Below are 140,020 nucleotides of genomic sequence, written 5' to 3' on the forward strand. Positions count from 1 at the left end.
CAGTTTAATCTAAATGAGCTTTGAAGAAGCAACATGCAGCAGGGGTTTGAATTGGAAGTGGGCTGGAAGTGGAACTTCACACTTGATTTGAATGTCACTTGATGTAAACTGAATTGTGACTGGAAGGAAAACTTTTTGTAGGCTGATTGTAAATGCTTGTTATTTATCTTGTGTAATAGCGATCAATTGAGTTAGATTAATCTGAATGTCATGTGGCAGCAAGTTCTGACTATAGATTAATTTAATTGTAGATGCTTGTTAAATATTTTGTGTGATAGCAGCAAATTTAAAGAGTTACGTTAATCTGAATGTTCTGAAAGATTAATCTCTCTCTTTATTTTGTGTGATGATAACAGATTCCAAATTGAGTTAGTTGAATCTGAGTTGATTTTGGTATGAATGTCTATTTGACCCAATTGGGTTGTAGATGCTCAATATTTCAATATGAGGATTGATTAGCAGATGCTGTGGTTTAATTTCAAATTATAATTTAATTAATGTTTTTTTTTAACTGAAAATTTAAATGTTGTGCGGTTTAATAGAACTTCAATATTATGATAAAACTCCTCAATTAACCTTATATAATAAAAGCAATAAAAGCAATAATTTGTTGACAAAATGTGTTTGTTGGATAATTAGGTTGAGGAAAAAAATTAATTTAATTATCAAATTAAATTATTATTTATATGGTTAGTGTAATTGCAAGATATGAAAGAATAAATTACAAATATTATTATTGAAAAAATAATATTATATTATTATTTTGATGAATTCAATGAATAATCCAATGTGAGATTATGGATATGAAAGTTTTACATTTATGAAAAATATGTACTTTTTATTAAATTTTAAAAATAAATTTGATGAATCTAATGCTCTTACTACTGTGGGGGTACTTTTGTGTTCGGATGGCGATGTCGATGCCGATAGATAGATGAAGATGAAGTGCACACTTTTGACGAGTTACCTGACTTGGGTGACTAGTGTTATTTGGTCAATGAGACTAGGAGGAGGTATGCCGTGTTCTTTCCAAATGGCTGCACATCTTAGCATGCGCATATATAACCTAAGCATAATGCAACACAACTATCCGCGTGTATAAGTCTTGCATATTATTTTTTTTAAATATGATCTATCATTAAAAAATAAATAAAATATATATTTTTTTTAAATTTTAAATTTATTAAATTTTTAAAAGGGTGTGCGTAGAACTTATATACTATAAGATTGCAAATATATATATATATATATTTTGGTCCTAATGGGCGACATCGATTTAGCCTGTCAATGGAACCCAAGTTAACTATAATCTAACTTTGACCAAATCGATCTTATGTAAAAGTTAATTTGATTTGAGGGACAATCCGTTTAAAATCTCAAATTTTGGTTAATTATAAATCAATTAATGTGGTGCTGCTTCATTTTCAGTGCAAACATTTGTGTGTTGGGGCGGCGGATTCTTTGATTTTAAAAGAGAGTGGAAAATATCTGAGAATGAGTCAGAGAGGGATGTGGGGATGGGCCTAGCAATCAGATGACTTTTTTGTGGTTGGACATATGGGCAATAGCATCATCACCATCACGACTCTTAGATGGGAGTTGTTTATTGTGCTCGATCCTGTCATTTTTCATCGAAATATAATGGGAGAAATAATATTTATAATTATATAGTGTGTAAATATTTTGTATTATTTTTTAAATAAATATGAAATTCATATAAAAAAATTAATTTTTTAATAATATAGATTTAGAACTTGGGTCAGGTATAGAAGGACTGCACTAGCCCAATTTCTCGTAATACAAATACGATTGGGTTTTCTAGGCGCAGTGGGCCTGCATGGGCCTTAAACTCTAGGCCGCCCTCAAGACTCAAGCTGAGGAATATTGGATGGCAATGATTTGTAATCATGTGATTAATTGAGACACCACGGAAAAACAATAGCAATCATACTCATAATCATACCGCTAAAAAGGTAAAAACACTGATTTTGTTTATGGAAGGCTCCTAACAACCCAACAAAATAAAAAAATAAAAAAATAAAAGATTAGGAAAAGAATAAAAAAAAGGAGGCTGCATCTTTTTTTTGTTCAGTCTCCAATTTCCAAGCCATTTATTTATTTATCCCTCGTAGAATTGGAGAGGGAAAATGCTACTCTTCCGCTTCAGCTGGTGGCTCTGCTGAAAGTTATCATTGTATTTTTTTATTTTTATTTTTACTTAATAATTAAGTAAATATTTTTTAATAATATTATAATTTTTTAAAAATATTTAAAAGTGTTAAAAAATATATATAAAAAATAAAAAAATAAAAAAACTTAAAAAACAACTAACGGGAGCTCTAAGAGTTGCGCGCGCGTATAGGTAGGTGCCTTACTGTCATGCACTTGGCCTGGGTCGGACTGGAATGTACTGGACTTGTACCATAAAAAGCAAAAAAATTGAAAAAAAAAAAAGAAAGAAAAAAGAAAAAGAAAAAAAAGAGAAGGGGGGGAGTACTTGTAAAGAGCATCTCATCGCATCAGCGTTTTGTTGCGGTCTTCTCTTCTCTTACGAATCCTCGCTGGAGATTCGATCATTCCGATTCAGAATCCAATCTCTGTCTCTGTCTCTGTCTCTCTCTCTCGTTTCTCTCCAGTTCAACTCCCTCTGATTCAACTAGCCGGGTCGACTCGCTCTCCCAATTCCTCACCTCACACTCTCTCCATTTCCAAGTGAGTCTCTCTCTCTCTCTCTCTCTCTCACGCGCCCGTGCATACACATTTTTTCTTGCCCTTTCCACCTGAAAAGAATAATCATCTCGTATGCTAGGTAGTTGCCGATTAGGTAACATTTCCCGCAACCGCTTCTTTGCGTTCGCTTCGGTTATGATTTGGCGAGATTTTGGTGCAGAAACACCTGCAAAACTGTTGATCTGGAACACCTTTTTCGATGATTCCCAGAGAGATTGACGAGATTACCTTTTAGGAAAACTAGCTGCTGATTGTACTAGCTGTCTTCCGAAGCTACTTGCTTTTATCGATTCCGTAAGATTTAGACGTTTAAGCTTCTGTTTTCTTAGGGTTTTGGGGTTTTTGTATTCCGATGGCGTTGTCGGTGAATGACCATAAGATCGGTAACTTAATATCTGCTACCAAATCATTGAAACTAAGCTTAGATAAATCAAAGGCCCTGGGGTTAGCTTTAGAGAGATCTGGGCCTAGGTTAGAAGAGATTAGCCTAAGATTGCCTTCCCTGGGAGCTGCCGTCCGGCCCATTCGAGCAGAAAAGGAAGCCCTTGTTGCCGTCGGGGGCCACATTAACCGTGCGGTAAGCCCTGCCGCAGCGGTGCTTAAGGTTTTTGATGCTGTCCACGGCCTTGAAAAGTCGTTGTTATCTGATCCCCGGAACGATCTCCCGGGCTACTTGTCAGTGTTGAAACGCCTGCAGGAGGCGTTGAAGTTTCTGGGTGACAATTGTGGGTTGGCAATTCAGTGGCTGGAGGATATAGTAGAGTATCTGGAGGATAATATGGTGGCCGATGATCGGTACCTTTCCAATTTAAAGAGTTCCTTGAAAAATCTTAGAGAATTGCAGAATGATGGGGAGAGGGCACACCTTGATGGTGGACTTTTAGATGCCGCTTTGGATAAGTTGGAAAATGAGTTCCGGCAGCTCTTGACTGAACATAGCGTGCCACTTCCGATGTCATCATCATCTGCCCTTGCTGAGCAAGCATGCATTGCACCATCACCTTTACCGGTCTCTATTATTCAGAAGTTGCAAGCAATTCTTGGGAGATTAATTGCTAATAACAGACTCGAGAAGTGCATAGTGATCTACGTTGAAGTTCGTAGTTCAAATGTTAGAGCAAGTTTACAGTCTCTTAATTTGGATTACCTCGAGATCTCAGTATCTGAATTTAATGATGTCCAAAGCATAGAGGGGTATATCGCGCAGTGGGGTAAGCATTTGGAGTTTGCAGTGAAGCATTTGTTTGAGGCGGAGTATAAGCTTTGTATTGATGTTTTTGAGAGGATGGGATTAGATGTGTGGATGGGTTGCTTTGCAAAGATAGCTGCTCAGGCTGGTATTCTTGCATTTCTTCAATTTGGGAAGACTGTTACAGAGAGCAGGAAAGACCCCAATAAGCTGCTAAAGCTGTTGGATATATTTGCATCATTGAACAAATTGAGATTGGATTTTAACCGGTTGTTTGGTGGAGCAGCATGTGCTGAAATCCAAAACTTGACAAGGGATCTCATCAGGAGGGTGATTGATGGGGCAGCAGAGGTGTTCTCGGAGCTTCTGGGTCAGGTTGAGTTGCAGCGACAGACCTCGCCTCCTTCAGATGGGAGTGTACCGAGATTGGCGATCTTCATTATTGATTACTGTAATAAACTACTTGGGGATGACTACAAGTCAATCTTAACCCAGGTTCTGGTCATTCATCGGAGTTGGAAGCATGAGAAATTTCGGGAGAGGCTCCTTATTAATGAGGTTTTAAACATAATCAAGGCCATTGAGCTGAATTTGGCGGCATGGGAGAAGGCTTATGGGGAGGATCTCATCCTATCCAATTTTTTTTCAATGAATACCCACTGTCATTTGTACAAGCACCTGAAGGGAACAAGGGTCGGGGATCTCTTAGGAGACTCTTGGTTAAAAGAACATGAACAGTCCAAGGATTATCATGCAGCAGTCTTCTTGAGAGAGAGCTGGGGAAAGCTTCCCAGTCACTTGAGCAGGGAAGGTCTGCTTATGTTCTCAGGTGGACGTGCCACTGCCCGTGACCTTGTCAAGAAAAGATTGAAAGCGTTCAATGAAGCTTTCGATGACATGTACACCAAGCAGTCAAACTGGATTATATTGGAAAAGGATCTGAGAGAGAGGACGTGCCAGGTTATAGTGCAGGCAGTTGTGCCTGTTTATCGAAGCTACATGCAGAATTACGGGCCCTTGGTGGAGCAAGATGCAAGTTCCGCTAAGTATGCAAAGTACACAGTGCAAACTTTGGAGAAAATGTTAATGTCTCTTTTTCTGCCCAAGCCGGTGAGATATGGAAGTTTCAAAGGCAGGCAGCCAAGTGGGAAATTCAACAATGGTGTAGCAGATCTTCGTCGCACTGCCTCTGCAGTTGTGTGATTGTCTAGCCTGATTTGGCTTGCCCTGGTTAACCCCCAAGGCTTACCGTGCTCCTATATTCTCCGCCCATTGTTCAATGGTTCGCCAATTACCTGTGTATATATTGTATTACCAAGAGCCTTGGAACTACTGCACAAATGTTTTCATTTATTGGATTTATAGAAGGAAGTTCCTCTGAACGTTACCATCGCATTGCTTGGATTGTCTCCATTAGAAGGAATTTTTGTAGCTTGTCTGACCGTGATGAAAAATTTAGAATTGCCTTCCATGCCTGAAGGGTTCAGAAAAGCCATATGAGTGCCAGACATGCCGATAAAAGGTTATACGGCCGTATTGATAAGGTTAGTTGGTAATACTCCCAGCCCATAATATCCCCCTCCAATTTTTCCCATCTTCACTGTTGGTTTAATTTCCAGGTAAAGGCAGCAGGAAAAAAACAAATATTGTAATCTCTGGAATTCATCATTTACAATTTCTTGATAAAAAGTTCATCTAGAGGTCTAGCTGTTATTGAAATTCTTTAATTATCATTAGTATTTTGAAAAGGTTGTATATGTTGGGATGTTGCGGAAATGCTTGTCGCTTATGCTACCGGATGCTTGTTGTTTTTGAGAACTTGTGTATCACAGGCATGATTTTAGTGAAACATCATTGACAATAAAATGGCAATGTCTTGCATCCCTTCACTATTTTTCTTCTTCTTTGTTGGACAAGTGATATGAGAGACAGCTTTGCTTCAATATGAATATGCTAGGTTGTTGAGGTTTCCTCTCTCAACTCTTGATGCATGCATTGATGATTCCGCCATTTCTACTTGTAAAGTTGTAATTTCTTCTTAGGTTTTGCTCTCTTTAGCTTCTCCCTCCCTCGAACTTGTTGCTTTCTAGGTGTTAGGCTTAGATGCGGAGTTGGGTTGACTCTTGATTGTCCTTGTGACGCCTCTACTAATAATACTAATTCCTCCTCCCCTCCGGCCCCCCACTTTTTTTCTTCTTTTCTGATCTTTATTCAATCTCACAGCCCGGTGAGTAAGCCGAGTGGTAACATGTGCACCTCTCACTCAAAGCTGGGATCCACATCCCCCATTAATGGTGAGTGGGAAAATCCAATCACAGATGTTGAAAACAAGTTTTGTTGTTATTACCCATGGCAAGCAGCAAAACCGTCTGAAGTGAGAACCATGTATCGATAGGCTATCTTTTTTATTGTCGTCCATTTGGTGGTAGTTGTGCCATCGGTGGACTTGATGGGTTCTTTGTGACGTTGATGATATGATGATGATGGGAAGAGGTTGCATCTGGACAGTAGATGGTTCTTTGATGCTGTGGCTCTGAGGAAGTAACTATTTCTCTTTTTCTTTGAAAACGTAACTTATAGATATTGATGGTCGAACGGATAAAACTTTCAGCCATCTTGGGGTGCGTTATCTGACTGTTCTTTGGCAATTTGAGCAACTTGACTCTTCTTTTGCAATTGCCCATGATGGTCCAGTGCAAGTGGATTTGGATTTAAGGTTGCGTTAGGTTGTTTTAATTAAATTAAACTCATCTCAGACTAATTATTAATTGGATTCATTATTTTTTTTAATTTTTTATAAAAAAAATTAAATGCATCTTAACTTACTTCTTATATTTCAACTTAAAAAGTTAAACTCATTTGAAACTTAAAAAAATTAAACCCAACTCAAAGGGATCACCAAAATATCACTACTTGCAATTCAATTTAACTAATTTCAACATCTAAACGTAGTTCAGATGTACGTTTTTCGCATTTGGCGGCTATGATGTAACAGAATTGAGAAGCAAAAAGCAAATTCAAATACATCCAAGATTGCTAATTTGAACTACTGCATGCCCCTTGGGGGAACTTAAAACGAACTGGGAAAAAGATGACTTTCAAGGGGAAAATCGATAGTGAATCCATCCAATGGAGACAGCATCCGTGCGTGACATGAATCATGACGTGAGAGAGGTGAATTTCATTGCCCTCTCCACGAATCCGATCGAATTCCTTAAAACTGCTTTATATAATTTTCGAAGGACACCGATGGTATGAATTGAAAGATTTGATTGCAAGTTGGTTTGACTTGGAACGTTATCGGAGTGTTCTCGTGTTGCGATAGTTTATTGCTTATGCGATCATCACAGATTAAAGATCTGTTTGGATAACGAATATATTTCATCTCATTTTATTATTATAATTTTTTAAAATTTTCACATAAAATATAATAAATAATTCAATATTTTTAAATCTCAAAATAATAATAATATTAAAAAATTATATTTTAATAATATTTTATTCAATTTTTATCTAAAATCATCTTATCTCATTTTACTATCTAAACCGTACCTAAAATGTCTTTGTACGTATGCGTTTCCTCATCTTCCTTGAAGTAAAAAGGTCTTTTGGGTTTGTTGGGTTCTACAAGTTCCGTCAGTCTGGTCATTTTTATACTTGGAATTTTATTTTTACTGATACGTGCTGATATCTTAAATATTAAAAATAACGAAAACTTAAAACTTAAATTAAAAAATATATATATTGATAAAAGAAAATTATCAATCAATATGTATAATGTTATGCATAAAATTGTGCAAATACTACTATTTTTTTTAACAAATATTAAAAGAGTCTCGGAAGAGAATTTAATGATTCTAGAGACAAATGACAAAGATGCAAAAAAGGAGGAAGAAGGAAAGAAATGATTAACTGAGAGGATGGAGATGGAGTCGCACTGATTGCGTGTGGGTGTCTAACTCAACTCTTCCAACCGATCGGGCTTGGAACGAACGCTAAATTGTAGATGAAGGTGTCTTGAGGATGAATGTGGCTTTAGTTTTTCGCTTTCACCAACGCTCTTTGACTTTCTTCAGCAAGAGAAGGGCCCTTCAGTTGTGTAGCCCATGATCACGCCTTTGAATTTTTGTGCACACTCCATGCATTAATGTTTAATAAATCTCGATAATGTTAAGGTGATTGTCCAACTTTGTTTTCAAGAAATTTTTCAACTCATCTCATCTTATTTTATTTAATTATTATAATTTTTTAAATCTTAAAATAAAAAATAATATTAAAAATATATATTCTAACAATATTTTATTTAATTTTTAATTTTAATCTCAACTCATCTACAAAAATAAACTAAGAGAATCAATACATTTACAGGGAGTAAAGAATAATTATTTTTAATGAAAAAATATATTATCAACTCATTGTGTATAGAGCACATATAATAAATTTAGATTATAAGATTTTTTGTTTTAATTTTTCCAATTTAAAAAAAAAAAAATTACGCTCACACTAGATAATTTAAGGGCAAAACGCGCGAAGAGATAGTTGATGTGGTGGTATTCTTTATAATTATATATCTACTTTGTAATTCTAGCTAGTACTTTATTTAAGTTTTTTAAAGATAAAATTATGAGAATTGTCTAACAAAATTGAACTCATGTGCATGTGAGATATTTTAAATGAGTAATGCTAGATACAAGTTCTATATAGACAAGTCTCATATAAACCTTTCGTAAAACAATAGATCCTACTAATAAAGAATAGTTTTTTTATTTTTTTAAAATACGGTCTACTTTTTTATAAAAATTTGTATAAAATTTATCTATTTAGAACTTATACAAATTATTTCTCATTTTAAATCTGTCCAGTTGAAAGAATCCTTAGAAAGGATTCTTAAAAATATGCTAAAAGTAAAAGAATTTTGAAATCTCCATTAAGGTATTGAATCAAACCGAACCATATATGCACCAATATTAGATTCTCAAATATATACATATATATATATATATATCCAGATTCTAATTCTGCGCGCATCATATACTTTTCCAAGATGCCAAAGATTATACTGATCTATAGATAGATCGTAGGTAACGTACATGCTAGCAAGTAATTTCAGTCGTTGGCGGGCCATAATAGTTTGGTGTGCATGGAAGAAGCGGAAAGCTATTAGGCATTGATCTTAAATTTAGATCATGACCTGCGTCGTATTTTCGTTCAATTACATGTCATTTCGTTGAAGTTTCTAGCACAAATATTATCAGTATTTCTAACTATATTTAATAATTACTGGAAAGGAACGACGGTTGTTAGCTAGCTAGCTTGGCTTCTCATGCATGATTCCGTGGTTATCTAAGGATGAGGTTCTCATTAATTGGAGAAATGAGAGAGGTGTAAAGGAGGGACAAAAGCCTAGAAAGGATAGTAGGAGAAAAAGATGATATATGACGTAAAGGAAGGAAGGATGTGACGTAAAGAAGAAAATGGACAGAAGAAAATGAGGGACTGCTTCCAAACTAAACTGCTACTTCGACTTCTTTAACCTGGTGATGAGAGCTCCAGGGAGATGAAGATCTCTTTCAAAAATAGATCACAGACGTTCATTGTATAGCAAAGATGATATATTATGAGAAATTGTAAATAATTTTTTTATAATGAATTATTATCTTACAAACGATTCCTAAATATAAATGTTATATCAAATTATGTAAATCTTTATATTTTTATTTTTATTTTTCATTTATCTTTGATATATTCGTTATCATGGATATACGGATGGATACTGTATAACTGCACCAAGCTGTTGTCTGGACTTCAAACAAGAGGCTCGAATCGTTACAGTAAGGTGGAAATAACTTTTTCTCTCGTTTCGACGTGATGTGCGATTTGCGGCTTGTTCCTTTAGAAAACGTTGATCAGTGCAGAGATTTGCTCATCTCTCCGGCCGGCTAGCCTGACAACAAATTTATAAGTACGAGATTCACGACGACCAATTCAACGGAATTTGAGTGGTTCAACATTAATCCCTAGCTCTAGTGATTAATTATTAGTATATAAATAAACCAGTGTCAATATATTAGTGTATATAAAGATCAAACAGCTCTTACATTTAAAACTTTATAAGATTCGAGAATGGCCTGATACAATTCAATGAAATAAGATGAAATATTTTGTGAAAAATTAAATAAAATATTATTTTTATTTTAAGATTTAAAAAAATTAAATTATTTATTATATTTTATATAAAAATTAAATAAAATTATAATAATAAAATCAGTACCAAGCATGCATTGATCTGAATAAGAATGCCGACCATGCCATGAAGTTTGTGTCACGTACGTACTACCTTAATTTCCTCCTGCCACGAAATTTTAGATATCTTAGTTTCTTGACACCTGTTCAGAAATTGATCATCATTGTACCCGGCTATCTAAGTGGTCAACAAGCTAGCTAGCTGCAACACGACGTGATCAGAGCTACCCAAGTGATTCCATCTCACTTTGTCTCGATCAAATACGTTTGCCATCTCTTCAAGTTATTAAGGTAGGAGATAGCAATAAGCTATATGTAGGGATGGAGCTTACCACGTTGACAGCAAAAGCCAAAGCGCCCCTAGATATTCATGTACAGCTAGTTTCTTCATGCATACATAATTATTATCTAGCAAGCTAGCTAGCTAGCTTGCTAATAGCGTCACGTACGTAGTCGTTGAAAGAAGAGTCTATATATATTCTTAATTGTCAAAGTACTGGTTAATGTCGTGACTTTGAAGAAACAGATCACTAGGGTGGATTTCGGGTAAACCGGGCTAAGATTGAATTAATGCTAACTCGAGATGGACTGAGTCTGTTCAAACAAGTTAATTTGACCCGCGTGGACCCACAACGATAATAATTAATCCTCAAGTTGTGCGTAGCCACTTGCACCAAACAACATTAATATATATGAACGGTAGATTAATATATAATAGCTTATCCAATCTAAAGATCTAAGACAGCTTTGCAAATGGCTAAGCTTAGAGAACATCCATTGGTCGTTCACATGAGCTTCCGTTGACCTCGTTCGTACCAATCAGTTTTTTTTTCTTATTTTTATTAATTACCTTTTATTAATATATGTTAATTAATTAGGGTTGGAATATCTGTCTGCCAATAAGACAAAGTCCACCACATGAATCAGCATGATAAGTGGCATTTATATATTCATGTCTAAGTGTTAAAAAAAATATATATGTTTGCTTACCTTTAACTTTAACCAAAACCCATCATCTCATCTCTTGGATGCAATATCCCTTAGCTTAGCTGCATGTAATGAATAATTAACCAGCTGGATGATCATCCATAATAATAATAATAGCTAAAATATTCTTTCCGTACGGTTTCATGGGTACATGGCCCCACTTATCTTCTAGTCTCTGTATTACTTTCTCATGTACCCATTAAAAAAAAAATTTTAATGGTGGGTGCTGTATCAACAATAAATTTGGTAATGGAAAAAGATAGGTCGACTCGGGGCCGGACGGGCTGATCTATTCAAGATTCGATAAGATTTTATATTAATTCTATCCTGTATCTTTTTTGACTCTCAATTTTAATTTAGATGTATTTTATATAATTAAGATGTGATAAGATAAGATAAGATAAGATAAAATATTTTATTAAAATTTAAAATAATTTAATTTTATATCTTATCCTCCGTTGAAATTTTAGTGTTTATCTATAAACTAAACTCTCAGAAAAACGAATAGAAAAACCAAACAAAAAAGAAAAAAAAAAAAGTTGTTCATGTGTTGTCACGCAACAAACAAAAAAACTCAGTACGATGCAAACTGAGCTGTGGACAACTTACCTGTCCTTTTGAGTTAATGTAGCTTTGGCTTTAGATATCCACCCCGACCCCCAATACTCGATATAATCCCTAATTGAGCGATCCACATCGATCAGTGCCCTCAACAACCCGACATTATTCGGCGATACGACTTGTTGATCATCATCAATTTATAACCACTTGTACATCAACGGCCAGTTGGATTCTTTATCGTGTTCATTATTTTTGGGGTCGAGTTCAATTTAAAAAAAGCTACATTGTTAAAAAAAAAAAAAAAAAATTATGTAAAATATGTCATGTCCACGGTATATATATACATACATACGTTTTTTACATGGATTTATAAATAAATAATTTTTTAAATATTTAAATATTAGACTCGATTTAAAATTAAATTGAACTAAATTGATTTGAATCTAATAATCAAACGAGGCCTCTCACAAATATCGGTTAATATCACTTGAATTAATAGCCAAATCCAGGACCTAAACCTAGCAATTTCATGATTTGAACATCATATATCGTTGGAATTTAAGGAACAACACGTGATATAAATCATCCTACGACTAAGTACCATAGCTGGCATATATATATATATATATATATATCATTCTCTGTGTTTTGCAAGAAACATGTCCAATGATCCTTTGCACATTTGTTGCGTTGAGCATGACGATCATGATCATCAGTCCTTGTATTTATCAATGTTGATGTTGATCGCGTCAACTTTTGCGACAAAATTTGGCATGTACGTTTAAGTTCTTTCAATACGCATGCATTCAGACTGACAACACTAGGCCAGCATGATTCATTTACGACCGCGCGTCGTTTCATTTATAGAAAGATTGGATCACATTTTATTTTCCGTGGACCATTCAAATATTATCCCCCTTATATATAAGAGACGTTTACGTGTCTCTATAACTTAATTACAAGAGACGTTTTCAGAAGATACACAGTGCAATTTGATATTTTCTTCATTAATCCAGCAACCGATTACTTTGAAAATAATCTCTCTATCTCTATTATATATGAGTAATGCTATGTATACTCGTAAAATGCGTAAACGTGATGCAATCGTTTTGAAAAAAAATATAGTCTACTATTAAAAAATTATATTTTTTCATATAGATTTTGTATTTATTCATATTTTAAAAAAAAATTTACAACGTTTGTACACTTCATGACTATAAATATTATTTATATATATATATAGGAAATACCATATACGTCTAAATTATTATCTCGTAATTTTAAGAATTAGTACAGATAATATCATGCATGTTAATAAAGTTAATTTAATAAAATGTCCCTTACCTTGAAAGTGTGTTTTTTTTAGTAGATAAAAAAAGACAATTACACTAGGGACAAAATGGGGACATTCACGGGGAATAGCATTGTCCATAAGATAATGTATAATACTATTAATATTTAAAAAAAGAGAGATAAGCTAGGTAGGAAAAATGACTTTGACGTATGTGGTATCTGTTGCATAGATTAAATGATCAATGAATATGGAAAGTCGTAGGCTATCTAAAAAGATCATGTTATGGTTGCCAGCATGTGCTTATCAATCGGATAAACTCTCATTTAATTCTGATTAAAATAATTACTATATATATATATATAATCAAAGATGTGATATCATTCGCATTTACAACCACCTTATCTAAGAACACATGAATATTTGACAACTAATATTAGTGAATATATATAAATATAATTTATTACAACAGCTTTAATCCTACTCTACCACTCTTAAATGCTACTGTTTAATGAATCGATGATGCATATATATACCACGTTGTCTTGTATTTAAATCATCATCCACACAAAATTAAAGTTCTGATGATTAAAGAATGTTCTCAAGGAGTTTTTAGCTTATTTTTTAAGTTAATTTATAGGAGATTTTGATAAATTCCATAACTATAAGATAAATATTCTATCTCTAAAGCGATTATATAAAAATAATTTTATAAATTTATCTGATTTATTAGATTATAAAATAAATTTAATAGATTAATTGAAATCTATAAGACTATTTTATATAATTTATTTGTGAAGGTAGTACACATCTGTTATTGTGTATATATAATCTCGTATAGTATAAAAAAAACTACTAAAATAATGACATTATGATACAATTTAGAATTAAAAACAATATTTTTAATTTCAAATATATACATTTAAAGTATATTTCAGAGAGGCCAGTTGGTACGTTGCATTGTGAATTTGTGAGTGATGTGTATCACGTGGGTAGAGAGATGGTCGTACATTGAAGTTTGAACAAATATGGACCATAAATACATTGATTTTTTTTTTTCGCTTTCAAAATATGTTCACACCGACGTGGCGTTTATGCCATGATATATTTCCTACGTAGAAGTATTTTAATTATAAAAAAATTATATAAAAATAAATTTATGAATTAATATAACTTGATATTTATAAGTTATTCGAAAATTATTTTTATCTTAAAATACTGCATCTAATATATATAATGATATCACGTCATTTACGTGTATCCGCATTCCAACGCCTAAAGTCCCTATTTTTTTTTTTTTAATTTTTTAACAAAAATCATTCCCATCCGGTTATCTAAAATAAACAGTAACTCCTCAAGAGCTACTATTTAATCTTAAATTAATTTTTATAAATATTTTATTCTATTAAATAAAACAAATTCTTCTTCTAATTATTTATATTTTTTTATTTTCATATTTGTCAGAATTTTAAGTAATAATTTTAAATAATTTACACTTTCTCCAAAGGATATGCATGTGAAATATACTTTTTAAATGGGGGCCACCAGTTCGAGTCCCTCTGCACTTCTGTCCAAACCAAAGCCCCCTTCTTGATCTCATCCAAAACAAGGAAACAGGATAAGTTTGGTCTGTGTCTCTGGTCCTTATCATTGCCACGTCATCACGAACGTGTCAAACCCCTCTGGTTCCTATTACGCCCCTGTTGGACGTTCCCTCCCCCTCCCCCTCCCCTTTAAAAACAAACACGACCGCCACATCTTTCTCTCTCCTTCTCTCTCTCTCTCTGTGGAAAATAATCTTGAGAATTATCAACATTTTCAAGATATTCTATTATGTTTTATAAATGAGATGAGATATCAAATTTTTATCTTATTTTATTTTATTATTATAATTTTTTTAAATTTTTATATAAAATATAATAAATAATTCAATTTTTTTAAATTTTAAAATAATAATAATATTGAATCTAAAACATATATTATATATTTAAAAATTATGTATGTATATCATACATTTCTAAAATATAATTATTTATTTATTTTATTAAAAAATATTATTATTTTTTAATTGGCGTGTTCTGTGTTGAAATGGCTTGGCTATAATTATTGAATCATTTTTTTAAAGAAAACCCTCAAAGTGTTAATAGACAAGAGTGTAGTGGAAAGAAAATGAGAAAAAAAAAAGCTTATTATGTTATGCTAATGAGATATTATATACTAATAATATATAAATAAAATGAAAATAATTATAATATATAATATTATTTGATCTGTTTCTCTAAATATAAATAAAATGAAGAAGATTAAGTGTCCATCCGGACAGCAAATATAGACCATAAAATTGGGTCAAAGAAATCTTGGTGGGATTATATAAGCCAAATTCCTCTAAATCCTCTTACCCATGTTTTGTTCTTTCTCTCTATAGCACGCACGCGGTCTCTCCCTCTCTTTCTCTCTCTCTAATGGACAGCGAGAGACCGACCTGATCCCTTATCTTTGTTCGTCTTTTACAAACCCCTAACCTGTGCCGACTCACCTCTCTTATCCTACGCCCCCCTTCTTGGCTATACTCTGTATCTCTCTGCCTGTATCTTCCACAGCGGCCGACGATTGATGATCAGCAGCCTTATCGTCTGGAAGCCCAAAAGGAGGAGAAGACGAAAGGGGCAAGGGGCAAGGGTGAAACCGTGTAATCACGATAGTTCTGGATCGTGTCTGTGTTGGAAATGGAGGTTCTCCTAGGTCCCAATTTCGGCATCGACGGAAGGGACCGGAGCGGTGTTGTTCCGGTTGCCGCCGATCAGCACGCCGTGACTTCTTGCCTGTTCTTGGAGGACGATATCACCGGCACCCGAAATGGCCCCGGGTCGGTGTTCGGGATCGGTTCTAGGGGAAAGGCTCCGGAGCAAAACGAGGAATCTTCCGACAGTTCTTCATCGATCGGAGCACCGGATGATAGCGAAGACGAAGATAACGACGAGGTTTTGTCAAAGGAGGTTCAAAGCCATTTCAACGGTGCGGGGTTGGGCTCTTTCGGTTCAATGGAAGACTCTCTTCCCATCAAGTAATTTCTTTTTCCCTTGCCGACAGAAGCTTGTTCAGCGAAGTTATTAAATTTGTGGCTATATCTTTATTTTTATTAAGAACTCATCCGTATCCGTCAAGTACCAATTTGAAACTATGAATTGTTATTCTTCGCTTTCATAGATTTTACGTCCGATACGGACTTGATCCAATACTTTACTGAGTTCGTTTCTCTTGATGCTTTGCCATATTTCCTGACGGAAAAATGTATTTTTTGGTTGGTTGCATTCGACGTGGAATCTCTGTTTGATTCTTTGAGATATTCGATGGAAGAGAATCTCAAATATCTATCTTCTTTGGGTTTTAATCCAATACATGGAGAAAGAAAAAAAAAAGGAGAGAATCTATACCCAACAGTTTTCTGATGAATAAAACGACTCTTGAAACTTCTCTTGGAGGTTCTGAATGATTTTTGGCATCGATATGTGCAGGAGGGGATTGTCGAATCATTTTACGGGGAAATCAAAGTCGTTTGCGAATCTATTAGAAGTGAGCGCAGTGAAGGATCTGGAGAAGACAGAGAATCCGTTCAACAAAAGGAGGAGAGTTTTGGTGTCGGCCAAGTGGTCGTCGAGGAGATCTTCATTCTACAGCTCCTCAAACCCTAAATCCATGCCTCTGTTGGCTCTGAATGAAGAGGAAGATGAAGAGGAAGACGGACATCATCAGCAACAACTAGAATACACATCATCTTCATCACAATCATCGTCATCAGCAGAGAACAAGGAACAAGAAGAAGAAGAGAGGGTACCCAGAAAATATATTGATAAGAGACTCTTGAGTTTCAAGTCAAGGAGTTGTTTCTCTCTCTCAGATCTGCAAGAACATGATGAACAAGATGAGGATTAGCTTTAGTTTTTAATTTTTTTTGTGGGTTTATCTTTTTTTTTTTTTTTTCCATTTATCTTTAGCTGTTTTGTATGGTTGCCCACTCAAAAATCATTGAAAGGGGAAAAAAATCCGTAGTATAATATATTATCCTTTAAAAAAAAAAAATCGGCTGAGGCATGAGATTTTTTTCTTCCCCATTGTAAGGATTTTCTTTTCAACCTATTCCGAGGAGATAAGATTTTGGTTTTAATTAATAAATTTGGGTGCCTGAATTAATAGGTAACGAAGAGAAACTGGAGTTTTGAGTTTTGCCCATTGATTAGGGATAAGCGGTCCTGGCCTTTTGGTTTTGGTGCAATTCCAAGTGGCCTTTTGATACAGCAGAGTCGTTGACTGAAACAGCAGTTCCACCACGTGATGCCCTATCATTGATATAATCCAATGGCTTCAAAGCTACAACCTTGGCCCAGTGCCCACGACACAAACATCAACAGAAATTCGTACGCTTTTGCAGCACACAGATCAGAAGCGGATCATGCTGCTTTATTATTTTTACAACGGTACATGCCTCGCAACGTTAAAAGATTCTACGTGGGCAGCATTAGAAAGCTCCTATTATCCAAAATGTTCTCTCTTTTTTTAGAGAGACAAGAGAGAGAGAATAAAGTCAATGATCAGTGATGGAAAAAATGAAAGTTCTTCTACTGTTTATGGGAGGTCTCATCATCTATAAAGTCAATAGAAAAATTGTATGTATTAGTTACTATTTATTATTCTATATCTAAAAATATTTTTATATTTTAAAAATAAAATTATAAGTGTGAGATGGAAAAGTAAATAGAAACTGATGTATAGAATTCATTAACTGTCGTATGAGCATTTCGTTAATACATTGTGGGAATAAAGGACAACGAGAAGAGACTAGGATTCCTAACACGAAAACCTCTTACCAAAAAAAAACCAAAAAATTTTAACTTTGTCCTTGTTAAAACATTAGGAATGCTAATTAATACAAGGGGCTACTCTTATGGAATATTTGTAGCATCACAGCCAAATAAGATTTTAAGCTTTTCAAAATATAGGATTTGAAATTAATGGTTTATTTGAAATTCATGATACTAACACCGTTATTCGTGAACTCCAACTCAGAATTTAAATCCAAATTCTTCTTTCCAAACACAATCTATATGTAAATGTCATCATATTAACATCCTTAATTCGTCTCAGACATCTATTAAAAGAGACGATGCTTTGCAGTGGTTGATATTTTTTTTTAACACATTTTTCAGATGAGGACAGTCCCATAAATATAATTGACCAAAAATGGGCCCCAATTACTTTTTTTTTGTTTTGGAGGCCCAACATGATGATGGCTGGCTGGGGAAAGCCAGACCAAATACGATCTCTCTTATCATTTTAATATAGAGCCCAATAAATAAAGCCCAATAGCTGAGCTGATCGATCATGGCATCTCTTATCTTCTCGCCATTGCGCTTCACTTGCACTTCTTCCAATTTTCGCTTCCCTTTCTCAGGCCCTAGAATCAGAGTCTGCGTCTCACCTTCCCGCCGTGTCTGGACTTGGTCTTCGAAATCAATGAGTGAATCCGCTGGACCGGAATCACTGCCTTGTCAGGACCAAGACGGCGTCAAGACAGAGAACTCCGACGTCCTCGTTCAGTACGTTGTGCTCCGGCGAGACCTAATCGACACGTGGCCGCTCGGAAGCGTCGTGACACAGGGCTGCCATGCCTCCGTTTGTGCCATTTGGTCCCATAAAGACGATCCTCACACCGTCGACTATTGTAGTGCCCAGAATATTGATTCTATGCATAAGGTGAAAAGCCTTCTTCTTTCTTAACTTTCAATACGGTTTTCCCTTTTTGTTTCTCGCTTTTCTTGTAATGAATTATTTATTCAAAATTCAGCACAGAAGTTTCAATAATTGAGCCAAAATAGAATTACATTTGAAGAATAGATTAGGAATGGCCCTGGATACTATCAAATTTTACTTGCTAGAGCACGTATGCATATATAAACATGATTTCCGATTTTCACTTGCTCTATGTCGGGAACCTTTAAAGTTTTGATGTGTGATCCTTGATAATGCTTGAAGAAATGTTTAGCGTACAATTAACATCAATTTGACCAATGTGTCTTGGGCGATAGATCTTAATTGCTCTTGGGATACGCATTTTCAATGGATTTCTCGTTTCCTTTAAAATCTGTAGACATATAACCTAGAAGAAATGATGCTTACCTAAATGTTACCGTGAGATTTGGTCTCTCCGTCTTCCTTATCAAAGTTCAATGCTCATATCAGTAGTTGCTCCAATATGTATTTGGCATGTCAAGGAGCATGGGCACTGCCATCGTCCACCTTGGAATTACTTGCTTGTAAAATTGTAATTCATTTTGACAATATTTTTTTCATGCTGTACCTGCTTGGTCGGCCAATCTGCAAAATTCTGAAACTCGTAGGAAATGAAGGTGTTGAGTCCCTTTTTCTTGTTGGATTATGCAGGTTACTCTCGAGGTGAAGGGTGAACCTCAGATATTGAACTTGTCAGAAAAGCTAACAACTGCTGGCATAACTCACAAGCTGTGGATAGAACAACCTGAGAACATTCCGACATGCCTTGCTACGAAGCCCTACCCCAAATCTGTAGTTTCATCATTTTTCAAGAAGTTGAAACTCTGTAAGTGATGTAACCTTAAAATTTTGACCATCCCAATTATATTTGATGTGGGTGTTGTTAGGAAATGACTTGAACTAGTGGCTGATATGCTTAGATTTGAATTCAATTTTATCTCAACAACTGAAGTAAAGCTTGGAATCTGATTAGCAGCCCACACGCAGAGTAGTATATGTTGTTCATGCGTGTCTGAATGATTGAAATTGTAGAGAAGATAAAATGATATTACAAGGCATGATCATCGAGGGGTAATGATCTTCTTGGAAACTCACATTCTAGCAGAACAAGTCGGCCACGCTTTACTAATGTCCTGTCCTCAAAACGGGATCATAGACTGGCCTGGATCAAATGAACCTGAGACTAACAAGAAAACCTCTTTCTACTTCTCAACTACTTACAAAAAAGTTCAAAAATAGTATGATACAGAAGCTTTTATGGACTAACAGATACCAGTACATGGTAAAGAAAGGGAAAAAAAATATAGAGATCAGAGAGCTGTCGGTATGTATATGTTACTGAATAACCAAACGTCTGGCACAGATGGTGCAGTAGAATTTGCGCTTGGTTTTGAAGTAGAGAGGCACGAAGCAGAACCTCCACTGGCTCTGGACGTCCATAGCTTGTATCATCCCTCCACAGTACGGACACGCCCCCTGTGCTGGCTGCCTTGACATAACCCTCTCATCCTCGTCGCAAACAAACACCAGACACATCCTTGTTCTTTTTCTTCTTCTTTCTTTAAATTATCCTGTCTGTATTACGTTGAGAATTCACAAACCTGAAATAATAGTTGATTGCTGGTTCTAGTTTGACGATGTTGTGTGGACAGAGGATGCGAGTGGGGTGGTTTGATTTTTAAAGAAGGGTCTCGAGTTCTGGATGGATTGAGCTGGGTCTGGCTTCTTCGTGGAAGGTGGAATTCCCTCTGTAAGAAGCGCGTGTCTAGAAAATTCCACCGACCCGATATTTTTTCAAACATTCTTATCTCTTAAGAATCTTATGTCATGCCATAAAAAAAAAGAATCTTATGTCATAAGCGCGTCCTGATGCAAATTTCTACTGTGATAATGTTACTATTTACTCTTATTTTTTTAATAATCTATATTGTATTTAAATTTTTTTTAAGTATTTTTTAACATACATAGTTATTAAAAAAAATTAAAAAAATATACAATTTTACTAATAGTTAATCTTTTAACTATTAAATAAAAAAATAATAAAAAATTTAAAAAGAATAAAGAGAATAGTAAAATAGTTGTGGTAAGTAGTAAATCTATCGTAATACATTATGAATATAGACTCGTGCATTAGTCTTCTGAAAAAAAAAAAAAAAAAAAACGTCCTATGAAGACGCATCTATTATCCACCTCATCAACAGAAACAGGATGACATAGAAAAGATAATAATAAGCATACTACTTTCTATTCATAACTGATTTTTTCTCATCCGGTCGACAATATTTACTTTACTTTTTAGTTCGAGCTTCGTACATACGTTAGAGCATCACCATCTAATTCCTATAACTTGGTTAAAAACCACATTTCTAAAAATTTTATCTTAATTTTTATTCATCTTTTAAAAATTTCTTACATCACATTCTCTATCATTTTTCTATTCTATTAAAACAATATTTTTCTATTTTTTCTTTATTACTTTTTTTTTCTCTCACTTTTATTTCCAAACTTAACTATGAACTCTTATATTTTTTCTTATGTTTTCAACTATTACCTTGAACCTAATTTTGTAAAAAGAACTCCAATCTTTTTTTTTATTTTTAGTACAATACTAGTTTGTTTTTATTAAGTATTAAAAATAAAATTTTTTTTAAGTATGTGCATTTTCCAACGTGATGATATTAGTAATAGATAAATAAAAATAAAGATTATGATTTTGTTCGAAGTGTAACGGTAATATTTTTTGTCCTTTATCTATCGCTAACATATTGTTTCACATATAACAGTAATATAGTGACAAAATCACAAATCCAAATGTCAAACCCTAGACATGTACATTGTCCAAAGCTGCAAAAATGATAAGTTCATGCAAGAGAGCTATCGTAACATGTAATCAGAGCACACATGTAAGAAAATATAAATTGAAGGATGCAAATTCAAAAAATGGCAATTCCTAAATCGATCGTCTGAGGCCAACATTGTAAATCAAAGCCCCAATTTTGTAGAACAGAGAGGTTCGACTTGGTATCACAAGTTCGACTTGCATAATACAAAATTTGAGTAAATAACAAGGGAAGACAAGGTGTAAATCAGACCTAAGAAAATCAAGTAAATGCGGCATTAACATCGAGTTAAATCACAGAGTAAAGCATGATATTAGATGGATGTAAAAGACTATAGAATCTGAAAACAATGAAACAATACTGATGTATATTAGGAAGAAGAAGAATAGGCATAAGCATTTCGTTGAGAGAGAGAGATAGAGAGTGTGAGTGTGTATGGTTTGCGTGAACCTTACTGGAGACGACTACCGGAGGGGCTGTGGCCTCCTAGACCCCCACGTGTTATTTTTTGTGGAGTTCGTGACACCGAAATGATGACCATACGGATCACACACCCCAACGACCAGCGCTCATAGTGTGTACATCATGCAATAAGTGTACAAAATAATATTCGCAGTAGATAAATAAAATGTCTTTTTTTATTAAGTATCAGAATTGTTAAAAAACAGTAAAATAACTTTACAAGGATTAAACAGTCATTAAAAACATGAAATAACATAAGGGAAACAAATCCCATAACGCTGAATAGTTTCCCAGTAACTCAAACCTCTGGCAAAGCTGATCTATCGGGTTCATACTCGGACTCTGTGTCAGACTTTACGACACCATAAGACGAAATCGTAGGGTAAAACACCACAATGAGATTATGACATTTCAACAAGTAATTAACCAAAATAACATCCAAGAGATACATAAATAATCACGCGTCCACATACGGACAAATATTTCAGAAAACGGAATCACATTCTTTTCCCAAAATACCCTTTTTACTACTCACGCCAAAAATCACATTTGGTCCAATTATAACCATTGATTAATAACCATGCACCACGATCTTCCTTATGGACCGTCCGCACGACCTGGCTCTCATCGTCACACCACGGGTAACGAGTGATGCCCAGTTCCGCACCCAGCACGTACATGGCTAAGCATCATGTAACCTCGCCAGCCAAAAGGTCACGGAATCGGTAGGAAAGCGTTATCGTCTCGTCCGTTCCCGTCGTCGCCCTACGACAACTCAATGGAAGTCACGTCAGTCTGTTGTGCTCTTGAGTGATAAGAGGAGCTCCATCAAGATAATGCCCCATCTCGGCTTGGGGTCGTGATACACACGCACCCACATATTTAGTCATAATTACAAACAGACCACGTGACATCACAACACAATTTTAATAAAACGATAAATATGCATTTCACAATCAATTGGAATACATTTAAATATTTCATTTACAAAATCTCAATAAATACAAAAAATACAGTTTCACAGCTACACGCGTATCCCGTCCTCCAATCCGGCCCAAGGCCCAATTTCCAATCAAACCAACAGATTAACAGAATCAATAGTTTACAAAAGATAATTACAACAATATTATTATAAAACTGGAAAATTATATACAACTAAAAATAAAAAATTCTGAAAGATTAAACGAAAGGAGCGTTGCTCAAGGTGGCGACACAGCGGCGGCAACAATGATTTTCAAGAATCAAACAATGGCTTTTCTAGAGGGTTCCCTTAAAAGAAATTCAATCTAGTACAAATGGGTGGAAAATCAACTCTCGGTAAGCATGAAAATTCCAAGAAACTTAGTTCAAATTTCACAACTCTAGAATCAAATAGAGAAACACAAGCTCACGGGTTCACCAACAAAATTACAGAACAAATCTCAAACACCAACAAATGCGAGGAGCTTAAGCAAGAGAGGGAAAATACGTGACTGGAAATACTTAAATTGAGGAACCCGTGACCTATTTATAGGCCACGCAAGGCGGTAGCAGGTGGCTGCGTGCCACACGGGTAGGGAGAAGGAAACCGGCAGTACAAGCCGTGGAGGAGAAGAAGCATTACGTGCGGACGCATGGCGCGGAGGCAAGGACAGCACAACCCGAAATTCACAACCAATTGACACGGAGCTGCTCACGGTGGAAGGAGGTGGCCGCGAAGAGGGACGGCTTGACAGCGAGCAAAAATTGAAGTCCCACCGAACGACACCGAGAGATCAATTTGATGGAAGAGGTGGCGGCTTGAGGATGAAGTGCGTGACTAAGTCTGCAGGTCATGACAACAACTGTTAGGAGAAGAAGGAATAAGAAGAATAAGAAATAAAAAGGAAGAATATGAAGTAGTCCGGCGCATGAAAAGAAAGTGATGGAATATTGGGTTCCTCAAAACGGCGCCATTTGCTAAATGAGGGGCTGGATTTCAGACAAAACGCACAGCATGGGCTTCGGCTAAGCTGCAAGGTGCATGGGCTGGGTTAAAACCGAACGCGCTGGGCCAAACTGAACGGGCTGGGTTACATGTATAAGACTAGGTTCTCAGGCACACGGGTTGGGCTATCTCACACGGATTGGGTTTAAAACAAAATGTTGGGCTTCGGGCTTCACACAATACACGACCTAAAAACAAAAACAAACACACACCCGAGTCTTAAAATGGGGAGTTGGATGTAAAGTTGAATGAATTATTTTTTGTTTAAGATTGTCTTGCAGTTAAAGTTTAATGAATTAATGAGGGGCTTGACCGCTTAGCAAAATCCAAAAGAATCCTTAAATTTTTAAAACGTAAGATAAAGTGCCTAACATAGACAAAAGGAAAAGAAAAATGAAACAAGTCTTACACACATCCAATCAATAAGTAGAGCTGTATCATTTTTATATACAAGACAAGGACCTCGTCATCTTCATTGAATATACGTCTAAAGACTGGAACATCCGAGTTGGCATCAAAATTCCTATTCAGTGAAAGAAACTTGAAAGTTGATCATCAATGGTGATTATGATGAATCGCATCCGATGATGTTTATCTGTATCATCCATAGAGTACCTGACAATTAAGAGGAGAAAAGCCGTTAAACGTTTCAGGAGCCGCCATTACCTCCCACTCCACCCTGAATTCCCATTTCTTATTATTTCCTTCAAACACCTTCCCCACCGCCACGTGTAATCCACGCGACACCACGTATATCCTCCCCTCCACCCCATTCACTGCGAACGGTCTCTTCATTGCCTCTCGCGGTAGCTTCTCCCCACCCACATACCTCCACGTGTCATCATCCGGAACGTACACCTTCATCGGACAATCTCCGTACTCTGGTATCACAAACAGCCTCCCACCCAGTACAACACTCAGCCCTGACCACCCCTCCCTCATCCCTTTACTCATCATCCGCCACCTGTTCTCATCTGGATCGTAAACTCCACCTCTGGGCGAGTATCTGAATGGCCACGTCCACCCCTCTGTCACGTACATCCTGTTCTCCACCACAGCGGAGTCGTACCTCACTAACCGCATGCCTAACGTGGCAACCTCAGTCCACGTGTCGCTTTCTGGATCATAGCAATCTGCGGCTGCGATTTGATCTGTGGTGCTGGGCCCACTTTCTCCAACGGCTACGATCTTTCCTTTAATACTCCCAGCCGCGAAAAATGATCGCTTGAATGGCATAGGCGACGTCACCGACCATTGATTCGTTGATGTAGCGTAGACAAACGTCGTATGCGTGGCAGTCTCTGCGCCTGACCGCAGACCATTACCACCCAAAACGAATAGTTTCCCCTGACGTGGCAGTGAGGCACACGCAATCCCAGATTGACACGCGGCGATGGGACATGGCATGGGAGGTAAGACAAACCAACGTCTGGATCGCGGGTCGAGAGACTGCCATTGAATACTGGCCGTCGATTCTTGAAACGCCAATATGAAAATGTAGGGCAGAGAAAGCGATAGGGCTGTCTTGTAGATCAGAAAGCTAGCGTCTGTAATGGTTCGTTTCCACGAAGATGAAACCGATCGTGCCAAAGCTTGGTACGGGTAAGGAAGGAAAAGAAGGCACAATTCGGCGATCTCTTCCGGTAACCCAGGAATCAAGGGCTCGGAATTCTTGTCACTTTCTTCAGGACCTTCAGTTCCCATCGTCGTGGATGAAGATCCCGGAATCGGCATTCTTGAAATCTAATACTGGTACAAAAAAAACCAAAGAAGAAGACTTGTTGATGTACAATTGCTGATACCTTTCGAGAAATTGAGGAACTTTCGATGATTATGTAGACAATTGTGAAGTGGGTGGAAACTGTTAAAAGTGGATCGACAACATGGAATGGTTATTTGCAGTTTGCAGAGCTTTTTCTCCAGAAATATATAGGAAAAGAAAGGCCAGCAGAGAGAGAGAGAGGCCTGATGACGATGGAAGATCTACTTTACAGATATAGTTAGGGAGAGGTATTGGGCTGGAAATTGCGAAAAGCATTTTATGAGTCGTTTTTAATATGTATTGGTTTGGGTCATACTATGTGGCTCCTTTCTATAAACCAGAATATAAGGACATGTACACACACGTATATATAATATTAAAAAATTGCCTTAAAATAATTGAAAGGGATGATGGAACCAAACTCCGGCAAATCCGAAGAACAAAGACTTGTCTGTGTCGGATCAAAGGAGCCGGTATGAAAATGAATCAAATTTTTACAGAGAATCGGGAGGGGTGACGTTCCTCTATCTACGACACGTCACACCGGCGGTGACCAGAGTTAAAGCCGTCCATGCTACTTTGGACCATCATTATTAATCAATAAAAGCTTGACTGTGAATCAATGTTTATGTTTCCAGTCTTTCCTTTTTCTAATTAGTTTTACTTATCTTCGGAAGTGGTGGCCATGATGCGATTAGGCTTTTTACTTGAAAAACTGGGACCAAGATTTTATAGCTTTTCTATACGAATCATGGAATCTACTTGAGAGAGTATAATATATCATTTTCATGTGGATTGCCAAATCTTATAGTATTGTATTTTGGTCATTATCCTAAATAAACATTACAAACATATTACTTTTGGGAGAGAGAGAGAGAGAGAGAGGGATGAGAGCGCATGATTGGGTAAGTCCAAGACAGTGAAGTGCATTTGAAGTTTGGGGAATTTGATGATTAGGGTACGTTTGGATAGTGAGAATACTTAAGAAGTGTTGAGAATATTTGTGAATAGTTATGAGTAGAGATTGGAGTGAATTTATAGATTTCATTAAGAGTATTTTGAATTGTTTGGATGTGTGAAGTATGTTGAGTTATTGACTTTTGGATAAGTAGTTGAAAAATGTATAGGTCCCATAAATATTATAATGATTTTATTTTTAGTAATAAATATTATAATGATTTTATTATAGTGATTTTTTAATATTAATAAATATTGTAGTTATTTTATTTTATTTTTATATATAATAATGATAAATATTATAATGATTTTATTTTTAATTTATATATAATAGTAATAAATATTATAATAATTTTATTTTTATATATATAATAGTGATAAATATTATAGTAATTCTATTTTTTATTTATATATTATAGTGATTTTATTTTTTATTTATATATAATATAAAGAAATATTCTACTGAAATTATTTTTTATTTATATATAATAGTGATAAATATTATAGTGATGTTATTTTTTAGTTATATATAATAGTGATAAATATTATAGTGATTTTATTTTTTATTTATATTTAATAGTGATAAATATTATTGTGATTTTATTTTTTATTTATATATAATATAAATAAATATTATTGTGAAATTATTTTTTATTTATATTTAATAGTGATAAATATTATAGTGATTTTATTTTTTATTTATATTTAATAGTGATAAATATTATAGAATATTTGTGAATAGTTATGAATAGAGATTGAAGTGAGTTTGTGGATCTCATTGAGAATATTTTAAATTATTTGGTATGTAGAATATTTTTAATAATACGAGAATACTTAAAAAATATTGATATATATTAACTACCCAAACGTAATCTAAGAGTGGGGTCCGGTAGTGGTAGGGGATGGGGAATGGTTGAAAAATCTCAAGAACTATTGGCAATGCTAATCAACAGTCACATAACTCCTTTCTCAGTGACTTTTCTTTAGTTAATTGTTTGGGTTCTTTATTGGGTTTCAGCTGCCCCAAAAATATTTGGGCTTTTGATGGGAGTTTAGGCCCAAAATATGGATATCTTGCAAAAATTTAACAAGAGTGTTGAACGATTGGTTTTAACCTATCATCTTATCAGTGAGGTGAGATAAAAATTTTATAAATAGTAATAAAGATAAATAAAATTTTATAAAATTAAAATATTATTAAAATATAATTTTTCATTTGAGTATTTGAAAAAGTTAATTTTTTAAAAAAATTAAGAAAATTATAATGATTAGTTTAAAAAAATTATAATAATTAATTTAAAAATATTTTTGTTTAGAAAAATGCTTCTCTTATCACTTATTCTTACTGCTCGGAGTTACTGTTGTGATTTTTATTTTATTTAGTGATTAAAAAATATTTTTTAATAATATTTTAAAATGTTAAAAAATATATGTAAAAAAACACAAAAAAACAAATGATAATATAACTATAAAGGTAGCTCCCTAGGAGCCACTTTTTTTTTTTTTTTTACTTTTTTTATAAGCACATAGAGACAACTTTTGCTTAAGTGATGTGTGATTAAGACCTCGTTTGTATTCGTAACCTATCTCAACTCACCACAACTCATCTTATCTTATCATTATAATTTTCTTAAATTTTTATATAAAATATAATAAACAATTCAAATTTTCCAAATTTTAAAATATTTTTTTTAAATTTTTACATAAAATATAATAAATAATTTAATTTTTATTTTACTATTTATAAACCATTTTAATTCATCTATCTAAATCCAAACCACTGATAAAATCTAATTTTTTTTTTCAAACAAGCCCGTAAAGCCCATCCTGATTCCCAATGCTCACCACCAACATTATTTTCTTTTATTACGAGAAATCTCGAAAATAGAGTACGTTTTGGGTAGTGAAAAATATTGAGAATGTTTGTGAATAATAAAAAAAATAAAATAAAAAATAAAATATTAAATAATAATAAAAAATAGATAAAAAATAAAAAATAAATAAAAAATAATAGTGACTCACACTTACCAAACATACCGTAATTTTAACAGACGGCACATGATAAGATGACCAAATAAATAATATATTTTCGGTATCGGGGACGAGCAAGCCACTGGTATATGGCAAAAATGAAGGCAGATAAACGAACTAACCGTATAGATGCCGATTGCAGAGGCGAACCCAAACCCCAGCCATTGAAGCCAAACCTTTCTCCTCCTCCTAAACTTAATACCTTTAGAGCAGTTTCGGAGTCCAGAAAGTGGAGCCCCATTCTCATACGAATCCAGTAGCCTCTACTTGAGTCCTTTTTCTCAACTTTTCTCTCCCAACCAAACGAACCTCAGCCAAGACGACACACACAGAAAGAGATATGGCGCTTAGAGGGAAGGAGATGATGAAGAAAGTGCTTAAGAACGGGAGGGGAGAAGAACTTGGTACCGGGACTCTTTGAAGAAGTGCATACCGGACAGCAAGGTGGTGATGGGCAGGGTGCCAGGGCCAATCGCGGCCTCTACACCGACCGCCACATCCAGTTCGTCAATGGCGTCAGCGAAGACGTCGGTAACAAGTCTGTACTCTTACTCCTCCTCCCCACCACCCCGGTCTCTCTTATTTGCTCAATTTGCCCCCTTTTTCTTTTCTCAATTTTATTAATGGTATTTTTCAATGAAAGAATTAGAAATATTGGGTATGCGTTCTGTTTTTGCTAGTGGGTCTTTATATTTATAACTGCTTTGCTGTACCGTTATTTAGTACTGGGATTTCGTTCTGCTTTGCGGTACCGTCATTTGGAAGTTTTGCGTACCGTTATATAGCTCTATACTGGTTCTGAAATTAGTGATAATAGCAATAGGATTGAGATGCAAAGTTTTATAATGGCGAAAAGGCTTGCAATAATTGAGCTTTCTCTTTGTTTGCTTCTGCAATAATATTTTCAATACAATACGCTGCCATGCTCCCAGCAGGGCTGTTTACAGTATCATATTTATCTGTGATTGCTTTGTTTTTTATAAATAAGAAATTTGTCTGTATGGTTCTGATAACGTGATGCTCTGATAGTTGTTGATTTGATTTTAAAGGTTTGTTTTTGGGAAGAGCTGTAAAGAAAGATGTGTCTCTGAGGGTTTTGTTTATACTGGGGATTGGGTGGTGTGCTAGTTGGTTTTTCTTTTATAGCTGGTTTTTCACTAAGGACTGATCTGTATTCTATTAGCGTTTTTTTTCATATAACCAGTTGTGCCTCAAATGATTCCTGATCTATAGCTAGAATGCCTAGCATGCTCTAATTCCCTGCTGTAAAATGCATGTAATACTAGTGGTAGTAGCAAGTGAACTGAAGGAGGTGTTAATTGAAATTACAAGACCAACGGCCCTTATGAATCTGACTTTTCTTTAGTAATATTGGACACATGTTCAATGTTGTATTTCCTTTCAAGAATTGGTAATTTTTGCTTCACGCCAGAGAACATCGCCCTGATTGAAAGTTTGAAACTGAGCCCAACGTTCTTGGTCCTAGCACCATTAGAGCTATTGTATATGGCTCTCTCTCTCTCTCTCTCTCTCTCTCTCCTCTATATATATATATATTCTTTTAATTATTAAAAGAGATAAAGCGTAAAATGGTGATATCTTACGCCCACTGAACTAGGAATAATGAATTGTGAAGGACTTTTTTAATCCACTCTACATAATTAAATGAAGTATTGAAGCATTTGCATAAGCTGCTGATTCCTTGGAGTCTCATTTATGATTAAGCTGATTCAAGGGGAATGTATAACCATCATTGCTCATTGGTGCAGATTTCTTCTAGTCACACCATTGGATCCTCACTAGACTTGACTTGATCATGGAAAAGGCTATATCGTGCTTGGATAAAACGTGAATACACCCACTTCTATTTTTTTCTGAGCGAATACATCCACTCGATTATTTCTGATGAAGGTATATGATCTGAACAACTTCTATTCAAGTATTAGAAGTGCTTATTGATATGGTATATGTGTTTGTTTTGTCTAGGTTTGGATTGGGATTTTACAAAGTGGCATGTAGTGATTGGTTAGTCTGGACATTCATACTATATGGTATGTATTGTTGTGTTGGTGCCATTACAATTCATAGGATGAAGCTGTATTATTTTGCTACATAGACCGAGTCTAGTGTTTGCTACTTCTTAGCATCATGATGTTTTGTTGCCTTTTATCAACTCTGAAGAACTATATTATTGAGATCTTTCTCTGCAACTGTGGTGATAGGTCTAGGAGAACTTGGAAGCCAAATGTCCAGGAGAAGCGGCTCTTCAGTTACATTTTAGACCACCATATTTGAGTTAAAGTCGCCACTATGCCTGAGCCGCATAGACAAGGCAGGTGGGATTGATGAATACCTGCTGAAAACTCCTTGCCAAAAGATGGACACAGAAATGGGCCAATTCTGAAAGAAAAGCTAAGATTGAGAAGCTGTATGAAGAGCTTGGGAAGATGGAAGTTGTTTTGTTTTCACCAGAGGATGAAGCCAAATTCGAACAAGGTTTTAAAGATCTGAAACTAGCTGACAGGGCAGCTTGTAGGGAAGTGAGGAGACGGATGCACAGTTGGTCAGACAAACAGAGGCAGATCAAGGACAAATTAATAGAAGGCCGCCAAGTGACTGATAGGGAAGCTGAAAGAATAGGGGATGGAAGCTCACATGGTGATTTTCCGGAGCCGTTGGTTGCAAACTCCTAAGTTCGGCCTGTTCAGCTTCAAAATTTTGCTGGCCAACGTCTACTCGAAATTTTGATTCTCTTTTAAGTTTGTTTTTGGAAGTAGTACTGCATGCTTGCATTATCAGGACTGAGGGACCAAAACCGTTTTGGAATGGAAACTAGCAAAGCAATTAGAATGGGTTTGAATTTTCGGAAATCTTGAATACCGCTTTCTCCCTATACACCTGGAACGATGTGATGGAGAATAATATATTGGTTTTCCATTCAATCGCAATGGTTGATGAATGAACAGAATAAAAAAGTAGCAAGGATTTTGTTATTACCAGAGTAATTTCTCATCAATATACAACCATGTATAAAGGAAGACTGAAGAGAATTGCTCTCTTTCCAAGTTGGGTGACGTGGACGTACGTGCTATATATGGTATTCATTCTGTTCACACAATGAACTTAACTACGAGTTTACTTTTTCTCGAGTGAGGAAATATTGGAAAAGCCCGGTGACGCAATCCTAGTGAACGAAGCACCCGAAGATGAAGGTGTGGGCGACATCGAAGATCCAGTAGTATACTTCAGATGGTATTTTCAGTAGTCATGTATATTTATGGGGCCGGGGTGTGATATTCGTGGTCGCAGCCTTCTTCTAGATCGAAACCCTGATGGATGGATGCATGCATATATATATATATATATATATATATATATACATTCTCTCTCTCTCTCTCTCTCTCTCTCTGTGTATATATATATATATATATATATATATATAATTATATCCATTTCGAATTTAGCTAGCTATATAACTCATGTAATTGTGACTTCAATTTACATACAGTTCGGGAACAAATTAACGAAAGTCATACGCCTTGCGACCTCCAAGTCATCCGCAAGTCCCCTACCATGTTCTTCCATGCAACTCCAAAGTAAAAATATATATAGCCTTATTAATTATGCTAGCTAATTCACTCGCTGATCATCCTTTCAAACGCGCTTTCTAGTCTGTTACTTCTAACGAAACATACATATATAGTAACTTGTCCAAGAATCCACGATCACTTTGCTGGCCTATAAAAACCTTAATATCCCCATATTGTTGCATCAAAGTTTCACTTCAGCCAAAAAAAGAAAGAAAACAAAAATGGGTATAAGAGATCAGAGCTGGCTAGTACTGCCGTGCGGCCGCCTGAATAAGGCAGTGAGAAAATTAACATTTTTTATTAGATTAAACCTGAGGCGACTGCGTTTAGATTCCATTTTAGGTTGTACTTCTAATAGACAAAGGTTGAGCTTTAATGATCGATGGGGCTTGCTGCATGGACGACGTTGCATCGAAGTGATCGACGAAGACGAAAAGTCCGATGGAAATTGTTCGGTGATAGGGGTTCAACGAGCTACATCATGTTTTGCTTCCGATGATGATGATGATATCGATGGCAGAGCGGAGATTTTTATTGCAAATTTTCGTCGCCACCTTCGTTTAGAAAGACAGGTTTCTTTGGAGTAAACGTCTTACGTCCTCATGAAATCAATTGGTCGATCATCGTTTTGACGTTTGTCTGTCAATTTTAGAATCAAGAACAAGCATGTTTTTTTTTTTTTTTTCTTTTGCAGTGTGAACATCTTTTTTATAATTAAGCTGTGCCAATATAATGATATATATATATACACACACACACATATATATAATATATATTATGAAATCTTTTTGTCTTTGTTTAATTAGTAAATCAAATTCATTGCGAGCAAAGATTTTTAGCAGCACGATTTTACTCTTTATAATTTGTTCTTTTTTAATTTCTAAAAGTTAAAATCCTTATAACCCATCATGTGAGTCCTTAATATTGGGAGTAATTAGCCAGAGAAATCAGACAAAGAATAGTACTACCGTTAGGAGCCCAGAGTACTACTACGTATTTCCGGCATATATTTCGCTCGATCGTGGGTGTTAGTACTATATGTTGCCACTCATTTTCAAGGAGGCAGATACGACTTGAAGTGGCGGTAAAAAGTCACTTATGATAAAAATATGGACTAATTGCGATAAAATCAGTGGGAAGAAAAAAAAACTAATTTGTTGTAGCGAGTGATCGGCTTCTTAGCTGTAAAGCAAGATATACATTGTATAGACATGGAGTACACCCAAAAAGAATACACCTTATTAAAGGCATCATCATTTCAATTTAACAAATTATAATTATATGGTAAGTCTATATATATATGCCATTCAATTATATGCTTAATTTGCAACTTCTGATCGATGACATGCATGATTCATATCAAAATCATGGAAAACAGTAATAAGGTAAAATCACAAATAAAAATAAAAGCACATGATGATTCGTACTCTAATTAAAATGCAGTATTATACAACAATTAATTACCAGTACTGGGGAAAGGAATAAACATAGGCCAGCAACCTTGATCGATCCCCCCCGTCCATACGATGTGGTTAATTTATTAGATAGATTCATGTGTCCATATCTAAGAACTTCTGATCTTAATTCACTCCATTTTTTACCTTAATTTTTCTGTCACATTGCATGTGTTTGTGTTTGTGTTTGTCAAATCTCATAGTATACGTAGGTATTGTAGTTTAATTATGTCAAACCGATCAAGGAGAATTCATATTTATAGAATATCGGTTTCATTTGGATGAGGCTTCTTTATCTATGACCGTCTCAAATGCCCCAACCAGTGCTCTCACTTTGTTCTTCCTCTCCTCCAACAGCTTGCTTGCAGTCTCCTCAATCACATCATTATATGCCTGAGATTCTTTCTTAACCTGTCCGAATTGGCGATTCGATGATGCCGTACTCGCTGCTACCACTGGCTTTGTTTCTTCTACTCCACCCTCAAGTACATCTTCTCCTTCCTTGGAATTAAGCCCTTCGCTTTCTCCATCCATCCCTTCCTTCTCGTCCACCGAGTTGTCCTCAATATTCTTGTTTTCATCGCCAGAATCTCTGTCTTCAGCATCCTGATCTTCTCCTTTAATATCTTCTTTGACCTCAACTCTTGCCTCGCTTGCCACAGTACTCTCTTCTTGGTGACTCTCATTGCTTTCATCTTTGCTTCCATTATCCACTTCTCCTTCGGGTGGATTCTCAGCCTTTTCTTCTGGTATTTTATCTCCATCTTCTTCAATATTCTGAGCATCCAAATTTGTACTCATTTCTTCTGAAACTTCTGGGATGTTACAAGACTCGTGTTTCTCATCATCTTCTCCATTATTGACCTCAGAGTCTGCAACATCAGTTTGCTGATCATTTTCGTATTTTAGCACTTCACCTGCACCCTCACCTTCCACCTTTACCACTTCCTCAACCTCACGAACCAAAAAATCTCCATCGTCTTCCACACTTTGATGACTCAACGAGTCCGTTGTATCGACATTAATCTTGGGAGCTTCTGTCGAAACAGAAGCAGCATTAATTTCCTTCTTAGCGACAGGGTTCGTGCTCTTCTTCGTGGTCTTTGCATGGGAAGCCTGTGCTCTTCCAGCCTTGATTAATGTCTTTTTTGGAGTCCTCTCCCCACAGGGTTCCAGAGAAGTGGCAGTGCTTCTAGGTGAAAAAGAAGTAGAACGAACAGTTGGTGTTCTGACTCGAGGGCCGGGGGAGACAAGTGCACTACGCAGTCTGGAATCCGATTGTGGCTTGTCAAAGGATCTTCTTCTGATGTAAGTGGGAGTGACCTTCTGTTGGGTGTCTTCAGGGCCAGATTTCTTGATCACGTACTTGAAAGACTCAGTGCGTGAGCTTAATGTAGGCTTGAGGTAGCTTGGGACTTGTTTTTTATCAGTTGTAGACGAAGAAGAAGCTTTATGATGTGTAGAGCTTGTAGTAGTGGCACGACTTTTGGTGGTGGTGGCGGCGGCGGCAGAGGCGGTTCGAGAATTTGAAGGGACTGCAGTCCTCTTCTCCTTCCCAAGATTACTGCTACCAAGTACTTTTCCTTTCGTAGTTGCCATATATTTTAGGTTGTATATATCACCAAATAAAATGCTGCATTTTCAAATTAAAGAGCAATGGGTAAGCGCAATTGATTCTACATCACGATCTTGTTTTGTTATCACTTAATTAAATCATCGCCCATCCCAAAAGTTGGAGCTGATGTGGAAAAAAAATCATTTGAACATGTTGATGATCAAGCAACGCAATATATCATTGCTAACAATTCACAACTTTGCATTTTTTTATCTCTCCAGCAGCCTCTTTCTCAACAACTCCTACAAACCGTACGTAGTTGCTTGGGATTGAGATATATCATTAGTATTCATTATTATTCATAAATTCTAATTTATAAATTTTATTACTATTTATAAATCATCTCTCAATCCAAACATGCATTAATTCTCCTCCCCAGCTAATATAAATCGATTTGGCAACAATTTGAAAATTAAAGTAAGGTTACTTTTTCTGTAGTAAACTTTACCAGCCGAAAGATACGAATTTGACTGGAAAAAATGAACAACATTGCAACAATATTCATTATTTAAATGCTAAAAGAAATACCAAGAGCTAGAGATCAGATACCATCAAAAGCAAAGCCATGGAAGAGTAAATTTACGGGAACAGAGAGAGAGAGAGAGAGAGGGGTGCTTATAGACGCGGTAAGCATACCTTGATCAAATTAGAAGATTCATGCATGCATGGAAGAAAGAGTAAATGATTAATGGGAACAAACTAAAAGAAAATGCTTTGAAAGACGGATTTATGGAGGAAAAGAAACGAATGGTCGATGAGAGAGAGAACGAAGGTGTTGGGATTGATAAAAGAAGCGCGAATTGCGTTGAAATAGCTCAAGGAGTGGTGCTACGGTACTACTGGCGAATTAGGTGTCTGCGGCCACGAAATCAAAACCACCTTGATCTGTTCACAAAACTAGTTGTCTATAATTGACTTTTTCTAAATAAAAGAAGAAGATTTTTTTTTTTTTTAATTTTTATTTCTTTGCATGGGACCAACTTTTCTTAACAGCTATATATAGGTTAGCTTGGCTTCAAACTCTGATCATCTCATGTGCCCAGTTACAGTCAAGCACGTATGCATGCATGGATGGATAATACCTTAATTGGATGATGAAGTTAGCGCTAGCTTTTATATATATATATATATATATATATATATATATCTTTGTAGCTGAAAGAAATTAAGTGTGAAAAAAAATTGGAGCATTGGAATTTTCAGGTGGGATTGACGTTGTCTGGCAATAGACGATGATCATGAACTGCTGTCCAATTAATATAAAAACAAATGAAATAAGAATAATATTCTATTTAGGAGAATTAGTTATTTATGATGATAACGATTATTTATAATAAAAATATATTTATTTTAATAAAAAATAATTTTTTTTGTAGTGTGCTCGCTTGAGAGAATGATCAATCAAGTTTCATCGATATTGCAAGGTGGGTCCAAATTATTAGATAGATCATCATGTAAGGATTAGGGCTATTCCGGTCATTTATTGCTTTAATTTATTTATTTCGTGGATAGGCTGTAATTAAACTGATCAAAGACGAGGGAGGGTGGCATGCATGAGTACTACTACTACTACTTCATGATCAATTCATCTGATTTTATGATCATGAGAACAATTTTTTTATTATTATAATTAAGTAAAATAAAAGGCTAACTTTATCAAATTATGGTCAGTACAATTGATCTTTGCACTTTAATAATTAGAATGAAAGGATGCTGTCTCCCAATGTAATAATTTAATTGGAATAGTACTTGACAGCGTGTCGCTGGCTGCAGGTGTTAGTAATTCTAAGATCAGCCTTTGCATAAACGACACGTCATTTTTAGAAACAAGTTAGCTGCCTTTATAAAGAGTACTACTAGTTGTGGCGCGCGCGCATTGCCTAAACGACACGTCATGATCTTGAAATATGACCTGTACATACATTCTTTTCTTCTTATAATTAACTTGCGAATAATGTCGAGTAGTTTACGTCACACCATTATATATTATATAATATGCTTTTTTGCCTTTCTTTTCTTTTATTTCCTTTCCGTTTTGGTGACTTGCTGGTCCTTCGTTACTCCATAACATATAATAAAAATAGTTTCAAGCTTATCTGTTTATTATGGCAGCTTGCAAACGACAAAGTGAATTCCAACCACAACTGCAATATGCTTCGAGTGGTGGCCGGAGGCGCTTGACCCTGATCTCTCCATTTCACACCTGCCAATTACATGCCCTTTCTCAAATCAAAAGTTCTTGATTTTGTTTGCTTAATTTTATTTTTTAAACAAATATACTTGCTAACTTTCAAGCACTCTTATTAAAAAAATAATAAATCTTATATGGACATGAATAATTTATTTCATAATAAATCTTTTTTTTTTAAATAACTCTAAAATTATATATAACATTCCTCTATTATAATATTTATCCCCTTAGTTTTTAATTTTAAAACGGATCAAATTATACGGACATAACCATTAGATGTTGTTTAGATAGTAAGTTAATATGAGATGAGATGAAAGTTAAAAGTTAAAAGTTGAATAAAATATTATTAAAATATTATTTTTTTAATATTATTATTATTTTAAAATTTTTTTAAAAAAATAAATATTATATTTTATATAAAAATTTAAAAAAATTATAAGAAATGAGATTAATTGAGATACTTCTCAATCCAGACATGGCTTTAATATTCCATCTTCGGTTAATTTCGTGGGCCACAATGTCCATATTCTAGGTGCTTTCGGTATTTGTTATTATCATTAGAAAGGATAAAAGGGACCCACGTACACAAATACATGGATTAAATTAAATTATTATTAATATAGGGCTATAGGGTTTCAATTATTTTAGACATTAACTTTATACTATAATTATAACATTTTTTTTTCCTAATAGATCGCTTCTTATTATCAACACTTTAGTCTCAAGTAACTTTATAAACCAACTACCTTTCCTTTTGAAATATGTATTGTAAAATTATAAATTAACGTGATTTAATATAATACATTAAATTATAAAATTATTTTTATTGTAAATTAATTAGTAGATTTAACATATCATATAAAACTATATATACAAGTTTGAATGGTTTTTTTTTTTTTTATAGCGATAACACTTCTCCTATTTTTTTTATAGAATTGTTTTTATAATATATAACAAATTATAGTTTTTATTTTTATTTTTTGGAGGCAGTACAGATGCATTAATTTCATTTGATTTTAGCTTAATTGCCAGTACGTGTACGCCTTGCTCTTAATAATTAAGAAGAGAGGAAAATTCTTCAAATTATCACAGATCACAGACAGACATGGACCAAGTTGGTAGGGAAAAGACTTGTTTTCGAGCTTTAATTCCTTTCCTTGGGAAGATAGTCAAGCCCTTTGTTTGCCATGGGAGCAAGCAAGTTCCTGATCTTTACCCTCTTTCTAAAAGAAAGGAATCCCCTCAATATCTTGCAATGCAGCACGTACGATTGTGTTTCCTTTTCAAAACATCTCGATCGATGCCTTAAATGGAAGCAATAGCTTTTAGTTCAACAAGGTTTAGAATTTAGAACCCTATTTTACAATTTGGCATGCTTCGCTAATTGCCATTAACTACTCTTCGGATTAGATCAGAACCAAATCATTCATAAAAATCTTGTATTCCCCTCTACGTTGGATATTGGTATATCCAGATTTTTCTTGACTGAGAATCCATGTTTGGTTTCTAAAATATGATTCATCTTTGATTTTTTAGTTAATATATTATTATTATTATTATTATAGAATATATTCATAATATTCTAGTATGCATATATAGGAATATAACTTATTCTTTAGTCCATATTTAGTTTAATCAATCAGTATCAATTAATATCGTTGATTTAGGCCTTATTTGGATATGAAAACGGTTTCATCTCATCTCATCATTTTAATTTTTTAAAATTTTAAAATAATAATAATATTAAAAAAAATAATTATAACAATATTTTATTCAACTTTCATCTAAAACTATCTAATTTCATCTCCCTATTCAAACGGGGCCTATTGTATTTAAATTATTTCTCTAGAATACGTACACTTTCAATCTACTTTTCTATTTTAATTTATTTTCGGCAATATTCAATATGGGAAATGAAGCAATATGATATCATGCCATGCCATAAAGTCCAGCTGACCAAAACAATAGAAAAATATAACACGAAAGAGACGGGAGGCATGCAAGGAAAATGTTCTAATCAACATCAGAAATGATTCAGAGGAGCTGTTTTCTATATCTTAATAATTATGTGATAGTTTTGGTGTCTTCAATTGTTCATTGAAAACTCATCTCTCAGGTCAATAATACATGATTGAGCATTCTATGATCTGGGTTTTGTTTTTTGTTTTTTCATCTTAAAATTCTATGAAGTAGTACTACTGTTCTGGACAGATTGTATTTAAGATTAGACCTACGAGGAGCCACCTGTATTGCTTGTTGCAACCTTAAAATTAACAATAAATGGGGAGTGAGTGAATAAGGGTAATAAATCTAATTAAGTTGAAGTTAGAAAACCAAATTAATCGTCACCAGTGCGGCTGATTATAATAATTCAAGTTGAAACCATAAGAAGATAGCAAGGAGATCATGAGATTGAGAGGCATTGCATTGCAAGGAAAACGTCCCAATCAAAATCAGAAATGACACTGATTGGTTGGTTGGTTGTTATCTTAATTTTATGATGCCTTCGGTGACCTCACTGAGAAATTTTATATTTTAAATATAAAAATACTCTTTTTTTTAACAGATATTATATATAAAAAATATTATACACCATACTATCATCTTACTTTCATTTCATTAAGTATGATGTAACACATTTATTATCATTAAATAATTATTTATTACATACATCTTTATCATCTAATGATAATAAATGTGCCACATACCACTTAATATGATCAAAATAAGATGAGAATATGATGTATAGTATTATTCATTATATATAGAGAAATGATATTTACAGTCGTTGTGTGCATATGTTAACTATTATAATAACCATTTTGAATTAAATTTTTGAATTTTTAATATTTATAATTTCTAATAGTAAAGAATTTAATATTAACTGAAAAATCAAAAGAATGCTAATCTTCCTTTCCGTCTAGTTATTTGTATCTCAATCCTTTATTTATTTATTTATTAGCATGTATATTATGTTTTGTTTTCTTAAAAAAATAATTTTGATGCCCTAAAATAAAAAAAAGAGCAAATCCCCACCTAAATATTTGACTCACATTTTAATTTGAGGAACTAAATTAGGGGAAAAATAATTTTAGGCAACTGGGGCTTTAGGCGGCTTAGGCTGAGGTTGAATTCCTGATGTGGGGGGCTGAGGAGAAGTGATACATTCCGTCCACAAAAAGTGTTTAAAGAGGTTGAATATGACGTCAGAAAGGCCAACGGCCGTGGATGTTTGACCCTTCCCGAACCTCCCTAGAATCGGACGGCTGATATCTCACCGAACACATTGGACGGCACAACCAGTCCACTACTCCTTGTTTGGTTGTTTTTGTATTAGTTTTTTAATTGTTACAGGGTTCTAATGGGGCCCCTACCTGAAAGCACTCCTTAATAACATTAAACTTTGCTTAGCCTCGGATCTTTCACACACGTTTTTGCCTCCTTCTTTTCCCTTCTCGCTCTAAGAAAAGCTGTGACTCCTCCTCTCTCTCTCTCTCTCTCTCTCTCTCTCTCTCTCTTTCCTTCTTTCTGGTATTCAAAGCAGAAGGAGAAGCAGGAGAATAGAATAAGAAAAGGTGACACGAGAATTCAACCCTTTCTACGACCTTTGAATTCTATCAATAATCGATCAACTGTTTTGGTTTTCTCTTTGTGTTTTTGTCAATATTTCTCTGGGGTATTTTTCAATGAACTGTAATCAAGGTACTTTTGCTATTTTCTTTGACATGGGCTCTTTATTTTCTCTTACTTTACTTAAAAATATGATTTTCTTTTTTTGGGAGAGTGGATTTTATTGGTTTTGTTCCCGTTCGCGTATGATGGTATTGGATTTAATTGGTTTTGGTTTCTTGGGAAATATTGAAAGAGTCGTCTTTCTTCTTCCTTTATTTTTCCCGTTAATTGGACTCTATTATGATTTTAATTAGGAACTTCTGCGTTTTTTTTTTCCCTCCTAATTTAGATATTAGTCTTGTGTCAAATAACTCTCTCCATGGTTATTGGGGAAGCTAAAACCATAATTAATTTCCTCTTCAATTTCTATTGGAATTTGTTTTTGTGGGCTTATTCAGCTATAAGAGCCCTGAAATCACGGAGAAAGAGTCGTTTATAAAAATAGAAAACGCAAGGATTGTGTGGAGAAGAGTTCAAGCAAAGTTGATGTCGTTAAAAAAAAAAGGTTGAAAGAGAGCCTCTTTTTACGGGGTGATAATATGGCCATGTGGCCATCTGGTTCCGATCTTTCCTCCTTTATCTGAACCTTTTAATGTTCAGAGAGTTGTCGATATGTTTGGTTCTCTCTTGATCACTCGATGACAGAAGGTCTTCTTATATGCTACTCCTTTGTTTCCTTCTCGGTTTCTTTCTGTTGTAAATTTATATTTTCATTTTTGCAAGTGTAATAATGATCGCGTTTAACCTGTTAGGAAGTGGGTTTCTTACTTGATTTGTTTGATGATGTTTGTGAGGCCTTTATCTCGCAATTAACATCAAACTTTCTTTAATCAGGATTCGTTGTTTTTTAAATTTTTATTAAATTTACAGCCAAAAAAGAGGTACTTGATCTTTTTGGTCTGATTGAATCAGCAGACGAGTGAGGATTATGCAGGTTGAACATATTATGCTTATTTATCCTTGTACTAGTGTAGAATATTCCCGTTACACTTTTTTTTATGCATCCGATTTTTGTGCTTGTTGGCCTGTTGGTTTTGCTTGGCAGTTTCAATTAATTTAATTAAATTATAATTAACATATCATGCTCGCCTTGATTTTCAGTGGAAAAACAAATTTATTTACAATCTCAATAGTCAATATTTTGTTTGATAACTTTTCAGAATACTATGTCTACCTTAGAGATTCTTGAAGCCAAATTTCTGGAAAGAAATTTATATTAGGGTGGCCAAGTGGCCGTGGATCTTCAGCTATAGGTTGGTGTGGGAAATAAGTCTTATAGGCACAGAGATAGGGATATGTTTGCAAAAGTTGCAGAAAATAAATCCCTTGTTTCACTTCCTGCTGATTGGTTGAATCAATAATTTCAAGTTGGGTTCTTGTTGGAAGGGTTGGGTTAAACCTCATCATGTATGAAATTAGTATTATTTTTTAGGCATCATTTTATTGACTTCCATTAATGACAAAAATACCATGGCACCTCTTTTGCATATGATTGCTGTTCTTGTGTTTTTCATCTGTACAAACCTTTTTGTGCCAGTTTAAAGAACATCAAAACTAATTCTGTTATTCACACTAATACCCAACCTGGTGGAGGTTTCAGTGATTGAAAACCTTTCATTTATGTTACATAGCAGATTTGAAGGGTGCAGATCTCTATAGATGGATGAATATTCTGGTAAAAGAGCTGTTGATGGGATTGTGGTCTCTAGAAAGGGATCTGGTCATGTGCTGAGAGATAATGCCAACAATAGAGACCCTAATGCACAATTTTGCAACAGACTTGGTTGCAGTGGCAGACTGAACTCAAGAGGTTCTCAAAATGGCTGTTCAGAAAAGGCCAAATCTTCAAGGCCTTCTTTACGCTCTTCTTCAAGTGGCAAGGAAATAATTGGAAGTTCCTCTAGGACTTGCTTGACGATTGGTAATGGGAGAAAATCTACCATGGAGCCTCGAAGAAAGATATCTTCTCAGTTAGATACTGATTCATCTGAAACTAGTAGCATCCAGGATGAACCAGAAGTAGCAGAACCCACTCCCTCACCTGGAAAGATTCACAGAGGGGCTGAAAATGCGGATTCTGAGAGTGACACATCAATGGAAGCGGGAAGTTCTAGTGTAGCATCAGGTATAAGACCACAGAAGAATCCTCATCAAGGATCTGGATTTCGCAACCGGGACACTCTAGTCTCTTCCTCCATATCTATGGGATCTAAGAGCTCTGGCCAGGCAACAGGTGCTGGGGCAAGCAGGCGTGGTATAAGAAATCTCAGAAGCAATTCAATACCTGATGCCCTCCCATCTGGTTGTTCAGCTTTGGATTCAAGCCTCAGTAAGAGGAAAGATATTGTGAAAAGGAGAAACTCCGAAGGAGAAAGTAGCTCCAATGTTGGAGGGAAGAAGAAGAGTGGGTCATCATTGGAAGGACGGAACTCCAGTTCTAGCCATGGCATCTCCATTTCTGATTCAAGACGAGCCAGAAATATGCCTCCTAACAGGGATACTTGTGTTGCATCAGTTAGGACAAGGGGATCAGTTGATGGTCACACCAGGACCAGGCTCTCCAATCAAGGAAATGGAAACAGTTTATCACCAAATCATCCCTCTGTTACCATCCCACAAATGCTTCAATCTGACATACCTATAGAATTGAATGATCCTAGTTCGTCACATCAGCTCTCTGCAGAAACTCCCTCGAGTCGTGCAATTTCTTTCAGTCGACCAGGCAGTAGCAGCGAAAGCTTACATGGTGTTTTGTCGGCAAGTCCTACAGAAGTTGGTATTAGCCGCTCGTTGATGAATCAGAATAGTATCAGGCGCTACAACATAGATGGTATTGCGGAGGTACTAGGAATACATAGTTTCTTTTAAATAAATCAGCTTACTATGGTCTTGAAAGAAAGCCTCGTTATGTGGAGCTTTTTCTTTAAAATATTTGTGCAGATTTTAATGGCACTTGAGAGGATTGAACAAGATGAAGAGCTAACATATGAGGTAATTTTCTATGGATTTTCGCTTAACATGATTCACTGTTCGTTATGACTCTTCTTTCTTGTCTTTGCAGCAAATACTTGTTCTGGAGACTAACTTGCTTCTTAATGGCATATATGTCCATGATCAGCATAGAGACATGAGACTGGATATTGATAACATGTCATATGAGGTTTGTTGGTATCTTACATTGATGCTAAACTTCACTTCTCTTCTGTTCTATCTTGGTGGAATGGTTGTGTTCAGAAGTTTGGAACCATTTTGTCTAAGCTGTTCTGTAAACCATTTTACTTCTATATGACAGGAATTATTAGCTCTAGAAGAGAGGATGGGAACTGTGAGCACTGCACTACCAGAAGAAGCAATGTCGGAATGCCTGAAAAAAAGCATTTATGAGTCTATAGTTCCAAAGGATGAAGATATGGGCTGCAGTGGGGATAAAGATGATGTCAAATGCAGTATCTGTCAGGTTTTTTCCCCCTTACTTTCTACTGCATTACATATTTTCATGGGAGCTGAATTAGTCTTGAAATAGAAATTATAAAGCTAAGTCAAATTATTTGAGGAATTTGGTTTAAGCTGGGATTGGATTAGGTTTCAATCACTTAGAACGAGTGTTAAGGGGAGGCTATATATTGGATTCATCTAAAGTTTTAAAGTGCATTGCTTGCAAACAATTGCAATCTCTAGATAGTTCCTGTGGTCAACTGAGAACAAGCCATTATCTTAATGCAGGTTGTCAGGTTCTTCAGTATGTATTTAACTGTATTTGCACGTAGTTACAAATGAAAAATAATCTAGTCAGATTTTCGATTTCACCGACCTATACTGCCTTGGTTTTGAGTATTAACTTGCTTTCTTTATTGACTAGCCTCTCTTTCTTTCTCATAAAAATTATTTTTTTACCCCTCAACAACAGGAGGAGTATGTGGTTGGAGATGAAATGGGTAGACTGCAATGCCAGCACTTATATCATTTGGGCTGCATACAACAGTGGCTTCGGTTGAAGAATTGGTGCCCCATATGCAAAGCATCGGCGGCACCCTCACTATCGCTTTTGACTTCCTCTTAGTTCAATTTAAAAGATCAGGTTGGAGGAGACCTGCTTTTTCCTTTGGTACAGATTAAGTTTGTTTCTTCGTTTTCATTCATTTTTTTTTTTCTTCTTTAATGTCCATGTACATATAAATTTCTTTCAGCTGAATCAACTAATAAACACAGGCTATTGGCTTGATTGGTTTACCTTCACGTTGAAATTGTGAATCAAATCTCTCTCTCTCTCTCTCTCTCTCTCTCTCTCTCTCTCTCTCTCTCTCTCTCTCTGTTTTGAGGAATATAATCTACCATTTTCATGATTTTAGTTTATCTCTGTGTAACACACCTCACAAATTAAAATAGTGAAACACTGATTTGCTCTCTTCCAGGGGAGCTAGCTCCTCCAAGAAAATGAGAGGGAAAATTAGGACTGTAACACTCTGGCCAACGGTGCCCTCTTAGGCTTATGGTATCGTTGCTAAAACTTGTTATGAACAAGAAAAATATTTATCATCTGAAAAGAGGAAAAACGGAGTCCGTCTAAAGAAGTGGCTTAATAGGCATTATTTCAGTCATGGCGTTCATCTATATTTCTTTCCTTCTTACTAAGAAGAAACTGATAGCAGGTAAGGGATTGTGTATAAATGTGAAAAGCATGCCATGTACTGGAAAAAGGACCAGAGCAAAGATTTCTTCCCAGTTCAACAAAACTCGAGGAATCGTAGAATCTACAACTCATGGATTATTTGAACTTTGTGCACTTGAAAACAGTCATAAGAACAAAGCAACCTGGTTCCAAAAGAAAAGAACAAACCAACGTGGTATTAGAATCAGATTCAGGGGCGTCCATAAGCACTCTTCCCCTCTAAATGGGGAGGTCGATGATTCAATCAAAGAAAGGATGATTTTGGAAAGCTCCACATCATCAAATACATTATTCAAGTACTCATCTCTCTCACACCACAAATAATCAGAAAAATTGCTGGCTGAATGGATGAGTCAACTGACTTTTTGTTTATTTCGGATACCCGTCAGAGTCTATTTAAGCCTCCTTTGCATTCCCAATAGATTATGATTTGAAGGGAATAATTCTTTTGAGAGTCTTTTTCTCTCTTCATGTTTCTTCTGTCTTTTCTCTTTATCTTCTTCTTCCTTCTTCTGTCTTACTTTTATCTCATTTTCGCTTCTTACTCCTCTCATTTTCATCTCTTATTGGCTTCTTCTGATCTTACGAAATTTCTCCAAGTGCTATTATCCTGGAACAGCACCACCCCACGCTCCGGTTTGGATTGAAAATTCATCTCAATTTATTTCATTTCATCATTACAATTTTTTCAAATTTTCATACAAAATATAATAAAAAATTCAATTTTTTCAAATCCTAAAATAATAATAATATTAAAAAATAATATTTTATTCAACTAATCTAAAACCGTCTCAACTCATCTCTGAATCCAAACAACGTTGAGCTTTGATGTGTTTCCTGTCAATATGGAATCTACATCTTTAGTGGACATCCCAATCTATTGGGGCAAAGTTGAAATGGCTGTGGGAAGAACTTTGGACGGCTAATAACAGTAGTTTAGTCTTACACTACTCCCCCTCCCCCATGTTCCCCCCACTTATTCTACTGTCAATTACTGATTAGTCGAGTCGTTCCAACAAAATTGTAAGCTTTGAGCTCTGATAGGTAAATTTGGTATTTTAGTTGCAAATTAAAATATAAACTTCAGCACGATTTCTAAATTATTGTTTACTAGGGAAGTTAAATACAAATTATCACGGAATATTCAGTGGATGTTAATGTTTTGTGTGTACAATTATCAACTCGCAGAGTTCCGAGCAACAGAGCATACTGTTCTTGTGACAGTTTATTTTACCTTCCAGAATTTCCCCAGGTTTCCCACTATTGGCTGTATATTGTACGCAAAACTCAAGATCTGTTTATCTGGTGATGAGAAAATTCAGGCCCATACGAACTGCATCCGCCATGAGGCAAGCAGACATGGAAATTCTGTTAGTAAGTTCCACTGCATCAGTGGGACACACAGATTGAGCTTAATACAAGGACCCAGAAACCAATCCATGCTCAGACCTCATTCATCTTAAAGATTAGCTCGACCTGGAGCCATTCTGATTTCTCATCGCCACAGAAAAAACGAATACTTCAGCAGTGTCTGAAAACGGACAGATGTAAGCCCTTCAAACTAGGAGGAAACAACCGGCTTCATGTGTCAATTGACGGGGCTTTATCCAAGTCACTGCCGTCCCTCGCAAAATGCATGGGTAGAAATTTTCTCAAGCCAAAATAACCAATCTTTTCCAAGTTGCTTCAGTTGTTGCCCGGGCATAAACATGTAATCAAGCAAAAATTTACCCAATTTTGCTTATGCAAGTAGCTTTTTTTGCAAGAGTCTGGAAGCATGGTGCCTTTTCAGCTCATGCGCAGACCTAGCTCCTACCAATTACAACTTACAGCCAACATTCAACATGAAAATAAACATTCCAGCATGGTCCACGGCAACCTATGAATTCTCTCAGGATGTCTGCATCATACAATTCTTTCTTCTGTTACCAAAATTAGTAACTAGTACAATATGAGCTGGGAAAAATTGAATTTGAAGCTTTGATGTGATACTCGTACTAATCTGCAGGCCAACACCATGTCATGTATTAATACTCGTAAATGATTGATGTTTTATCAATATACCGATCCACACAAGTTAGACGATGGTATCATTTTGATAACTCCATCCATGGACGAAGGAAAGGACTTCGTCTGCAAAATTTTATTCTTTGTTAATTTTTTCAAGTAAAAATAGTACTCATGGATTTTTTCCCCTCTCAATGTTTTTTTTTTTTTGGGTTAATTTTGCACAATCATATATTATTCTTCGTTGTTTAACGAGTTGCAAATATGTTTATTGGCATAATTAAATTCTCCGAACTGCAGCTGTGAACTCTATGTCACTTTGTGCTGGCTATGCAAAAATCAAACAGAGGCATCGCAACTAGTTTTAGGCTCCAAAACATGGAGAGAAATATATGTCTCCATCTGAATGGTAAAAAAGACTCGGAATAGAGCGGTTTCACTATATCCAGTAGTTTCAGCAAATACGAAAACGATCTGCCACCACTGCTACTTGCAAGATAAAACAGCAACATTTAAAATCACTGTTCTTAAGAACACCAGGGGAAGGGACGATACATTAGCATCATGTTATACAGGAGTCAGTCAGTTATAAACAATGATATCAAACCATCGAGGTAATAACAGTGGATGTCAATGTGTTATTGATATTTAAATCCAATTAATTCTCAGTCTAAAGTACATACAGAGCTTACTGCAGCTCTTACACAAGGAGCTTTTTTACCTTTCACTACAATACACAACAGTATCCCTTCAAAACTCTTTTAGTTTTCCTCCACATTGGCTGAGAATTACAGGAAATGCTTGAGATCTGTAGAGACGGTAGATACAGCCAAGATCAATGCTAAAGATACAACAGAGCAACCAATCATGGGCACTCTATTTGAAGGCACCCCTTGTTTGGTTGAATTTAAATAATTTCCCGACTAGCCATGCTCTGTAGCAGGCAAATACAGCATTCCAATGCTCATGCCCACAATTCTTTTGCAAAGGCCAGAGAACCAACTGGGAGAAATCTGTTTATCTTGGCAGTAAGAACAGAACTGAGTGCGTCAATCATCTCCAACAATGGTTGTCCATACCTTTGCACCAGAACACACCAAACCAACCATGGCTTGGAATAAGCAGGCCTTCATATGGAGGTTTCATTCCTCAAATGCTTGCATACAAATTTTCTCCAGCAGCAATGGCCAATCCTCCCCAAGTTGCTGAGGATTCAGCTCCATAGCAACTTTGAAATCAAGCAAAGATATCGAGCACTGGTGTCCTTGCTCCTGCATCACGTCCATGGGCCCACCGGCACTCTGCATGTGTAAGTGATTACTTGGCCACATGCCATTGATAATTTTGCCTTGAATCTGCTGCTTGTGAGCAAGGTGCTTTCTTGGCTCATGTGTGCACCTTGCTCCCACCAACTCAACACAAGACCTGATTAACTGCTTCAAGTACACATCCAGCATATTATTTAACATATTAGCACATTCCATAGAAACGCCTCCAAGGCCCTGTGCTGCTGCAATCTGCTCCATACGTTTTCTCAGTGTCTCTGTATCAGTCAATCCACCACTATCGTAATTGCTAACAAAATCACCACTGCTAGCCGATGGAATAACTTTGCGGGCCCCACCGACACTAGCTGGGCAAAATGGAATCCCTAGGGGGGCAAGCAGAGGACTTCTAAAGAAATTTGACCGTGTTGACTGCACCTCTTCCCCATCGTCAATAACAGCTCCTGCAGCCTGATCTTTACTGTGTATCCTTGGCTTCTCTGCAGGTCGCCGAACAGCACCATCCCTTTCATTCTCATGTGCCTCAGCAACAGTCTGAAGATGCGGCCCTGGTCTCTGATAATCGCACGGAGTCAAATCCCCATTTTCCACATTAAACTTACTATTGCTATCTTCTGGTCCCATGGATTGATGTGAGACACACTCGACCTTCCCATTCAGTCCAAGAGGGCTTGGTCTATCCCTGAGCTTCCGATCACGTATCCCGGACCTTCCCTTTCGTGGGGACACTGGAAGAACCCCATTCGACCAAACAGGCACATTTTGATTCTGATTGGAGAAAATGGCCCCACTTTGTTCATGCCCATCTTCCCCACCAGGAGAACTGTTTGCAGCTTGTATCCCCGATTTGTGAGGACCCGCTAAATGAACTGGTGGCGGGGTCTTGGCTTGGCATGCATTCTTAAGGATTGAAATAAGGAGTTGGTTGTGCAGTGGAAGATTCTCCCTCCCAAAAGCCCGAATGCAAAAACTTTCAAACTGAATCTTGCCCAATTTGTCGCTCAAAAAACTATTCAAGTGATAAAAGTACAGTTTTGACTTATTCACCCCAAGCTTCTTCACTATCTGAGCTTTCAAGTCAACCAAATCGACTCTGGAGCTCTGCTGAGGTTGCATGTCTCGAGACACAGATTCATACACCGACCGCAGAATCACTAACCCCCCAGTAACCCCAGTTTATCCCAACTTACACTTTTTTCCGTTTACAAACGATCCAAAAATTTCCCTCCCACATATCATTCGATGCAAATCCACACTCGGAATCCGACGAATCACTAAAACGCCCGAAAACCCCCACTCCTAACCTATTTCCAAAATCCTTATTTCCAAAAAACCCCGAATTCACCAACCCACAAACGATATAATGCGAACCCAAATCTCATCTTATCGGAACCAAAACCCTAGAGATCAAACCCACTACGGAACTCACTAAATCCCCCCCAGAATCAAGCTCAATTTGTCGGAAACAATGCCTAAATAAAACCCTAAGCTTGAATCACCAAACTTGGGCCCACAGGACCACGCCTTCTCACGCACTGTACGAACCACAAATTGCACCACTGCACCAATCAAAACCCCGCGTTCCTTTCATGAAATTCAAAATCTTTCAAACTTCAGAGTCCCAAATTCCAAGTCGAATAAAAGAGATCGGGGAGTTGGCCGAATGGAGTTTGGGAAACATAGCAGGGAAATCGAATTGAAGAGGAATGAAGCACAATGAAGAGGGAAAACTAGAGCCGAGAGTATGGGAAAGATGGTTAGAGATTGATTGAGCTCTGACCTTTCAAGGAAGTCGAGGAATTGCAGAGAAATCTAACCTGAGTGACTGGGCTTCGAATCGTCGAAGCTTCGGCTCTCGCTCTGTTGATATATTTCCTCCTCCAATTTTATTTTTTTCCACTTTGGTACATTCTCACTGGTTTTATCTTTGAGCTTTTGCTCTTTGAAGGAGTTTGATCGCTGCTCTCTATCTCTGTCTCTCCGCTCTCTTCTTTCTCGGTAGCTCTCTCAAGGTCTTGCCTTGCCTTGTGCCTTTTTCCTTTTCTTCTCTCTTTTTTTTTTTCCCCCCTCCCCTCTGCTTGCCAACGTGTTAATTAAAACATTATTCTTAATGAACCTCTTAATTATAATCTGATATTTTTTACAAGCAGCAAAGGTAGACCGTGGTACTGATTCTGTTGTTAAAAATTAGTTTAATTCCATCATGCTGCCAATATCTTTGATGCAATATCTTAGTTATTTATTAAGAAAATTAAAGATCGAATCCTCTCTTCCGCATGTATTAAGCTATATCTCAGCAAAATATTTAAAATTATTATAATCATAATTATATAAACATATATTTATTTTATAACATATTAAGAAAGACTTAATCTATGTCTGAGTTTATTCTTCAAAATAATTAGTTAATGATATAATTGAGGTTCTATTAAAAATTTATAATCATTATAAATAATTTTTTTTTAAATAATGTATAATCCCATACACCATCTAACGTTATCAGTCAAATGATTTATAATATATATCCTATTCAAATTATTAAAATATCGTAGATGATTTATAATTTCCACTTTTTAGTGTGTATATATATATATATATATATATATATTATATAGAATGTCATTTAGGAATTGTAAGTTCGATTTAAGCCTTATTCTCCAATTTGTGGTATGTAATTTGCAGCACGCATATTATTTGTTGCTGATTCAATCAGAGTCCTACTCTTAGACTCTTTTACCCTTTATAAACATCATACATTCGAGTCTAGTCCAAATTGCCAATGCTGTGCTTGTGGCCGTAAACTTTTTATGGGTTGACATTCAGAGATATATGACCGTAATGATTAGTAATCGAAATTGACAATTTTCGTCCCCGAATACCACTAGATCTTATAAATGCGATTAACGCCTCATTTATTTTTACACATGAGATAATATAAGATAAAAATTTAAATTTAAATAAAATATTATCAGAAATATTTTTAATATTATTTTTATTTTAAAATTTAATAAATTTAAATTATATATTTTATTTTATGTGTAAATTTAAAAAAGTCAGAATGATTATATAAGATGGGAATAGTTATGAAGACAAACATATAAAAATGATTGTTTATTTTATTTTATACGAAAATTTTAAAAAATTATAATAATGAAATGATATTAGTTTATTCGACTGCCAAGAGTTTTATGGAGTTGTTTTTACTTTTGTAGCTTATTCCACTCTTTTCTCCCATAAATCATTTTTATTATTTATTTTTTTAATCAAACACCGAGGTCATTGGTAGGGGTGGGCAGCGCCGTCCCGCCCTGCATAGAACACCCATAGCGGGGTGGGGGGCGGGCTGACCCCAACGGGGCCTCGCCCTACACTCTTCTCTATTTAGTTAAAAAATCATAATTTTTAATATTTATATAAATATATTTTATATAGATACATACAACTTGTTAAAAACTTGAAGTTGAATTTAAGTTAATGGATTGCCTTGGTCTCCTAGGCTAACTATTATATAGGAGATCAAGATATATAGGAGATCAAGACAATATAATATAAAATACAATTATAATGAGTTTATATCTTTTTTAAATGTATAAATTTCAATTATATTTTTATTTGGGTCTAAACAAATTTTAGATTTAAACTTTTTTTTAAACCCAATATGTTATTGGATTGAGCGGGGGGCGGGTCGAGGTGCGGTTTCAACCCCACCCCCTCGTACCAGGGTGGGGGCGGGGTAGGAAACCATCCCCCATGGTGTGAGGTGGGGTGGATGAGGGGGGTGGGGGTGGGTATATCCTTCCCGCACCTTGCGGGTAGCACCCCTAGTCATTGGCAATTGTGATATGCCTAGGAGCATGAATATGGTCACAATTCATATAATTTCTCCTAGCCAAAATGAAATATTATAAAAAACCCTAACCCCTGAAACATCATGATAAGATACCATGTATACATTTTTATTACCAAAATATTCATTTGATCAAATTTAGATTAGGCCGTTGAAGGGTTAAATGTTATTACATCGTAATAAAAAAAAGTATTGAGTAAATATTGGGTATTATACTTTTATTCTTCTTAAGGACTCGTTTGTTTTTATAGATGAGATAAGATGAATTGAAATTAAAGTTAAAAAGTTGAATAAAGTATTGTTATAATATATTTTTTAATATTATTTTTATTTTAAGATTTGAAAAAGTTGAATTGTTTATTTTATTTTGTATTGAAATTTGAAAAGATTATAATGATTATATGATATGAGATGAGATGAAATGTTTTCTGAAAACAAACGAGACCTTAGATTCCATTTAATTGATCTATATAATATTATTCATAAATATTTAAATTAATTATTTAAAGAAATAAAGATTAACCTAATAATTAAAAAAGTAATATCACATTAATACGGTACTATGAGAATGAGATGGGCTAATAGTAGGATCAAGACACTCGAGGTATATTTTTCAGTATAGTTAAGTAAACCGAGCTTATATAATGGGCCAGGGTTTCCTTTGTGAAACGAAGGTCCATTTCAAAGTTTTAAATGAGTAAACCGAGCTAATATATATTTGGGCCAGAGCCTCGTTTGTGAACTGAAGGCCCATTATAAAGTTTCAAATGGCCCGACTTTTCCGGCCCCAAATACCATCATGGCAAGATTTGCAAGCCAGCCCTAATTTTATATTTGGGGCAGAATCCACAGATTGCGCCATTGCGGCGTCTCCGGTCTCTCTGTGAAACGCAGAAGAGGGAATGGATAGCGACACTGAAGAGTCGCCTAGGAAGAGGCAGAGAAAGAATCCCTTTTCTGGGGATTCATTTTCTCGCAAGGTCGGTTCTTTTTCACTATTACTACGTATTATTTGCATCCATAATTGTGCCCCCTATATTTATAGGGGCTTCAAACACCAATTACTAGTGTCAACTATGGTTGTGTATGAACTAGATAATTGGTGTTTTTCACAGCTCCACAAAACCTAACGTCTTTGTTTGAAGAGAAATATTTTTTGGTGCTTAGAAGATCGCATATTGATCCTCTAATATATTGCAATTGATGTAACAATATCTCCTGGAAGAATGTCAAGTTTAACAGAATATGTTGTTTGTGATTGCTTGTCATCTATCATCCTTATGAGAATGTTGTCTTCAACTCTATCTGTTACATTTTTAAGTCTGAGTTCTCTTTTTTCCCGTGATTGGCATTGTGCATTTCCTGTTGTTAGTACTATTCATTGGTGATGAACGTTGGTATCTTTCATCTACTCTCTCTCTCTCTCTCTCTATAATCATACCTTATCTTGTAACAGAATCTTATGCAAGAGGAAGATATTCGATTGGAGACAACACGAGCTAGATGTACACAATCTCACTTTTTCTTATTAGTTTCTAAGTTAATCTATATGTCTGATGCTTATGGTATCAAGAAGAAATTGAGGTTTATTCACACGTGACAGTTTCAAATGTTCTCAAGAGGCATGGAGAATTAACAGAGCGTCTTTCTAGGTAAGGCTTTCTCAGGAATTTTTATGGCTTCACCTTATACTAGTACATGCATTCTAGCCGTAGTTTTAAGTTGCTAATTGATTGTGATGGAATTATGTAAGGCTATGGCTGCTGAAGCATACATGTTCTCATAATATGATTTAGGAGCTTATATTAAAAGTTTTGGTGATCTTACTGATTTTTAATAGGGATTCTGACAAGATGATATTCGAGCGTCTACAAAAGGAATTTGAAGCTGCTTGTGCTTCTCAAACTGAAGGTAGCTTTGAATTTAATGTTTCATATTTCTTTTTGGTTAATGCTTTTGGAAAAGTTGCTTTGGTTGAACGATTATACGCAGGAGCTATCTTTTCTCTATCTTTGGGGCATTTTTTTCCTTTTATTACATCTAATCATGCCTTTATGTTTTCTATGTGGCGCTACTTGATATGTAGTTTTGTGTCAGTTACTGGTTTGATGGTCCACCTTTTTAGAATTTTTAATTCTTATGTTTTCTATGGGTCTTACAACATTGGACAAAGAACCAATGGGGAACTTGGCAATTGTGCACATTTTTGTTGGCTTTAGTGCTATAACTTTAAAATCTAAATTGTTCCTTATCCCTATTTTTCCCATGAATGTTCTCTGCTCTAACTAAGAATTCATTTTTTTTCATTTTGGGTAGAGATTTCCTTAGATGGTGAAGAATGGAATGATGGGCTATTGGCAACAATAAGGGAGCGGGTATGGCTATGTTTTGAATATCTTTAGTTTTTTTATATTATTCTCTGTTATTGATTAATGGTTTGAATATCTTAACTGATTAATTGATATCTAATCTTCTATGTTATGCAGTTCCATGTTTCTGCTGGGCCTAATAAAATTCTTAATACGACTGATCTGGTTTTATCAGGTTCACATGGAAGCCGACAGAAAGGCAATGCCAGGGGACATAAACATGGTGCCAGGTCCACATTTTCAGGAAAAAATTACATATAAAGTTGGCAGCAAGGTAATATTCCTTGTTACTAGCATAATTATTCCTTGTATGGCTGTATGTAATCTGCTAGGCTGGCTTCCAAAATGGGAAGATTCTTTTATCACTTCTAGCATCATATGGTTATGCCATGTGTGTTACCCATTCTGGTTGCTTTCCCACAAAGTGTTTAAGTTTTTATCTTGAAAAAGCTTAAGTTTGAAAATGTCACCAATCAAGTTTTGGAACAACATTGAAGATGACATGAAAATGTAACTGTCTTGTAGCAGATATCGAAGAAAAAGAAATGCAAATTTCTTTATTTTGCCACTTTGCCCCCAATGTTGGGAAAATATCGAAGAAAAAGAAATGCAAATTTATTGGATTTTTGGAAGAAAATGTATTATGGCTTCAAAAGTTGGGAGCACCAAAAAGGAGGGGGGGGGGGTGTTTATTTAGTCTAATATTAAATATTTCAAAAATGAACTATTTGGGCTAATTAGTTGCTAGTTGCAGCTTGCTCAACTTTTTTTTCGTCTGTTAATAGAAAATGCCTGAATCCAGATTAGGTATATAGGTGAGACTGATACAGGCTACAAATAAGGTCATTAATTATTGCTCTTGATACCACGTTATTCATTTATTAAGTTTGGATTTACAATGTTATGAACTATTGCTGTGTAATTGAGTCATTTATTAAATATCAAGTTGTATTGTCATATGAGCAGGTGATTTGTTGTTTGGAAGGGGCAAGAATCGGCATTCAATATGAGACGTCTTTTGCTGGTACTTTGTAGTGATTTAGTTATATAATCTTTTTACCAATAAATGGTTTCACCATTATAACATGACTGACAACAATTAATAATTTAAGTGCACGAATGAGGCTGCTGTCAACATGAGTTGAATGTAGGGTAAACCATTTATCAAGAGCTTATTTGATCCCGGTCTGTCAGTTTGAATGCAGCAATTGCACAATAAGACACAAAAATTAGTAACAAAAGGAAAAAAAAAAAGAAGGAAGTTTTTCTTCTACAATATTGGGTTGTTGGAAGTTGTTTCCACCTCATTTGTTCATTGTGAAGAGAAACATGTGCAATTTTTTTTTTTTTTTTTTTGAAGTAAGAAAGAAAAGCATGTGCAATTTGTACCTATAAAAAAAACCTATAAAAAAACATGTGCAACTTGTGCACTAGTTGTTCCCTTTTCTATAGTAGTCTTTTTCAAGAAATACCATCCATCGAATAGATTGAGAACATAGAATATATGTTACATGTTACGAATGCTATGGTTTATTCATTTTGGGCTAACCGTCAGCTTAAGTCCTTGGAAAATCAACTCCTTTATTTCCATAATTTTGCAGGTGAAACTTGTGATCTATACCACTGTGTGCTTGAAAGTAAATCATTTCTTGAAAAGATGACTGTCCTTGAACACACAATTCCATTTTTTCTACCGATACGAGAAGCAGAAAATGATCTTCTCTCTTCCAACGCCATGGTAAGGTCGGTTGCCTGCATTTCCTTTGCTGACTTGATACTCCGCAATACTGTAATTTGTTGTAATTGCTGTTTTCAATTTTTTGTTTTCAGAAATTTATAGATTACGTTGGAGAACTTTTGCAGGCTTATGTGGATAGGCGCGAACAGGTATACTCTTGGTACATGTAAAAAAACATCATAAAAATTATTTTATGGTATTCATATCTTGTGTTGGGCCAGAGCCAATTATTATCCACATACATGTATATAACTTAAGCTGAAAAACTTTTCAAAAATCCTCTCCGTACACTTCTTCGATGGGTTGTCTATTCCGGTGACTCCTTGCTAGAATCAGTCCCCTTTAGATTAGTCAAGCATGGGGTTCCTTAAGCATCTTTTATTAGAGACGAAAGTTTTTGTTTTGTCATTGGAGGGAGGAAACTTATGTCCAATCGCGGAGAGGGGGAGGAAGGTTACTAAGGAGATTATGTTCAATCTTGCTAGTGCTCGGTGGTTGGCAAACACCGTAGAAGATTGTTTATTTTCAGGGGGAAGGAAGGTTTTTTATAAGACCTATAGGGATGGAGCCAAAGCTCTTTTTGCTCATAGGCGCTCTAATGCGTATGGGTGATTCTTGGAAGTTACAGATTATGGTGGTGGCACCGGTGGTCGTGGGCTGTTAGAAATCCTAGAAGGGGTAGAAGGCAAGGGATGGAAGTTGCTGGCAATGGAGCTGAAGTCTACTTTGTCAATGGGGGCTGCCTTTAAGCGGGCTCCTTTTTTGACTCCACGGCTGGACAGAGAGGAAGGCAAGGGTAAGGAGAAGGAGAGGCCATCATTCGTAGAGGTGGTCTTGGGTGGTGCGGGTAGCAGAAAGGAAGTGGTGGTTGGAAAAAACAAAAGAGGTGCTGGGGAGGGGAACACTCAAACAAAAATACAAAAGATGACAGAAATGTTGTACCTAAAATGGAGAGTGTGTCACTGTCATATGTCGGTGTAGTGGAAAGCAGAATGCAGGAGGCTCTGTTTTATTGGAAAGAGGAAGTTATCGGGGTAAAGGAGGAACTGAAAATACTTAGGAAGGAATTGGGAGTTTTGACGTTCAGTTTAGAGAAAGGTTGGGGTATGGGCCTGGGCCAAGGCTTTGGGTCTCCAAAAGGGAAGAAGCCCTTCAGGCTTGCGATAGGAAAGACCAAAGTGGGGATGGGCTGGAAAGGCCCAAATCAGATGAGCTGGAAGGTGAAACAGTTTGGGCCCCTTTTTGAATTGGCCTCAACCTCTGGGCTCGTTACGAGTGATATGAGGCCTGAGGCCCCTCTCTCGGGTGTGAGGCTAGAGAGCCCACCCATGACCATGCCTAGACTCGGGACTGTGCCTACGGACCCGGACCTGATACCCCAATCCGAGGAGATACTCTCATCGACGACAACAACCCACCCACACACCTGCAACGCCTTCGATGCCAATTGGGCTCCGCAAATGGTTGGGCCGTCGGCCCTCGCAGTGGCACAGACTTCGCCGCTGGCCTCTTCTGGCTTGCCTCCTGCCTCCCTGACGGAGACAAGGTTCCCGACGTCGACACAGCCTATCACGTTGTCGTCGCAGATCTACCCCATGGATCACGGGGAGCAAACGGTTGGGCCGTCGGCCCTCGTGGTGGCACAGACTTCGCCGCCGACCTCTTCTGGCCTGCCAAAGCAGGCTATGGATCTGGTTTCAAAGGTCCTTAGTGTTTTCGAACATGCTGGGTATGCGCAACAAACAGTGAAGGGTGCTGGAGCAGGTGAAATGGATGGATCTTTGATATTGTTTGCAGATAACAGGGATGGGGAGGATTATACTATTCCTCTCAACTCTTTTCATCCCAATGCGTCAGATTGGGTAATCAAGAAAGCGATGGATATTAAGCACTTGGTAGAGATTTCTTATGGGGATTTTGAGGCTGAATTTATGGCTTTACTTACAGCCGTGGAGGTTGTGAATGCCTAATCCAACTCCGATCAAGCCTTGAGTCAGGCCAAAAAAAAAAGGAAAGAGAACTCAAAAAGACATCCAACCGAGAGCGTTGTAAGGAGAGGGGTAAAATGGTGGTCCCATGAAGCCAAAAATATTATCTTGGAATGTGAGGGGGCTGCATGATCTTATAAGCAGTTTCAAGTCATAAATTTACCTCGCCAATAGAAGGGGGATATCATATGTTTACAAGAGACTAAGTTGGAAGTTATTACTAGACAAATCGTTCGCAACCTATGGAGAGGGCAACATGTCGGATGGTATTACCTACCCAAAAAAGGAGCATCTAGGGGAGTTCTAATTATGTTTGACAAAAGGGTGGTGGAAAGGATGGAGGAGTTTGTGGGTGATCTTACTGTTGCATGCTCTTTTGTTAATCTAGAAGATGGTCTCAAATGGGCATTTGTTGGTGTTTATGGCCCAAACATTGATTCGAAAAGAAGGTTTTTATGGGAAGAATTGGCGGGAGTTCTCAATTGGCGGGAGCTTCCAAGTTGCATTGGGAGGGGACTTTAATACATCACGCTTCCCAGGTGAAAGGTCGGGTGTATCCCGTATCTCTCCAGCCATGAGAGATTTTTCTAATTTCATCGCATAATAGGAGCTTGTGGACATTCCATTATCAGGAGGTACGCTTACCTGGTCCAATAACCGAGAATTTCTATCTTGGTCAAGGATTGATAGATTTTTTATAACTCCTGATTAGGAGTCTCACTTCCTGGATGTAGTTCAAAGAAGGTTATCCCGGTTATGCTCTGATCACTTCCCCATCATTTTAGATTGTGGAGGCATCCAAGGGAGTAGAAGGTATTTTAAATTTGAGCATATGTGGCTTAAAACTGATGGTTTTGTAGACAGGTCAGACTCTGGTGGACTTCTTACAGTTTCTATGACTCCCCAAGCTTCATTATGGCTAAGAAGTTGAAAGTGCTAAAACAAGATCTTAAGCAATAGAATGGACAAGTGTTTGGCAATGTGTTTTATTAGAGGCGTGCTCTTGTAGAGGAGATACAGGGCCTGGAAGGTGAGGATGCCAACATTCTGTCTAAACATGAAAAAACCCGCAAGAGTCAAGTAGTGGCGGAACTTGAAAGAGTTACTTTGATGGATGAGATTTCATGGAGACAGAAGTCAAGAGTGCTTTGGCTTAAGGAGGGGGATAAGTGCACGAAATTTTTTCATAAGATGGCTAATTCCCACAGGAGGAATAATGATATTGATACACTGATGGTAGATGGGGCAGTTTCTTCGGATCGATTAGTAATCAACAACCACATTGAACGATATTATCAACAACTCCTATCGAAAGAACACAATTGGCGACCAAAAGTAGATGGTTTGTCTTTTTCTACATTAGACCAGCAGAGTGCAGGGTGGCTAGAAAGGCCATTTGAAGAAGAGGAATTGTATAGTGTAATCAAAGGTATGACAGGTGACAAGGCTTTTGGTCTTTGGGTTTCTTTCAAGCTTGTTGGGAGGTGGTCAAAAAGGATCTTATGCAAGTTTTTCATGAATTTCATGCTGACGCTAGATTTGAAAAGAGTATTAATGCTACATTTCTAGCCCTCATTTCCAAAAAGGTGGGGTCTAGGGATGTGAAAGACTATCGCCCCATTAGTCTTGTGAATGAGGTGTATAAGATTCTTTCCAAAGTGCTAGCAAATAGATTGAGCTCGGTGGTGGAAAAGCTAATCTCAAAGCCGCAAAATGCGTTTGTCAAAGGTAAGACAAATTCTAGATTCGGTATTTATTGCAAATGAGGTTTTGAACGGTCGATTGAAGTCTAGAGAACCAGGGTTACTTTGTAAGTTAGACATGGAGAAAGCTTATGACCATGTGAAGTGGCAGTTCTTACTTTACTTACTTGACATATGTGGTTTCGGGGGGAAATGGCAGAAATAGATAGAATTTTGCATCTCTTCAGTTCATTTCTCCATCTTGGTAAATGATTCACCGGTGGGTTTCTTTAACTCCTCTCGTGGCTTGAGGCAAGGAGACCCACTTTCTCCTCTACTTTTTTTATTTGCCATGGAGGCCCTTAGTAAGATGATTGAAGGCCTGGTAGACGGGGGGTTACTCTATGGATTTCCGGTAGGGAATGCTGAGCTCAACATTTCGCATCTGTTATTTGCTTATGACACTCTCATCTTTTGTGGTGCACACCTAGGTCAGGTTCAAGCCTTGAGGGCGCTACTTTTTTGTTTTGCTGTTGCGTCAGGGTTGAATATCAATCTTGCAAAATCGGAAATAGTGCTATTGGGGACTGTCCCTGATGTGGAGATTTTAGCTACTACCTTGGGATGCAAGATATTTTCGCTTCCTATGAAGTATCTTGGCTTACTTTTAAGTGCCTCCTTTAAATCTGTAAGGATTTGGAATGATGTGGTTGAAAGGGTGGAGCGCAGATTGGCTGCCTGGAAGAGGTTATACTTGTCGAAACGCGGTAGGCTGACTTTGATTAAAAGTACTTTTTCAAACTTACCCACTTACTTTTTGTCTTTGTTCCCGCTTTCCACAAAGGTGGCTAACTGCATTGAGAAGTTACAAAGGGATTTCTTATGGAGTGGTTTGGGAGAAGAATTCAAATTTCACCTGGTTAATTGGTCAACAGTTTATACCCCAATTTCTGGGGGAGGGTTGGGGATTCGCCACTTGATGAAATTCAATCAAGCTCTTTTGGGTAAGTGGTTGTAGAGGTACCAAAACGAGAGGGAGGCCTTATGGAAGTCGGTTATTGATTCACAGTTCGGGGAAGCTTAGGGAGGATGGTGCTCGAATGAGGTACGAGGCACTCATGGAGTGGGGTTGTGGAAATACATTAGGAGCCTTTGGGGTACCTTTCAAGGACATGAACATTTTGTCGTGAGTGATGGTTCGCGTGTCCATTTTTGGTTTGATAAATGGTGTGGTAACTATTGTCTACGAGATACTTTCCCTGCTATCTTTGCGCTTGCTAGAGACAAGGAGGCATCGATTGCTGACCTTCTGGTTGTTTCAAACGGCACCCCTCAATGAAATATTGATTTTATTAGGACAGCCCAAGATTGGGAGTTGGATTCTATCATGAAGTTCTTTGCGGTTTTACACTCCGCAAGTATTTCAGGGGGCACCGGAGACAAGATGCATTGAAATCATTCTAAGAAAGATATTTTCTCTATCAGTTCTTTCTACCAAAATCTTACGAACTCCAGAATGTCTATGTTCCCGTGAAAGAGTATTTGGTAGGCGAAAGCTCCTTCAAAACCAGCTTTTTTTGTTTGGACAGCATCTTTGGACAAGATCCTCACTACAGATAACTTGAGGAAACGACGGTTTATTGTCCTAGAGTGGTGTTGTATGTGTAAGAAGCATGATGAGTCAGTTGATCATCTGCTTTTACACTGCGAGGTGGCCAAGGTTATGTGGGATGATTTTTTCTCAAGAGTTGGTTTGTCTTGGGTTATGCCTGGTAGATTGGTGAATTTCTTTGCAAGCTAGCGAGGACTACACGGCGATTTGCAGGTAGCGGCAATTTGGAGATTGGTACCAATATGCATGTGTTGGTGTATTTGGAGGGAGAGAAATGCTAGAAGTTTCGAAGATCAAGAGAGAACAATGGATGAGCTAAAACTTTTCTTTTTTAAGTCATTGTTCTTATGGGTGGGGGCCATAGTTTGTAACGGACTTAGTGTCCACGATCTTCTTCTTTCTATTGTAACCTCTAGCTAGGCGATCTTCATGTATACTTCCTGTGTACCTGGGCTTTGCATTTTTCTATGAATATAATATCTTTGACTACCTATAGAAAAAAAAAAACTTAAGCTGAAAATAAGTTTTTCAGTTAGGATTAAATTTTGAGCACGACATGCTATGCTGTTGTTCACAAAGATTGTATGATTGAAATTTTGTTTCTTGATATAATTATTTTGTTTTCTTGGTGCTTACGTTGAAACAATTGCATCACATCAATACTCCACATCTTCCCCTTATATACATTCTTCTGCCAAGTTTTATTTCTCATGCTTACTTTCAAAATCTGATGCTGATGCAGGTTCGGCTTATCAAGGAGTTGTATGGAAATCAAATTAGAGAATTGTATCATAGCCTTCCATACCACATGGTTGAATTTGTACTGGATGATTCTGATTGGTTGGTACATTTTATTCTCGTATCTGTTTCTCACTAAATGTGTTCTACTGTGTATCTTTTCCTTTTCCTTATCGCTTTTGGTTTTTTTTTTTATTGTACCCAGCTGATATTCTATTTGTACAACTAACATGATTTAACTAATTTCTTTGAAAATGGGTCTTTATGGCATTATGATTCAGTGATCATTACTATGGTTCTGAGAACAGATGGGCTTTTTATTATATAAGATGCCTCCTCACATATCTGATATAAATCTTGTATACGTCCAAATGAATAAATAAATGACTTCAAGGAAAACCTGTTGTGACTATACTGAATGTTTGTACTTTTGTTGAGCCGTCTGACCGGTCGGTTGCAATCTGGGGCAAGAGATGGTTGAGAGGGGCGGGCGATGCTACTGTTGGTGATCGTGCGGCCGGTGCTCGAGCGTAGGAGCCGCCTACGCAGTGGAGGCTGGTGTTCGTGCGAGAGCTGGGTGCTCGTGCCGTTTGGGCTCGTGAAGTCGATGCTTGCGGTGGACGAGCCATCTGGGTTCACGCCGGTGCTCGTGGTTCTATAGCTTTTATTGTGTTTATTATTGTAGTTTTTTGTTTTTTAGTAATTAATAAAAAAGAAAGGAAAAAACTAATTTACCCACCAATTTTTACCGCTCTACTTGACCGCACGGGAATTAATTTTTTTTTTACTTGATGGTTAAGAAAGTGATTTTAAGTATATTGATGTATTTTTTTATTTTTTAAAATTTTTTAAAAAATGTGAATAGAAAAATGAAAAGAAAAAAAAAAGTTGCAAAAGCAACTAGCGGTCAAAGTGAGTGGGCTACTTTGGGCGTGACTAAAAAAGAAATAGGCTAGTGGACTTGGTGTTCATAGTAGCAGTGTCTCGTACTCTTCTTCCTTGGGAGGTCGGAGGGGGCTATTTAGTTCTGTTTTTGCATAGCGTTTTCTCTGTTATGAGAGAGTTTTTAGAAGTTAAAGACAATTTCTGCCACAAAAGAATTTGTGTGCTGGGATGCCCCAGAGCAGATGCGTAGTTTGACTTATAGTCCAGGTTTTTTTTTGTATTGATAAGTCATAGTTGTAACTTTGTGAGTATACTATAAGGAAGTGCATCCTTAGAATATTGTTTTATTTTGTTTATTTTTTGATTTGTTGAATTTGTGGTTTTCTTTGTTGCAGCAAGGTAACAGTAAGTCTTAGATATGCAGATCTTGTCTCTGTACTTCCTACTAGAATCAGAGTGCTTGCTTGGCCATCCAAGAAAAGTGGTATAGATGCAGAGACTATGAACAGGAAGGAAAATGGAGTGCTGGGAAGTCACCAAATTCCCGTTCGCTTATCATATGCAGAGGATGCTGTGCGAACCATGAGCTTACCTGAAGGTATCAACTTTCCAAATTATAAACATTTTTTTTACATGTATTGGTTTATTTCTGCCAATAGACATGAGGTCTCCCTCGTCCCACTGTCTCATATAAACTAGATTTGATCTGTAGCACAGTTTCACAGAAAGTTGTTAAGGGACTGATTTTTCCCCTTATTTAAACATTTTCAAGGCACTTTTGTACTGGGCTTCTTGCAATTCTCTATGTATATGCTTAACTGCTCTCATGTATATCCTATGAATGCTTATGGTTTTTCTTTTTCATGGTTTTGTTTTCTGCTTTCCCATCCCAGCATTTGCGGAGATTGTGTTAAATCTGCCCCGAGCACTTCAGCAAATGTCACAACAGACTAGCAAATGATTCTTGACTAACGTATTCGGATTTGTACAAAGCTATAGCAGAAGACATTGGCTGGGGGTAGCTCTAACCTTTGCTTTAGCAAAAACGAGAGAGTACGGTTATCTTCGTTTCTCAGCACCAAGTCTAAAAAATCTCATTGCCAAGCCAATATTAGGATGGATATGGATTAGTAAATTTGTAGATAATTACCACTTTACTCTCATCTCTCTTAGCAAATTTTTTGCCTTTTTTTTTTTTTTTTTTGGTCAGTGTAGTGCATATTAGTTTCATTTGAACACCGGGTGGAAATGATCTCAATAGATCAAGTGCATTCATTTTGTTAACATTTTAGTAGTGTCCCTGAGATGGTCCCGCTGTTCTTGGCGATACAGTATTTTGTATACAGCTACAAGTAGATGGCCCTTTTCCTCATTCTTAATTCTCTTTATTTTTTTTTTAATGTATAAATTTTCCTCATCTCGAATATTCTAGTGGTATATGAATAATGTTTGCTCACTCTCTCTCTCTCTCTCTCTCTCTCACACACACACACACACACGTATATATATTAGTAGTAAGAAATATTGAAGAATTTACTTCATTTATCTATCTCTCATGTGATATTCTCATTGAAGTACAGAGTCTGTCTCTGATCCGCCAAACCTAGGATTCCAACCCTTAGACCCACTAAGCAGTAAAATTAAGCTCTTCCCCAAGACAGAGACATTAGCAAGGCTCTTTTAACTTGGACAGACACCAAATTCATATTCTCTTACATCCGATATGCATAACTCTGTTCTAGGTTACTCAATGGCCGTTATTTGCTGTTTATTTTCATTTCTATATATTTAGGGCAGATTTGGACGATTCCTATAAATTATTGGCTTGGCAGTTGTCGGTGAAATTATTTTATTTATTTAATCCCAACGGTTGGTACATGGGAGGATGATTGTCGGTGCAAAAATGTTCCCTGTATGGTATATAGAGTTTAAATGCATTTATTTAAGGCGCGTCTCAGCCGTTCGTTTTCCTTATTAAAGAGGAAGAGAGATTTTTGCACATGGTGTCTTCTCGTGAACCATGGTGACTGTTATTGCATGTGTTATTGAAGAGATGCTTTTCCACCGAAAGGTTACATTTCACAAGAGATGTTTGGTCTATTAAAGCCTATTCTATAGGGTCTATCTACTATACAAGGGAAGGTACTGATGTTCGCTCTACCGTATGTTCATTTGGATTGAGAAATCATCTCATTTTATTATTATAATTTTTTTAAATTTTAATTCAATTTTTTTAAATTTTAAAATCATAATAATATTAAAAAATAATATTTTAATAATATTTTATTTTATTTTTAATTTTTATTTAAAAATATCTTATCTCATCTTATTATTTAAATGGACTAAACCAATTGCCGACATCTGAAAAAAAGAAAAAAGCAAGATTTTTTTTTTTTAATCATAGTAATGGTGAATGAAGGTGAGACATCCATGGAAATATTAAAGCCGCCCTTAGAATTGCATTTAAGTTCTAAACGCTGATGCATAAAGGATGTTGACAATTATCATAAGTGTCAGAGAAAAGATAAAAAAACAAGATTTATATCAAACTCATTCACAGTAGCATTCCTGTTTGGAAGTTTATTTTCTGGTATATAGGTATGCAAATCAATGAACCCAAGAATGCTGAGAGAGAGAGAGAGAGAGAGCAAACGACAAATAGCAGTTGGTCTTTTTATTCCGTGAGCTTATGCTGTTCAGGAAACGTTCCAGTGGACAAAATGCAGAATGTGGATACCATGTGGCAGCAGATGACAACCCATTGATCAATTCGGCCATTAAAGATAAAAGAAACGTTGTGCCCTTCGTAGCACCTAATGTTGCAGTTGTAAAGCTTGCAGATAACTACTACTTTCCTCTTGTCCTCATATTGCAAAAGAGTTCTATTTCCTTATTCATGACATTTTCTTTTCCTGAGATAAGGATTCCCCATTTCTTCTTATGGTAGTTTATGGGCAAAAGCAGTCGGCAATTGGAAACCTTTGTCACTGGAACCCCAAAAACTAATGACATGCCAGACTGTACTTGCCAAACCTTCTTTTCCTGAGCCCATCACCTCTTCTTATTGGTTCGCATATGCACATGTAATTTATGTCAGACGTGATGTTAGAGAGCAAAACAACAGTTGTTGTAGGATATGTTTAAGGTGAATGTTATGGATCGCCATTATTCACTCCTATGCTTAACATCTGTAGCTTTTTTATAGGACGTTGAGGTGTTTTTTTTTTCCAAGGTGTGGGTACTATGTTTTATGCGCTTTTTCCACTAAGGAATGCGTGCTTTTTGGTTTGGCAGTATCTGTTCAAGTCGTTCGGAGTCTGGAACTACTGTTTCTTGAAAGATGAATGTGACGGGCCTCATCCTATTGACTCAGTCGTTGCTTATATAGCAGCGCCAATTACTGAGCCAAACCAAACGTTAGTAACATGAACCCAAAAATGCCCAACAAAAGTCTTCACTGTCTTTCCTTTCTACTCCTCCTTACTGTAGCTTATGCTCACCTTCATGTCGACCATTACCGACACTCATGCCCGAATGTTGAAGCAATCGTCCGCTCTGCAGTTAAACAGAAATTCCAGGAGACATTTGTGACAGCTCCTGCCACTCTTCGGCTCTTCTTTCACGACTGTTTTGTCCGGGTTTTTGTTCCTTCTCCTAAACTCCATTTTGCATGTTAATGTTCATCTTTAAGACAAAAAGATGTGTTTTTCAACAGGGTTGTGATGCTTCGGTGATTTTGGCTACAAGAAATCACACATCAGAGAAGGATAATGCAGATGATCTTTCACTAGCTGGGGATGGGTTTGACACAGTGATTAAAGCCAAAGCTGCAGTTGATAGTGTTCCCCAGTGTAGGAATAAGGTTTCATGTGCTGATATATTGGCCATGGCCACTAGGGATGTTGTTGCTCTGGTAATTAATAACCATCCCTCTTATAGAAAACATTAATATTTCATTTTTATTCAAGATTCAAATGATTCTAACTGCTAATTATTATAGAGCGCTACACAAAATTATTAAGAATGATTGCTTTTTCTCTTTCAACTGGTGGGGTATTTCTTTTTCATTGAAGCTTGTAAATGAATTTTGTGCAGACAGGGGGACCAACTTATGATGTAGAATTGGGAAGACTTGATGGCAGGATATCTACCAGAGCTAGTGTCCGGCACCACCTCCCTCATCCTGACTTTAAATTGAACCAACTCCATTCTTTGTTTACCTCACATGGTCTCTCCAAAACAGATCTAATCGCACTATCAGGTACCATATTTCCTTACTGTTGGGGCAAGGAGAGCTCGAAAGATTCTTACTATAGCTGGGGTCCAATCATCACCAGCCAATTTTACTGTCAGCAGTTCTTCAGCCGAAAAAAAAAAGTCAGGCATAATTTTGAGAAACTTTGATACTGCTTTTTTGTGAAAAATTTAATTTTTTAATAGCCGATCAAACTCTTTTTTAGAGTGATTACGTGGTGATTATGGACTTCACAGTTGTACGTAAAATTATTCTAAAGATCTGATCTATCAAAACATACAAAAACAAAAAAAAAAAGCAAACTTTAACTAAATGCGCTATAAAAAAATATAGAATAATTGAAGTTATAATGGTATGGTGATTCGCCTTCTGTTTTACAAGATTTTCCAAAGTCAGCCACCACTTGCATGAGTCTGAACCTACTCTTGTGAACTGGAAAACACTAACATTAGAAAATTGTTTACTTTTTCAAGTCTTTACAGTTGCCAAACTTATTCAATCTTTACTAGCTAAAGAAATGAATTACTGCAGGAGCACATACTATCGGGTTCGCACACTGCAAACTGTTCTTTGATCGGATCCACAACTTCAAAAGCAGCAACAGAATTGATCCAACACTTGATCCGGCATATGGAAAGTATCTACGGGAAGTTTGCCCCAAAAATATAGACCCCAGACTTGTCATTGACATGGACCCAAACACACCTCGAAAATTTGATAACATGTACTACAAGAACCTTCAGCAAGGGATGGGCTTATTCACCTCCGATCAATCTTTGTTTACTGACAAGAGATCGAGAAAAATTGTGAACCTATTTGCTTCCAATAACACAGCTTTTGAACAAGCTTTTGTTGCTGCCATTACTAAGCTTGGGCGGGTGGGGGTCCGGACTGGAAACCAAGGTGAGATTAGGCACAACTGTGCTATGGTGAACTAGATGATATCTTTTCTGTGTAAGATTTGTAAGTCAGAAAACATTTTACTCCTCATTTGTAGATTTTATCTGATCATTTTGTAATAATATTAATATTGAAAGCATCAATGGGGGTGTCAGCGACTCAGCCATGTGTTCATTAAAAGAGCTTCTACAATTGTGTAAGTGCATCTTTCAATTCACTTATTTATCTTCCTAGTATGTCTGTTGGCCGGAAAGCCTCAGAATCGATGACTAAAAAGGGGAAACCAAATACACACCATTTTATATGCAACTTAGAAGCAAGTTTTCTTTTTTATTCTTTTTTGGCTTTATGCCTATAAAACAGTATTAGAACGAGAGAAAGTTAATCTGCCTGATTTGTTTCGTCATTTCATGCATGAGAGAGAGAGAGAGAGAGAGAGTAAATGGTATCATTTGGCTTCAAAAGAGAACAGTGCCTTCTTCTGCACTTATAATAGATAAAAATTAACAGGCAATATAGTAACTACTGGAATTTTACCAAGAGGATTATCACTCTGACCTAGAGATAAAGTTTTAGGCCATCTCTATCATCATGAATGGCATTATCTGGGAAAACATGAAACTAGAGATCTCTCTCTAAGGAAGACTATATGAACTTTTTAAACTGTGTAATGTTGCTGGATTGTATCGATATCTAGTCCTTTCAGCTTCACCACTGACTCAACATGCCCCTTCAGGGTATGAAGCTCCCTTAGCCTGCACAATTTAAAACCAAAGGAAATAAATTAAAACCCTCCGCAAATATCATCAGTGTGTAGCAGGAAAGAATGAAAATGGCAAAAGTCTCCCCAACATTGGACGCCAGAAAACATGACTTCAAACTTCTGGAAATGGTCGTATAAATGTTCTACTAAGCTTACCTTGCAACCTCAGCTCGTCGCTTGGCTTGCTCTGCAATCTCTGAAAGCTCCCTGTAACTACTCTTATCAGAGAAGACGTTGGATGTTTCAGGTGGTTGAAGACCATGTAGGGTCCTCTGCGCAGTTGCCCACTGTGCTTCTCTCTCTTCTTTGCCATAGTCTTTCTTTGTAGTGAAAGCAGTCTGTTGGGGGAAGGAAGCAGAACAATCAATCAAATGAAAAGCAAGAGGAATAATACTAGATAGATTATTCTAAAAAGAAAAAGACCCATCATTAGAAAAACATAAATGGAACTGAAAGAACAATACCTTGTTCTCCAAAAGATTATCCCAGGCCTTCCCACTTTGAATGTATCGGATTGCAAATTTGAGGCAATCAAGTGGGAAATACGTTACAATACTATAAAGCCAGACTACACCGGCCCAACCCCACCCAGCTCCTTTAATACGTGCAAAACCCCAATCTGCATAGACGGCTATGAAAGTAGCTACCTGCAAATTACAGAATGTGCAGTTATTTTGTTGAACAGAGCGTTAACCATTTCACCAACAAATCCATATATCAAGTCTTCAATGTCTAACGCGCAGAAACACAAAGAATAGCAAGCCTAGGAAGTCTCATTTCTGAAAAAAGACAGACATTTTATAAAAGGTACGTCCTTAAACTATTCAACACAATTAAATGGTATTAAAAAAAAGAGTGAGCGATCTAACTATTCCTCACCGCAAAGCCCACAGCAACACACTCATTCATCTGTTTAACATTCTCCCTTTGCTCCTCTTTTACACTGTAACTACATTCTCGTTTAACGTTTCACAAAGAACTATAGCGTTTGACAAGGCAAGCTCTGAGAGAGAGAGAGAGAGAGAGAGAGAGAGAGAGATGCATGCTCTTAGATTAAATACTTACCAGCTGAGCAAGTACAAAAGCAGTGAGCAAGAGAAGTCCAGGTCGTTCAATGAAGGACCAGCTGCGAGACCTTGTGACGAAAATAAGGGCCTGGCTTATAATACTAACTTGCAGGTACAAAGCCGCCATCATTTCTTTATCGTTATGTCTCAATGATCTCACGTGAAATTTGTCCTGAATAACAAAGTAAGAAAGATAAATAAAATGATATCTAAATAACAAAAATAGTGCACATTCACTTGCGCAGCCGGGATTTTAAAGCATACCATTAAACATTGAACAAATGGGTTAATTTGTTTCAAATACAATTAAAGAAAGTTCTAAATGCAAAAATAACATAAACCATAATTGAAAGTTGATGAATTAGTAAAGTGACCTCAAGTTGATGAATACTAAATGTATACGAACTTCCTTAAAAGTATCACGAATCCTTAAAAGACAAAAACAGTGTTCTTTAGTTCTTACTCTTTTCTTTTTTTAAGCTTCTTAATATTGAACTGTCTTCTCCATTGTTTACTTTTTGTCTGTTGAAAGGGGGCCCTAAACAATGCAAGAGGAAGTGGAGTTGCCAACCAAAAAAGATTATATATCTTTTGAAAAAGGGAACAAGGAACACGAATAGAATAGAATGCCCAATTATTCTTGGTCATTTACCAACAAAAGGGAATAAAATCAACAGATAGGTGAAGTAGGGCAGTGTCTCTGTTTTGCTTTTTCTTGAAGGAATTTATAAAGTTGGTTTAATAATAAGAGCGACGAAGCAGTTATAATTACCGAGAAAAAGTCGGTGTCTTTCATAACCCAAAAGAATATCACTGTCATTAGTGCCAAGTAACCTCCGAGCACAATGCCAGTAGCAAAAATTTCTTTCAGTTTCCAGCTGTCTGGCTGTGGAGATGGCTTCACCCGATCCTTTGATATTGTCATGATCGTACCTAGAGAGATGGTAATGCACAAAATCAGACTCATAATCATGCAAAAGTCAGTCAGTCATGGTATATTGTATGGAGAGACATATTCAGAGTGACTTGAAAATATGTCTTACCGTCGTTTAATATGGCAATGATTAGAACCATGAATGGTGCGAAATCGAACTTCCATATCAAAGCAATAAACATGAATCCAAACTGCCAGATCAGAATAATTGAAAAATGTATTAGAATCTATAAAGGACTCGCTAAATAACAGCATTACTTGAATTATCAGTTGACATGTATATAGAATCTGTAATTATTTGTACACCTACCACTATACGAATTGTGATTGAAACTGCATATATCTGCAGAGGAGAGAGAGTACACGTGAGCATAGACACCTCTTAAACATAACTGAAACTTAAGAATGACGATGAAAGGTAACTGACTGTGTAATTCTTCATCCTCTGGAAAATGGCCCTGCTGGTCAGCACAGCACTAATAATTACACTCAAACCAGGTTCAGTGAGTACAATGTCCGAAGCACCTCTAGCAGCATCAGTAGCATCAGCAACAGCAATTCCAATATCTGCCTTCTTTAAAGCAGGGGCATCATTGACACCATCTCCTGTCATTCCACAGATGTGCTTCCTCTCTTGCAGCTTCTTCACAATTTCATATTTGTGTTCTACCAATTTCAAAGGAGAGTTAGAACAAGGAAACATGGCCATAACCTTTAAACTTACAAATAAGAAAAATAAAGATATAAAAAGCGCAAACATGCGCGCTCGCGCACAAATCCACACCTGGAAAAACTCCTGCAAACCCATCAGCCTTCTCGATCAACTCGTCTACGGGAAGGGCTGCAATTGAAGCATCCTTGTTTTGGCCAAGCAATGAAGAAGAGGGGTACATATTTGTTCCCATTCCAAGCCTCCGACCCGTTTCCTTGCCAATGGCAAGCTGATCCCCTGGAAATATCTTAAGCAATGAAAAAACAGTAGAAAATGAAAACAAGCATAAAGAGGACAAGTGTTTCAATGAGATCTACCTGTAATCATCTTGACATTCACTCCAAGGTTAAGTGCTCTTCTGATGGTTTCTGCACTGTCATGCCTAGGAGGATCAAAGAGAGGCAACAAACCAACGAACTGCCAAGGTGCTCCTGGACTATCTTTTGTTTTCTCAGGTATTTCCTGCAGACAAAATTCATAAAGGGAATAATGAGATTCTGTATTCAATTAGTGTCAGCGTTGGATGTTTCTAAATGCTACATTTCATCAAACCTGTCTTGCAACAGCTAAAGATCGAAGACCACGTTCAGCAAACTTATCAATCACTGCATGAACCCTTTTCCTAACATCTTCCTTGCAGTTGCAAAGGTTTATTATCTGTGTTTTTGGGAGAATACAAACACATGAACAATTATTTTGCAAACAATTTCTTATAACTTGATAACATGGGAAAAACCAGGTTACCTGCTCAGGAGCACCTTTACTGGCACGGTGCCAATTTCCACTTTCATCGATGTAGGTAAGAGCAGTCCTCTTATCGACAGGGTTGAATGGAAAGAAATGAATCTCTTTGACACCAGCTCGCGCCTGCAGAATTAACAATGATATAATCATGCAGCACGATTCTTTAGAAATTACTGTGTTAATCAAATAAAAACCAAGGGGCTCCAAATCATACCTCCTTCGGATCAGCAAGCATCCCTACAATAGCAGCATCAATGGCATCTTGATTTTCAGTCCTAGAAGCCCTTGCTGCAAGAAGCATAACATGCTCTTTCTCCACGCCCTTAGCAAACACTTCTATCAAATTTCTGTCAACGGTCAACTTATTCAGGGTTAGAGTCCCAGTTTTGTCACTGCAGAGGACATCCATGCCAGCCATTTCTTCAATGGCAGTCATTCTCTTTGTAATAGCACCCTGCTGAGAGAGCCTGTGGGAGCCAATGGCCATGGTGACAGACAAAACAGTAGGCATGGCAATCGGAATTCCCCCGATCAAGAGAACCAGAAGATTGTCAATTCCATCCCTATACTCGCGATGTTGTATTGGGTACATGACAATAAGCTCAACGGCTATTCCAACAGCGATTGAACAAATGCAGAAATTACCAATTGCAGTGAGAACTTTCTGGAAGTGCCCAACTTGATTGGTGCTATCAACCAAATGCGCAGCTTTACCGAAAAAGGTGTGGACGCCAGTAGCGATCACGACTGCCTCTATTTCACCCTGTTTACAAGTTGAGCCAGAAAATACTTCATCTGAAGGGTTCTTAGTAACAGGAAGGGATTCTCCAGTTAGAGCAGATTGGTCAATTTTTAAAGGATCACCCTCTAGAAGACGGGCATCAGCAGGAATAATATCTCCCAATTTGATGCTAATAATGTCTCCTGGAACCAAAATGGAAGCATCCTGTTCACTCCACCGACCATCTCTCAGAACCTGCATTATATCGCCACAAGAAACTGTTATACTAAAAGTGGGAGAGAGAGAGAGAGAGAGAGAGAATAACAGCACAAAGTTAAGCACATGAAGTTTGTAAATGTGTTTTGCACCTTAGTCTTGGGGGCAAGACCAGCCATAAGGGCTGCAGCAGCATTGCCAGCATTGTTTTCTTCGATGAAACTGATTGTCGAGTTAATCACCAATAGGACAACAATACCAACAAAATCCTGCCAATCTGGAGGTCTTCCACCGCCATTTGCCAAGGCTATAGCCATGATTGCAGCAGCTTCCATGACCCAAGATAATGGGTTCCACATAAAACCCAAAAACTTGAGAACTTTGCTTTCCTGTTAGAGAAACATGAAATGATCATTGCATGTCAACAAAAAAGAAGTCAATAATATAGCAAATTGAAGAGGAAACAAGTGTCATCAATCAATGGTTATATATGGACAGGACCTTTTTCTCTTCTAGTTTGTTTGGTCCAAAAACTTGAAGCCTGTTGGCTCCTTCCTCTGACGTTAGACCTTCCCTTGAACATTTCAACTGCTCGAACACTTCCTCAATTGGAATTCTTTCCTGTTAACAGAAGAAAAAAAAATCTTCAATATTCTTCATGCATTATCTATAAACTAGTAACCAGATAGTATTAATGTCGTAACTACTATGGAATCAATCAAGTGCAACTCGTCATGTTGCAAAGCATGATTGTTTTCAGAGAAATTGAGAAATGGAATTCATCGAAAGGATAGACAACAAATGTCATCTGATTCTAGACAACGATAACACTAAAATTTAGTGCTTATTGTGAAATTCAAACTTTAGTCAAGGCTCTCAATTAGTTACAACATTCAGAAAATCACACAATTCTGGATCACCAAAATTCCATACTACTCGGTAGGATCATGGGGTTGCGGGTCTCCTTTATGAAGATTGACACGTTCTTTTGTTGGAAATCAAATTCCAATTTCCTTTACATGAGCAATACCCGTTTGGTTTTCAAAAATTATTTTGATGCCACCATGTAAATTGTTCTCTCTTTGTTAGGAGAAGCTCTGCGCTTTCCCCTTACTCTTCACAACAGTCGGAACATGTGTGAGCGGGAGGGACAATAGGGTTACCATTCCACACAGGTTTCCAATGGGGGGAAAGAAATCAACTCTTGCAGTACCGTTTGCTAATATTGGCGCGTCTAATAATCTCATAAAAAGAGCTCGATTTAGAAATCTTTAAACTTGTTCCTATAAGGATATTTTCTAATTAAGAATTATAAGTTCAACACAATGCCAACAATTTCCATTGGTTTATGGCATGCATGCAATCTGCTTAAGCACAGTACGCATACATGTGAATTCGTCCATGGAACGAATATCGTCACTGTCCTTGACTTCAACTGTTTGTTTGGAATCTTGACCTACAGATTATCAACTTGCATATTGAATTATTAGGTTGATTGGGTTTTCTTTCTTTCCTTTTTTTTTTCAAAAAAAGTTGCTTTGGAATACGACACTGGTCCCAATTTTACCTAACCCAAAAGCAGTAAAATAAAAGTCCAGAAAATAATATAATTCTTGATTTAAAAAAATAACAAGAAATATTTAATATATATATATATAGGTAAAGGGACAAAAGTACCACGGAAGTACTACAAAACCCAAAAATTAGCACAGAAGAATGAGAGACAGAGAGCCGGACCAGTACGATATAACAAGACAGAACAGCAATCACAGGATCCTAGCTGTGGTATAAGGTTCTTTAATGCAAATAAAATAGTAAAATAATCTGACTGCCATGAAAAAATATATTTATATATATATAGAATATATAATTTTGAGAGGTAAAAAAAAAAGGTCTCCGGTGATCATACGCGCTTAAGATGGCGGTTGATGACAAAAGTGGAAACAGCCTTTAAGGTTGATTACCTGTTCAGCCACGTTCTGTGAACGAAGCGTGCGTTGTCAAGCCGCAGATTCCATGTGATAGGGCGCACGGATCATATATTTTCTCCCTTTTTTCCTTATCCGGGTTTTCATTTTTTCCTTCTTTAATTTGTGTGATGCAGAATGAACTCCTAAATTAATTATTGGGGCTTGAAAATTGTTTACGAATAGGAACAGGATCATCAGGACCGTCCAAGCCCCCTCTCTGGAGCCACGAGAATGTGGAGCCACGTGTCCTGAACGACCCTGATGCGGTGACTGTATTTTTGTGGCTTCAAAAGTCGCCGTCGTTCATGCGTCCCGTCGCCGATATGACGTGGACAAAACTCACAGGCAACCCGAAAGGGAAATCTCCGATACTTATCCCGCCGAAACATTAACAGAAAGGATTATCTTTTGTGAACTCGAAATTAAGCTCAACACACACACACAAAGAGGTCATTTTCTTTCACTGGAATGATTTGAAAATGCTAAAAATCATCTTTTGGTCGAAGAGAAAAGGTAGGAAAAAAGTACGGACATGTTCTTCAGATCTACGCCATCCAAAATAAGCAAAACACATCGAACAAAAATAAAGAAAAAGATATATATATATACACACACAATCGGGATTGCTCGAAAATATTTTGAGTTCCGAAAAGATATAAATATAGAGTGAAACGAGTAATAATCCGCATGCATGGATCGCTCGAGTTGGTTTTAGCCCTTTAACATATCAGAACGAAAACAAAAGGTAAAATTTTTTGGATCCACTGAAAGAAGTTTTCTCGGGAACCAAACATATTCATACAGAGAGAGAGAGAGAGAGAGGGAGGGAGAGAGAGTACCAGATCAACAGACTCATTTTTAATCTCCTCAAGACTGATGCCCTTGTCGCTAGCCATGTTGGAAAGCAGGCGAAACTATAGCCTGAGGTAACAAGAAACGGAATCGGAACAGAAACCCCTTAAGCGAGAGAAGCAGATCAAATTTATAGTAGAAAATACATGGTGGAAGAACTACAACCACTGCGTCAAAAATGAAAAAGGAAAAAGAAAATCAAATGGCAGAGAGAGAGAGAGTAGATGCCGACGGTGTTGTATGATTACGAAGGACGCAATGAGGCACTTGGGTTCCTGCCTATTTTGATTTTATACACAGCCAAGACGACGTTGGGTTGCTGAAGAAGACTTGCGGGGACGATTCTCTACGGGGGGACCCAAATTCCCCACCAATCCGCACTTTATGCTCCGTTCAAGACCTCTGACTTCCCACACGCTCCTTCGTATCCCACGCTCCTGATTATATTACACTCTCACTCGTGACCTACTCCTCAGGTAGTTCAGGTCAGGTTCGGGTTTTTTAGCCCGTCGGGTTTTTTTTTTCTCTCTCTCTTGTTTCTATTGTCTTTTTTAGAAAAAAAAAATGTTTAATAGTCCCATTTAGTAGTGAGATAATATAAAATAATTTTAAATTAAATTTTAAAGTTGAATAAAATATTATTTTTTAATATTATTATTGTTTTAAAATTTTAAAAAAGTTAAATTATTTATTATATTTTATATATAAATTTAAAAAAATATTAATGATAAGATGAGATGAATTGAGAATATTTCTGTATCCAAACAAGACCTAAGTCTCATGTTTTTTTCTTTTTAGTTTTTACTTAAAATAGAATAGTCAGAGATGATTACAAATTGAGCAGTAGTTTTAAGGAGATTTGTATATTTTTCTCCTTTTTGTTAATATTCTTACTAGAAAATCTGATAAATTGGTGTTGCTTGATATTACATGATTCATATTAAATCAAATTTAGAAGCAATTTAAATACGCTAGCATGCCTGATTCTTATGGGCTTTCCAAGCTCAAATTAGGCTGTATTTCCAAGGTTGGTTAAGATACTTATTTCACAGAAATAAATCAAATGTCATTATCGCAATTTACTTTTGGGTGATTTTTTCACAAGTTTAATGAGTCATTTTACTATAATATTTTAGAACATAGTGAACAATTTAAATTCGACCATCAATTCAACCACTTGAAATATGGGCTAGCTGTTAGGTTTTTCTCTTAAAATAAGTCCTTTTTGGTCATATTAAAAAAATATTTGTTTTTCCTATTTTGTTTTTAGATTCATATTTAAAAAACCCCTTAATCTATCAAAAAACTAATTTATGATTAAATCAACCTATAAAGAAAAATAAATTGAAGCTGCAAATTAATATTTATATATAGCATATATATCTGCATACATTAATTCAGCATGTTAAAACCAATAACCTGCCAAAGTGGGTAGATAATAGATATCCATGTAGATTCCTCCATTTAAATTCTGAGCAACCAAGCCAACTCTAACGCACGTACATTGTGCTTTCCTTCTTGATCTAGTACTACTCAACTCTGATTAACGTGACACGAGTACTAGTCTTGTCACATAGTTGTAATATTCCATCTAAAGATTTAAGAATAATGGGCAAGGATTTGATGATCTTTCCCTCCATTTCATCATGTATATATTCTTAATATTATCTTTCCTTCCATTTAATAATCAAGTGTTCTTAATATATATATTTACTTTCCTTTTTATATTAACCAAATAAATTCACAAATTATTAATTAAAAAAGCTTTTACGATTTGGCATATGTTTTGGTTTGATTGGTTTCTTTCTAGGTTGGCCTACCCTCATTTCTATTTCAAATTAGTGGTTCACACTTTTAAATCTTGTATATATACTTTATTGATAAAATCTTTCTAATTAATTAGATTCATTAATGGTCATTCCATTTAGGTTATTTTATGTCGGTTTCTTTAATTATGACAGGTGTATTGACATAAAACATAATAATATTATAGTACAATATTATATATATATATATGAATATTGATGATGAGTAATGTTAAATATATAGAAAAAATTATACTCATCACCTTTATACTATACACTATACATAATTTTTTATTTTTTTTTATTTTTTTCTCTAATCAAATGTGTGATGTATAGATGATGAGTAGAAAATTTTAATTATTTTAAAAAGAATAAAACTAAAAAAAAAATATTTTAAAAAAATAAAATTAAAATTAAAAATTAAAAATAAGTGTGGTGTGTGAGGATAATGAGTAGCAAAGCTCTAACATGTATACAAATAGAAAAATTATATTCATCATTCCTACAACATATATTTATTTTTATTTTTTATTTTTAATAGGTGTGTAGTATAAAGATAATGAATAAAATAATTTAAATATATATAGTTTTAAAATGTACAAGATGCAAAATAATTTTTTTAATATAAATTTTAAATTTATTCAATTTTTTTTTAAAAAAAAAAATATGCAAGATTTGTATAATCTACAAATCATTTTTCGTCCTAATTACTGTACGGAAAACCAAAAAAAAAAAAGGCACAGCCACTATTATTATATCAACGTAAAACAAACACCGTACATGTTCGACCGTCTGCGTGTCTTTAGAAAAAGAACCGTGCTAAATTGAAAATTGTACGGGTGCTTCAGAGTTCAGAATTTTCAATTGAAGGAGAGATTACAAAGTACGTTCTGTTAGCTTAAATGGTACGGTATGGTGTAAGTTGACTACAACGTGTAAGACCCACGAGATTGCGTGGAAGCGTGTTGCTCACGCGCGGCAATGTGAACGCAGGGTGGGTGACACACACAATCCCCACCCTCGTTGAAATCACTGCGTAACCTTCGCATCTTTCACACGCCCCTGCGTCCCCACTGCAGAACCAGCTGCTGCCACGTCAGCAGTTAATATTTAAAAAAAAAAAAAAAACATTCTATGACAAATTGTATAACAGAAGTTTAGTTCGGATTTAAACGTTCAATTGAGTTTAGATGATAAAATATTATTAAGATATTATTTTTTAATATTATTTTTATTTTAATATTTAAAAAAGTTGAATTATTTATATTTTTCTTATTGAATTGAACAAACTGGAGGGAATTCCTCAAATAATATTTTATATTAAGATTTAAAAAAATTGTAATAATAAATTGAGATGGGTTTAAGATCTAAACGTACATTTTTCCTAATTTACGAATTAGTTTATTCTTCCATTTTTCTGTCATGATAATTTGTTGAAACTCTAGAAGATCTTACACCCACAAACCTCCGTAATCTTCTCCTCCTCCTCTTAGCTGAATATAAGGGTTAATCTCAAACAATATTATATGAATTTCGAAATTCCAGAAACCAAATTTCCTAAAACCCATCAACTACTCTTGTCAAATTGGCTACTAAAAATCAAATCTTTCTTTCATGAAAATCAAAGAACAATGAATGAGATAGCTCCAAAATCTAATTTCATCTTCATCAAAAGAAAAATCTCTCGAAGTCGAAACCCATCATAGCCCATTCAAACACAGACCTCCCGGAAATTTGAATTTGCTCATCACGGCCAAATCCCACAAACTCTTTTGGCTTCAAAGTCAAATATCACCTTCCATAAAAAGACTAGAAAATCCCAAACAAATACCCACTAAACAAATCAATAAAAAAAACTCTCAACAATAAAATAATAAAAAAAAGCTTAAAACACGGAAAGGTAAACTCATGCATATTGACAACTAAAAAAAACTCATCATTGAAAATCCCATTAATCATAGAAGGAACTCAATAATTGGGTCCAAATAATTATAAATCCAAAAAAAATATTACAAACTAAGGAATACCCATAGGCATAAATAACCCAATATACACAAAGACTAAAATTTTCGTTCCCTCACTATCTCAACTGGACGTACGGCATCCTTCTCTTTCATTCCCACTCTCGAGTAAAATTTATTAGAGTTACTAGACATGTGTTTCGTGAAATTATTTTTATACAGTGAGTTGAGTTAGAATGATATGAGTCAAGATGAAAATAAAAAATTAAATAAAAAATTATTTTTATCTTTTTATTATTATTTTTAAATTTTAAAAAATTAAATTATTTATTGTATCTTGTATAAAAATTTAAAATAATTATAATAATTATATGAGATAAGATGAAATAAAATATTTTTTTTATCCAAACCAGCCTAAATAGAATTTTAGGGTGCATATATATATAATATCCAGCATTCCTTTGAAAACGAATAGAACTTATTATTAAAAAAAATATTTTTTATCCATTAATTGCATCTTTTGTACGTCTTGAGTTGGATTAGTCTTTACATGATGACATTTACATCCCCTTTTAATTGAATGCGTCTTCCTTCGATGAAATTGGGATCTACCCATATATAATTTAACATTAATAAAATCTTTAATTAGTTTCTGTCATTATGTTGTCATTTCATTTAATAGCATCATTTGGAAATATTCACATGATGTCGGTCGACGTGTGCTTTGTTTTTCGTCAGTCTTAATGATAAGATGTTGATCATTAGGATGAGGATGTAAATAGTCAAAGTTTGATAGCTAGGAATATGAAAGATTGAATTTAACCATAAGTGTCATTAAGAATCTCTTTCAAATTAATTAATAACTAAGTTTAGAAATTAACTTTGTTTTACAAGGTTTGCTATGTATAATTAAGTCGGTGCCTTAATAAATTACGTATCATATAATTTATTACAATTTTAAAAGACCTAAAACATCAATCATTATTTAACATAGTTGATGTAGAAAGGTTTTCACATCAACGACATGTTGGGTATGTAGAAAATGAAAGTTATAAATAGATTTTATTTATTTTTAGTTGAATAATTGATTAATGAAAACATTTGAGAAAATCATATGGGTTGATCATGTAATTAGATATGATAAACTTCGAGAAGATTAATTGCATAGCTCCTTAATTAAAGTACCCCCACTCTATTAATATATAGATATAATTTTAAGTGGAAAATCAATGTATGTATCCCATTTACAGCTCCTCTTTTTGACTTGATTAAAGGTTTTCATTTCTTACCCTCCATTCAAAGCCTTTTGTTGGAGAGTGGGTGATGAAACTTATAGGCAGGTGTAACACGAGGCATATATAACAGTTTAGAACTTAAAAAAATGATAAAAAAACTTAGGGCTTGTTTGGAAAAAGTTTCAATTCAAAATTTTCATCTTATGATCTCATTCCATCTCATTTACAAACATCACTCAAATACAAATACTTTCAAATTAATCATTACAATTTTTTTAAACTAATCATTATAACTTTCTCGAACTTTAAAACAAAAAATAAAAAATAATTAAATTTTTTCAAGTTCCCAAACAAAAATAGTATTAAAAAACTATATTCTAACTGTATTTTAACTTTATAATATTTTGTATTCAAATTTTTCTCTATCATTTTTCAAAATTTTATAAAACATTAACTCAAACTATCTCATTACTATTTATAAATTATCTTATTACTATTCACAAAATGTTCATCTCATCTCACTCTACAAATTTGTATTTACGGTACCTGTACTGTTGGCAACTTGGCGGTGCCAATTTAGGAGATTGTTAACTCAATTAGCTAGCTAGGCAGCCATTTGAGACCTTACATAGACGTGGACCATAAAGAAATATATATATATGATCGATGGATGTCTAAGTTATAACAACTAGAGTTGAATAAAAGTCCCTGCATTTGATATATATATAATCACAAGAACAAATGAAAGAGGAACTCCTAAATTCAAAAGTACTGTTGGCCGTTGTACTGTTGGCTGTACATCACATTGCTACAGACATAAAATAATTGAATCGGGCTACTCTGACGTTTAGAATAATCCTTCGTTCGGTTTGATCACATTTCTTAAATTTTTATTTTTTCTTCATTTATTAAATTGTTTTTTAATTTTTAAATATTAAAAAAAAATACCAATACATTTAAAATTATTTCATTCATCATTAAGTAAAAAAAAAATCGAGTTGTCAAATCGAGATGTACATTTAGAGCGGTAGAGTAGGTTTTTTCAAAATAATTATATAAAATTAAATCTATAAAGTGATATGATTTTATATTATTTTTATTTTTATATTTTTAAAAAATAAAAAAATATCAATATATTTAAAATTACTTATTTCATCATTAAGTAAAAAAAAAATTGAGTGGTCAAATCGAGCTATACATTTAGAGCGGTAGAGTAGGTTTTTTCAAAATAATTATATAAAATTAAATTTATAAAATAATATGATTTTATATAATTTATCAGATAAAATAAATAAAAGTGACTTATTATTATTTAAAAAATTCTATTAAAAAATCTTATATTGTGTATTTTTTTTATTTTTTAATAAATATGTGATGTAAGATTGTCGAATAAAATAAATTTTATTATTTTATTAGAAAAGGGAGACTAGTCATACCTTTTCAATTTCACGAGGCATTTTTCATATTAATATCCCTCCCTGCCCTTGGAAAATTAGAATGTTGCCTTCCAACTGATTGCTGACTGCTGAGCGTTTTCCTGTCGTTTGTGGTGTCCGATTTTCAAGGGCACTAAAATAAATTAATTATATTTAAAATTGGAAAAAAAGAAAAAGAAAAAGACAGAAGATAATAATAAAAGACTAATTTATTGACCATAAGTGTATATATGGAGGGTCCCATATGAAATACGAAAGTCAGTCCTCCCATCTTTAAAATCGGGCATAGAGAAAACTCATGATGTCATGATGATTATCGTATAGAAAATGAGTAGTCTAATATAGGCCGTTGGATTTGCTTCCTGAAAATGATCAGAAAGTAATTGCGTCCTAATTTGGTTGGAGTACTTTTAAATAATGTGAGACCAGTTGTGACCTAAAAGATAAGGCTTCGCCACAAGTGATCAGAAGGGAATCAGTACGCATTCATTACGGCTGGGGATAGTAACACATTTGATCACGACATTATAGATCGTTCCGAACATGAAAAGGTTTAAGTCAAAGTTGTACAGCGGAAGCGTTAATAAAATAGCATGACTATTCATAAGCTTTACACATCATAAATTATTTTATTTATTTATTTATTTATTTTATAAATTTTAATTTTTAATTTTTTAATTTTATTATTTTTAGAATAATTAAATTCTTCTACTCATCATCTATATACCATATATTTGATAAGAGAATAAAAAAAAAAAAAAAAATAATATGTAGTATATGAGACTTAAGAATAAAATTTTTCTAATAAAATTGATTTTTTTGCCAGGTGGCTTAACCCGACCTTCTAAATGTAGGTCAGTTTGAAATCTCCTCTCCTAACTCAAAAAAAAAAAAAAAGAGAATTGTTTTATCATTGATGTAAATATATCATGTGGATTTGAAAATTAAATAATTTTATAAAATAATAATGACAGTTTAAAGAAATGGTTACATATTTTCCTAATCTTCTTTTGAAAGCGTCTCTGATTTATCAAACCAATTAATCAATGTATAAAATATAAATGGGGGTTGATGATACTTTTTTATTTGCATGGCTTTGGAACTTGAATTTTGAATGGTAGTGGAGTGAGGTCTCATGATCTCATATCGCGGTCCTCAACAGGAAGACTTGAAAAGACTTGTACTCATCATCTTCAGAAGTTTAATGCATGCAGCAGCATCATCATCTAAATTTTGAACATAATATAATATAATGCATCAATTATTATTTATTTTTATATTTTATATTTATAATTTTTTTTATAAAATAAAATGTATAATAATAAATAATAACTGATGAGAATAATTTTTTAAATTCTAAATAATCATGAATAGGACAAAAGTAAGTAGTGGTTACAATAGAATGAAATTATCATTGATTTACATAAAGAGAATATTATTTATATTATTGTAATAAATATTATTATTCCCCACTTATCGATCAGTACGGGCCCTCCATAGTATATATACCTATCATGAAATTTATGACTAGGAATTAAGGATATGGTTCATTATTTTGGTTGATCCAAGAGTAATGTCTCCAGCCTACTCCAAATGACACGTCGATCCACTTGACCAAAACAGATCATCGAGTTGATCAGAAAAGATGCAGGGAAGAATATATAGTTAGGCAGCTAAAAAACGAATGCGCATGGACCTCCATTTTCATGGGCACCGCTGCTTTTAGTTTTCGTCTCAGTTAGTGTACGTGTGTATCTAATCAAGAAGAAGAAGATTCGATTCCTAGTAGTAGCAGCTGTGTTTGTGTATTAGGCTTGGGTTGTCTTCAGGCTGACAATTGAAAGAGACACGTCAAGAGAATTAAATAAGAGGTGATTTTTTAAAAAAAATCTACATAACTTTTTATTATTTATATAACCTTCATATATTATATTTTTTTTAATTTTTTTATCAAATATTTAATATATAAATAATGAATAGAAAAATTGAATTAATTTTAAAAAAATAAACTCAAAAAAATATTAAAATTTTTTTAAAAAATGATATATAGAGATTGAAAAGTTCATTTAAAATATAATTACGTAAAATATTATAAAAAATATTATGTATAAATTATTTTTCTTCTGTAAAAATTGCATATGATGTTTCAACGACAATGCCATAATACATAGCCAGGAACTTTTGTATATAAACAGCGAAAAGCACCCACTTGCAGGCTTATAATCTTTGAGTTGACGTGGAGTAGACAATCCACTTTGGCACTTTGCAAGTGGGTACAGCATATTTACTGATCTTTATGATTATTCCCATCACTTCCTCCACTCCCAGCAATCCCCCTGCCCTAACCCCTGTTTCCAAATATATATGTCGTATGTGAAAAAAATAAAAAATAAAAAAAGCTTTATGGTCTAAGTTGTAGTGTATGAGGAGCTTTTAAATTGAAGAAAATTGTTTATTTATAGATAGTTATTTTTTAATAAAATGACTATTTCATTTTCAGATCAAAATGAGTTTATTATCGTCACATGTAATTATTTTCATCATAAATAACTCGCTTATATACTATTTTTTTGTAGTGATTTTTCATAAAAGATCCGGCCAGTGATCTTAAATTAGTGTATGAAAATGAAAGAGTACTACTGATGATCTCCATATCCAAATAGGGGCCACATATTTATGTTTGGTCTTGACCTTGTAATGGGATCGGGATCCATGAATTAAATGATGTGCAACCTTGAGGCTTTTATTTGAAGAGTCTTCAATTTATAGGAAAGTGACTATATTAAAGTGTATATAGTTATAAGCTCTGGACTCAGTTTCAAGGTGACATGGAACCTGGTGTTTGATGAGTAAAAACTGGATACAAAAACTCACACTTCTTTATGCAAGCAAAATCTGCACTTTGCGTGTGAATTTGAGAGATCAAAGCTAGAATTCTTAGAGATATGTATGTAGTCACGGGAAAGCTTCGGGCATGGCTAATTAGGGGTGTCAAATCGTGTTAACGGATCGTGTTCGTATTATGTCAAAGCATGTATATTATATTATATGGATCAATCCAAATACACGATCCATTAAAATTATCGTGTCAAAATCTCAAATTATAATACAACCCATTAACATAACGGATCATATTGTGTCAATCCATCTTGACCCGTTAATGAATACTATGAAATAGGCTAGGCTAACACGATACGACACGACCGTTTTAACCCGTTTATGTAAATGGACTGAACAAACTCAAAACTAACCCGTTTGAACTGATTAAGTTTAACATAATTTTATATAAATGTTAAAATCACAATATTTATAAAAAAAAAATATAAAACTAACTACAAGTCTAAAATTACAATCTAAATAATAAAAATATCGAAAGTAAAATTTCAACAATTTTACTTGTAGATATAAGGGTATAATTGTAATTTTAACTTTCTTAATGGGTCATAACGAGTTGACCCATTATCAACCCGTTAAGCAACTGTGTCTTAACGGGTCAACTTGTTTTGACCTAAACCCGTTATTATCATATCGTGTTCATATTAGATTAACGGATCGTGTCACATATTACTACCTCTATAACCAAAGATATTTTTGGATCAAAAGGAGACAATTAGTAATACGAAGGATCATGAATTAATTGTAGTCAATAATGCAAAGAAGCGGTCATAGCACGCCAAGTTCATGAGTTGATTATTATACGAGTCTGATCAAAGTCCCTAAAAGTCGGAGCATAGGCTCTAGAAATGCTATTGGAGTAGCGTATTCTAACAGTCGAGTATTATGCCTCAACCACACAGAGAGAGAGAGAGAGAGAGAGAGAGAGAGAGAGAGAGAGAGACTACTGGTGAAGGGTTATTACTTATTCCATGTGAATTGTCTCAATTAATTAGAAAGTGACGTAGAAAATAGCCCAAACGAATGACAAGGAGCCAGCATTACCATTAATCTTTTGAACACCCTCATCTATTTTCTTTGTTATCCCACGAGAGAGGTTGGCTGGGTAGAAGACTCGTGGAGGGCATGATTACTGAGAAAGTCCACTCCATAATACCCACTAGAGTCTAGAGAGAGAGAGAGAGAGAGAGAGAGAGAAAAAAAGTAAGAAAATTTTAGTTAGGCTTTTTCCTCTTGGCCCTTTTATAGGCTGTGGAGTGTGGAATATTAATAATGATGGTGAAGGCCGGGAGATGAGGCGTCCTCCAAGAGGGATGAATGGCCTTCAAATATTTGGTATATTTTTATTCTCCATCAGCTCTTGACATATGAAATGTGGCTGTTTCCTAATTGATCACTGCAGTACTCTCTTCTGTGGCATCTCAAACTCAAAGTGATTTTCGTCTCCAAGCCAATGTATGAAAGAATAAAAACTCTTACGACTTTTTGCTTTCTTCGCATGTGGATGGCAACAACCCCCAAATGCCGTCCTTTCCCCTCTTTACTCCGTTCATTTATCAAAAAATTTACACAATTTTTTATTATTTACATAATCTCCACATACTACACTTTTTTTAATTTTTTTTATCAAATATTTAATAAATAAATAATGAATAGAAGAATTAAATTATTTTAAAAAAATAAACTAAAAAAAATTAAAAAAATAATGAAAAAATTTTAAAAAAATATGGTGTGTGGAGGTTGGAGAAGTTGTGTAACATTATTCTTCATTTATTTCTTCCCATCTTATTGGCTGTTGGCGATATCCTTTTTATAAGAGCACTCACAATTGATTTTTCATCTTATCCTTTAAAATACATTACAAAAACTTACTTTTTTTATTTTATATACTGACTTTTTATAATATACCATACATCAGCTTATCTATTTTTTTTTCATATTATTTAAATATTATACTTTTTAATTTTTTTTATTCATTTTAAATATTTTCTCTAACTACTAATAATATTCTCATATCTTTTGATATTTACAATATCTTCCTATATACAATGTCATATAATTATATTCTATTTTAAATTAATCCAAATTTATAAGCTAAACCAAAATATAAATTCATTCAAAATAAAAAGAAGTAATTATATAATAAAAATATACAAAGTCAATTCAATTTATGTCAATTTGTTCATGAACATTTAGTTGCATCAATTTAGTCCTCATACTTTCTTATAAAATAAAATGTTCCTCATAGTCTGTAAATCATGTCAATGTTACCCTTCCTATCAACTGGAGCACAGGATTTGCTAACATGGCTCATTAGTTGCCCTTTTCTTCCCATTACAGTTTTTTGGAGAGATTTTGTCATATTGACCCTGTTATCTTCATTGCCATGTTATATAAAAAGTATGCCATACGTCCCCAACGCAGCTAAATTAAATAATGTAATTTCTATAAATCGTATCAGTAATTTTCATGTTATTCGAAGATGGGAAGAGGTAGTCATTGTAGCTTTCTTTCTCTTTCTTTCTGTAAGAGGGTAGTGCAGAAATGAACTCCATATGATTGTGAATCCATCCTTCAAAAAAAAAAAAAAAAAAAAAAAAAGCATCATAGAACTCAATCAAACTCAATTAAAAAGATTGTGAAAAATACAAAACAGCAACACATGGGCATCAATGTGCACATAACCAGCAGAACACCATCATTGCAGAGTGTGAAATGATCAACTCTTAAAATGGATGATATCCTCCTAGGATATCAACCGTGGGGCCATAAATTATTAAACATATATTTATTTGAAAGTTTCAAACTAGACTAAAAAGAAAAAGAAAACTAAGCTTTCAGACCTTCTCAAGATATATTTATTTGATGAGTTCACAAAGGGATTGCCTTCAGACCAAGTAAGATTGTTCATCCTGGTTCTGGACCGAATATCCGGATAAACCCGATCCAAAACCCGAATTTTAAACTCGAGCTGAAAACATTCAAACCAAGTAAGACTGTTCATCCGAATTTCGGATCGGATATCTGGATATACCCGGCCCAGAACCTGGGTTTAACTTTTCCCGAATGCAATGGTCAGTCTTAAGACCAAGAAAATACCATTGCAGACCGCACATTGAAAATCATGTACTTGAAAATCATGTAATTTAACTTTTTCCGAATACATGAATAGGCCTAATTGTTCACAAATAATCTAGGCACATATTTTCAGAGAATTCAAAGCTTCGGGTGGGTACTAAAGAGTAAAGAAATAAGACCATGTCAGTTCATCCAAGTAAAGTATTTAAAGGATGAATTGACAAAAATAAACAGAGTAAACAGGACGTGAGCAAGAATTACATTTTGAGGAGGAACATATATAATACAACTTGATAGGCATGCCTGTATTCCTTGCAGATATGAATCTAATTTCTGGAAATATGAATCTTATAAAAAACCAGTGACAAAAAATGCACGCAAGAGACAGTTCTTGCAATTGGAATAGCCATCCTCTTGTAAAATGTGTGGTTTCTATCAAACCAAATTCTTTAAAAAATAGATATGTAATTAATTTTACACCAAAAACCAATATATAAACATCCATTCACCCTTATATTACATGCACTTTATTGCAACAACTGCTTCTCACTTTACTGTAAAATCTCTATCTTCTTGTTGAATACACAGAACTAGGATTTATTTTCAAAACCCTCTACATTAAACCCACCCCTCGAGTTTTACCTATAATGAAAACAAAAACGTTGCTTTTTCCCACACCAACAGAATCAAATCCAAACAAAACAAGACCCCAATACAACTCCTTTTCTCAAACCATTGGAGGGTTGTATTATGAGAAAGGGGGAAAGCAAGAAAAAAGAGCACTCTTGTACAAGTTAAAAAATGAGACGTGGACAAAGGTTTTTGGAAAATAAAAGGATGAAAACGGAGAGATCGATTAATCACTAGCTTTATTTGGAAAGTGTGATTTAAGTTATGAGAAAAAATATAACTTATATTTTTAGAATGAAATAAACGAAAGCCAACATGCAGGGTTTAACCATAAACTTGGAGCAACATGAGAGCACCTGATAACTTGTCCAAACAAAATCGAGTCCATATATGTCGTTCGTGGCTCACTCAAAACAACTGCAGGGATCAAACTCCAACTTCTCTGAAAAACAAAAATAGACATGTTGTGCAAGGACATGACCATTGAGAAGAAAAATGGTAAAACCTCCTGAACTCACTAAGTCCCATGCAAACTCCTACACCCATATTCTGAGAATAACAAATTTAAACTTTCATGCGTTTTGGAGAGAGTGAGAGATAGAGAGAGATTCCAAGAAATCCAACATATAGCTTTCCGTGAACAGGTATATTGATCAGCTTTTAATTTCGACTTCCAAGCGTAGAAGCTGTCAAAGTAATACAAGGGTAAATCCCAAGATCGAATTCACAGGGACAATGAGAATTTAGCAAACATTTCATTTTCGCAAGACCACATATTACCGTTTGGAGTGACACGAAAATTTAAAATAATCAGCAAAGAGAAATAAATTCCTAAACTCAACCACTAACAATATTAACACCTAAATGTGGATATTTACTAAGGGAGTGTAGAGTGAATTATGAGTGAAATTGTCGGGACGTTCAAGCATAAGCAAAGCTGAAAATAAAAGAGAATCTATTTTTCTAAAATTGCTAAGATTAAAGGGATTTAAAGAAATCGTATGGAAGTTGACTTAAACTTGTAAGAAACAATTAAACAAACACTTGGGATGCAATTTTCACCCACTAATTTGATGATGGATTTACTTCTCTTTTTATTTTCTCTCGACCATTTTCTCCTTCCTAGAAATCATAGTCGGATAATATAACAATGAACCACAATTTTATTTTAATAAAACTACTTGATAAATTATATGACAATCATAGAAAATGAAAGAAAATTATTAAAGTCATGTTACTTGTTCAAGTATCAATTGTGCCTTTACGTCAACAATTGATCTAAACCAAGAACAAAGAACTCTAATATTTTCTAGATGCACATTGAGATATAATCCATCAAGTTAATCATCAAAAGCACTAAATATTGAAGTAAATCTAATCCCAAATAGTCACGGGTTACTCATTGAATCCCAAGCTAAAAATCTAGCCTATCATCTCTAGATTAACAAAATGCTCAAGAAAATTAAAATCTAACATCATCATATACTGTTTCAAATGAAATTCACTGAATAAAAATATACTGTATCAATCAGAAATGCTGAAATTCAAAACCCAAAAACATACAAACTTGCAGAAAAATAAATTGAACTGGAAAAATAAAATTGAAGAGGAAGATGAACACTGTGCGAAAATAAAACTGAAGGAAGAAAAAAATGTGCGCAGAAAAAACTAAAAATAAAAACTGCCGAAAGAGACGTCGGCGCACGAATGAAAATTTTCGTTTTTATATCCCCTTGCGCACGCCTCAGCACGCGTTTCATCTCCCTGCAGTGCCGTTTCGTCTGCATCTACGTGCGTTTTGACGTGCTGAGCGTGCCCCTGCGTGCGTTTTGACGTGCTGAGCGTGCCCCTGCGTGCGTGCGTGCTGCGCGTTTCACTCTGCTGCATCTTCCGCATTTCACTTCGTCCAGCGCGTTTTGAGTTCAGCTCTCCTGCGTTTCACTTCGTCCGCATTTCCTGCTGCTGTGCGTTTTGACGTGCGGTTGCATTTCACGTCCGCAGCTGTGCGTTTTAATCTGCCCATGCATTTCACGTCCTTCGCCACTTGCGTTTTGAGCTCAGCTGCTGTGAGTGAATGGATCCATTTCATTTCATGTTGTTGTACCAGTTGGGTATTTCCAAAAATACCCATATAAATTAATATTTTTCTCATAATGTCCTGCAACACAAATATAATATGAGTAAAATTTTGGGATATTAATTTATGATGTGGTCTGGTTGCATTACAACTCTTTTCAAGTGTAAAATATCAAAATTTCATATTGAGTCAAGAATTAAAATTTACTACATAATTAAATGCTTCATTCACATTTTGATTAAACAATTCACTTACTTTAGCAGTTTAATCATGTAGTTTTTGACATTTTATCATATATGCTAAAGGAAAAAAAAAATTCTAATGTTTACCTCAACAATGAGAGCAAAACTCGAAGCAAAAGAAAATGGATGATCAACGTTGGAAGCAACGAGCGAAGTTGAGGAAGATGCAAGGCTTTGGTTCTGTATTTGGCGCCAAGCAATGAAGAAAGTGTGGGAACAAGAGAGAGAGAGGGGGTTTGAACTGAGAATAAAAGAAATCTGAATGAATGAGGAAAATATGAGAAATGAGAAATTAATTAAAAAAGTTTATAGCCATAAACAGGATCCTCCACATGTAGCTATGAAAATGTAAAATATTTTTAATATATGGAGTCCTCTTTTCATAGCATTTTTTTATATTTAAAAAAAAATCCACTTTTACAAGTTCCATTAGGAGTGCTCTAATTTATGGTTTTTCCCTCATCAAAATTTTTTCTAGGAATCTAGTTTTCCAAGAAACCATCGATTTCGAATTTGTCCCCTTTTTTCAATGAAAAATATTGGTTGCATAGACTTTATTGGGTCACGGGTTCCAAAGGGTATAACAATGCGCATTGAAGAACACTATTAGTTAGATGAACCCCAACCCAAGGGGCAGTCCAACTCTAAAATGACCTTCATCTTTTTCTTAATTTTACAATATTCGTGTCAATCGTTTCGGAATTTCTTCATTTGGTTGATGATAACAGACTAACAGTCACAATCCTAATACAACTAAAAGGACAAGGCCAACAACCCATGCCCTGCCCAAGTTAGAAATCCCCGACAATGATGAACCATATGCAGCTTGTCCCATAAATAATTATATATAAAAAAATGGCTCCCAACATGAAACTCCAGACATTGGAGACGGGCCACGTACAAAGGTAACCCGCTACTTTCATCTCTATGATTTTACTTTCTAAATAAAATAACCGTTTAAAGAGTCCCTGATAATGATTACCTTGTCAAGGAGTACCAAAATGTTGTATAAATATTTAAAAAAAAAAAAATCATGAGGTGCAAATAATTTACATTACATCAGCACAAAAAGTAATACAACTTCCAGAACTTCACGTCTTTTTAAAACTTAAGCTGGTCTCCAGGAAAATCAAGCATCAAGAAGGTAATGCATTCATCTTTTGCCTCACTAGCAGTATCCTAGATCAGGTTTCAATCATTGGCTCAGGGCCAGATGGCTCTGTTCGAGATCTGTTGGATTGCCTCACGGAGTTGAAAAGGATATCTTTGATAACCTGAGTTGAGGATAAAGATGCAATTTTTTAAGAACACATGATAAACTGTGCATCAAACAACTGCCAACTGTTTAACTTTGTGCACAAAAGAACAGTCACCTGTGACATTAGACCATGAACTTGTTCCACAGTTATCTTTGCACTATCACGAGTAATCTTAGCAAGTTGAGATTCTTCCTGCAATTAATACAGGAATTAGATTCAATATTATATGGAGAGATAGAGCAACACCAAGGTAGAGAAAGAGAGAGGTGTCGCAGGGGAGGGTAACACTGAGGTGATTGATGATCGCCAGCTTACAAAGCTGATAAAGATCTGTAATGTTCAGTAATATCTGCAGCTCTAAGGTTACACAATTATATTCTAAGAGGAACATATAGGTCTGCATCAAGGAGGACGTATACCTATCTTGAAATAACTTCAGGTCTGTTTCTTTCGTTGCCTTTTGGTGTTAAAAATTAAATAGGTTTAGGGATAGCGATTTTTTTCCATTATGAGACAAACAAGAAACAAACAACAAAGCTCGCTGTAGACTCATTTTGCACCCAACTAACTTAAAATATCTCAGTCACATACATCACTGGAATTGAAATAGAACACCTCCACCATTGAAAAAAAAATGCATGCCCTAGTTCAAAATTTTTCTTGTGGTTAATTAAAAGTATCCTAAAATGCTCCATTATTCTAGGCTAAGCACATATTTGAATGCCATTCAGCGTCTCATGACTATGGAAACAGAATGGATGCACATTTTTTAGTAAAAAAAAAAAATTAAAAATTTAAGGCAAAATAAGTAAATTGACCTCTTTCTTCCTCGGAGGGGGTGCTATTAGTGGTCCAAAGCGGGAGTGAGATAGTTGGTTCTCTGCCTGCTCTAGCTTTTCAGCTGCACGGTACAGACAACTCAATTTAATTTTTTTAATCTTCACAATTCCATGACAAGTAATTTGAAATAAAAAAGAAGCAGCCTGTATGGCACAAGAAGTAAGGAATTACCCAGATCTGAGATTTGTCCTGCAACGTAGTCTCCATTACCCAATAAAGGTGAAGATGAAAGAGTGTTCACCCAATACTTGTTCCATAGCAGATCCAAAAGGTGGCAATCAAGAGAAGACTTAAAATAAGTGATATCCAAAGCATAATACTGCAAAAACACATGCAAATGGAGTTAATAAAGTTGGTGGAGAGCATGTTTCTGCAAAGATCAAAAGACAATGAGACGTTAACCTGTTTACAATGTACACCAAAGTCTTCAATCTTATTCAGTGGGATAGTCTGATACTCAGAGACAGGCTCATCTGGAGGCTTATATCCTTCTGGGTATGTCCTGAATGCTCCAATCTCAACTTTTCCAGCAGAAACAGTCCTTGTTGGATCTATAACAACTGCCAGAAAAGGCTCCTGAAATTGCTGGTTTAGCATTTGTGTTGAAACATCAATTCCCGAAAGCCAGCATCCATAGCCAGGATGAGAATGGTACCACCCAATCGCATTCTCCAATCGCCCTGCCTGCAGCATCAACATATACTGTAAGCGAACTAAATCCATGAAATAGTACAAATACTACCTGGGTCGTGATAAAGACTTTTTCAGAGATACAATTTGCTTAGATTAATGTTTCGAGGGTGAACAATTTAGAGATAAAACATTCAGTCAATACAAGCATAAACCATGTAATGGTAGTAAATCAGAACAAAACAAAATCTCGACAGATATAATGTAGAGAACAGTCATTGACTTGGGAGTCAGCAAAAAAATTAAGTTTCCACGTGCAAGGTAGTCGTCACTCGATCAGGTTTTTCAAATCCTTTTATGGCACATAACTGCACACGCACGCCAAAACTGCATCTCCTATAGCTACTCATCAACCCAACAAAAGGCCTAATTAATTTAAAAAACAACGTAAAAATTAAAAATTTACAGAGGATGCTAAGGTTTCTCATTAATCAGCCTAATTATTGAAAATGCAACATTATTAAATTCACGAAAACGATCCCTAGAATTATTGTCAGAACAGCTAGGGTTTCTGATTCATCGGGAAAAGAAAGAAGGGAAAAAATACCTGCTTGTTTGTCTGGGAATAATCGACCATATACTCGTAGGCATCTGCCTGCGCATTAACCCTAGTCTCGGTGCCTTCGACGGGCAAGGCAAAGGCGTCCATAACAATAATGGCATCGCCGTCGGTCTTTCCCTGCATGAGCCCCATGACCTCGATGGTCCCACCGGAGCGAGCGTGGACCACCATCTTCAGCAGCGCCAGGGCAGAGATCTTCACACGCTTGAAGTAGTGGGGGTCGTTCGCCCACGGCTTCTCCTGCTGGAACTTGCCCTGGGCGACATCGTCGTAGTAGAAAATTGCGTCGGAGGCTGGGTCCGGGTTGGTCGTCGGAGTGTCCATTGGGATAATGTTGTTTTCGAGCTCCCAGGTCTTTTGCGCCATGCCTATTAGGGATGAAGAAGCAGAAGAGGAGGAAGGGAAGGATTCCATGGAGATTTTGCTGTGCTCTCTAGTCTCTACTACGAATCTGAATGATACGAACTAGAGCGTGCGACACGAAAACACAGCATGTTATATGGGCTTACAAAAGTGGGCTCAGGCTCTTTCTCAAAGGCCTGATATGGTCATTACACACGATGGTTATCAAGCCTATTGATGTAGACCCATGTATTCTTATTTATGGGCCATTCTCAAAACTTTAATCTCCAACCCCGGGCCCGAATGAAACCAATCTACTTGTGAAAATACAAAATTGTCCACATGAGATTTATTATGCATCAGTCGTTATTCACTCTTATATTTCATATTTATAATTTTTTTATAAAGTATGAGAATTTTTTTTATAGGATATAGAGGTATTTTTCATAAAATATAAGATATAGAATAGTAAATAGTGACTGATGAAAAAAAAATTTCTATCCACGTGTGGATCTCAGAAAACTAAAATTCATAAATCTTATTTAAAGTTAGTTAAGGTAATTTTTGTTTAACTGCAGCTTTTCAAAAGCTTTTAATTTTTTTAAAAAAAAATAGACTTTAAGCATTTTTTAAGCGCATAAATTTTTTTTATAAATTTATTAAACATGTAATTTTTTATTTTTTAAACTTTCAAACTCATACTCAAAGAGATTAAAATCCAAGGAGAATGTTCATCTTCAATCTTCATCAACCCGGAGATAAACTTTTCCCTTGGTGGAGATCATATTCACTCTGGTACCGTATTAGGTAAACTTGAAGGGGAAATATGAATCACTTTAAGCTTTGTTGATTTACTATGTAATGATTTTGTTGAAAAAGATCGAAGCCACAATATTTTTTTCACTCAAGATTGGATCTCTCTACCTGGTGTTCTGCTTCTGGCTTTAGTGGTATTCATGTTTAGCATATGCATGCTTTGACCGAAATCTTTGGAGATGATTCCGTACTACAATTCAGTGGATGAACTTTAGGGCACCATTGGGGAAATGCACCCGGTGTCGTAGCTAATCGAGTAGCTCTAGAAGCATGTGTACAAGCTCGTAATGATGGACATGATCTTGCTCGTGAGAGTAATGAAATTATTCGTGAGGCTAGTAAATGGATTCATGAGCTAGCGGAAATATGGAAGGAGATCAAATTTGAATACCCAACAATAGATACTTTGTAATCTAGATTCTAGTGTAATCTAGTAATTACCGCTCGTTCTCTTAATTGAATTGTAATTAAACTTGTTTTTTTTTTTTCTTTTTTTTTTCAGGCACTAGAGCGCGGAAGATGAGCTCCATTCTAAAAGAAAACGAGATTTAACTTCAATAGGATATGGTATAATGACAATCAGCCATCGTTTCTACATAACAAAGCAACAGGCGATGCCATGAAAAAAAGGGCACTCCAATTTGCTATAATATATATGGATGGTGCTACGTCCACCGCTCGGGAGTTGGGAGCTACCGTTAGGTATAATTGATTTTTTTTAACATATATTTTTTAACACTTTTAAATATTTAAAAAAAAAATCACAATATTATTTAAAAATACTTTATTAATCACTAAGTAAAAAACTAAAAAATAAAAAATAAAAAATCACAACGTAGAATAGAGTGGTGAGAGTAGCATTTTCCAATAATTATATGTTTGACATGAAAAATCAGACTGGAAGATTAAACAACGTATCATCAAATATGTGATTGTTCTTACAGGGGATTGGAAATTACAAAAAACACAAATTCTGACATATCCTCTTACGAATCTGTGTTGGAAATAGATATTATATTTGAGATAGAACCGTGGATGTCAAAACAAGGTGGTGTAGAACTCTCTTCTTGTGATGAATCTTGTCCCTGTAAAAGAGCGACAAAACTACATTTAACGATCGATTTTCATTGACTGAAATGAAATGTAACGCCTTTTATTCCCAAAATTATTCCATCAAAATTTCAAAACAAAGTCGTCCCAAGAAAATTTTGCATACCAACCCTTTCAAAGATTACAAAGAACCCTGTTTGTTGCTGGGAGTAAAGAACACAATCGAAGTGTTTTTTAAGTATATTTCAAGAAAATTATCCTTCCAGATTTCTTTCTTCAAGTAATTATAATCTCAAATTCTGAAAATGATCTGTTGTATCCTATGCTATTTCCAATATTACCCCCATCTCCAGTTTTTCTGCTTTTAATGCTTTTAGTTATATGACACAAAAAAAGCATAAAAAATAATGAAATCAAAGCCAAGATAGATAGTTCTTTCTAGTAGTAAAATGCCTATCATCTAGAAATATATATATATATATATATATATAATTTTGTACAAAAGCATACCTCCATTCCTGGACGCTTATGCACAACCTTCCCACCCAGAAAGTAGCAGATTGCAAAATTGAGGTGGTCAATTGCCAGAAATGTTACAGCACTATAAAGCCAGATTACACCTGCCCAACCCCATCCAATTCCTCTCATCTGTGCAAAATCCCAGTTTGCATAGACAGCCACGAGAGTTGCTATCTGTCAAGCGTCAAACAGAAAGTGAAACCATTCGCTTAGAAACGTCTAAAGCAGCAACATACCAAATGAAATGATAGCCTAACCCAGTGTCTTCAATCCCACAAAAATAAATTAGTGGATTGAAACCATATATAGATGGAAGGTGAATCCAGTTGACTCCAAATATTGGTAATGTCGCATAATCATAGATTCACCGTGAATCCATCCGCTTTGTTCTTGGCATTTCTACTTCAAAATTGACTAATCAAATCACCATGATAGTATAATACCACCCAAAAATCTTGCTGTTTAATGATAGGCTGGCAAGCCTTGGACAAAATTTTCTAGGACAAGCCTAAACAGCGACACATTATTCATAAGATTGCGGAGCTATGTTTTCATCAAAATGTTGAATCAGGTAATTTACCAAAGATAAAATGTTGAAATTTTGTGAAATCTCAAATTCTGGAAAAAATATGTTAGCATTCCTCACCATAACCCAAAGCCCTGCAGCCATTTTGTCTGTTTTGAATTCTGTCTGAATTCTTCTTTTAGTCTCTAACCACATTCTGATTCAATCTTTAAAGCTAAACTATCATGTTTAACAAGGAAAGTTTCATTCGGAACTAAAAAATATAGAGCGAGGTGCCTCTTCTTAGATGAAATCCTACCAGCTGATCAAGGGCAAAAGCAATGATCGAGAGAGGTCCAGGTCGTCCAATGAAGATCCAGCTGCAAGGCCTTGGGATGAAAATAAGGGCCTGGTTTATAATACTGACTTGCAGGTACAAGGCTGCCATCATTTCAAATTCGTGAGCATTCAATGGCTTCACACCAAATCTTTCCTGCATTACAAAAATTGTTAAATAGAAAATATCTAAATAAATAGTACCCCAAACTAGTGACAGAGCCATGATTGGATTTAAGAGGGGGTTGAAAACTTAAAAAATTATTTAACCAGATTTCCCATTGAGTTTAAGTACATCCTCAACACAAAACTAATATAAGAAAGAAGGGTAAGTAGATTTGCATAAATAGAATTCTAGGGACACTTTCAACTTCAATGAATTGTGGTATTGTTTGTTGATTGATATGAGTAATTTCTCCAACTTTTCTTAAGTTCCATCTCGTTCTACCACTGCCCAAACTACTATCATGATTGATTAACAAGAGAAACAAGCATATATAATTACCGTGAAAAAATCAGTCTCATACATAGCCCAAAAGAATATCACTGTCGTTAGCACCAAGCAACCTCCAAGCATGATTCCAGAAACAAAAATTTCTCTCAGCTTCAAGCGGTCTGGGTGTGGAGATGCCATCACCCGGTCCTTTGATATTGTCGTGATTGTACCTAGTGTATGGTAATGCAAAAAACCAGAATCATTGTCATGATATGTTAGTCATGGTAAAATGTATGAAGAGAGAGATTCACAAGGACATAAAAATATGTCTCACCATCATTTAGGATGGCCATAATTAGAACTATGAAAGGTGCAAAGTCAAATTTCCACATGAGAGCAATAAGCATGAAGGCAAACTGCCAGATTGAGAAAAATTAAAATAGAGATATCATAACCCAATGGAACCTCTAAATTCAGCATAAACATCTCCAACTTAAATTATCGGTTTACTTACCACCTTATGAATAGTGGTTGAAACTACATAAATCTGCAAGAGAGTAAACAAGACAAGACAGAGCTTAGACACCTCTTGATATAACTAAATGTTAACCCTCATCAATCAAAGAAGATGAATGTTTGCTAACAGTGTAACTCTTCATCCTTTGGAGAATAATCCTGCTGGTCAGCACAGCACTTATAATAACACTCAAACCAGGTTCAGTGAGAAGAATGTCCGAAGCACTTTTAGCAGCATCACTAGCTTCAACAACAGCAATTCCAATATCTGCTTTCTTTAAAGCAAGGGCATCGTTGACACCATCTCCTGTCATTCCACAGATGTGTTTCCTCTCTTGCAGCTTCTTCACAATTTCATATTTGTGTTCTACCAATTTCAAAGGAAAGTTAACAAAGAAGACATACCCTTGAATCTTAAGGATTACATTGTTCATTAATATACATCATTCATTACTTTGTCAGGGACATAAGAATTTGATGTTGGAAAAACAGTGATGTTCATGAAGAAGACGAGGAATTTAGGTTGCAGCATGCAACAAGGGATGCTTATAAATTAATTTGAAAAGAATTATAAGTGGATCATATGATAAGAATAATATAGTATTATAATATAAACACGTGTGCGCGCGCGCACATATACCTGAAGAAACTTCAGCAAATCCATCAGCCTTCTCAATCAACTCATCTAGGGGGAGGGCTGCAATTGAAGCAACATTTACTTGGCCAAATAATAAAGAAAAGGGGTACATGTTTGCTCCCATTCCAAGCCTCCGACCTGTTTCCTTGGCAATGGCTAACTGGTTCCCTGTAAATTGAGACAAAAGTTTATAAATCTTACGCAAATGAAAGAAAAGAAAAACTTCAAAAAAATCATGCAAGGATTAAGGGAACTGGTGCTTGAATGAGATTTACCCGTGATCATTTTGATATTTAAACCAAGGTTAAGCGCTCTTTTGATGGTGTCTGCACTCTCAGGCCTAAGGGGATCAAACAGAGGCAGCAAACCAACAAACTGCCACGGGTCCCCAAGGCTATCTTTTGTTCTATCTGGTATTTCCTGCAGACAAATCGTGAAGGCAACAAGCAAATTAGGTATTGAACCAACTCAGCATCAGATGTACATAAATGCTTCAATTGTAACCTGTCTTGCAACAGCAAAAGATTGAAGTCCACTTTCAGCGAACTTATCAATCAATGCACGAACCCTTTTCCTAACATCCTCCTCAGAGTTGCAAAGGGCTAATATCTGTTTTAAAGAGATTAAGCACATTAATTACTAAATAGTATAAAATTGTTTGCTCCATAGGACAAAATAGGAAAGACAAGGTTACCTGCTCAGGAGCACCTTTACTAGCACGATGCCAGTTTCCATTTTCATCAACGTAGGTCAGTTCGGTCCTCTTATTTACAGGGTTGAATGGAAGGAAATGAACCTCTCTGATACCAGCTCTTGCCTACCCAATTATAAACAGCATAATGGTGCAGCATGATTATCTTAGGTGAATCAAAATAATCAATAATAATGTGGGAAAGAACTCCAAAATCGTACCTCATTTGGATCTGCAAGCATTCCTACCATAGCGGCATCAACGGAATCTTGATTTTCAGTCCTACAAGCCCTTGCTGCCATAAGGATAACATGCTCTTTCTCCACACCCTCTGCAAACACTTCAATCAATTTTCTATCAACGATCAACTTATTGAGAGTTAGAGTCCCAGTTTTGTCACTGCAGAGAACATCCATGCCTGCCATTTCCTCAATGGCAGTCATTCTCTTTGTGATGGCACCTTGCTGAGAGAGCCTGCGGGAACCAACAGCCATCGTGATAGAATAAACAGTAGGCATGGTAATTGGAATTCCCCCGATCAAGAGAACCAGCAGATTTTCAATTCCAGCCCTATAAGTGCGATGATGTATTGGGTAGAAGACTATAATCTCAATGATAATCCCGATAGCAACCAAACAAATACAGAAATTACCAATTGTAGATATAGTCTTCTGGAAGTTCCCAGCTTGATTGGTGGTGTCCACCAAATGGGCAGCTCTACCGAAAGAGGTGTGGACTCCTGTGGCAATCACGACTGCTTCTATTTCACCCTTTTCACATGTTGAGCCAGAAAATACTTCATCTGAGGGGTTCTTGGTGACAGCAAGGGATTCTCCAGTTAGAGCAGATTCATCAATTTTAAGTGGATCTCCTTCAAGAAGACGAACGTCAGCAGCGATGACATCTCCCCGTTTAATGCTGATAATGTCTCCTGGCACCAAGATTGCAGCATCTTGTTCGCTCCATCCACCATCTCTCAGAACCTGCATTTTGTCACCTCAAGTCTCAAGTGAGTAGAAGAAAAGGTTCAAATAAAATCAAAATGTTAGAGAAGGAGAATAATAGCATCACCAACTTTCACGCATACGAGGTTTGTAAAAATGTGTTTTTCACCTTAGTCTTGAGAGCAAGACCAGCCAAATGTCGTGCAGTTGCAGCTGCATCGTTTTCTCCATTAAATCTGATTGTGGAGTTGATCAGCAACAGGAAAACGATACCGACAAAAACCTCCCAATCCGGGGCCTTTCCGCCACCATTTCCCAACACAATAGCCACGACGGCAACAGCTTCCATGACCCAAGATAAGGGTTCCCACATGAAACCCAAAATCTTGAGAATTTTGCTTCCCTGTAGCAAAACAGGAAACCATTAATATTGCATGTCAGAACAAAAGAAAATTACAAGACAACAAAAATGCGGGCGGAGGTTAAAAGGTTTAATTTGCAATGGCCGACCTTCTTTTTTTCTATTTTGTTTGGTCCAAAAACTTGAATCCTGTAGGCTCCTTCCTCTGACGTTAGACCTTCCCTTGTGCATTTCAACTGCCCAAACACTTCCTCTATTGGAATCCGTTTCTGTTAACCAACATAAATTCAGCGTTAAATATTGTTCATGATAAATGGATGATCTCCTTTTGATCACCCTCGTCAATTAGAGGCTTCGTTGTCGAGTGTCATCAAATATTATTTATTACTTTGTTTTGAGCTTGTCATTTGTTACAAATTATATCGTAAAAAATTCTAGACATAACTCTCACATTCTGTATACCTATTTAAAAATATGTCATTTTATTTTTTTACTCACGTAATGAAAATGATTCCAGACTTATTTATAAGTAAAATAGGATAAAAAGGTAACAAGATATGTTTTTAAGTAAGTATACAGGATGTGAACCTTATGGGTAGCATGGCTGTTATATTGTAAAAAACTTGTTTTCTGACTTTTCCAACAACAACATATCATTTAATTGGAAAAATACTTTCTCCACACACAAATATAAATTTACAACATGACATATCAAATGAAGTCACATCAATTTATGAATATGCTTTTATAGAATGTCTTTATGACTGTAACACTAATCACCACGGTCTATCGCGTCAATTGACACAAAAGATTAATATTCATGCATCTATTGTCTTCTCTTATAACTGTAATCGATATACACATAATTAATATACACATGACAAATTTGTAAGAAGTATAACTCTATTTATTATTTTGGAGATCATGAAACAAGTTAATTTGTAACAGAATCAATAATTATTTAATTGTTGTAAATATTGAGGTAGAAAAATGTGAATCAACCTTAAGTTTTCCTGCAATATTATTATTGACGTGAAAAATCAAATACTGTAACTTAAGTGAAGTGTTATAAATATTCATATCATATGCTCATACCCTTTTTATCTGTCTTGACGAAATGTCTGCCCAAGTCAACTGAAAGATTCTATAAAAAAGCTCACAATAACGCTCTAGCTAGCTTGTTAAATCTTAAAAGAATTTACGTCGGTTGGAAAAATCATTTTATATTTCCTAAATAAATGGAAGATAGATCTCGTTTATTCACTTTTTTATTGATCAGATATATATACTTAATATTTTTTTTCTAAATATAAATCCCAAAGCTTATACAATTTAGAATAAGGAGTTCTATTTTACGTAAAAAAACTCTCTCCATGTTCATATTGAAAAAAAAAAAAAAAAAAACTCCTTCAATCTACTTCGTAAAATATACTGAACGTTTTTAGAATATTAAACATGATCTGGCTAACCGGTGAAAAATTTTGGGTTTTTTGTGTTCTAGACTCTACGTACATGTACATAGATAGCATTCTATTAATTTCCACGATCATCATATGTAAATGCTCTAACAACAAGGTGGTGGCATTGAAGACGACCATGCAGTCGCGGTTTTTGTTTTGGGGGGAGTACTTTTTGATAGAATCGGGATTCATTCATCAACATGAAGTACAGCTAGTTAGCATGAGTACTCTGCAAGTAGAATCAAATTTCATGGTTTTATATATAGTTGGCATAACATGATGATCGATGCAGTAATACTGATGATCACTTGCATGATATGCAGAGGTGATTGATAGTTGACTAACGTACGTACACATGCAATGGTACGTACGTAGCATTTCAGACTTCTTTTGGCACCTGTTTTTCATGTTTTTGCTTTTTCTTTTTTGGAGGGATAAGATATATCCACAAAAAGTTTTCCTTTCCCCAAATTTCTCGGGAACCAAACAGATACAATGTAGAGAGAGAGAGAGAGAGAGAGTATTACCAGATCAACAGATTGATCATTTATTACATCCTCAAGACTGATGGTCATATCCCCACGCATGTTGGAAGCTAGGCGATGGACGAGCTCAGGGCTATAAGAAACCAATGACGATCAGAAACACCTTGAGAAAGATCAGAGCTGAAACCGAAATTCATTTATGTTAGAAAGTCATGGTGGTAGAACTGCAGCACTACATGCTGCTGAGAAATACCCAAAAAAATAACAATAAAAATAAAAATAAAAATAAAAATTGACGCGTATAAATTGTAGTGTGTATGTATATAATATATTTGAAAGTCATAGTCTCTTCATCGTTGTGAGGGACGGTAGGACTAGAAATGGTCCCTGTTTTCCTTCGATATTTGCGTCTTACAAGAAGACAATTATATAACGATGTTCTAGTGGTGCCGCTGAGACCCTATCCACATCAAGCAGGATTTTATTATTTACAACGCTAATTACAATAACACCACTTATAAAAAAAATTCAAAATCAAAATGCAATATTATATCTTTGTAGAAAACATTCGTACTTTCGCATCGAATAATGCTTTAAACTCACAATGTGGGTGCGTACGTACGTACGTATTAGATGGGATTTGACTTGCGGAAATGAACATCCAAGCCGTGTCCTTGTCCTCCTAGCTCTACCGTAGGATACAAAAGGAAGAGTCATAGGGAGTCATGACAAAACGATGAACGATATTATCTCAAACGAATCTGTTTGTCCTACTCTCATTGTAAGATTTTGTTGTTAGAACTCTACTTAAATTAACGTAATTCAATTTAATTTTAAATTAAATTTAACATCTAAACACTCAACTCTCAAATTATTAAACTTATCTCAACTCAAAATCACTTTACACGTGAGACTCCATAATTTTTTCAATTCAATAACTCTTTACACGCAGGACCTACAATTTTTTTCAAATTTTCATAAATATTTTTAAACTCATTTTAACATTCCAAACACATCTAAATTTATCTTAAGTAAGCATTACAAACTTACTCCATCATCTCAACTCACTATTATTCTTAAAGAACTCAACTTATCGCAACTCAACTCAACATCAAAGACAGTAATGTTCTATTTATAGAATATGAGGGTCGATGGTCATGTTGTAAGGCTGGATTACATGTTACACACGGTTAATCCAACGACAGGAAAGAGTGAGAAATTCATGGTCGGGCTGATAACCTAAGCAATAACAAAAACGGAATGAAAATCTCAGTACATGAAAATTGCTTTAAACAAAGTCCTTCGATACATTTTGCAAGTACATCACAATAGGGTATAATTATCATTTTCGAGTCAGCTGCAGATCAATGCATGCATCCATGCATGCATTTTGTCCACCAACAAGCGAATAATCGCATTTCAAGCAAGCATTACCATCTAATGTTTCATACCCAATTATTTCCAAATTTTGGAAGCCTGGCTACATGAGACAAAAATCTCAAAAAAAAAAAAAAAAAAAAAAAAGAGAAGACCCTGCCTAGTTGACATGAACTCATTATCAATTTAATAACTTACAAATGCCCTACCGTGGCATTATCCTTAATTTCCTAGACTAGTTTACAGTGAGTTATACAACAGTTATAGCCCAAAAGAAGAATCTGGCATCATTGGTTCCTACCCCTTCCCCTACCCCTGCCCTTCCTATTGTATCTGTTGGTTTGCTTTCCCCGTTGCTTCTCAACAATGTTGCTAGCCTTGCCTGCCACAGTGTCTTTTGAATTTGGCTGAGACAGGTCCTCATGAGGCAACTCTTCATACTGCATACTAGAACTGTCTAAGGAGTCATCTGCTACGCTATCGTTCTCATTTACATTTGGAACATCACAAGAGGCTAGGCCATCATTGTCATTTACGTTCGGGACCTCAATGAAAGCCTCGCTCAAAAGCTCACAGGTTTCTTCCATAGGAGCACTTGTGGCTATCTTACCATGACTGGTACTGATGTGATTGTTTTCCTTGTCATGGGGCTCAGGATTTTGTTCTGCATCTCGTCCTGCAGATAAGCTGAAAGAGAAGAGACCCGTCCCAATAAATATAATTCTAAATAATGTCGCATTAAAAAGAACGGGCAGTCACCCTTCCTACCTAGATCCTGAAGAAGGGAAACCATTAACAGCAAATCCACTTCCTGTTCCAGCCATCTCTTTTGATGAAAAGAATTTTCTGTCGGGTACTGTTGAATCTGAAATTGCATTCAGAAGTAGGATGAGCACGAAAAGATTCAGAATTAACAGCAGGGAGCATAAATTTGCCTACTTTTACACAAGGAGAATGACCATAACTCAGGTGAGAGAAACTAAATACAATAGGAAATCCATATCTACATGTTTTTACTTTTAAATAATAAAAAAATAAAAAAATTGAGATATAACGAAGCCATCCAGAAAGGAGAAACAACAACAACTAAGCAAACAGTATCAAATTGAACTTTCCCACCCCCTTCAAAATGTGAGAAATAAGGCAGCAGCCAAAACAAACACCCAAAATATATTGTCCAGTCAGATTAAACAATAAGAGTTTAACATTTATAAATGATAAATATATCCAAAATATCTAGTGGCATAGCCTCAGTTCGGTGTGCATAAAACAATGAAAATACTAGTTAATTGACTAGTTAAGCAAACACGTGGCACCAATTAATTAGTCAGAGAAGAGGTAGATTAGATTCAAACCTTTCATTCTATAAATTAGAACAGAATATATACAAACAAGATCAGCTTATAGGCTATGCAACCCTAAGGTTGGACTGCACAGTATGAGGCAAAGAGACTCAAATTGGGTGAAAAAATCAGGTAAACCCCAAGTTACAGAAAAGTAAGACTTTTAATAACATTTCAGGGGAAATTTCCAGAAAACTTAGCAAATATAATAAATCTAATTCCTATCAAGCAATTTTTGGTAAAGGAAAATTCACCAAGTAGCTAAATACGGTAAGATTTGTAAGCTAAACAATTAAAATGGTGAAACTAATATTAAATAAATTAAGAGACCACAAAAATTGATGGTGCAGAGACTGATATTCATTCAAAAAGTTAAAATTCATTCAATATTTGTTTCTGGCAAGAAGTTGCAATCCAACAAACAAAAAGATACTTGTATAACCAAATTAAAAAACATCACACTAATACTATTCATTTCAGAAAATTCACCAAAAAGAAAAAAACCACACTAGCAAAAAAGGACAGCTATAGAGTAAATATTAAATAGCACAATATTAAGCACAAGCACGGCAGAATGTCAACATATAATATAAAGACAACTAATTTATAATATAAAGACAACTAATTTATTTTAATTCTGCCTTTCCCTTAGAATGTTAACATACAATGTAAAGACAATTTCTATTCTGTTTTTCATACTACCTTCCTGAGAAACTGTCAAACATATTGTCAATTTTTCAATATTCAATAAGTAACATATGGACAATTTTTATTCTACAAGGCAACTGATGGGTCTAGAACTTTCACCTTGTGTGGTTCCTCCCACTGTGGAGTTATGCTGCTCGTTTGTCAGAATATCATCCTTCAGACCATCAACATTTCCAGGACTAGCATCACTGTGGTACATGTAGCAACCCAAAGTTACAACACCACAAGTGAAAATTAGCTTACAAAGAAGAGAAGGGGGATTTTTGGTGCGAAGCCAGTTTTCTTGTGTGTGGGGGGGGGGGGTTGTTTGTTTATCGTGCAAAAAAGAAAACCCTTAACTAATACAACATCATTCTAGGTTTTACTTTGATTTAGTGGCATCCTTCATAAGGAGGCCATATTTATTCGGAGACAGATAGAATGACGAAGTATTGGGGCACTTCTTTTTTTTTATAAGTAATAAGAGTATTGGGGCACTTCTAGGCCAGGTACATAATGGGTTCAACAAGTTTAATATTTATTTTGTGGCCCTTGTCAATAGTCAAACATGCACATAAAAGTTGTAACCATGAAAAATGAAGTAAGAAAACTTTCTTAAAGAGGACACAGTTTCCTCACTAGAGAAGACAGATCATGTTACAAGAGTATAGGAGGACATTAAAGAATTTTGACTCTTCAGACATGTTCTCGTAGTATTAAATCCACTTGATGTAACATAGATTTTGCCCAAGGGGTAAAATACACGTGCTAATAAGCAATTTAAGATTGCAGCACATAGGCGTTTGCCCCCCCCCCCCCCCTCTCTCTCTGTGTCTCTCCATGGCACTAAGTACCCCCTAAACCAAATATATATACAACATAAAAGCTTACATATGAAGCAAAATGAAACTAATAATGTTCACAAAAAATTATGAAGCTGCATGAGTAATAATCACCAATAAAAACACCAACTAACCAGGGTGTTTGAGTCTCCATATCTGCTGAAGATTGGACTCTTTTTCCATCAATTAATATCCCTTTCGTGCCATCCTGTGAGCCTATATCAAATGATTTTTAACAGTTAAAAGAAAATTTCCTTTCTGTATAGAAAGAGAAGTAAAACACAATGGATTTTTGGTACTATCTAATGGATTGCATCAAGGTAACACATACAAAAAGGGCATATTCAGCTTGTAAAATTATCTGTAGCTGAAGAAAAGAGTTCGTGTGTTTGTATAGTTGATTTACATAGTTGGCACACTACTGATTACGACAAGCTTTTGGGTTGAAAGTTTTAATGTGTCGATGCCAGGTTGTTCTATAAGGTCTTTGGTCCAAATCTGGCCGGCCCCCATTCAGTAGATCTCAGTTTTCACTTCAGTGTTCGTTTCTGCTCAGCAGCACATGAAAGGTATGCATGCAGTTCAGTGAGAAGGGATTTGGTGACCGAATCCTAGTAACCTAAGCTTTTGGATTGAAAGCTTTAACAAAATAAAATGTTTTTCATTATACATAGCAAATGGTCATAACTTGCAATGACATTTGTGTATCCTTATATACACTACAAAACACTTCCTTTTTATAAATAAAAATATTATATATATATATATCAATAGGAGTAACCAAGTACACCGAATGTATACAAGAAAACATCTTGCCCATATTAGAAAGTCCCAAATGACCCAAAAAGCCTGTGAAAAACAACCCAAAATACACCAAGCCCGACCCCAACCCCTTGTTTCCCGTAGAACTAAAACTCTACCCGAAAACCCAACCCCAACCACTTATTTCCCGTCTTTACAATGTCCTCCCTTTAGACTTCCCTCTAGTTGAGCTACCACCCTTAGCATCGTAGTTTACACTAAAAAACACTTCTTTCTCTTATGAAAGCAGCCGCCCACCAAGATGGAGTCGTGCAGACTTGATAACTCCGCGAAAAGATCCTTTGTACCATCCATATCATATCCGGAAATTTTTATTGCTGGATGTCCCCTTGACAGCTTGAATAGCAATATCACTGAAAAAACTTAGTCAAAGACAGCCTCTATAGATGGCTGTTCTAAGGTTCACAACCATGTCAATCTCCCACAAGGATATATCTATTTGGAATAAGACATCAAGTAGTTCTAATTCATTTCTCCACAAGAACAGCAAAGCCCACTTAAGGGAATAGAACCAAAAATCCATGTCCTCCCAATACAACTGAAATCCACATTCTTCACAACATTTCCGATTGTTTCTTTCCAAGTTCAATTTGATAGGTACTAGCTTTGACGGACCTTGAAAGGGGAGAAGAATCCATCTTCTCCAGACCATTCCACCATCGATCAAAGAATCAGCTTTCTGATTTCCGTTGAGATCTATAATAGGTATCAGCCATGAGTCTATAGAGAGAGCTTATTCAGTACATCACAATATGACAAGCACATTGTTACTACTCCACTCACTAAATTAGAATTTTTCTTTAGTCCGCTTCCTCCACCATACCATCTTATGGCTGCTTATACCAATAGGCTTTCAAAAGCCAGCAGATAGCCTTTTTTCAATTTCCCCAGATATCAAAAGGTAGTTTTTGGCATTTTTCCTATAGAATCATTCAATAATTAAAAAAAAAATGATATAAAAACAATATGAAAACCCTGTAGCCTACATTGGTTCACCTGATTCTCAATCCCCTTGCTTCCGGATGGACTCGCAATGCTATTAACAAACTACAGGATGCTGTGTAAAATCTATTTCAATTTCTAATGAAATGTAATTTTTACCTGTAGTCTATAAAAATTAACTTAAATATCAAAGGAAACACAAAGTACACTACTGTTAAACAGCAGAGAAACAGATAATTAACAGAAGTACTAGCAACGCATCATTATGTTGCTATGAGGTAAAACATAATTGAAAGTGAATGATGATTATAAAGACCACCTCCTTTTTCCGAAAAGATCTGAGTGGCTTCCAAATCCTTCACAACAAAATGGTAAACTGTGTCAGCAACTCTATAACTAGAACCATAGAAAAACGATTATGGCATTCATTATCAGCTAATACATAAAATATGAACTCCCATTCCACTACTCAAAGTACCTGCTTTTTTTCAGAAGCAATAATAGCTGGATTATGAGACAAAACTTCCTTTTGCAGCACATCTTGTGTCACTGAAACTGAAGAAGCATAAAATAAAGTTCTATATTATAAATATTTACATTTTAATTTCTCTATATTCTGAAATTTAGATAGTTTGGACAATTAGGCAATCTGTTTTGCTACTAATGAGAATAGATTACTGAAATAACTCAACAAATTTCCCTCCACCCAGTAATTAAAACCATACCTGGGAAGCCATTAGATGCTTCTCCTATGGCCAAGTTCAAAGAAGCATCTATTGGTTGTGTTGATTTCTGCCTTTTATCTCCATCACCATCTTCTAGTTTTTCAGTCGCTAGAGAATTCAGGCTACTTTTACGTTCTAAAGCAAATTGAGACCAGTCAATTTTAGAGGATGGCAGAGTCCTTAGCATCTCCTCTGTTGCCTTTGATCGCACTCTTCGTATTTCCTCCTGAATATTCCATGAGCCAGTGCCAGGAGATTCCCTTTTCAGCTGCATTCAATTTTCAGCACATTAACCATAATAAATTGAGTAAGCAGAATGCAGGGAAGAAAATACATCTATATATCTTTTTTGTTCCTTTCGTCCTTTTTCTTTTTCAGCTTTTTAATTCCACAAAACACAATAAGTGGAAGTGTTTGTGGAATAATAGAAAAAAATATTCCTCATCATCAAAATGTATTGACATAGTTTTGTAAATATATTTGAAGAACTTGCTTTTAGCACTGATTCTAAAGTACAAGGACGATTACAAGATAAAGAAAGACATAATGTGCTTCCCTTCTGACTGTAGATGCTTTACAAGTTGAAGAATTATAGGAAAAATTCAAACTTAAAGGAATGAATCCCAGACAATCTCAAAGAAGAAGATTTTACAAGTAGACCATTTGGTTAACACATATGAAAAAACCAACAGGTCCATTCTATCAAAGGCATTCCAGTGTGAATAGATGCAAGTCACTGAAGTCGCTAAAATACAGGGAGTATGAAGGGAAATGGCACCTTTGATGTTGACACAGAATTCCCACCAATTGAATATGGTGTTTCTTCCTTGTAAAGCTGTATCCCTATTGGAGATAGGGACTTAAATTCAATATGTTTTGCAGAAGGAGAGGCCCATGGAGGAAGTCCCCGCATGTACGATCTGGCCATATCCACTGGTGAACCCACTTCAACTTCGGTAACCTGGATCATTCAAAATCAGTTTTGTGATGCAAACAATAGGGCATTACACTTCCAAAAACAACCCTTTATTATTGCAATAATTGTACTCCAGTGTCTTCTCCATAGAAAAAGAAAAAAAATATTTATCCTGAATATGTTAAATATCATGAAAATTTACATATCCAATGATTTTGTATGTAGACTACTGGAAACAACAGCAATTATACTCAATAAACTTTCGTTTAAACAGTAAGCACAGAAATAGACATTTATCTTACATAATGAGAGCTTACTTTACAAGAAAAAGAATGCAAGACTTGATGATAAAAAGGCACGTGCATATTCAGGACAGGTAGGTGGAAATATTTATAAGCAACAAGCCACCGGCACCAAATGGAAAGAGTTAAAAGCAAGAGTTTGGATGCTATAACTACAAGGACAGAAGTTACTTAGATAAGTAGGTTTACTCAACAACTTAAAATGAACTAACATTCACAAGCCGGTGAAGATAATTTATGGTTCAATTGACTTTTTTACCAGAAAGCACCAAGGAAGTAAGTGGTGAAGAGTTGGTGAAAGCCACAAGTACAATTCACATAAGGTATATATAAAATATAGATTAATAGAAAGGAGCAACTCTTGAATCTGCAATAGTAAAGGGTGACAATAGAAATTCGCAAGATGGCAGCTAGTCCCTTCAAAACTTGCAAAAAGATGTGCACAGAGACTGGAATTACAATTGCATATTCCTAATCAAGGCATCAAGATTGAACACAATAGAGCAGCAATATGCATATGTATGCATGTAGCACCCAAAAACACATGCACTTTTGCACATAACAAGCAAACCCCCCCCCACAATAACTAAAAGACTGTATGAAAGAATAACTAACTGGTGGCAACAAAACAGAATTCAAAGTGCCGGTTCCATGATCCAAATCTTTTGGATCTGTCAACTTCTTCTCCTCCAACCATTTCTTTGCCTCCATAACAGCTGTGCTGCAGAGATCAGGCATGTCTATATCTGTAATATAATTAACACCATAAGCCACACGTGGGTATTTCAACACATTATTTTATGGTTTTAAGCAATACCACTATCAATTGTTTTATTGAGCATCGTACTTGGTCTCCCATCCTCTGCATCTGTGGAAGTGAGACAATCCACAACTCTTGATTTAATGATCATAGTTAACCGATCACATTCTTCCCTGGTCAGAGGTAAGAAGCCCAAGCTCAAAGTCAAATAGTAGGAAAGATTACAAAAATGAATAATCTGCAGAAATGTTACATTTCAATACCCACTGCGAATAATTAGTCCTACTATTTTATACACTTACCCATGGTTCAGGATAATGGATGTGTATGCTTTTCAACAACTAGTGTTCCCTTAATATATAATGCTTTTAATTACACTGTAGGTATTGAATTTTTAGCATCTTTTTCTCCTTCCAGATAGGTATTTCTCTTGTAAACTCCGTGTACTTGGGTTGCGCCTTTGCGCTTATCAATAAAGATTTCTCACTCATCAACAAAAAAATTACACCTTTCATAATAAACAGGAGAAGTTAAAAAAAATGTGTGTGGATCTTGCTATTTATTTATTTTGATAAGTAAGAATCTTTATTGAATAGAATGAAACTAGGCAATGCCCAAGTACATAGGAAGTATACAAAGTGAGACACCTAATTACATTCTAGTGAGCTGAAAAGAAGATAGAAACTCATGAACATTCCCACCCTTCAGCACAATAGCAGAAAACCACTGAAAAAGATAAAATACAAATAAATTCCAGATTTCCCCCACTGCGCGCTCCTTGTTGTTGAAACACCTATCATTCTTTTCCGGCCATAAACACCACATTAAGCACAAAGGCATCATTCGCCACACTGCTGCCAGTTGAGTGCTATTATGCCCTCTGTTCCAGCACACTCGTAGTTCCACCACACTCTTAGGCAATACCCAACTCAGCCCAGCTCTATTAAGGATACCAGCCCATAACTCCCCAGTTATTTTTCTAGCATCTCAATTACTTGTTGATGGGAATATCTTTTGAAAATCCCCCGTTTATAAGAGTTCCCTCCCATAATCTTAGGAGTTAGGTTAGTGCACTGAAGTTCAAGTGAATGGACAGTTTACAATGGTAGGGGAGTGTCATATGTATTTGAAGGGGGTCAGAAGATCTACTGTTAAGAGTGGATAAACAGTTAAGTCCATCTATACACATTTTTTGCAACAACTTTTTGGGTCCATAAAACAAGGATACTTCAAACTTCTACATGTGTTAGAGAACCTACAAATTACAAAACAAAGAGTACATGCTTTAGAAAAAATAAACCAAAAATTTAGGGAAACCCTTTCATATTAGTCCTGTATACTTGAGGTCGCTCCATCAGATTAGAAAACCATAGATCAATCAATTAAAAGCAATTGAGGTGGGCAACAACCCAGTATAATATTTGAGCTAGAACTTATGGACCTTCCTCTTATGGAAGGTGATTACACGTGGTCTAATAAACAAGCTTGGTCAAGGCTGGACAGATTCCTCATATCTCCCTCATGGGAAACGCAATTTCCAGATTTATGTCAGAAAAGACTTCCTCGGGTATGTTCTGATCATTTTCCCATAATGTTAGACTGTGGAGGAATTCCAGGGGGGAGAAGACCTTTTAAATTTGAGAATATGCAGTTAAAGACGGAGGGGTTTGTGGAATTGGTTAGGCAATGGTGGAATTCATATCAACTAGAGGGCACTCCAAGCAAGATATTGGCTGGAAAACTGAAAGCTTTGAAAGTGGATTTAAAGACATGGAATGAACAGTCTTTTGGAAATGTAATATTACAAAAATAAAATAAAATCTCCTACAAGAATTACAAAGCTTGGAGGGTGTTGAAGATGAGAATGAACGCAAAGGCCAAGTAATATCCGAGTTAGAAAGGTTGATGTTAATGAAGGAGATCTCCTGGAAGCAAAAGTCAAGAGCATTGTGGCTCAAGGAGGGGGATAGATGTACAAAGTTCTTTCATCGAGTTGCAAACTCACACAGGAAGTTTAATGCCATAGAGTCCATGACTATAGATGGAGGTATATCCTCAAATCAAGCTGTAAAAGATCACATTGCTGTACATTTCAAACGATTGTTGACGGAACCATATGAATGGAGGCCAAAGGTGGATGGTCTAGTTTTTGAGGCCATTGATCAAAACAGCATGACTTGGTTGGAGAGACCATTTGAAGAGGAAGAGGTACGACTAGTCGTCAGAAAAATGAACAAGGACAAAGCACCGGATCCAGACGGTTTTACCATGGCATTTTTTCAGACTTGTTGGGAGGTGGTGGGAGGAGATGTCGTGCAGGTTTTTCAGGAATTTTTCTCGTTTGGAAAATTCGAGAAAAGTTTAAACGCTACTTTTATTGCACTTGTACCAAAAAAGGTGAGTGTCATAGAGGTGCAAGATTTCAAGCCTATTAGTCTTGTGGGCAACATATACAAAGATAATAGCCAAGGTACTTGCTAACAGGATGAGCATAATAATAGATAAGATCATTTCTAAGTCTCAAAATGCCTTTGTGAGAGGTAGACAAATACTGAATTCAGTTCTTATAGCCAATGAGTGTCTGGACAGTAGACTTAAGTCGGGGGTACCCGGTATTTTATGTAAGGTGGACATGGAGAAGGCCTATGACCACGTCAATAGGGATTTTCTATTTTATTTGTTAGGTCAATGTGGATTTGGGGAAAGATGGAAGGGGTGGATGATGCATTGTGTGTCGATGGCTCGTTTCTCGATTTTGGTAAATGGTGATCCGGTGGGTTTCTTTAATAGTTCACGGGGACTACGACAAGGCGATCCACTTTCATCACTCTTATTTGTCCTCATGATGGAGGCACTTAGTAGAATGGTGTCGGCAGCTGCAGAGGGGGGTTTTTTTCCAGGATTTTCAGCGGGGGCTTCTAACCATGACTCCATCACTGTTTCTCATCTTTTGTTTGCAGATGATACGTTACTGTTTTGTGAGGAAAATGCAGGACATATTCAATCTTTAAAGGCTATCTTACTCTGTTTTGAAGCGGTATCCAGGTTAAAGATCAATCTTGCTAAAACGGAGATGGTTGCGTGGGTGCAGTGAGAAATCTTAGTGGGTTGGCAAGCTTATTGGGATGTGTTGTCTCCTCGTCGCCGTTGAAGTATCTTGGTCTCCCGTTGGGTGCAACTTTTAAAGCCAAGACAATTTGGGAGGATGTGTTAGAGAAATTAGAGCGTAGGTTGGCCGGGTGGAAAATGTTATACTTATCGAAAGGGAGGAAGATCACACTTATCAAGAGATATCTAACCTTCCCACATATTTTTTGTCTTTATTTCCCCTCCCGGCAAGCATGGCATCCAGAATTAAAAAACTCCAACGTGACTTTTTGTGGAGTTGACTAGGGGATGAGTTTAAATTTCACTTAGTTGGATGGGATAAAGTGTGTACTCCCTTGAGCGCTGGTGGGTTGGGGGTTCGTAATGATAGATCCTTTAATAAGGCTCTATTAGGAAAATGGTTGTGGCGTTATAATCATGAGAGGAAAGCCTTATGGAAAGGGGTAATTGATGCGAAGTTTGGGTGTGCAAGGGGGGGTTGGTGTTCTAATGAGGGGGGCTTATGGTGTTGGGTTGTGGAAGCACATAAGGCAAGGATGGGGGCCTTCTTGAGTAATACTAGGCTGTGTTTGGGGGAGGGTAGTAGAATCAGTTTTTGGAATGATGTGTGGGTGGGAGATATGGCTCTTAAAAATGCTTATCCTAACAATTTCAGAATTGCAAGAGAAAAGGAAGCTATGGTGGCTGATGTGAGGGGAGTTAGACATGGTTTACAGGAGTGGAACATTAATCTCACTAGGGAGGCACAAGATTGGGAAGTGAATGATCTGGTGGATTTTTTCATTTACTATATAACATCACTGTCGCGGTTCCAGCTGAAGACACGATGGAATGGAGGCCTTCCAAGAAAGCGAAATTTTCGGTACGCACTTTCTATGACATTCTTACAGCTCAAGATAGGCCCTATTTTCCTTGGAAGAACGTATGGAGGAGTAAAGCACCTCCCAAGGCTGCGTTCTTCATTTGAACAGCAACTTTAGGGAAGATACTAACCATAGACAACCTAAAAAGGCGTGGACTCACAATTATGCACTGGTGCTGTATGTGCAGAAATAGTGGAGAAACGGTAGATCATTTACTCTTACATTGTGATTTTGCAAGAGACATATGGACTTACTTTTTCAGCAGATTGGGAGTAGCATGGGTCATGCCGGGAACGGTGGTGGAACTACTAGCTAGTTGGAGAGGGATCACAGGGACACCACAGATTACAGCTATGTAGAAGATGACTCCTATTTGTATTTTATGGTGTATTTGGAGTGAAATGAATGATAGATTCTTTGAGGATCATGAACGCTCCTCGGAGGAGTTTAGGAGTTTTTTTTGGAAGACTTTATTTATGTGGGCCATTGCTTTACAGTTAAATGGTCTCAGCTTCCATGATTTTCTTGCAACAATTTCTAGTTCTTAATTTGGTGTAATCATATGTTTACCTCCGGTGTATTTGGGCTATATCTATCTTTATCAATACAATTGCTTCTTATTTATAAAAAAAATAAAAATAAAATAAATAAAATAAAATAAAACAACCCAGTATAAATCCAAATAGTTTTTTCTTTTATAAAATCACAATTACCTCGAGAAGGTCTCCTGCATAAGTAACTGTTCAATTAGACGCTTAATCTCACTCTTGTCAGCTGGTGTTTGGGGCTTCTTCCTAAGGCGCTTGATCATCTCTGATGATCCATCCTTCTGATGTAAGAATAAAAATAAGTATTGCGTCAAATATAAAACCAGCAAAATTGTAAGGAAAGTAGTATGTTTGTGTGGTTACAAACAGTATTTTAGGATTCCCATTGTTAGCGTAAACTTTGTTAGACATCAATATTGGTAGGGTCCAACCTAGATTAGAATTCACTAGGGAAACACACGAGTAATCTATTGAACAAGTCAACACAAGCATCAATCACTGCTTTCATGCATTAAATTCACTACTCTAAATATTAACATATCATTTGATGCATCTTCAACTACACAAAATAAATCAAGAGAACCTCAATTTACTTTTCCAACAATCATTATTTCTCTATAGGAGTGTGTAGTCCATCAACCATCTTTTACTCCATTGTGAGATGGCTACTACTTCGTGGAATGACTTATTTCGACAGGTTGGTTTAGCTTGAGTAATGCCCATAAGAGTAATGGACCTTTTTTCTCATGGCTAGGGTTAGGAGAAAGCCAACAAATTGCATCGGTGTGGAATAGAGTTCCTACTTGTCTATATGGTGTATTTGGATCGAAAGGACAAAAAGAATTTCGAGGACAGCAAACAGACATTGAAGCTCAAAAATTTATTTATTTTTAATACTCTTTTTCCCTAGACAACCTCTATAGACTTTAACAGGCTACTTTTTCATGATTTCTGGTATCTTTTTCTATTTCTAGATAGGCGACTCTCTTGTATACATCTTGTGTACTTTAATGAAAAAGTTATTTCTCTATGGACTTCCATATCTCCTTGTAAAAAGCACCTATCTTGATGCAAAATCAACATCTGCAGTGGGTAAATGAGAAACAACACCCATCTTAATGCACCTATCTTGGGCATAAAATCTATCATATACCCACTATAAAATACCCAATTCTTTTTCTTTTTTATTTCACATATTTTATATACATATACTCTTTACTCATCTACAACAAAACCATAACTCCAACACAGAATAATGATGAAGGTACCTGTATCAATCTATTATCCCTCCGAGTAGATATATCGTCGTCATCATTCTCAATATCATCATCTGCAAACAAAATTTTAAAAATTCGGTAAAAAGGATCTAAAAGAAAAATCCATTTTCCCTGCCTTAAGTATAAGAACTGCTCATTATTGTCCATAATTATTACATAATATGAAGCAAAAGGGTCAACAACTTAACAACTAGAGACATAAAGTGATTTGCAACAAAGAAAACATTTTTATATTGGCACGGGGTGTCCGAGAACAAAGTGCTGACTAATCCCAGGGGTGCACAGGTCCTCTCGGCAATGATTTTCCCACAAGTGCACATCAGGTAATTTAAGGGAAAATTCCCCCAGTCCGATGGCCATTAGAAATTGTTTGCACCCAAAAGGATTTGAACCTTAAACCTAGAGGAAACATACTACCAAGACCAAGACTTTTACCACTCGAGCCAACCCCTAGGGGGTTTCAAGAGGACATGCTTGTTGACAATGTCACATACCTGAAACCAAAAAAGCTAAGGGCACCAAAGATCAGGGTCACTTATGCCTCTTACAGTAAATATACTAGTAAAAATCAAGAAATATACCATTTCACCATCTTCTTTTTTATTGGCACCAGTTGTCCAATTACAAAGTCTCGACTAATCTTGAGGGTACACAGGCCCTCAGCAAGGAGTTTCCCGCAAGTAAACCTCAAGTAACTCAAGGGAAAGTTCCCCTAGTTTGATGGCCCCTAGAAATTTTTTGCACTAAAGAGGATTTGAACCTTAGACCTGGAGGGAGCATACCACCAAGACAAAGGCCTTTACAACTTGAGCCAATCCCTAGGGGTTTTTATCTTTCATATTGTGCAGTTTTCCAATCATCATCAAACACAATTACCTATCACGTATTTACTACACTGCACATGACAGAAAACCACAAATTCCCTAGACTAAAACCTAATGAGATCAACATAAGATGCAATAATCCACAAGTTTATTACCTCTATGGTTGTTCCTAGTGCAAAATTCTCGATACATAAACATTTATTAAAATAAAGCAAAACCCTATTGGGGCCAAAAGCAAAATTTCATTAAAAAAAAAGTGAATAAAAACGCGACTAGATCCCTTAATTTGAGAAAACCCCAAAAAACATTCCATGCATGTAATATGGTGGGTAATAAGGATAATATGACCATCGTATTGCCCTGTTCCACCTTCATTGGCCATCCCCTGATTTTAGCATCTTCATCCTGCCAATGCTATTTGGTTGATAAGATTGTTCGCTAACATGGACTCTGTGTGTGTGTTGCGACAACTCATCTTAAATACACTCATGATCACCTATCGTTTCAGGCCTTGTTTGTTTTGCAAAAATATCTCATCTCATCTTATCTCACATCATCATTACAATTTTTTCAAATTTTCACACAAAATAAAATAAACAATTCAACTTTTTCAAATTTCAAAATAATAATAATATTAAAAAATATATTCTAATAATATTTTATTCAACTTTTTAACTTTAATCTCAACTCATCTCTGAAAACAAACAGCCTCACTTACCTAGCTTGGCTGCTACATTTAACTACCCCAGGCAGAACCAAACTCAGACCACAAAAGGGAAGTTTGTCTTTCTGGTCCGTCACAGAATCAACCAACCCTTTATTTTCATCACAGTGAATAGGAGAGAGTTAAATTCGTTTCTTGAAATTTGCAGAAGAAGCATGAATAGAAAAGAAGAATAGTAATTAAACGTTGCGCATCGAACATGGCGCTGAGGCCGTTGGTTTCTGCTATCGAGCCGTCATTTTTCGTTAGTTCAAAAGATCAATAAGCCCCAACCGCGTTTTCTCCAACATCTCCCTTAACTCCTAAACACGACGAACAAATAATAGTTCAAAATATTAAATGCCCCAACAGCGTTTTCTCCAATGTTTTCCGCAGCTTCTAAACAAGACCACCAAATAATAATCAGAATAATAGTTCATAATACACTGTTTCCACAACCTTTATGGTCGCCTTCACCATGACCTAAAACCCTAGAATTAACACCCCTCCACCAAACAATTCAGCATCCAATTTCTAGACCTATACATGAATTATAGTAGAGAAAACACCTACCGGAACTTGAATCGCCACCGGAGGACGAGGCAGAAGACGAAGAAGACGAAGGCTCGGGAGAGAAAACAGTAGACAATATCTTTCCGGCGCCGCTAGCAATGAGACGAGTAGGGGAGTAAAGGAGCCTGGAGAGCCAACTAGGGTTTTCGGAAGCACCTGGATTGGTCAATCTTGGCCGCTCGTACGGAGTCCTCGGGGCGGCAACCCGCCTGCCTCGGACCACTTTTCCTCCCGATCGGGGCTCGGAGGCTCGGCGAGATCTGAAAACGGTTGCCATAGTACTGAGAGAGCGAGCGAGCAGTTAGTTGCAGAGATTAGCGAGCACACAGGAATATTCCGTTCTTGCGTTTTCCGAGAGAGACACAGATGAAAAAGAAAAATAGAGAGAAGAGTCTGCAGATTTATAGAAAGAGAAATCGATAAGTTGTTGAGCGTCGTAGCAGTTACCTTGGTTTATAGAGTGATTATTATTACCGGTACCTAACAAGCAACTTTGTTTTTTTTTTTTTTTTGAAGTACCAAGCAACTTTTAATTTTCAAAAATAACAAAAATAAAAATAAAATCAGACCGCGATCTCTATTATCCAATCAACAAGCAGATGACACGTCATAAAAAAAAAAAAAACAAGAAGCTGCAAATGACACCTGTACAACTGTTCTGTCCCCATCCAAAGAACCAAAACCGCGTACCTTACTTTTACACAACGGTCTTTTTTTTATCAAAATAATTAAAAAAATATTTTGCTCTCTATGTAAATTGTTTATTCGTTTGGAATCACAACTTCTCTCAACTCATCTCAACTCATCATTACAATTTTTTCAAATCTCAACATAAAATATAATAAACAATTCAATTTTTTCAAATCTTAAAATAATAATAATAATAATAAATAATATTCTAACAATATTTTATTATTTCAACTCAACTCACTTCAACATCCAAACGTAACCTATGTCTAAACAAATCGAAAACTAATTTCTGAAAACTTCGTCTTCTTAATCGTGTCTTCTTTGTATCAGCAACGTGCATCCATGTCCCTACCTGTCTTCGCAAGTCAATTCACAATCTTAATTTCTGAAAAACTACTTCCTGTCCCATGATTACAAATTCCAGTAACGTACCTTGCAAAACAAACGAGGCTAGCTAGTAGTTCACCCCCTCACAGAAAGTTCATAGAATTTTATTTCCAGCTTTAGTTGCCAAAGTTTGGTAGCACCAATGGTGTTGGTTTTCAAGTTCTTTCACTTTTTTAGTTAAAAGAAACTTTGTTCGTCATCTTGGATCTTATCATAATTATTGAAGTATCAAGTTTTAATGGTTATTCACTTAAATAATAAAAATAAAAAAACCACTTAAATGTCTCACATCAATAAATACAATAGGATGGTAATTTATGGTGAATTTGGATACACAAAACATCTCATCTCATTTTATTTCATCTCATCTTATTTTATTATTATAATTTTTTCAAATTTTTATATAAAAATATAATAAACAATTTAACTTTTTTAAATTCTAAAATAAAAATAATAATAATAATTATATTTTAACAATATTTTATTCAACTTTCAACAAAACATCTCATCTCATTTTATTTGAACTGTCTATCCAAACTCACCTTAAAATAAAAATAGCATTACTCATAGCTAAATACCACTTTTGAAACAACTTTTCCAAACTAGAAAAAATGAATCGCAGGATTATTATGTGCATTGGAAGGGATATTTCTTCCTTTTAAGAGGCCTAGCCTTTGAACAAAAGGCTTTTGGGCCTAAGACTAGAGTGAGCCCAACCCAGCCCAACCTCCTGCAATAAATGATCCGGTCATGGCAGACGCGGGCAGGACCCTTGCCTTAACCATACGTGAAGGGGTATGTCGCATTAAATGTATCGAAGATTTGATTATCGACAGGAGATTTGATTGTCGATAAGGACCTATCTCATTAAATGCAACAACATGAATGTTTGAGGGGACAAACCCTACGAGGGGGGAACTGAAGACAGAGAAAATGCAAGTTACTCACTCAATCATTTTTACTTTCACTTCTTCATATGGATTGAAGAATTTTAACTTTGGCATCTGTAACACCCCGTTCTCGAAATGACATTTTAGAATTTTCGATGAGCTAGTGTGCTACTACTAAACTTAAATATAAAAGATTTTCCTTTTTAACGACGCGACAGATATAAAAGAATTCCATAAAATAACAAATTTCAATAAATACTGAAAATTCAAAATAAAGTCTGTGGAATCACTTATTAAAAATACAGAAGTCTCGAGTGCTTATCAAAATAATTTATTTAAACTTTAAACCATAAAAGTAATTATAGCATAATCTGTCTAGGCCTCTGCCTCGCCTCCCTGGGTCAAGTCATGTCCTGCAGTCTCATCTTCATAAATGTCATCACCTGGGGTGGTTTAAAAACATGAAAATAAACTAAAATGAGTCGAATACTCAATAAGCAACACATCATACAGTAAACATAATAAACATAAGGTTTCTTGAAAAGCGTGCATATTCATAAATATATTCATAAATAACATGAACATGAACATTAATTTATCTTTCACTTATCATAGGTCGTTACCCACTATTGACCCCCGTGAGTTAGGCTTAGCGAATCTAAATAGATTCTGATTCCGCCCGTGGCCGCGGATTGTGGAATCCATACATAAGGAAGACAATACTGGGTGCACTACCAGCATACACGACCTGGCAATGCAATATGCCCATAACATAGGTACCGTTTTCATATCATAACATAGGTCATTACATAATTTATCAAATCACACTTGCATACTTGTCATTTCATAGATTTCAAAATAAATCACATACATACTTGTCACATCGTATCATAGATTTCAAATGAAATCACATTATTTCATAATATCGTGACACATGTTTACTCACATAAATTCATGACTTTTCATAGAAAATTTTATGAAACAACTCTCACATAAAATCATGCATTTCATAAATAATTTTATGAATAACTCTTACATAAAAATCATGTATGACTCCCATAATTATTTTAATGCATAAATTATCACATAAGATCATCAACATTCATAAACTTTAACATAAAATCATGACTTTTTATCATGTCTTGGGTATGTAAAAATGGACTTCCAATGAAGGGCATACATGCATAATATCATTTATAACAAAAATAAACAGTTTACACCATACATACATGTAAGAATATAATCATGCTACTTACCTTGCAACGCTAAACCACTATTTTCGGCACGTAATCGGTCGCCTATAAAAATAAACACGTAATTTGCATAAATTTCTAATTAAACAGGAGATTTTATTGAAAATCTAAACTATTAAAAAAATATCCTATATTTTCTGAACCTAAAATCTTCCTATCACTGAATTATTCTAAACTGATAATCTTTGGAGCAAAAAGACCTAAAGCCAGTAAATAAGAGCCTACGTAAAAAAAAAAAAATAGTCAGTCCAAAAACAATTTAGTCATTTCTTAAACACTAAGGGGTGTATATGTAATAATCTCAAAATAAATATTAATTAAATAATATAAGAGAGTTACAAGTCAAAATGGTGCTTTACGGAAGTACTTTACCAATTACACTTGACGGAAATAAGAATAAAAGAACCTACGAGACTTTATCAACTAGAAAATAAAAAGAAGAAAATAAATAGAGTTGTGCGGGAGTTTCAGAACTCACTAAAAGAGACGCAAATGCGTGATCGCGTGACGGTGGACCTGGGTGACGGAAATAAATCGACAGCAATTTCTATGCGAGGTGAAGTACTGAGGAAGGCCTCTGTTGAGGAGTTTTTACAGGGCTGAGACGTGAGGTGTGTCGTGTTTAGAAAGAGGTTTCGTGAGTTTTTTTTATAGAGGAAAAAAGTGAAGGATATATGATAGGGTTTCTCATATGAGTTGGTTTCCTAATAGCATTCGAATTTATTAATTTAGGGAATAAGGATGAGTATGAGGTAGGGTTATAATATCAAGAGATGAGATTTACGGGTAGAGATAGGAAGAAATGATATTTAAATTCAAATTAAACTTAAAATCTGAAAATAATAATAAAAAAATATTTTTAGTTATAAGAAAAATACTTAAAACTTATCTTATGGCCTAATCTTAGGATCGGGTTGTTACAAACTCCCCTCCTTATAAAAATTTATTCATCGGAATTTGCTAGACCTCAACAACTAACGTACTTATTCTCCACATTTTTTCGTTGTCTTTATTCTAAATCATTGATCAATTTGTCGAGCCTATTATTCCCAGACCTTTAATCCTTCGAGATTTATTCTTAAATCTCACTTATTGATCTCCAAAATTGTAAACGTCGATAATGGGTTCGATTATAAGCCTAAAATAATTTGACTAGACGATTATCTGAACTCCACAGAAAAATAATTAAAACTCCCCACATAGAATAATAAAACTCTTCACATGCAATAATAATCTCAAATAAATCGTAACCTGAGACTCTCCAAAGTTCAGATCCTAACTCCTATAATTCATGCTGAGATAGAATTTTGTTACCTATAGCACCTATAATATTTCCAATAGTCATCATGAATACCACAACTTACATAGCTAATACTCCAACAATAATCAATATTTCAAATTCAGGAAATTAGTTACCTGTGTTCTCATTGGCGGGCACATTGGTGTCACGCAATTGTGCCAAGGAGAAAACTCGAGCTGGTGCCATATTCTTCTGTCCATCTCTTGTAGCTTGAGTAGTAGCTATGTTCTTCCCAGGACAGTCTCGAAGATGGTGTCCTTCCTTCCCACACTTGAAACATGCTTCGGTTCCCAACAAACATTTCCCTGCATGCCTCTTACTACACTTTCCACACAGGGGAAGTCATCCTGTCTCTCCCTGTCGTGGCCGTTGTCCATTATCCTGACAAGGCCTCTTATCCCTATGTGATGCTGGTTGGAGTTGTTGTTGCTGCTGTCGCTTTCTTTGATTATTGTAATCGATACTTTCTTGAATGTCTTCTTCAGCAATGGTAGCATGGGTGATCAATTCCGTGAAACTCCGAATCCTAAGAGTACGTACACGCTCCCTAATCCTGCGATTCAGACCGCGCTCAAACTTTTCAGCTTTCTTTTCCTCATCTGGAATTAAGTAACTGGCAAAACGGGAAAGCTTCATGAATGTCGTAGCATACTGTGCTACTGTCATTGATCCTTGAGTAAGGTCCATAAATTGGCGAGCTCTCGACTCCTGAAGAGTTCGTGGGAAAAAGTGATCCAGAAAGATTCTCTTGAAATGCTCCCAAGAAATGGGGACTGCTTCCCCTAATTCCGATTGAACCAAAGCCCGAGTCGACTTCCACCATTTGTTTGCCATGTCAGTCAAATGATAAGTGGCATATGTCACATTCTGATCATCCGTGCAGTAGAGCACTTCGAAAATCTGCTCCATACGTTCAATCCAGCTTTCCGCATCTAAGGAATTCAATCTGCCATCGAAAGTAGGTGGGTGCTGGTGGGAGAACTGTTCTAATGTGCATCATACTTGTGTGGTTCTACCTACCACCATATCACCATTGACCATCCTTTGAAAGAAACGTGTCGCTGCAGCAGCAAGTACTTCTGAATTATCATCTTGTACGGTATTGTTCTCAGAGGTGGGTATGGGTGGTCTTCTTCCACGAGGTGCCATTCTAACATGCATGTTTTAACAATGTCAATCAAAATGCATTCAACTACTAAAAGAAAATTTATAACATACTTACTACAGGGCAGAACTTGCCTTGGGGAGACCTTGGTCTAGACATTCATTTAAGTCCTTTTCTATTATTTCAAAACTTTAAGAAAGAGAAAAAAAAATTTTATTTGCAAATTTTTCCACTCTTTATTTTGAAAAGTCTACAGAATCTTTCAACCTGGCTCTGATACCAATTGGCCACGGGCGGAATCAGAATCTATTTAGATTCGCTAACCCTAACTCACGGGGGTCAACAGTGGGTAACGGTCTATGATAAGTGAAAGATAAATTAATGTTCATGTTTATGTTATTTATGAATGTATTTATGAATATGCACTCTTTTCAAGAAACCTTATGTTTATTGTGTTTACTGTATGATGTGTTGCTTATTGAGTATTCGACTCATTTTAGTTTATTTTCATGTTTTTAAACCACCCCAGGTGATGACATTTATTAATATGAGACTGCAGGACAGGACTTGACCCAGGGAGGCGAGGCAGAGGCCTAGACAGATTATGCTATAATTACTTTTATGGTTTAAAGTTTAAATAAATTATTTTGATAAGCACTCGAGATTTCCGTATTTTTAATAAGTGCTTCCACAGACTTTATTTTGGATTTTCAGTATTTATTGAAATTTGTTATTTTATGGAATTCTTTTGTACCTGGCACGTCGTTAAAAAGGAAAAACTTTTATATTTAAATTTAGTAGTAGCATACTGGCTCCTCGAAAATTCTAAAATATCTTTTTGGGAACGGGGTGTTACAGCATCATAGATAACACAGCCACCACCAGTCATCTTTAATTCCATCCTCGCATGTACAGGAGATTCTCACAATTGGCGACTAGAAAACACGCTTCAACATGCATATTCATGAAAACCAAATACAACTTCTTGTTAGCACCTTAATTTTTCTGAATTTCTGGAGTTGGATCAACTTTGCCATGTGAAATAGATAGCAGGTATTGTTGCTTGAGCAATCTATATATAAAGCTGCCGTTCAAGGTTGATCTGACCGGTACGTAAATGAAAATGATCTCAAAGTACTAGCAATAGTAATAGGAAAAATATTTGCATCAGCTCCACACCAGCACACACTCAACATATTGAGTGTAAAAAAAAAAAAAAGTAATGTAAAGTGTGTGCCGGTGTGAGGCTGATGCATAGCATTTCTTATAGTAATACTAGCCAAAAAAAAAAAAAGAAGAAAAAGTGTAACCATGGTTGGACAACAGTAGGTTATATTGATAATAATAAAATAAAAAAAGGGCTTCCTTACGGCTCACAACTTCAAAACTCTTGACTATTCTATTAAGAACTAGCTATCTGAATTTCAGAATTTCATACTCGGTCATGATTAGAGTAGATTTATTGTATATTTCCTCCTGTACTTGTTGAGTAATCCTAAGCGAAACTGCACATCACTACTTTCTGGTGGCGTGAGTTACGTTGCACCTGATTGCAAACGACGAAATGGCTTTGCGGCTGGCCTGCATAATCTCCACTCCTCCCTCTTACATCTGTACTACATGATCACTCGTCCGTACTCCGTAGCCTTGCCTCAGGCGAGTATTTGGACTAGACAACATCAACTACTGAATATCAACTGTTGAACCAACTTTCAGCTCATTCAGTTACTTGCGTTGACCGACCAGCTAAAACAGAATTATCAAACCCCAAAACATAACCGATAAACGGTATCCACAATTTTCTTCTTGTTTACATGTATTGTTATGACGAGGAAAACGATTGATTGTGAATTTGCCATGAAAATGATTAATTTTAATAAGAATTGATTAATCTTGATAATAAATTATTATTTTTATCATAAATAACGGGTTATATATAAATATTTTTCATATTGAATATTGTGAATATATATATATACATATACACCCACATAAATAGAGAGATGAATTTACGTAAATTGATGAGAATGACACCCAGTATGTCACATGCATGCACGTATCTCACGTGTCAAGCTGAGAAAATGAAAAATGAAAAATTATAAAAATGAGTTACACCTAAAGCATATGTCAGCTTCGCATTAACTTAATAATAGAATGATTCATTATAATTATAATAATATAGGTACGATTAAGGGTGCTATCCGCATGGTATGGGACACCTCCTCCCTGCCTAGCACCATGTGGAGAGAGGTTTTTCTACTCCGCCCCCACCGCGCAGGGGGTGGGGTTGAAACTGCACTCCACTCAGCCTCATGACACATCAATTTTAAAAGAAAATTTGAGTCTAAAATCTTTTTAGACACAAATTATAATATAATTTAAATTATAAATTGAAATTTATACATTCAGAAAAATATAAATTTATTAGAGTTGTATTTTAGATTACTTTGTCCTCTTAGAGTAACTATTATATAAGAGATCAATGTAATATAATAGTCATACTTAAGTAATATAGGACTTATCTTTTAACTTGAAATTGATATATAATTTATTTATATACAATATATAAATATTCAAAATTATAATTTTTTGTACTAAAAATTAGAGGAGTGGAGAGCCGCCCCCTAGGTACGATGGAAAAAAGCAGAAGAGGAGATGTTTCCTTATCTTTCGGGTTTCTGGGCCATCGAAAACTCAAATGGGTTGTACGGGAAAAGGCCCAGCCCATCATTCTATTTGGGTCTTTAAACAACGGTTTAGTGACTTGGGATGGGCCAGATGTTTTGTTTGGGCAAGCCGAACATAAAATACATCGGACCCATTCCCAAGGCAAAGCAAGGTGAGGATGAGTTGTACGAACTTGGAGAATCGCTCCCCGCTCCGCCTCCCAGTTCAATAAAAAAAATATGAAGATAAAAAAATAAAATTATATGTTTTAAGTAGTGTGCAGGTGTGAAGGTCGTACTTAGAATTTTCTGTCAACAATTGACCAACCAATTCTTCACCTTCTTCCGTTCTCTATCCCTTAGTTCTTCCCTCTCTCCTCTACCTCCTCCATCCAATCACTTATACCGAGATCAGGGCTTTTCGGTTCTCAACTCGGAATTGTTTGACCCTGGCGCCACATACCAACCGCCCACCCACTCTCTACACTCTCACTTCATCTCGGCTCTGCAACCCAAAGGTAATCCAATACGCCCATGCCTTAATATTCCGCTTCTCTTCTTGGCTTGAAGCTATCTTCTTTCTTCACTGATTTTTCTTTTTTTATTTAAATCTGAAAATTTTATCGACCATTTTAATTTTTTTCATTAAGCTTTCAAAGAAGACAGGGTCTCGATTTCAGCTATTTCGTTCATGATGCGAGGATAAAATGTTGTAGGAATGTTTGTGAGGTGGTCGGTAGTTCCTTTACATTGGATGCTTTTAAAACTTCGTATATGAATTAGAATATTTGTGCGGGGAAATGCATACCTGTAACATAGGGTGCTGGAGTTTTATATAAAGAACACACGAGAAAAGCTCTTGAGCGCTTTAGTTACAGTACGTGCTATTCACTTGATACGGTTAATTTTTTCCTCCATTCACATTGGACTCTAGTCTCTGTTTATTAGAAGACTTTTTATCTGTTTAAAAAATGCAAATAAAGAATTTACATTAATATAAAATAAGATAATGAAAAGAGGTATTGTAAAACAATGCTGAATTGAAAAATCAAATATTGAATTTCAGTAATTTCATGGTTTCCTATAAAATTAAAAAAATATTGGATGGTTGAGTACTTTAACCTTGAAGTTGACGATTGTGTAAAAATAGTTGCAGTTATGAACAAGTCTCTTTGTGAAAGTTCTATAGGAAAATAAATTCCCAAGTTCCATTCCTATAGTTGTGACAGTCCCTTTTTCATTTCTTTTTTAATATTTTGAGTTTTGGAGCATATATTAACTCATTTCGTATTGTGATGTCTCAATTCTAAAATTTCAATATATTTGGTATCTTATGAAAGCCTAGGACTATATGGTTCATGTGAAGAAGGCATAGAAACTGCTTTTGTTTGTACAACAGATTATTAATTACCATATAACAGGAATATGAGTTACTTGTGGATTTATTTGAGGCATTTACCCTCAAAATGATTTATATGACTCTTTAATTTGCCTTCAAGAAGTTTGCCCATTTATTCCTATTGTTCAGTGTGTGTGTGTATAACACATTTAATCACAGTACCTATTCCAAGTGTTACTTACCAAAGGGTTTCCCACTTTTGTCCATTTTTTACGCAATTATCTAGAGTGACCTAGAGAAAGGAGTTTGGATTTTGCACAACTTTAAAAAGGAAAAGCGGGAATAGGAAATGGGACGAAAAATGGAATGGGCAGGGCTGGCAAATCACATGGGAGGGATTCCGAGAAAGCTGGTGTTCATGGCAGTAGGTGCATTTTCTAAGATTGTAGCCACTCGTCTCAACTCCACCTCAGTCCACAATGCCAACACCCTCATTCATCTTGTCCAATCCCGACCATCTGGGGTGCCATTGCTCACTGTTAGCAATCACATGTCCACGTAATGCTTGTACACTCTCCTTGATTACTTGAGCATATTAAATAGAAAATTAGTTAATATGATATGATTATATAACAGGTTGGATGATCCAGTTATGTGGGGATTCAAAGGTTTTCCCATATTCAATGCAAAATTGGCCCGATGGGTGCTTGCAGCTGAGGACATTTGCTTTAATAATACGGTGCTGTCCTATTTCTTCCGACTTGGTAGGTGTTCTTGAATTGTTACATTCCTGGATTCTCCTATTTCGTTGTTATATGGCATAAATAGTTCCTTGGGTAAAATTTTAGAGGAGTGTTTGCAAGTTGCACTGTAATTATTGTCGATTGGATCTTTAGAACTTTGTTTCTGAATTAGAATATTGTGCAGGGAAATGCATACCTATAACAAGGGGCGGTGGAATTTATCAAGATCACATGAACGAAGCTCTTGAGCACTTAAGTGATGGAGCATGGGTATTTACCTTATATTATACACTTTTTTATGAGTAATATTGTACACTTTTTAACTCCGTATACACAGGAATAATTTTCAAGCTGTGTATAAAAAAATAGGAATATTTTTATATGGCAATATATCCAGATCCTTTCTTTCAGTGTCATACTACATAGGTTATGGTTAATGGATAGTCTAATTCAGATCACTGATCACTTGCTGAAGTGAATCCGTTGCTAATGCAATGTCTCCATAAGAATAGGCCAAATTTGGTTGCTTGGATTTGCATGGGTTAATAAAGATTGTGCAGGTTCCTATCAGCAGAGTTGTTGTTAGTTTTTGAGCTGATGGCATGGCAACTTACTAAATTGGTTTGGTTCTATTTGCTGAGCTGAAATTATATCATATACCGAAATTCTTTGTGTTCTTTTAAAATTTTATTGATTGAGCAATGTTTCGGGACAATCTTTTTTTGTACTCGTATAGAATGTGAGATTCCTTTTTTTATCATAATTTCCAGTTGCATACATTTCCAGAGGGAAAGGTGTCTCAAGAAGATGCACCAATAAGAAGATTAAAATGGGGAACTGCTAGTCTCATTGTTCGTGCCCCCGTAACCCCAATAGTTTTGCCAATTTTCCATAATGGCTTTGAAAAGGTATTTTCCTAGCATTTTGCCACTTTATCTTGACATTGCACCTTACATTTCCATGTGTATTTCTGGTTTACTGTCATTTGATTTGGTTGGATCAGTTAGCTGGACTTGTTAGACAGTGAAACAGTCTCTTTACTCTTTACTTGATAGAATATATGAGTAAAGAGTATATGTCTATAAGGTATTTAAAATAAAATAATATAAATAGATTTAATTTTCCATGCTTGCTAAAGGTGGAGGGAGGGAGAGAGAGTGAGAGAAGAAAGTCCCTTCTTTCATTTGTTTTTTGAGTTTTAGTTTGTGGGCTGTTTAAGTAATCGGATCACTTGACTTTTGGCTAAGCGTTGTTAAATATCTTCTGATATGTTTATCACGTTGAGGGGAAACAGAGATTTGACAATTGATCTTTCTTGCAACCACTTAACATGCTAACCATTTATTTATGTATGTGCTTACTCAAGAAGGTCAATTTCCTTATTGTTGTATCATATCAAGTTTTTTTTTTTTTGCTAAATCTTTGAACACTAATCTCTCTCTCTCTCTCTCTCTCACACACACACACACACCAGTACTGCTACAAACTATGAACTATCTATGACTTTGTACTATTCTTCTTGATTTGCAAATTTTCCAAACCAAAGCAGTTTATCTTTCACGGTATAATGGCAGTTGCTGCAGCATTAATACTCTGGGTGCCGGAGTACTTGCTGCTACTAGTGTGACTGCCTCTGCCTCTAATTAGTCAGGTGTTAGAACTCAAGACAATATCAGTCCTTTTGATCAGTAACTCAAGACAATATCAGTCATCACTTTGTATTCTCCTGCCATTACTTTCTCCCTTGCTGTGATTATTTCTGCTTCCTCTTGTGCCATCACTCTGGGAAGGGTGCGATTTCTGTAGTCATTATCATTGTAGTTATCTCATGCTTTGTAACGAGACATGGTGGATGCTTTATCATGTGTATCTGCATATGCTCGTTTACTTGTTCAAGTGTGGCTCTTCAAAATCCTGGTTAATGTTAAAACTATGTACGATCACTTGTTCTCAGATTATGCAATCTAATCCATTTTGGCAGACAAATGTACTCATTTACCCAAAATGAAAAAAAGTGAATCTATTGTGTCCAATTTGTGCGAACATAATTTCATTTGATTTGCTAATGTTTCATTTGTTTATTTTGTCATATTTCACATTCATGCCTACTCAAATATACAGGTCATGCCCGAGAAATATTTTTGTGGTAGAAGGCCTCCTTTTCCACTATGTAACAAGAATGTTAACATAATTGTTGGTGAGCCATTGGAATTTGACCTCCCCAGAATGAGGCAGACGGCTATATCGACATCTCGTAATTTGTCACTCCCTACTATAGGGTGGCCGAGCATTTCCCCTAACGAAATGGATGAGGCAGCGCAGAGATGTCTCTATGCTACAATTTCTGAACAAATCCGAACTGCCATGGAGAGCTTAAGGATCTTCTCTAAAAGTTTTCAAGCCAAAGGTGCGAAATCTATACATTTTTAAGAAGTAAAAAATCTGGCCTGTGCATTTCTATAATGAAGCAGGACAGGTAGTCGGAAAATCGCATTTTGACCATTTCGAAATGTTCATGATGGCCAACATTCTTTTGTTTCGTTTGAGGCCTCAATTCATTTTTAAATTTAATTTTTAGTCATATGATTAATTTATTTTAGAATTCCTTGTTTTAGAATACAGAGTACTTGGGCTTTCTTGTTTTGCATTACGGAAATGCATTCGAGCTAAAAAAATTATGATTTTGATGTTAGGCAATGACTCATTATATGTAAAAAGACAACTTTGTGTTCACAACAAGGAATACATTTGTTCTTCTAATTTGAAGAATATGAAACTGGCTTCGCTTTCTTTCTTTTTGAATGGATGGAATTTTCTTTAATTCTTGTATAAGATTTGGTGTGGAAGTCATCCAGAGCCAAAGAAATGCACAATGACATTTAGCAACAGCTCACCGAACATATTGTATCACATTAAGACAAATCAGTTTGTGAAATCTCTGTGCCTAAAAGTATTGGTGCTCTGACATTTTTAATAATTGTAGTCGATCATACAATAAGATCCATGATTTATAGATAGGTTTTTTTTCCCTTTTAAAATTGGACTCATTTATAACAAAACAAGCATAACTTATCAAAAAATAACAAAACAAGCATAAAGAAATAACCAAATGTCCTAGAGAGAGTGCACTGATTGTTGCGGGGTGGTTACCTGCTTCAATGAATTGCTTTGCTGGAAGAGAGTGAAGACTGGTCTATTTTTTTTTATAGTTGTGAGTAATTATTAAATTACTAAATAGTTTCAAAATATATATTATTAGTATTTTTATTCCGCCTGTTAACAGGGTTTTCCTCCATGATTTTATTCCCTATCATCAACTGTCTATTTATTATTATAATTATATATTTTGTTAAAGTAAGAAAATATATTTTATCTATACTTTCTTATATTATTAAAAAAATTTTAAATAACTATTTACAATTAAAAAAACACATTTATTAAAAGATAATAATCTCTTTCATATTGATATAAATGAAGATGTATTTAACAAAGATGATTTTATGCTAATTATATAAAAAAAATATTTACATTTTTCAGTGTATTTCATTTTAGTTGCTATTAAAACAAATTTTAAAAACTTTACTTGAAAGGCATATTTAATTTTTATAAAATTTTTTACAAAATAATAATTTAAAGATATAAAATAGGACATTACATCTTATTACAAAAAATCTTACAAAATTTAACTTGTAAAATTATAATGAATTTTAATAAAATTGTTAACAAAAATGTGTAGATCGATTTATATTCAGTTCTTCTATATATAGTCGGTAGATACAATTGACATGCAGTCTTCTATGTCACGTCAGATTTAAAATAAATTCTTCCTCTCTCATCAACTTGATCTTTTTCTCTCATTAACTCCATCAACTTGGTCTCTCTTTCTTCAGCTATTCTCATCTCTCTCATTAACTTGATCTTTATCATTAAATATCTTTACGTCAATCAACTTGGTCTCTCTCTCTTCAGCTATTCTCATCTCTCTCATTAACTTGATCTTTCTCATTAAATATCTTTACGTCAATCAAATTTATATGCCATTTACGCCAAGCGCTTATAACAAGCTTTTTTCATTTAATAAGGTAAACGTGCAGAGCACGTTGCCCTTACTTTTACCCCTACTAGTATTATAATAAAATGAGAATATTGCTACGAGCGTATACCGAAGCGCTTGCGTCAGCCTTCAGGCGCTGATCTTTCTTCCCCGTTTTACCGACCACGAACCGTCGTTCGTTTCTTTTCTTTCTCCGATATAAAGTTGTTTCCTCCTCCACGTTCCAACCTCCCTCATTCATTTCCTTCAGTTCTCTTGATCTTTCTCTGGAATCTGAGACTGAATCCTAGAACATGCCTGGGCTAACCTGCAATTCCTGCAACCAACAGTTTAAGGACGAGGCGGAGCAAAAGCTCCATTACAAGTCCGAATGGCACCGCTATAATCTCAAGCGCAAGGTTTCCCTATTTTTTCTTACCTATATAACTTTTCCGTGCATATTTATTATGGTTATCAGGGGTTTTTCTCTATTACATTTGGTCGCTGAAGTCTCTTCTTTTCTTCATATTTTATTTTGCTTCTTGATAAGGGGTGGGAAAAATAAGGAATTAAATTAATTTTTAACTATATCGATAAAAGGATTTAGCTCTTGCAGTTTCTCGAGACTATTGCTGTAACAATCTCACGTCGACTAAATACGAGATTGGTTGATGGTTTATAAACTCCTAGGCACCCTTCCCTTGTAAGCTAGTTTTAAAGGGTGTGTTCTATTTAGTGGGTTCATAACAAATGGTATCAGAGCCACCCCACGTCTAAGGCTATGTTGCGACGGTTGCAATTGTGCGGCACGGGAGGTGATGTCGGCATGACAGTGTTCGCCCGGAGCTAGGAAAAGACCTAGTGCACAACCAGCCCATGTGAGCGCCAGGACCGCCGTGGACGTCGGCTGCGGAGTATAGTGGTTGTTACGATCCCACATAGACTAAGTAGGAGATTGGTTGATAGTTTATAAGCCCCTAAGCACCCTTTCCTTGTAAGCTAGTTTTCAAGGATGAGTTATACCTAATGGGTTCATAACAATTGCTAAACATATGTTTTAAGTGAGACGAGGGATTTGATCTTTGGTGACGAGCATCATATCAGATAAGAATCTGCTGTTAATTATGCTTTGTATCTATAACTGATCAAAAAATAATAATGCTTCGTCTGTATAAATAATTCTTCAATTCTGTTCATATGGTAAAGATATTGAACTCTACCTCGCTTTATGTTACGCGAATCAGCAAGTTATGCAGTCGCGATGAAGTTGGACTGGTAATGTGTCTTTATTGGTGCGGTTAGATGGTTTTCTCTTCAACGAGAAGTTAGCTTGGATGCAGTGGCTTGGTTTTTTTGTTTTGACGGGAAATATCTTTATGGATAAGCTTGATTGAACTAGTTCTAAAAAAAAATGTTCTTCGTTCTTTGGAAAACAGTTGCGGTTTTTCCATATTTTTGTGTATTTGATATAATATACACCTTTTTTACATCAACATTTCTGGAAGCAGTTACAACACCAAATAGTTTTGGAGTTGAAGGTAATAGTGTTAATTTATTTTCTTTCAAGTTTGGCTCACTTGTGACCCTTGCTTAATGTTGTTTCATGCTCACCCTGATCATTGCACCAATTTCATAGCCCTACTTACAGTGTAAATAATTAGTTTCGGAAATACAATATTTGCTCATAAAATACAACTGTAGCTGCAGGTGGACTATTGAATGTTTTAAACCAATGCCAGAGATCAAGTTGAGTCAGTAGATCATAATTTCCAGTCTAAGAACTTTTGTTTTTTGTTTTTAATATTCTTTGATTCTATGTGGGACCTGATTAATGAGCTGAAATTGGTATTGACAATATTTTCCATGTTTATTCTCTTAAAAAGGTAGCTGGGGTTCCTGGAGTGACTGAAGTATTGTTTCTAGCTAGAGAATCTGCGCTTACTCAAGAGAAACAACAGTCCAGGGAAACACCAATGCTCTACAGTTGTGGTCTTTGTGGGAAAGGGTATAGAAGTTCAAAGGCTCATGCTCAGCATCTTAAATCTCAAACTCACGTCACGCTTGCTTCTCAAGGAACAGACCGTCAAGAGGAGGAGAAGGCAATAATCAAGCCACTTCCCCATCGTGTTGTGAGTAAGCCACCCCAACGAAGGGAGGTAAACAATGAAGAAAGTGAAGAAAGCGATGATGAGTGGGAGGAGGTAGATCCTGAAGACGACTTGGTTGGTGAAGCAACAAAGTCCTTAACTGAATTGAATGTACATGATATTGCAGCTAACAATGATATAGATGATGTTGACGATGATGATGATGAGCATGAGGAGTTGGATCCATCTTCTTGCTTTATGTGTGACCTCAAACATGATACCATAGAGAGCTGCATTGTTCACATGCACAAGCAGCATGGGTTCTTCATTCCAGATATTGAGTATCTGAAGGATCCAAAAGGGTTTCTTACTTATCTTGGCCTTAAGGTACCGAAACATTTGCTATGTTGTTTCTTAGTGAAATTCGTATTTTGTAATTTTGCAGTTAGGATTTGATTTCTTCACATCCGTTCTGCCTTATTTTTCTCTTCCCAGGTCAAGAGAGATTTCATGTGTCTGTACTGCAATGACCGCTGTTACCCTTTTAGCAGTTTGGAAGCAGTTAGAAAGCATATGGTGGCAAAAAGTCATTGCAAAGTACATTATGGTGATGGGGATGAGGAGGACGAGGCTGAGTTAGATGACTTCTATGATTATAGTAGCAGGTTTTTTGTCATTTCTGATGACTTGGGTTCTACAATGTTATTGTCAACTTTTTGTTACTTTGGTTAGCATCAACATTGTTCCAGTTCTATATTTTGATAAATCTGAGCTTATATTTTCGGTTACAGTTATGTTGACGAGGATGGCAAGCAGCTGGTTGCGTCAGGTGATATGGACAACACTGTAGAACTTGGGACTGGTGGAGCTGAACTCATTATAACAAGAAGATCTGATGAGGGTACGTCAACCAAAACATTTGGTTCCCGGGAATATTTACGCTACTATCGCCAGAAGCCACGTCCCTCGCCTATGAACAATGCTGTGATTATTGCAGCACTTGCCTCAAGGTTTGCATTGATCCCATTGTGTCAGCCTCAGTCTGTGGGGAAACACGCTGCCTTTTCTTCGGCAAAAAAACCAAAAATAAATGAAATCATATGGTGATTTTGTAGTTGGATCTTGATTTCAGGTATAGGAGCATGGGGTTGGCTACGGTGCAGTCAAGAGAACAGATGGTGAGGATGAAAGTGATGAAGCAAATGAATAGATCGGGAGTGGAGGCCATGCCTTCAAAGATTGGGATGAAGAGCAATGTTATCCGGAACTTGCCCAAGAACGTCCTATACTAGTTCTAGACTCTACACACACATCTTTTTGTTGATGAAGTCATAAATAAATTGGTTATCCAGTAAGTAGCATATGCGGAATCCATCTGGGATTTGCTCGGACATGATTTGGATTGATTTTGTATATCATAATATCCTTACCATATTGAAAGAAAGAGCTTCCAGTGGGTGGGAGTGTTTTCTTGCTTATATATTTTTTTTTCTATCTCTTCTCCTGGAAGATAAGTAATTTACTTATTTATTTATTTATTATTGATACTGCTTTCCTGAGAAGAATCTTCATATCTTCCAGTAATTTGGATTGGTCAATCTCAGTATTCCATCTGATCTGGCGATCCAAAAAAAGAAAGAAGAAAAGATTAGTAGCTGATCTTTTTTCTTCATCTTCTTGCATTGTTTTTAATCGTGGACAAACAAGCACAATCACTGAATTAATTCACAGTCGAGCATTGAAAATTAATCAACCAAAATCTCCATGCATGCTTGCATGTATGTATATACAGGCCTAAACGATTGCATACACCTAATGTTTGTA

At 35.7% G+C, this 140,020-nt stretch overlaps 16 protein-coding genes, 1 long non-coding RNA gene and 1 pseudogene across 28 annotated transcripts; 9 read left to right on the forward strand and 9 right to left on the reverse strand.

Moving 5' to 3' along the window:
* The first annotated feature begins 2,479 nt into the window (after window positions 1-2,479).
* Window positions 2,480-5,791, forward strand: LOC109009562 (exocyst complex component EXO70A1-like). Its single transcript, XM_035682720.1, has 2 exons — window positions 2,480-2,712; window positions 2,810-5,791. The coding sequence occupies exon 2, from the start codon at window positions 3,083-3,085 to the stop codon at window positions 5,120-5,122; it is 2,040 nt and encodes a 679-aa protein (XP_035538613.1). The 5' UTR covers window positions 2,480-2,712; window positions 2,810-3,082; the 3' UTR covers window positions 5,123-5,791.
* Window positions 5,792-15,342: 9,551 nt separating this feature from the next.
* On the forward strand, window positions 15,343-17,192 carry LOC109009564 (probable serine/threonine-protein kinase DDB_G0268642). Its single transcript, XM_018990084.2, has 2 exons — window positions 15,343-16,065; window positions 16,517-17,192. Exons 1-2 carry the CDS (start codon window positions 15,728-15,730, stop codon window positions 16,932-16,934), a joined length of 756 nt encoding a protein of 251 aa, XP_018845629.1. The 5' UTR covers window positions 15,343-15,727; the 3' UTR covers window positions 16,935-17,192.
* A 964-nt stretch (window positions 17,193-18,156) lies between these two features.
* Window positions 18,157-20,128, forward strand: LOC109009565 (putative peptidyl-tRNA hydrolase PTRHD1). The gene is made up of 2 exons (XM_018990085.2): window positions 18,157-18,752; window positions 19,440-20,128. Exons 1-2 carry the CDS (start codon window positions 18,381-18,383, stop codon window positions 19,620-19,622), a joined length of 555 nt encoding a protein of 184 aa, XP_018845630.1. The 5' UTR covers window positions 18,157-18,380; the 3' UTR covers window positions 19,623-20,128.
* LOC109009567 lies at window positions 19,074-19,469 on the reverse strand. Its single transcript, XR_001999077.2, has 2 exons — window positions 19,357-19,469; window positions 19,074-19,281 (listed from the first exon to the last, which is right to left on the reverse strand). It is a non-coding gene; the product is annotated as an uncharacterized LOC109009567 (long non-coding RNA).
* LOC109009566 lies at window positions 19,973-20,548 on the reverse strand. Its single transcript, XM_018990086.2, has one exon. The coding sequence runs from the start codon at window positions 20,322-20,324 to the stop codon at window positions 20,124-20,126; it is 201 nt and encodes a 66-aa protein (XP_018845631.1). The 5' UTR covers window positions 20,325-20,548; the 3' UTR covers window positions 19,973-20,123.
* Window positions 20,549-23,127: 2,579 nt separating this feature from the next.
* LOC109009568 (F-box protein AFR) lies at window positions 23,128-26,162 on the reverse strand. Of its 3 annotated transcripts, none has more exons than XM_035682721.1 (2): window positions 24,470-26,162; window positions 23,128-23,894 (listed from the first exon to the last, which is right to left on the reverse strand). In XM_035682721.1, exon 1 carries the CDS (start codon window positions 25,788-25,790, stop codon window positions 24,657-24,659), a length of 1,134 nt encoding a protein of 377 aa, XP_035538614.1. In that variant the 5' UTR covers window positions 25,791-26,162; the 3' UTR covers window positions 23,128-23,894; window positions 24,470-24,656. The 3 variants fall into 3 exon arrangements, with proteins under 3 accessions (XP_035538614.1, XP_018845633.2, XP_035538615.1); XM_018990088.2 differs by having other exon boundaries at window positions 24,466-26,162; XM_035682722.1 differs by having other exon boundaries at window positions 23,129-23,894; window positions 24,519-26,162.
* Window positions 26,163-28,892: 2,730 nt separating this feature from the next.
* On the forward strand, window positions 28,893-31,676 carry LOC109009570 (annotated as a pseudogene).
* Window positions 31,677-33,813: 2,137 nt separating this feature from the next.
* LOC109009569 (suppressor protein SRP40-like) lies at window positions 33,814-36,224 on the reverse strand. Its single transcript, XM_018990089.2, has 2 exons — window positions 36,102-36,224; window positions 33,814-35,483 (listed from the first exon to the last, which is right to left on the reverse strand). Exon 2 carries the CDS (start codon window positions 35,447-35,449, stop codon window positions 34,124-34,126), a length of 1,326 nt encoding a protein of 441 aa, XP_018845634.2. The 5' UTR covers window positions 35,450-35,483; window positions 36,102-36,224; the 3' UTR covers window positions 33,814-34,123.
* A 4,853-nt stretch (window positions 36,225-41,077) lies between these two features.
* LOC109009571 (E3 ubiquitin-protein ligase MBR2-like) lies at window positions 41,078-45,564 on the forward strand. Of its 7 annotated transcripts, none has more exons than XM_018990093.2 (6): window positions 41,078-41,231; window positions 42,960-44,169; window positions 44,269-44,319; window positions 44,447-44,488; window positions 44,621-44,785; window positions 45,236-45,564. In XM_018990093.2, the coding sequence occupies exons 2-6, from the start codon at window positions 42,988-42,990 to the stop codon at window positions 45,386-45,388; spliced, it is 1,593 nt and encodes a 530-aa protein (XP_018845638.1). In that variant the 5' UTR covers window positions 41,078-41,231; window positions 42,960-42,987; the 3' UTR covers window positions 45,389-45,564. The 7 variants fall into 7 exon arrangements, with proteins under 7 accessions (XP_018845638.1, XP_035538618.1, XP_018845636.1 ...); XM_035682725.1 differs by having other exon boundaries at window positions 42,963-44,169; XM_018990091.2 differs by having other exon boundaries at window positions 41,079-41,231; window positions 42,929-44,169; window positions 44,390-44,488.
* Window positions 45,565-48,613: 3,049 nt separating this feature from the next.
* LOC109009573 lies at window positions 48,614-51,336 on the reverse strand. Its single transcript, XM_018990094.2, has one exon. It carries the CDS (start codon window positions 50,404-50,406, stop codon window positions 49,147-49,149), a length of 1,260 nt encoding a protein of 419 aa, XP_018845639.1. The 5' UTR covers window positions 50,407-51,336; the 3' UTR covers window positions 48,614-49,146.
* Window positions 51,337-53,970: 2,634 nt separating this feature from the next.
* On the forward strand, window positions 53,971-65,604 carry LOC109009574. The gene is made up of 12 exons (XM_018990095.2): window positions 53,971-54,117; window positions 54,594-54,642; window positions 54,741-54,789; window positions 54,978-55,048; window positions 55,454-55,512; window positions 55,682-55,780; window positions 56,473-56,530; window positions 57,108-57,244; window positions 57,337-57,393; window positions 63,269-63,366; window positions 64,545-64,747; window positions 65,043-65,604. The coding sequence occupies exons 1-12, from the start codon at window positions 54,040-54,042 to the stop codon at window positions 65,108-65,110; spliced, it is 1,026 nt and encodes a 341-aa protein (XP_018845640.1). The 5' UTR covers window positions 53,971-54,039; the 3' UTR covers window positions 65,111-65,604.
* Window positions 65,605-66,813: 1,209 nt separating this feature from the next.
* LOC109009576 (peroxidase 16-like) lies at window positions 66,814-69,484 on the forward strand. Its single transcript, XM_018990098.2, has 5 exons — window positions 66,814-67,294; window positions 67,444-67,787; window positions 67,865-68,062; window positions 68,245-68,410; window positions 68,936-69,484. The coding sequence occupies exons 2-5, from the start codon at window positions 67,575-67,577 to the stop codon at window positions 69,340-69,342; spliced, it is 984 nt and encodes a 327-aa protein (XP_018845643.1). The 5' UTR covers window positions 66,814-67,294; window positions 67,444-67,574; the 3' UTR covers window positions 69,343-69,484.
* A 271-nt stretch (window positions 69,485-69,755) lies between these two features.
* Window positions 69,756-77,577, reverse strand: LOC109016418 (plasma membrane ATPase 4-like). Its single transcript, XM_018990096.2, has 16 exons — window positions 77,271-77,577; window positions 74,963-75,082; window positions 74,614-74,850; window positions 73,739-74,500; window positions 73,525-73,647; window positions 73,333-73,437; window positions 73,098-73,242; window positions 72,853-73,017; window positions 72,496-72,734; window positions 72,379-72,411; window positions 72,178-72,259; window positions 71,907-72,067; window positions 71,133-71,306; window positions 70,532-70,714; window positions 70,224-70,405; window positions 69,756-70,059 (listed from the first exon to the last, which is right to left on the reverse strand). Exons 1-16 carry the CDS (start codon window positions 77,325-77,327, stop codon window positions 69,963-69,965), a joined length of 2,865 nt encoding a protein of 954 aa, XP_018845641.1. The 5' UTR covers window positions 77,328-77,577; the 3' UTR covers window positions 69,756-69,962.
* Window positions 77,578-93,500: 15,923 nt separating this feature from the next.
* LOC109009577 (COP9 signalosome complex subunit 5a-like) lies at window positions 93,501-96,465 on the reverse strand. The gene is made up of 6 exons (XM_018990099.2): window positions 95,979-96,465; window positions 95,144-95,425; window positions 94,913-95,060; window positions 94,720-94,802; window positions 94,016-94,093; window positions 93,501-93,916 (listed from the first exon to the last, which is right to left on the reverse strand). The coding sequence occupies exons 1-6, from the start codon at window positions 96,405-96,407 to the stop codon at window positions 93,827-93,829; spliced, it is 1,110 nt and encodes a 369-aa protein (XP_018845644.1). The 5' UTR covers window positions 96,408-96,465; the 3' UTR covers window positions 93,501-93,826.
* Window positions 96,466-98,000: 1,535 nt separating this feature from the next.
* On the reverse strand, window positions 98,001-103,372 carry LOC109009578 (plasma membrane ATPase-like). Its single transcript, XM_018990100.2, has 14 exons — window positions 103,296-103,372; window positions 102,955-103,188; window positions 102,063-102,824; window positions 101,845-101,967; window positions 101,655-101,759; window positions 101,426-101,570; window positions 101,154-101,318; window positions 100,642-100,880; window positions 100,512-100,544; window positions 100,332-100,413; window positions 100,067-100,227; window positions 99,545-99,718; window positions 98,712-98,894; window positions 98,001-98,236 (listed from the first exon to the last, which is right to left on the reverse strand). The coding sequence occupies exons 2-14, from the start codon at window positions 103,156-103,158 to the stop codon at window positions 98,138-98,140; spliced, it is 2,475 nt and encodes an 824-aa protein (XP_018845645.2). The 5' UTR covers window positions 103,159-103,188; window positions 103,296-103,372; the 3' UTR covers window positions 98,001-98,137.
* Window positions 103,373-106,629: 3,257 nt separating this feature from the next.
* Window positions 106,630-122,130, reverse strand: LOC109009579 (protein KAKU4). 3 transcript variants are annotated; one of them, XM_035682726.1, is made up of 13 exons: window positions 121,704-122,130; window positions 119,595-119,656; window positions 118,492-118,607; window positions 113,865-113,980; window positions 113,663-113,793; window positions 112,608-112,790; window positions 111,830-112,097; window positions 111,583-111,653; window positions 111,424-111,460; window positions 109,475-109,556; window positions 108,619-108,707; window positions 107,237-107,333; window positions 106,630-107,155 (listed from the first exon to the last, which is right to left on the reverse strand). In XM_035682726.1, exons 1-13 carry the CDS (start codon window positions 121,978-121,980, stop codon window positions 106,756-106,758), a joined length of 1,929 nt encoding a protein of 642 aa, XP_035538619.1. In that variant the 5' UTR covers window positions 121,981-122,130; the 3' UTR covers window positions 106,630-106,755. The 3 variants fall into 3 exon arrangements, with proteins under 3 accessions (XP_035538619.1, XP_018845647.1, XP_018845648.1); XM_018990102.2 differs by having other exon boundaries at window positions 111,583-111,659; window positions 121,704-122,129; XM_018990103.2 differs by having other exon boundaries at window positions 111,583-111,659; window positions 113,895-113,980; window positions 121,704-122,128.
* Window positions 122,131-130,279: 8,149 nt separating this feature from the next.
* On the forward strand, window positions 130,280-139,674 carry LOC109009583 (N-acylphosphatidylethanolamine synthase). 2 transcript variants are annotated; one of them, XM_018990114.2, is made up of 10 exons: window positions 130,280-130,512; window positions 131,620-131,891; window positions 131,970-132,097; window positions 132,261-132,346; window positions 132,847-132,984; window positions 134,198-134,483; window positions 137,993-138,583; window positions 138,692-138,861; window positions 138,988-139,206; window positions 139,329-139,674. In XM_018990114.2, exons 2-7 carry the CDS (start codon window positions 131,683-131,685, stop codon window positions 138,016-138,018), a joined length of 873 nt encoding a protein of 290 aa, XP_018845659.2. In that variant the 5' UTR covers window positions 130,280-130,512; window positions 131,620-131,682; the 3' UTR covers window positions 138,019-138,583; window positions 138,692-138,861; window positions 138,988-139,206; window positions 139,329-139,674. The 2 variants fall into 2 exon arrangements, with proteins under 2 accessions (XP_018845659.2, XP_018845660.2); XM_018990115.2 differs by lacking the exon at window positions 131,620-131,891.
* Window positions 136,212-139,674, forward strand: LOC109009581 (cytoplasmic 60S subunit biogenesis factor REI1 homolog 1). The gene is made up of 5 exons (XM_018990110.2): window positions 136,212-136,528; window positions 137,993-138,583; window positions 138,692-138,861; window positions 138,988-139,206; window positions 139,329-139,674. Exons 1-5 carry the CDS (start codon window positions 136,424-136,426, stop codon window positions 139,486-139,488), a joined length of 1,245 nt encoding a protein of 414 aa, XP_018845655.2. The 5' UTR covers window positions 136,212-136,423; the 3' UTR covers window positions 139,489-139,674.
* Window positions 139,675-140,020: the final 346 nt, after the last annotated feature.

The sequence above is a fragment of the Juglans regia genome, chromosome 11 (assembly GCF_001411555.2).
Source record: "Juglans regia cultivar Chandler chromosome 11, Walnut 2.0, whole genome shotgun sequence".
Classification (NCBI taxonomy): domain Eukaryota; kingdom Viridiplantae; phylum Streptophyta; class Magnoliopsida; order Fagales; family Juglandaceae; genus Juglans; species Juglans regia.

What these genes read in the sequence shown, in the direction of transcription:
- LOC109009562 (XM_035682720.1), top strand. Translation starts at nt 3,083, where the DNA reads ATGGCGTTGTCGGTGAATGACCATAAGATCGGTAACTTAATATCTGCT.
- LOC109009564 (XM_018990084.2), top strand. Translation starts at nt 15,728, where the DNA reads ATGGAGGTTCTCCTAGGTCCCAATTTCGGCATCGACGGAAGGGACCGG. An exon ending in GAAGACTCTCTTCCCATCAA is followed by an intron (nt 16,066 to 16,516) that starts GTAATTTCTTTT and finishes CGATATGTGCAG; the next exon opens with GAGGGGATTGTCGAATCATT.
- LOC109009565 (XM_018990085.2), top strand. Translation starts at nt 18,381, where the DNA reads ATGGCATCTCTTATCTTCTCGCCATTGCGCTTCACTTGCACTTCTTCC. An exon ending in ATATTGATTCTATGCATAAG is followed by an intron (nt 18,753 to 19,439) that starts GTGAAAAGCCTT and finishes TGGATTATGCAG; the next exon opens with GTTACTCTCGAGGTGAAGGG.
- LOC109009566 (XM_018990086.2), bottom strand. Translation starts at nt 20,324, where the DNA reads ATGTGTCTGGTGTTTGTTTGCGACGAGGATGAGAGGGTTATGTCAAGG.
- LOC109009568 (XM_035682721.1), bottom strand. Translation starts at nt 25,790, where the DNA reads ATGCCGATTCCGGGATCTTCATCCACGACGATGGGAACTGAAGGTCCT.
- LOC109009569 (XM_018990089.2), bottom strand. Translation starts at nt 35,449, where the DNA reads ATGGCAACTACGAAAGGAAAAGTACTTGGTAGCAGTAATCTTGGGAAG.
- LOC109009571 (XM_018990091.2), top strand. Translation starts at nt 42,988, where the DNA reads ATGGATGAATATTCTGGTAAAAGAGCTGTTGATGGGATTGTGGTCTCT. An exon ending in ACATAGATGGTATTGCGGAG is followed by an intron (nt 44,170 to 44,268) that starts GTACTAGGAATA and finishes ATATTTGTGCAG; the next exon opens with ATTTTAATGGCACTTGAGAG. An exon ending in ATGAAGAGCTAACATATGAG is followed by an intron (nt 44,320 to 44,389) that starts GTAATTTTCTAT and finishes TTGTCTTTGCAG; the next exon opens with CAAATACTTGTTCTGGAGAC.
- LOC109009573 (XM_018990094.2), bottom strand. Translation starts at nt 50,406, where the DNA reads ATGCAACCTCAGCAGAGCTCCAGAGTCGATTTGGTTGACTTGAAAGCT.
- LOC109009574 (XM_018990095.2), top strand. Translation starts at nt 54,040, where the DNA reads ATGGATAGCGACACTGAAGAGTCGCCTAGGAAGAGGCAGAGAAAGAAT. An exon ending in GGAGACAACACGAGCTAGAT is followed by an intron (nt 54,643 to 54,740) that starts GTACACAATCTC and finishes CACACGTGACAG; the next exon opens with TTTCAAATGTTCTCAAGAGG. An exon ending in TTCTCTCTTCCAACGCCATG is followed by an intron (nt 57,245 to 57,336) that starts GTAAGGTCGGTT and finishes TTTTGTTTTCAG; the next exon opens with AAATTTATAGATTACGTTGG.
- LOC109009576 (XM_018990098.2), top strand. Translation starts at nt 67,575, where the DNA reads ATGAACCCAAAAATGCCCAACAAAAGTCTTCACTGTCTTTCCTTTCTA. An exon ending in TTCACGACTGTTTTGTCCGG is followed by an intron (nt 67,788 to 67,864) that starts GTTTTTGTTCCT and finishes GTTTTTCAACAG; the next exon opens with GGTTGTGATGCTTCGGTGAT. An exon ending in CTAGGGATGTTGTTGCTCTG is followed by an intron (nt 68,063 to 68,244) that starts GTAATTAATAAC and finishes AATTTTGTGCAG; the next exon opens with ACAGGGGGACCAACTTATGA.
- LOC109016418 (XM_018990096.2), bottom strand. Translation starts at nt 77,327, where the DNA reads ATGGCTAGCGACAAGGGCATCAGTCTTGAGGAGATTAAAAATGAGTCT. An exon ending in GTTTGCAGGAGTTTTTCCAG is followed by an intron (nt 72,735 to 72,852) that starts GTGTGGATTTGT and finishes TGAAATTGGTAG; the next exon opens with AACACAAATATGAAATTGTG. An exon ending in CTTTTGTACTTGCTCAGCTG is followed by an intron (nt 70,715 to 71,132) that starts GTAAGTATTTAA and finishes TGTAATTTGCAG; the next exon opens with GTAGCTACTTTCATAGCCGT.
- LOC109009577 (XM_018990099.2), bottom strand. Translation starts at nt 96,407, where the DNA reads ATGGAATCCTTCCCTTCCTCCTCTTCTGCTTCTTCATCCCTAATAGGC. An exon ending in TTGGTGTACATTGTAAACAG is followed by an intron (nt 95,061 to 95,143) that starts GTTAACGTCTCA and finishes GTGTTTTTGCAG; the next exon opens with TATTATGCTTTGGATATCAC. An exon ending in TTCATGGTCTAATGTCACAG is followed by an intron (nt 93,917 to 94,015) that starts GTGACTGTTCTT and finishes TCCTCAACTCAG; the next exon opens with GTTATCAAAGATATCCTTTT.
- LOC109009578 (XM_018990100.2), bottom strand. Translation starts at nt 103,158, where the DNA reads ATGTGGGAACCCTTATCTTGGGTCATGGAAGCTGTTGCCGTCGTGGCT. An exon ending in CAACCACTATTCATAAGGTG is followed by an intron (nt 100,414 to 100,511) that starts GTAAGTAAACCG and finishes TCAATCTGGCAG; the next exon opens with TTTGCCTTCATGCTTATTGC. An exon ending in CTTTTGCCCTTGATCAGCTG is followed by an intron (nt 98,895 to 99,544) that starts GTAGGATTTCAT and finishes GACGCTTGACAG; the next exon opens with ATAGCAACTCTCGTGGCTGT.
- LOC109009579 (XM_018990102.2), bottom strand. Translation starts at nt 121,980, where the DNA reads ATGGCAACCGTTTTCAGATCTCGCCGAGCCTCCGAGCCCCGATCGGGA. An exon ending in ATTCTGTGTCAACATCAAAG is followed by an intron (nt 112,098 to 112,607) that starts GTGCCATTTCCC and finishes AATTGAATGCAG; the next exon opens with CTGAAAAGGGAATCTCCTGG. An exon ending in GATCTTTTCGGAAAAAGGAG is followed by an intron (nt 109,557 to 111,423) that starts GTGGTCTTTATA and finishes CATTTGATATAG; the next exon opens with GCTCACAGGATGGCACGAAA.
- LOC109009583 (XM_018990114.2), top strand. Translation starts at nt 131,683, where the DNA reads ATGGGACGAAAAATGGAATGGGCAGGGCTGGCAAATCACATGGGAGGG. An exon ending in GTCCTATTTCTTCCGACTTG is followed by an intron (nt 132,098 to 132,260) that starts GTAGGTGTTCTT and finishes AATATTGTGCAG; the next exon opens with GGAAATGCATACCTATAACA. An exon ending in ACTTAAGTGATGGAGCATGG is followed by an intron (nt 132,347 to 132,846) that starts GTATTTACCTTA and finishes CATAATTTCCAG; the next exon opens with TTGCATACATTTCCAGAGGG.
- LOC109009581 (XM_018990110.2), top strand. Translation starts at nt 136,424, where the DNA reads ATGCCTGGGCTAACCTGCAATTCCTGCAACCAACAGTTTAAGGACGAG. An exon ending in GCTATAATCTCAAGCGCAAG is followed by an intron (nt 136,529 to 137,992) that starts GTTTCCCTATTT and finishes TCTCTTAAAAAG; the next exon opens with GTAGCTGGGGTTCCTGGAGT. An exon ending in ATTGCAGCACTTGCCTCAAG is followed by an intron (nt 139,207 to 139,328) that starts GTTTGCATTGAT and finishes TCTTGATTTCAG; the next exon opens with GTATAGGAGCATGGGGTTGG.